The sequence below is a fragment of the Pogoniulus pusillus genome, chromosome 20, assembly GCF_015220805.1.
Source record: "Pogoniulus pusillus isolate bPogPus1 chromosome 20, bPogPus1.pri, whole genome shotgun sequence".
NCBI classification, from domain to species: Eukaryota; Metazoa; Chordata; class Aves; order Piciformes; family Lybiidae; genus Pogoniulus; species Pogoniulus pusillus.
This window is the reverse complement of record NC_087283.1, coordinates 7568913-7712667: the sequence shown is the minus strand read 5'-3', so window position 1 is coordinate 7712667 and position 143755 is coordinate 7568913. Positions and strand designations below refer to the sequence as shown.

General features: G+C 42.3%; 4 protein-coding genes and 2 long non-coding RNA genes across 9 annotated transcripts in view; 2 read left to right on the top strand and 4 right to left on the bottom strand.

The window, feature by feature from the left end:
• MEAK7 (MTOR associated protein, eak-7 homolog) overlaps positions 1–1439 on the top strand; it is a 12992-nt gene extending 11553 nt beyond the window's left edge. Inside the window, exon 9 of the mRNA XM_064160042.1 lies at positions 1–1439. This exon is cut by the window's left edge and continues 171 nt beyond it. The gene's annotated coding sequence lies outside the window, so the exon portion shown is untranslated.
• On the bottom strand, positions 1356–32560 carry ATP2C2 (ATPase secretory pathway Ca2+ transporting 2). Of its 2 annotated transcripts, XM_064160040.1 has the most exons (29): positions 32479–32560; positions 31781–32007; positions 31405–31670; positions 23916–24026; positions 23064–23180; positions 21252–21341; positions 21134–21169; positions 20423–20484; positions 18766–18874; positions 18536–18685; positions 18342–18410; positions 17468–17543; positions 17182–17248; positions 15894–16018; positions 13589–13686; positions 12779–12880; positions 11956–12045; positions 10533–10634; positions 9803–9959; positions 8283–8453; positions 6824–6921; positions 6692–6742; positions 5882–6048; positions 5174–5242; positions 4976–5092; positions 4071–4218; positions 3405–3500; positions 2946–3087; positions 1356–1842 (listed from the first exon to the last, which is right to left on the bottom strand). In XM_064160040.1, exons 1-29 carry the CDS (start codon positions 32553–32555, stop codon positions 1730–1732), a joined length of 3303 nt encoding a protein of 1100 aa, XP_064016110.1. In that variant the 5' UTR covers positions 32556–32560; the 3' UTR covers positions 1356–1729. The 2 variants fall into 2 exon arrangements, with proteins under 2 accessions (XP_064016110.1, XP_064016111.1); XM_064160041.1 differs by lacking the exon at positions 32479–32560 and having other exon boundaries at positions 31405–31605; positions 31781–31966.
• Positions 32561–34772: 2212 nt separating this feature from the next.
• On the bottom strand, positions 34773–52335 carry WFDC1 (WAP four-disulfide core domain 1). 2 transcript variants are annotated; one of them, XM_064160038.1, is made up of 7 exons: positions 52060–52335; positions 45240–45435; positions 44572–44655; positions 42936–43076; positions 41681–41722; positions 40795–40869; positions 34773–34901 (listed from the first exon to the last, which is right to left on the bottom strand). In XM_064160038.1, exons 1-6 carry the CDS (start codon positions 52204–52206, stop codon positions 40811–40813), a joined length of 669 nt encoding a protein of 222 aa, XP_064016108.1. In that variant the 5' UTR covers positions 52207–52335; the 3' UTR covers positions 34773–34901; positions 40795–40810. The 2 variants fall into 2 exon arrangements, with proteins under 2 accessions (XP_064016108.1, XP_064016107.1); XM_064160037.1 differs by lacking the exon at positions 34773–34901 and adding an exon at positions 36985–39678.
• Positions 52336–66450: 14115 nt separating this feature from the next.
• Positions 66451–79391, bottom strand: LOC135184359 (uncharacterized). Its single transcript, XR_010305996.1, has 5 exons — positions 79275–79391; positions 78825–78919; positions 77979–78062; positions 71364–71487; positions 66451–66532 (listed from the first exon to the last, which is right to left on the bottom strand). It is a non-coding gene; the product is annotated as an uncharacterized LOC135184359 (long non-coding RNA).
• A 1163-nt stretch (positions 79392–80554) lies between these two features.
• Positions 80555–123454, bottom strand: LOC135184358 (uncharacterized). The gene is made up of 4 exons (XR_010305995.1): positions 123370–123454; positions 91237–91381; positions 85105–85251; positions 80555–81244 (listed from the first exon to the last, which is right to left on the bottom strand). It is a non-coding gene; the product is annotated as an uncharacterized LOC135184358 (long non-coding RNA).
• On the top strand, positions 118685–138072 carry KCNG4 (potassium voltage-gated channel modifier subfamily G member 4). 2 transcript variants are annotated; one of them, XM_064160036.1, is made up of 3 exons: positions 118685–119031; positions 119898–120697; positions 136575–138072. In XM_064160036.1, exons 2-3 carry the CDS (start codon positions 119948–119950, stop codon positions 137358–137360), a joined length of 1536 nt encoding a protein of 511 aa, XP_064016106.1. In that variant the 5' UTR covers positions 118685–119031; positions 119898–119947; the 3' UTR covers positions 137361–138072. The 2 variants fall into 2 exon arrangements, with proteins under 2 accessions (XP_064016106.1, XP_064016105.1); XM_064160035.1 differs by lacking the exon at positions 118685–119031 and having other exon boundaries at positions 119814–120697.
• The last annotated feature ends 5683 nt before the right edge of the window (positions 138073–143755 follow it).

The following is a 143755-nucleotide window of genomic DNA, read 5'->3' as shown; positions in this document are numbered from 1 at the left end:
TGCTAATGTTCCTTGAACAGGATATTTGCCCACTCTGACATCTACCTGATTATCTGGGACAAAACCTAAGCCTCATACTTATGCAATATTTAAGTCCATCCAATACTACCTGAAAGGTTTTGTCTGGGGAGGGCAGCAAAATTCAGTAGGTGCTTAATCATTTGACATTTCTAAGTTCCAGTTCAGTATGAATTCATCACCATGCCTGATAGATCCTGCCTGCATACAGAATTAAAAACAAAGGAGTTACTGACAGTAACTTACTGACCTGGAGAGTTGGTACCCATCTCTATAAAGACTGCTCATGACACTGATTAAGGTTCTTATACATCAGCTGCATACTTATTTGCATGAATGGAATTAGTCAGTGAAGCTTGCAGATTGTAAAGATATCTTACAGAGGTAAAGATAGAATAATCCATGTGGTTCCATAGGAAGGATGCTATTAATTTGCAGTGGTCCAGTTAAAGCATGAAATTTTATGTTCTCTGGGCTGCAAGATGTACAGAAAGCTATGTATGCAGCATCCAGTTTTGTAGTACTGCACTACACTTAAGTAAAATGCACTAAAGAGGTTTCTGTAGAAATTTCCCTGTTACTGGAAATCATTCAGCCATGTTAGTCCTAAGAATGTGCCATACCTCCAGCAGAAATTCCATAGGGAAGCTACCTTCTTTTGTAGCCTCACCTGAGAATGAAGTAGAAGATCAGATTGTAAAAGGGATTAAGCAAGAAACATCCAAAAAGCATCCACAGTTCATGGAGAATACTATCTCAGGTACCATGTTAAAAAACAACAATTAGGATTCTGTTTGTAACATTAAAAGTCTGCTATGCATTTTACTTCCACATAGAATCATAGAATGGTTTGGGTTGGAAGGGTCCTGTAAAGTTCAGACATCTCAACATCTCCAGAAAGCATTTGTCAGCAATGGATTTCACTGTGATGTAAACATCTCTCAATCACTTCTATGCAGCTGTGATCAAACTGCAAAGCTTAACACTCCTGCTGAGTCATCTTCATTCTTATGGGCCAGTGAAAGCCACTTCTTTCCCCATGAAATCCATCCACTACTGTGCAACAGATCCCGTTAGCCTTCTGCTTTGCTCCTATTAGTCACATAGATACCAGAATCTCACTGCAGTGTCTGGCAAAAGCTGACAGCTGAAGCTTGGCACTTCAGCTCTCTGCACTGACAGCTCCCTACCTTTTCCTTGAGAGTCTTGCTGAGTATCTGAGTCTAGAAACACTGTAGACTGACTACAGGAAGAGAAGTGCTGGTAAAGCAGGTCTTTTCCACTCTTCTAATTCAATATAAAAGGATAGGTCTAAATTAAGAGTCTCATTCAGGTACTTTTCAGTAACATTTTAAAACAGATTTTATTAATAAAAATCATTTTGATGTAAATAAATAAAATCTCATTTTATGCACAATAGATTTTTCTGTACAAGTCTGAAACTCATTTTGTCTGAGTCTGGCAGAACGTTCTGGACATTATAAAAATATACCTGCTCTTAGTTTGAATCAGGAGCCACTCTGCATGTTTCTGTAGACAGCTCCAACAGCTTAGGTGGAACAAGTAGAAGGAACAAACTGGCGTAAGGAGGGCTGCTGGTACAGGATCACTGAAACAGCCTCAGAAACGATGTGCGGCACTGGATAATGGTGCCTTTGAGCTAGCCAATGTCACAGCTCCAAGCCAAGTACATCTTCAGAAGAAGTCTGTCTCAGATGTGACATCTCTTTGTGTGCTTGGGTGGACAGCAGCGTTTCTCACAGAGTTTGACAAGCTCAGAGACAATGAAAACTGAGGAAGCCAATCCGGTGAGAAACAGCAGGTCTGCAGAGAGGGGACAGAGCGAAGGTGAATGCAGGACAGCTGGGTGTTGTGCTGGGCAGGAGCTCCCACCTAAGGGCTTCCTGCTTTGCATATTTATGCTAGTGTAACTCCATAGGTGGGTGGCTATGCTTTGCTAGCTATAGAATTACAGAAGTGACTGTGGTAGAGCAGGAAGAGGTCAGTTAGTACTGCCTCCAGTTCTGGGCTCTCTAGTTCAAGAGAGAGAGTCCAAAAGAGGGTAATGAAGGTGCTGAGGGGACTGAAGCATCTCTAAGGAGGAATGGTCAAGAGACCTGAGGGTGTTTAGCCTGCAGAAGACTTGAGATCTCAATGCTGATCAGTATCTAAAGGGCTGGGAGCCAGAGGATAGGGCCAGACTCTTCAGTCGTACTCAGTGACAGAATAAGGGGCAGCAGGCACAAATGGGAACCCAGAAAGTTCCATCCAACAGCAGGCTGCCCAGGGAGGTTGTGGAGTCTCCTCTGGAGATTCCAAACCTACCTGGACATTGTAATCCTGGGAAGCTTCCTCTGGGTGACCCCACTTTAGCAGGGGGGGGTGGACTAGATCATCTCCAAAGGTCTCTTCCAATCCCTACCATGCTAAGGTTCCATATGAAACCTGTAGGTTAATCATTTGTGATCACTGAACCCTGCTTCTAACATGCCTAGTGCAGATGCAAAGTGATGTACTATGGCAGAGCTTGCTTAGGCTGATTCAAATGGTAAAATATACATTGCACTTCAGCTGGGAAACAATCACCCTGCCCTTTCAAAATGGAATGACTGCATCATGATCCTAGATGGATTTATGTGAAGAAATATCATCATACAGAGCTCATGTAAAACCTTGGCATGCATCCACACAGATGTGTTTATGTGCAGTAAATCAAAACTCCAAACCTAAGCTGGGATGAGATCATTAAATGCCATCGCTACTTGTGTATAGCTGTGCCTGGATATAGGTGTAGGAGCTTTGATTGATTTCTCCTTCCAGCAATCCATTGGGAGCTAGCATGTAATGGTTTGGCAATCACATCTGCTTTTTAAAATAGCCTTAAAGTAAAAAAAAAAAAAAACCACATGGTTTATTTTGCAACTTACCCAGTGCTGCTAAATTCTCTGTCTGGAAGATCTTTTGTAGTGGAGGGATGTATATAACAGCCAGCTGGCCCAAAAAGGACCCCAGCACAGAATACAAGAACATGCGGTTTCGAAAGAAACCTATTTCAAATATCAACTTTGTCTAGAGAAGGGGGAAAAAAACAAACCAAAAAAACATCAACAAAAAGAAAAAGAAAAGAACTGTAACATTTCCCAGTCTCCTGCTGGTACTTGAATGTCACATTTTCTTTGCATGTAAACTGGATTGCTTTGTAAAGTGACATGAGGCAGAGCTCATGTTGAAAGTATAATTGCAGTTGAACTATGATGGATAATTTTACTTAAAGAAGATGATAAAACTCCTGCTGCTTTAAGTGACATGAAAATACCCCCGACCTTCCCACATAGAATACCAGCGCTCAGTTTATGTTAAGTGTTCTGCTGACAGAGTGATCTCACCTGAGAGCGGCAGGTCAGGGCATTGAAAAGGTCAAAAAACACAAAACAGGTGAAAGTCATGGTGGTGGTTCGAGGAGTGATGACACTTTTGGGATTCTGAAAGCAGATGTGAAAATACAGGGATTCGTTAAGCCTTGCAAAAACATGCCAATTAAATAGTCCCTTTAATCACCCCAGTCAGATCAAAGCTTACTGAAACAAAAGAATAAATCTAGTTCTGGCTATTATAGGTAACATTAATTTAATTTCTCTCTGCTGACTGAGTCATTCTATCAACCAAGTTGTAAATTCTTAAACTGATTTGACATTTAAATAAAGAATATTCTTAACTAAATGAAACAGTTACAGCAGAAGTCACTACTTACCAACAGCAATCCATAGCACTAATGTACCTGGAATTGTCTGCTTACATGGAAGGCTAGAGGTGAACAGCACTTAAAACCACTGATTTCATATGAAGTAATAGTTTTCCCATTCCAGATAGGAACCTCCAAATTAGAGGCAACACAGGAAGGCAGAAGCAGAGCTAGGAGCTGACCCAGGTTCCTTAACCCTTCACCCATACTAATCTTTCCCCACTGGATGCATTTCACATCTTTCAGAAATTGCCCTTTCCTTTGTTCTCCAGCCTAATGAAAACAAGATATGATGGCAGATTTTCCTCACCTCTTTCCAGAGGACAAAGAGGGTTCCACTGATGATAATAATAGCTGACATGAAGATTTTCAGGATCAGTGATTTGCTGAGGATAGTATCCGTGATACAGCGGGGTGGCTGTTTGATAGTATCTCTATCAACAGGTTCAACTCCCAGGCTGCCTCAGAAAGAAAAGGAGACATGTGTCAATGCACATCATTCCAAAAATAGTGCTGATAAAACAAGATGGATCTGCAGGATGCAATTCCTTGAAACATGGCATGAGTGTTCTGTCAGGGTTATGTCTGCAACACCAACTGTCTTTTGTGTGTATTGAGCTGCTAAAATGATATATTAGATGAAGACAGTGTATCACATCAGTGTCCTAGCCCAGAGGGACAGCTAGCTGGGAGATTGTGGCCAATGTCTCTCCCATGTTGTCGAAATGGTAATTAGCAGTAGTTGTCATTAGCAGTTTGATGAGGTTCCTAACTGGTGTGATTTTGGGGCATATACCCCTATTATAGACCCAGTATTCTCTTGCCAGTCAGATCTGCAGGGCTATTAGCAAGTCACACACTCAAGACAACAGGCTGCTCCCAGGAAAAGGGTGGAATAGCTGGTAAGAGATTCCACCACAGAACATAAAGACACAGAGATGTGATGCTGAAAGACATCACTTCAGCACTGGACTCAGTAGAGTTAGATAAGGGTTGGACTTGATGATCTTCAAGGTCTTTGCAACCAAAATGATTCTATGATTCTATAAATCCTCAAATAACCTTAAGTAAATACTTTTGGAGCGACCAGGAGGAGCCAAAAGTGCAACTTGTCTCATCTAAACATCAAATGACTGGCACATTGGTAAGAAATCATAGCAGCTTGTGATCCTAAGCCAAATTCAGGCACATTTTGCTCACTTGGCTTTTCCATACCTCTGGGCTGGCGGCCCATCCATGATGATGTTGATCCATAAGATCTGCATAGCATTGAGTGGATTTGGTAGGTTGAGCACTGTTGATAGAGTAATTAGGCTCAAAGCTGAAATGCTCCTGCAAAATAAAGAAGAACATTATTCTACAAGGCCTCACCCAAAGGGTGCTGCCCCTGCAACTGGAGCAAAAAGAACTTACGTGCTCAGCTGGAACCGGACAAAGTTTTTAATGTTGTAAAATATTCCCTTTCCCTCTTCTATTGCATTCCTGGGAGACAGAGGAGAGTTTATTCATTAACCAATGTTCACATTATTTTACATTAAGCTCTCTGTTGCACTCACGGGAGTTCACTTCTCTAGCACATGTTTCAGATGAAATTCAGATCCTAGCTTGGGAGAAGGAGCTGAACGCAGCGTCTCAGCTAAAATGACTTTACCAAAATCAGCAAATCTGAAAACCCTGATTCATATGGTCAGGTCTGGGTGCATAAAGCAGAGGTGTGTGACATGTTTACATTCTCACTCCACTCCATCTACTCTCTCTGGTGTTCGGAAACAACAGAGCACTGCAAATGACGTTTTTGCTCTGAGCTTTCTGGGTGAAGCAGAGAGCAGAAATTATGACCTATCCAGACTTCTAGGCACTTTCAAATCCCCAGTTAGCTACAGCAGTGAGAAACCAGGGCTTTCAGCTGAAAGGTAGCTTTGTCACTGCCACTTGAAACAAAAATCCCATTGCTGAAAATGAGCCAGACCCAGGGAAAGTGTCTCTATGCACTGCCCATTGGCTTACATGTCCTCTGTCTTGCATAATTTCCAGGGGTGGTCACACAACAGACTTGTTGCAATGGGTAGGCAGAAAGTATCTGAAGAAAGTGTTATAGGGTGAGAAAGTCACTAAACTTACATCACTTTTGAGAAGTCATCATCCACCAGAATCATGTTGGCAGCCTCTTTGCTGACGTCTGTGCCAGCCTGTCCCATCGCAATCCCAATATCGGCAGATTTGAGGGCCACGGCGTCATTAACGCCATCTCCTGTCATTGACACGATGGCACCAGCCCTCTGTAGAGCCTGTGAGAGGGGAGAGATGAGAGGCTTTGAAGACAGGAGAAGACAAGTAAATCCTATTGGCAGTCACAGGATTTGCACACAACGTTGAAAGAGCAGAAGCACTATGTGACTTTGAGGGTAAGGCAGACTCAGCTGCCCACTGGAACAAAACTCAGAGCAAGAATTAAGTCGTTGCATTTTCAGGAGTGTGGAGAATCTCACAACTCCAGCAGGAATTAGAGGGGAGTAGCCCTCAGAAATCATAAAATCATTAAGGTTAGAAAAGACCTCTAGGATCATCCAATCCAGGCACCAACCCAACACCATGGCCACAAAACCAAGTCCCAGAGTGCCATGTCTACATGTTTTTTGTGCAACTTCAGGAATGAGGAGTCTGCCACTTCCCTGGGCAGCCTGTTCCAATTCCCCTAATATTATGCTTGCTAATATGTCATTAGAACCTTTCAAATGACCCAAGCTGGATCTGCAAGAGAAATGTTAATATATTCAGTGCAAACAGTGCCAATTCTCTAGCTTGGGTTTTATGGTCCTTTAGTTTGAGGTGACTCTGCTTTGGCAGACCATGTGGTCTAGAGCAGTGTGGCTTCCCCACCTTACATTGTGTTTTTTAAAGCAGACAAAGGAATTGAGAGGCTCTTAGTACCTTTATGATTTTTAGTTTGTGCTTTGGGCTTGTTCTGAAGAAAATGGAAACCTGAAAAACATAAAAAAGCAGTCTTGTATTAAGTGGATACTGTTGGAAAGAGACTTTGTTTTTGCAAGCATAACCCATTACATTTTTGATGGTGGATGATAGTTCTGCCTCTGACAGTTGGTCCAGCTCTTCTCCAGACATGGTTTTCAGTTTCCCATTGCAAAGACCAATATTCTGCCCTAAAAAACAAACAAACAAACCAACCAACCTCGAAGCTCTGAAGAAAGCCAACTATTTCCTGAGTCAAAAACCAGAGGCAGCAATTAAAGAATTCACTGAGAAATATGTCTGAACCTGGGGCATCTAACAGGGCACACAGCTCTTCAACTCCAAGCTGGGCTGGTCACCCTGTCCCTACTCAGCTGGAGTTGTGGAAGCCATACAACACCCAGAACTGGAGGCACTACTTAATATGGCACCTTCTTCTCTGCTACTTGCTCTGTGTATTTCTCATGCAGAAATGGGAAACATAGAGATAGCCACACTCTGAACCTTAGTAGAGTCCATGATCCCACTAATGCCATCTGTCTCATTTGAGGATCTTGCACTAAGATTTTACCATTTTTGATCCTAAAATACTGGAAGTTAGTGGAATGTGGTCCATAGTTCATAGCTGCTCTATTACTAGAATCACAGAATGGTTTAGTGGCCTCAAAGATCATCCAGCTCCAAGGAGATACCAGGGCAGCTGTTTTGGCATTTAGTCTTTATTTATAGCCAGAGCAATGTGTTTTCAACAGAAACCATCAATAAGCCTTTACACTTACAAAGGAGAGAAAACATGTAAGAGCCATGGTGCAGCTCCTATTCTTTTGTTCTTTTTCACTAATTAAAAATCCTGATAAAGTTAAAATACACTTAAAAAAAAATAAAATCTTCAAGGTATAGAATCATAGAATGGTTTAGGTTGGAAGAGGCCTCACAGATCATCCAGTTCCAGCCCCGTGCCATAGGCAGGGACACCTCTTGCTAGAACAGGTCACTCAAGGCCTCATCCAACCTGGCCTTGAACACCTCCAGGGAGGGAGCAGCCGCAACCTCCCTGGGCAACCTGTGCCAGTGTCTCACCACCCTCACTGCAAAGAACCCTTTCCTAACATCTAGTTGAGTCTCCCCTCTTTCAGTTTAAACCTATTACAAGACTTTGTAAATAGTCCCTCCCCAGCCTTCCTGTAGGCCCCTTTCAGATGCTGGAAGGCTACTACAAGGTCTCCTCAAAGCCTTTGCTTCTCCAGGCTGAAAAGCCCCAACTCTTGTAGCCTGTCCTCATAGCATAGCTGCTCCAGCCCTCCGAGTATCTTTGTGGCCCTCCTCTGTACTCGCTCTAACAGTTTGATGCCCTTCCTGTGTTGGGGGCTCTAGAATTGTACACAGTATTCCAGATGGCATTAAATATGATTTGTTTTAATGGAAAAGCAGGAACTCAGTAGTATTTAAAACTTCTGCTAGCACACAATAATAATAATGATATTATTATGGAGCATTTGAATGATCTTATAGACGTAATATAGACTTGCAGGAAAGAAGGTAAATTTGCTACCTATGGCCACAGCAGTTTCCAGGGCGTCTCCAGTAATCATCTTCACTGACACACCAGACTCAAGAAGGACCTGAACAGCTTCTCTCACTCCAGCCCTTGGGGGATCAATTATCCCCACCAGACCTAAAAAGGTTAGTTTGCCAAGTTCTGGACCCGAAGCCAAAGCAAGTACTAGAAATAGAGGAGTGGGAAGGGGAAAAGACAAGACTAAATTAGCAATAGTACATTTCTGTACATTAAAAAAAAACACAACAAAACACATTTACAGGAGATATTAAATTGCCAGTTTTCCAGCAGAAAACAAGTGTCATTAAAACCAGACCTTTAGTCATTATATTCAGAGCTAGTACAAACATTTTTCCCACTCCAATAACACCAGTTTGTCTGAATCTGAGCATCTTCATTCCACAAGTTTCCCTGAGGATTTATTCCCTTCTAATTTAAAGCAGTCTACCAAGTTTTCCCTAAAGGCAGATATTTGACCAGACATCACTGAACTAATATGCTAACAAAGAGTGCTTCTGTAAAAACATAAACTCTATCTTACATCTAACAATGTGAAATGTAAATTCAGTTAAACCAGTGAAACTTTCATCTTGTAAACATCAAGGCTCTGATCATTTTGTTTCTGGTTCTCAGTACCTAAGCATATAATTCAATCATTCTTAAATCAGTCAAGTATGTTTTGCCAGAGGTTCATGTCAGTGTTGCTTTGATAATGGAATCACAAGCTTGCAGCAGCTGCCTGAGCTAATCACTTGTCTTCAGAGCAGTAATTTGCCGTTCACAACAGCAGATGACTCAGATATTGTAATGCAAGCTCAGTACATGAGTTACTAACCACAAGACAGGGCTGGAGAATACATGCATTAGTTACACCATCTTTCAAACCTGGCTGCTGAGACTTGTTCTCTTCTGCTTATGAGCAGAACAAAGATGGGGTCTTTGTTACTGCATGAAAGCCTAAGTTATGTCTATAGGGATGTTTCTAGGGATGAAGCCAATGGTGTGTATAAAAACTTCCGTGGGCTGCTCACTGACAGGCCATCAGGATCAAAAGGAGATTGTTAGGTTTGATCCAAATAATAAATCAAATCAAGCCTCAGGTAGAAAAATTCTTGGTGCCCAGATTCATGTTTGGAATCTCTTTCAAAGTTGCTTTTCACTGCTCTTGGAACAGCCTTCTCCAAAAGGAAAGCTTGGTAAAGAAGCAGCTAGATTGGGTTCAGCAGAAATCCCTTCCAACTGTACTCAGACCACATCCCAGGCAATCACAAGTCTCCACAGGAGAAAGACATCCACCACTTCCAGTGCCTTTTGTAGCTCCCTTTGATCTCAAAAATTTAAACTCGAATAAAAGGATATGTGCAAAGGAAACAGACAGCAGGCCCAAGGTGTGGGAAGAGATCACATAAGTGATGCCAAAGACTAAGCCTCTGTCCATCCTCACCAAAACACAGCAGGATAGTGCTAGGGCATGAAAACCTGTAAGCTTAAGGCAACAGACAGTAACGACTGACCCCGTAGACCTGAAGAGCCCATTCGTTTCTCTTCCTGCTGGTAGAAGGCTTTCTGCTGGGGTGTGATGGACAACGAGATTCCACTGCTGTTATACAGAGTGCAGTACTGAATGACCTCTTCAAACGCTCCTTTCATGAAGTAAATATCCTCCTGATCCTTTAAAGTAAGGAGATATATACTTGATCAAACAAAGAGAAAAGAGCATGTTTTAAAAGCACTGCTCATGCACAAGGCTTGGCATGCTAGGTAAAAAAAAAGATCTCTTGTTTGCTCTCTTACCTGTTGTGTAAAATGCCCAGATGCATATATTATTTACAAGGTGTGATATTTTTCCTGTAGCCATTTTTCAGTTCAGACAGAATGAGAATGGTAATGAAAAGGTTGGTGAGTTTTAAAATGGGAGCACAGTGTCAGCTCTTTAACCCTCCAAGGGAAAACAGGCCAACATTTCCCCCCAAACATTGACTCTTTCTTCCCCTCTCAGTTATCTTTGCAAACCTTTTGTGTTTCTGTTCAAACTACTATATGAAAAGCATTATCTTCTCCCATGCAAACACAGCTTTACAAACTGCAATTACACCCAAGCTGGGAACGTTGAGGTTTGTTCTGTTTTCTCCTGACATGGTTAACGTCTGAGAGCAGTATTTGCTAAAGAGATACCATTTCATGCCCATTGTTGAGGAGCACAATTAGAAACACGAAACCAGCCAACACCACTATTTGCTTTACCTGAGTTTTCAGCATGCATTTCACAGCCATCCACTTCTGTTCAGAGCTAAATGGGATTTCCTTCTTCCTTACATAAATGTCTTTTATGTCAGCTAAATCCATCTAAAATAAAGCAAAAAGAACAATGCAAAGCTGGTGTATGTTTCCATATTACATTCACTCACTGTTGTCTAGGTACTTCCTAGCAGTCTTATACCACAGAGCCCAAGAGAAAGTGTGGGAGAGTAAAATCCATACTTCAAACCCATCTTTTCCTTTTGGAGTAAAATAAATTGGAGTTTGAAGCTTGATCTCTGTTGGCATCTGCAAAAACTGGGGAGCTGCTGTCTTGGGGGTTAGGGTCACAAGAGGCTCAAGTCCCTTCCCTACAGCTGCAACAAAGTTTTGGGCAAGGCAGATTTCTCCCAGGCCAAGCTCAAGGTCCCCTATTTTAGTTTTGCTCCCTCCCATCTTACTTGTTAAAAAACAAAAGGAAAATTGCAAACTACAGACTGGTCACTCATGGGTGTGGTTTCAAATCATTTCATTGTGAATTGAACTCAAGAAGCAATTCACCACAAGAAGACTCTTCAGCTAGGAAGTACAACAGTCCAAATGGATATGTGCCTGCTTTAGGCGGGCACACAGCTGCTCTAGGTGAAGGGGTAGGGGTCAGAAGTAGCCTCCAGTCTCTCTGTCTCCCAGCTCCCACCAAACTCAGAAATTAAAATAGAAGAGGCATCCTCCCCTCTATTCTGCTGTTGCCTTGCTACAGAATGGCAGAGCAAAAGGAAGATTTAGTTTAGCATTTAAGGAAAAGAGATGTCATTGTTTTAAAGAAACACAAAGTTACAGGCTTGAGAAATAGGAGGTCAGAACAGATGTTTGTAGATGCATCATTTCACCAGGCACCTTCTGTGCTTTACAGCCCACCTGAGGTCTGTGGACCACAGGCTGCATAATGCTGATTAGATGATACCTTGAAGCATTTTACAGCCCCCTGCCTATGAGCATGGATGCAACATTCATTAAGAAGTCTTGCTTTACATAATCATGACTAGGAAAAAGCAAAAGCTAGCAGATGACACAAATCAAGGGTGACCCTCTGTTTCTGCTCATTTTTCACTCTTGTGTTGCCCCTGAACTCTTAAATTGGCATGTGCAGTCTGGTCTGAGCCCAAAATAATTCCATTATGCATCTTAATTGCAGGGATCAACCAATCAAAACAATTATTGCTGCTAGCACAGAAGCTCAGGAAAGGTGTTTTTCCATGCCAGGAGACCTACATGGGGGAGGAGTACATCTATGACCTTGGGGATAAAAAGAAAGATTAAAACCAGCTTGGGGACTTTAAAGAACTCTGATCACTGTTGTCAGATCTGACAATTCTATCTGGTTTTACTTTTTTGATTTGGGGAAAATTTTAGGTCTTAACCATCTCACCTTCATTGCAAGAGCAATGAGAGCTCCTTCAGTGGGCTGTCCTATCACACTGTTTTTCCTGATGATGGCATTATTGACCACACAGCCAGCCTGGAGAAAGGGACAGAATTACATGCTTCATTTTTCCCCATTACAAAGCCATACCTTTCTTATCTCTTTAAAGGAAATAATGAAAGACTGGAGAATGACAGCAGTCCTATGCCAAAAGATGTACTGTTCCCCATAGCAGCATCTCTTGAGATCAGTTCTTCATCATCTGCATCAAGTAAAGCATTCTATATAATCTAATGAGCTTGATAAATAATGAGAATGAAAACCTGGTCCCTCCTATTATGGCTTCTAACACAGAGTATGGGTAAAATCAAAACTAATTCGATTTGAGATTCCAGCTCAGATAATTTCACTACCAAACACTCCACTTTAGTCTACAGTTGAATGTGCAAGGTGTTATTTAACGCTAAAACAAACCCCAGAGAACAGCACAGTATGTTTATAAATTGATTGGGTAGATAGATAAATCTATGCACATGAAAAACCTGAACATGGCAAAAGTAATCAGTCTCTCTTCTGCCAGAACTGTATTTCTTTTGCCAAATGTCATTAACATTCAAACTGATGACTCTGCTCTCTCCCTCCACACCTTATGATTGCTACTTTTCACCTGTAACTTTCAGGTGCTGCATCACAGATACTCAGAATTCCAGCAAGATGTTTGTTTTAGGATTACAAAAGTGGCTTCTTTTCCCCCACTCATTACCCAAAGTGATCTGTGCAAATGAAAATTGCTGTAAATAGGACCAGTGGGTTCATAATTTACACTTACCTCCACTAGTTTCCCAACTGAGATGTTAGAGAACTCTTTAAGAACCTCCTTTGATGGCAGAAGATAAACATTTCCATTTCCATTGTAACCCACCCCACTGACCTGAGGAAAGGAGAGGGAGAAAGAGTAGTTTTCCTATTGCCAGGCAAGCTGCACTTCAGCCAGTTTCTGATTTTTAAGGTGTGCTGGGGGTCATCTTTGTAGCTCAAAGCAACACTTACAGGAAAGGCTGGCAGTGAAGGCGTTAACACTGTGATAGCTACATAGGAACAAAAAGAACCAGCTTGTCTCACACAGAACTTCTTCACCACCAGGTCAGAAGTCTCTTTCAGCTCAGTTGAGAGATCCAGCCCTTCATGAACAGTGTGCTCAGTGGTTTTAGCCTACTGATGACTGGCTTGTCTCTTCGCTGCCTAACATTCTGCACATCTGCCTTCTTAACCCACTTTGCATACAGTTAAATGAACCAAGCAGAAAAAGGAGGTCACTCCTGTAACAAATATTCCCACAGAAGATGGCCCCTCAAGGGTCAGTGCCAGGTTTCAGTATATACAATAATTGCAGAGAGGAGCAACTGGTGTCAATGAACATCTTTGTCACAACTCAGCAACTTTTGTACAGCCAGTCCCCCCAACTCTGCCAGCATCCAGCATTGCAGAAGTCCCTGTTCTTCACCATAAACGGCCATTTGCAAGAAACTGCTTGACCTGGGACTGACTCAGCACCCTTCATCTGGGCCAAACTGAACTAAAAGCAAATCAACCCATTTGAGCTTAAACAGGAAGGTCCATATTACCACCTTGGTCATACCTCTGCCTGGAACCCATCCGAGGTCACCAGACGAGTCACCGTCATCTCGTTGGCTGTCAGAGTGCCTGTCTTATCTGAGCAGATGACGTTGCAGCAACCTGATGTGGGAAAAATGGCTTATCAAAACTAGCAAATAATACACCTCAAAAACGAGATCCAGGGCTCCAGAAGAGGAAGAACATGTTTCTCTAACAGTCCTCAAACCAAATCAGTGAGAAAAGGGAGAAAATACCAAAAAATAGATGAATTTCCTAACAGGGTGTTGTAAGGAAGGGATTTGAGTGCACATAAGGATATTGTGCATGTAATTTGGATGTGAGATATGGCTGGAGACATCAAGTTGTACCACAGGACATTTAGATTGGATACTAGGGAAAATTCCTTTACTGAAAGAGTGGTCAGGGGTTGAAACAGGCTGTCCAGGGAGGTGGCAGAGCTGCCACCCCCAGAGGTGTTTAAAACCACATAGACATGACACTCTGGGACATGTTTTTTTAGTGGGTATGGTGGTGCTGAGTTCATGGTTGGACCTGATGATCCCAGAGGTCTTTCCAGTTGAGATAATTCTATGAGTCTATGAGGAGGGCCACAGTGTCTGGAGGATCATATGGCAGGCAGTTAGAGAGTGCACAGATCTCCAGGAAGCTGATCCATGCTCCTGAGCTGCTATCACACAACAGAACAGCTGTTGTATTCCAAAAGGACCTATCAAATTCCCACTCCACCACATGCTTCCTCAGATGGGCCATTTAACCCTTGCTTCTCTAAATCAGGAGTAACAGCCCTTCCCAGCCCCACAGAGGGACTGTGAGGGCAAACCCATGGTAAAGACTCACCAAAAAAGCCAAACAACCCAAACTTAAACATTCAGAACTAAGAGCAGAAACGACCCAACACATGCTCTGCTCTGTGGCAATCCTGCTGCACTGAAGCACATTTCTTGCAAGGCTCATTTACACCACAGTGCAGTCCGTTAGCAGAGTCAGCACGTTCAGTGGTTTCTGCTCCTAAAGAGGGCAAAAATTACTTGAGTGCAACAAAGAATCAGATGCCAGCTCCATTCCATCTTCCCTCTCTCTGGAGATTTCCACGCAGCTTAGGCACAGACCTTATGAGCATTATGACCACCAGGTAAAAGCCTGGAGCTAACAAAACATATAGGAGTGTGACTAAATTAATTCCTTCTGAAGGATGATCACCAAGCCTAGCCATCACCTTGGTTATTTTTGGTTACTGACAATTAAAGAACCAAAATAGAAAAAGAAGTGCTGTTTTTCTCCTTTCCAGGAGTTTAGGAGGCATGGCCCAGCTAATGCACAGGAGAGGGCAGTTTTTGCTGTGCTTAGACTGCCTCGCAGAGCACTCGGGCACCTGGCAGTTACGCCTGTTTGGGCACAGCCCTACCAGAGCAGAATTCTCCATGAGATAAAGCCGTTTCAGATGTCCTGGGTCAGGGCAGATATAATAAAATAAGGGTGATAAGATTACTTAGCTGCAGAACAAACAAGGGCAGCTCAAACAATAGCAGCATTACCAAAGAAGAGATTTCAGCTGAAGGATCTGTCTGTGCAGCAGATATTTGCAGCTGCACAGGCCAGGTTTGGCATTTACTGTACTTTTTAATGAGTGGTACTAAATGCAGAACATATCTTCTCCCTCATACAATGGCCAGACTACACCAAGGTCAGAGCTGCAAAGCCTGGAATACAGAGGACCAATTTAAAGATAGATGAAAGCAGAAGAATGATTTCCTTGCGTTTCGTTCTGCCCTGCAGTTAGGAGGATAAGCTGGACACCTTCTCAAGGTCCTCTCTGCCCCTGTTTTCCATGGCACTCTGGATATCTGGGAGATAGCCACACAGGCTACAGAAGGACAAATGCTTTTATTTATGCCACCAGACTCAACATGAGGGGCTGTGAGATTTTTTTAGCTAGAGGCTGAAGAAGTGGACTGCACTGGATGGTTCCGCAGAATGAGGAGACAGGAGAAACCAACCTCCAGCCTGGGCAGGCACTTACAACTACAGAGCAGGGGCTCTGCTCCCCACGGGCCAAGGCCATAGTTGGGTTGCACCATTCCTAGTAACTGCCTGTGCTAATATCACTAAAATAAGGAAAAGGGGGTGAGAAACACAGGGTAGAAAGCGTATCTAAGCCTGAGCAGGTTGCTCTGGTCCAACAAGCATATTCCAAATGTATTTGTTTTTCAGTCAGAGCAAGGCTCACGTGGCCAGGCCACTGCTGCTCAGTTCAGATTTTGAAGCCTGGGAGATGCCCAAGCTGTGTCACCCTTTTGCAGCCTTACCTAAGGTTTCTACTATGGGCAGCTTCTTCACAATCACCTTTTTCTTAGCCATCCGGAGAACACCCAGCACCAGCGTTACAGTGACCACGATGGGAAGGCCCTCTGGGATGGCAGCCACTGCCAGGCTGAGGACAGCAGACACACAACAGCTTCAACACAGGGGTCAAACCACAAGTACCAACTGAAACATGCTAAGGGAACATTTCCACGGGGTGAATTTTCCTGCTTGTACATGCTGGGACCCCCAGTCACACTCTAAACACAACCACTCTAAACAGAACTCTTCAACCTTTCTCTGGATGTTTTTTGACAGAGAAACATTGGCAGAGAACATTAATTTCTGGCTAAGCAGGGCTTTAGAGGTTGGATTTCATTTCATTTATTTAACTTGCTAAGGATGGAAGTTGAGTATTTCTTGGCATCTTGGCTCACACATTAGCTCCTGGCTGCTGGCCATACACAGATGCTCATTTTCCCCCTTACATGCAGGTACAACCTATGGTGGGACAGAATCATCTCCTCAGACGCCGCCATGCTACACACACTGAGTCAGAGCAACATCAAAGCCTGCAACACCTGACATGCCAGAAAAATCCAGACACAGTATCTGTTCTTCAGCTATTCCTTGGGTAACTCTGAACACTTCCAGGTGCATGCATCAAGATATCAAAACCAGCAGCTGCTCTCCAAAACTCAGACCTAACCACTTTTCTCTGCCATCACATCTCTGCCCCAGTAGACAGAAAGGTGGGTGCTGAGCCAGTTTGGCTTCTCTGTGGTCTCCTCATCCATCATTTTGGTCTTGTTTCTACAGATTTTTTTTTTTCCTTTAAAGGATTGACTTTAGAATCAGGACAACACCAAGCAACAGGTTTTATGGGTCCTAGTAAAGACACATGGTTTATTATGTTTGGTTAGGAGGCTGAGCATGCTTTTTCATGCTGCATAAAGTATGCATTCCTATCTTGAGACATATATCCAGCATGAAGAGCAAAGTGTAATATTTGCTGTTGCTACACTCCCACTAATTTTGTAGTACAGATAGGAAGGGACATTTAGAGGTGGAAATGGCAGCAAAGATTTTCACCCATTTCTAAGCCAAAACTAAATAAACCTTCAAAGCTGTTTTGCTTTTGTTCCAGTGTTGTAAAGCTCACATTAATTTCACCAGCACGGGAACAATACATATTTGTGAAGGGTCTTGCTCAGGTTCTCTTTTGTGATGTGACCAGGGAATTCCCTGGGATGTTTCATTAGAAATCAAAGAAGAAGGTGTCCCAGTCCTCACCTGACTCCAATTGTAAACATGCTGAGGAGATGCTTCCCTTGTAGCCAGCCAATGAGCATTATTAAACCTGGAGGGGAAAACCATCTGATGAAAAATCTCCCAGATGTTCATAAACCTTTAACCTGCTCTAACTGTTCAATGAGTTCCCCAAATGTCTCTCTGAGATGTCTCTGCTTGAACACTCTAAGTCCAAGTAACTCAATGACTACTTTTGGCAGAAGTGGTCCCAGAGCACAGAGGGCCTTCAGAGCTGACCAGGCAAGCACAAGCATTGTGTTCAACTCACCAATTATGCCAAAGGAGAAGAGGGTGAGTTGCTTCCCCAGTCTGTCCATGCTTTTCTGGAGAGGTGTTTTGGGAGTCTGCAAACATTAGAGAATATCTGGGTTTCTTTACTTGTTATATGAGAGGAGATGGTGTTGGTCAGCCCAAAACAACAAAGCCACATTGCCCTGGTTATCATTTCTGTGGCCCCTACAGCTGATTCATACACCTCAGTGTTTACCTACCCCAAACCCACAGGGGCACCTGCTGGGTGCACTGTCCCACAGGGCAAGTGTCCCTGCCTCAGTGCAGTTAAGACAGGATAAAAGCAGGAGAAAGAAGAATTATATTGAATTATATCTGGGAAGCAAAGGCACAGATTGAATATGGGCTAAACTGAAGAATAACCTTAGAGATTGAGTCCCTGACTGAATAATGTGTATGCAAACCCTGGCAGAAGGGTATAAAATCTGGACCCCCCCATGTTATTCAGAAGCACCTATTTGTTTTCCTGAGATTTCTTATGTTAATGGATCAAGAATTAACTGGTCACTCCCCATTTGTCTTTGCTCAGAGTTCTGCCCCATGAAGTTTTTGCTTGTGAGGAAGTAAAATTATATATATGTGATGCAAAGTGGGGGTGGGGAACAAGCAATGTTTGGGTAACTGCCACATTAGACGCAAGCTGAGAATCACAACTCTGGATTTAGAAGCCTAAATCCTGCTCATAACCTATTTGGTTTTGGCTACAGCACTTTGGTACCCCTCAGTGGCACAGACAGTTTGTAGCAGAAACAGAAATGAATCCAGTGCATGAGCTCTTGGAGCTGCTCCTCCTCACAAACTTTCACCTCGAATATCCTACTACTTTCAGAAAGACTCAGAGACATTTTTACCTCTTCAGCTTGCATCATTTTGAACACCTCTCCAAACTGGGATTTTTCACCTGTCCCGATCACTATGCCCTGAAAAGAAGGAGAGGAGACAAAAAACCCTAAACACACAACCCAAAAAAAAAGTGATGAGAAAGAAAAAATGCAGAGATTCTGTAATTAATGTTGAGGGGAAGACTAAGGCTGACAGGACTCACTTTTCCCTTCCCATATCGCACCAGTGTCCCCATGAAAACAATATTGCTCAGCGTAGTGATATCTCTGGCTTCCAGTAAGACACTGTCAGTCTTGTTGCAAGGCTCAGCTTCTCCAGTAAAACTGGATTCGTCCACCAGCAGATCTGTAACCTAATTAAAAAGGCATGTTTCTGGCACTGGTAAGGCAAGAAATTTCCAGAAGAGGCTCCTGTACAGGTAGCTGTATTTACCTCTATCAGCCTGAGGTCTGCAGGAACTCTGTCACCTACAGACAGGTATATGATATCTCCAGGCACAAGCTCTCGTGCTAGAAGGTGCTGCAGTTTTCCTTCCCTCAGGCTACATGAGACAAATGGAAAAAGAAGAAAGGAAACCAGACTGTGAGGTTTATATTTCTTCTTCAACCTTAGGAATGTGGGTAGCAAGGAAGCAAAACTTCCCTGTCCCAAAGAGCTTCCAATGTAAATAAGAACATAATCATCTCTCCTCATCACTCTGACGATTTTTGTGTTCAGTCTGGGCTCAGTTTTAATTCACAAAGAGATGAGTGGAATACAGAAAACTTTCATTCCAGCAGTAAGTGATCTAAGCAGGACTTATACAGTAGATAAGAGTAACCAGGTTTGCATTCAATAATGAAATGCAGATACTTTAACCTAAAAAAGCTCTTTTAAAGCTAGAATTACTGCTGACATTTCCCTAGTGTATTAAAAGTACAGCCTTGGATGGATAGGATAGATGCTTATGGTGTCATATCATAAGTAAGGAGCAAAGAGTGGTGTCTGTAAGATCCAAACCTGGGTGAACTTTGGACCAGAAGAAAACCCCATGCAGCTTCTGCAGTGTGAAGTTTCTCTGAGCCTCACAGGTTATTTGTGTTGGCCATGACAAAACTAATTTGCCAAGCCATAAATAGGAAAAGTGTTTCCTGTGCTCTAAAGTGCTGATAGAAGCATCAAGGCAGCCAGGGAACTGGGATCCAATACACCTCGCAGCTGCTCCACAGGCAGTGTTGTGACTGTGTTCACATGCAGCCAATCTGCATCAAACCTTCTGGTGGGCTCAGGACCAGCAACTGGTGAGGAGGCCCTGCCCATGTGCACCTCTGCTCTCAAGCCAGGGGAGAAAAATCCTAAAACCAAAAAAAGTTATGCAGGTCAAGTTTATCCTGCAAAGAGTCAGTAACTTCAGGGCTCTGACTCCTCTGCTGTGAGGAGAGGTTGAGACACGTGGGGTTGTTCAGCCTGGAGAAGGTTCTGGGAAGACCTTCCTGTGGTTTTCAGGACTTAAAGAGGCCAATAAGTAAGCTAGAGACAGACTACTTAGCAGGACCTGGAGGACAAGGAGTGATGGTTTAAAACTAAAAGAGAGATTTAGACTAGATCTACGAGAGAAAGCTTTTGCACGGAGGGTGGCGAGACACTAGCCCAGGTTTCCCAGAGAGGTGGTAGATGCCCCATCAGTGGAATCATTCTAGGTCAGGCTGGGTGGGGCTCTCAGCAACCTGCTCTGGTTGCAGATGTCCCTGATGACTACAGAGGGTTGGACTAGGTGACCTTTAAAGGTCTGGTCTCTTCCAATCCAAACCACTCTATGAATCTATAGCAGGTAGGAAGCTGCAGGAATCTTTATGTGGAGTGTGGATCAGGACATTTTTGGGACCTTCCTGTTTCAGCATTTAATCTCTCACAGCAAGAGCTAATTTAAAAACCCAATTATTTCATCCCCTTTCACTCTGCCTTACAGCTGCACCCACCCATCGTGCCACCCCTCCATAGAGCAGCTTCTCATTATGTGCATGGCACTGTAAAGCAATTTTCTTCTTGGGTTGGTTGTGCCCTCACAACCCAAACCTTGCTAAGCCCTGCTGAAGCAGGCATGCCTCACCAGTTGCATTCAGGGGGCACCAGCTTGTTCAGTTCCTCCAGAGATTTCTCTGAGCGATACTCCTTTTAAGTGAGAAAGGAAAGGAAACCAGGTTACATCAGGGGATTTGCTCATGACAGCCCTGGCCATGAGCTCTGGCAGAATGTTGTGGTTTGAGGGGTTCCAGGTTATCCCAGCCCCCCTAAAAAAAAAACCACAAAGACCAAGATCTGTCCCAAGAGCCGAGCTTGTCACCCCTGTAATTATGTTAATCAAGCCCATAATCTTGCAAACACTTTAGAAGTAAGCAGCAAGGTTGATTTGCTCTCTTTTCTCCCTGCCTTTCAGCTCTCCAGAGGGATCCTTCTCTGGCAACTATGTAGGAGTGCCCTGTGGTAGGCCATGGGCTGCAGCAAATCTAGTCTGTTTGGGGCCTAACTGGGAGACAATGGGGGATGGGAGAAAATGAGCACTAGGGGTTTGATGGCTTTTGGGTTGCTTAGGAAAAGGTTTTTGGGGGAACTCTCATGTATCCTGTGTTTGTATTAGGTGTTAAGGACTCATGCATGCCTTATCTTTCCCTGCACATCTTTAAATACAACCTTTCTGTATTCATCTCCAGTTCAGCAAGAGCATTAGTGCTTTACCCTCCTTCCTCTTTGGAAAAAGAGTGAAATAGAATAATCTAAGTCTGCTACACCCTTGCACAAAAAGCCCACGACACAGACGCACCTGGATGAAGGCCACGGTGACCACGATGAGCACCGCCTGCAAACAAAGAGGCATTACTGCTGTGGGCACAACAGCTTCAGAGAGCAAGGGGTTGGGTTTCTGGAGAGGTACCACCTACCATGGTGATGCTGGCGGCGTCCTCGTACTCTTTTGTGATGACACTCACCAAAGCAGAAGCCAACAGCAGGAGAATGAGGGGATTTTTAAACTGAAAAAAACCAAGCCAAATTGCAAGATGAAATTAAACATGGGGCTGCTGAAGCCGAGCTGGACACAGACCTCAGAGAGGATCAGCCATGCGGTTCTGCTGCAGGGACCCTCCCTGCTTGTGACAGCAGCATCACACTGCCAGGACACAGCGGTGCAGCATCTCTGGTCAGGCTGACACTAAATTCTGCACCTGTACAGGAGGTGGACAGCATCAGAGATCAGCAGGACAAGGGCACACCAGAAGACATGGAATTTCTCTCCTTTTCCCTGCTTGCACAGGCCAGCCTCACCTTTGCACACATTCAACACAGGGCTGATTCTGAAAGCTGCTTGGAAGCATGAAAGGTACAAACAAAATCTTGTTTGTCTTCTTACAATTAACCAGAAAATCTCTTTATTTTTCCTTCATAAATCTGCTAAACTCTGCACTGGACCCAGAGCTGTAGGAATCAGATCCTCATTTTTTTCACTTTTAAGCACAGAAGAATCTTTCTCTTGCCTAAGCAAGTGACAGTTCTGTTTAGTTAATGCAAGAATTGATGAAAGGGAATTAAGTAAAGAACAGGCTGCCTGTTTGGGTAGCAGGAGTGTGGTGGTGCACGATAAAAAAAGCCAAGGTTTAAATCACTTCCTGACTAAAGCCGGAGGTGAAAGTCCTCTTTCTTTCTCTTTAGAAAGACTGGGCTGAAAGCAGTAGCCTGAAGGAGTCACATTAAGGAGCTGAGGCAGAATGCTCAAGTGCAGAGCTGTGGGACTGCAGGCAGCAATCCCAGAGATAGTGACAGATTGCAGAAAGATCAGAGATGCACTAAAGAATTTGTTTGGTGTCTGCATAAGAGACACAGCTTGTTAAAGATGAGCAAAAAAAGAGCACCATCTCACTTTGTTAGGGATAAAAGAATCTTTGAAACCACTTTGTGATGATTACAGAGTGCTTAAAGACTATTGATCACCTAGGAAAAAAGAGATGACCCAGGAAATAAAGTCTTTCAAAGCAAGTAAAATCTTCATGACCCAGCTAAGCAAGAAGAAAATCAATCCAATTACTAGTTGGAAATAATAAAAAATAAGAAGACTTTTCTTGTTTCATTCAAACCTGTAAAAATAAGTGGAAGATGCAATAAATACTGATGAGAACCATCAGAACAAAAGCAAAGCTCAAGAAAAAGTAATCTAGGGAAAAAGAAGAACGCAAACACCATCTTCTACCTGGCATTTTGAGGCAGCTGGCTTGAAAATGTGGCTCTTCACAGCACCTGCCACCACGTATGAATCTGTTACTGATAGAGATGCTAACACTCATCCCAGCTCTACAACTGCCTCTGCTTTTGTGGAGGTTTAGGGTTTTCCTTCGCTGGGTTAACTGCAATCAGAAAGGCTTTCAGCTACTGTTGTTTTTTTCTCAAACCTTTCATGATTTTATCACTTGCTTTAAAGGGAATAAACATGCTGCAGAAATCAGGTCACGGATCTAGGCTTTTGATTTGTGGGCTGCGTGGAGATAAAAGGGTTTATTTTTGTTTTAAGGTGTTATCTTCACATCTCAGACTCACAATAGCTTTCCCCAAGGAATGGACAGTTTGTGTCCAGGGCACAGCCTGTTCCAAGGCTGAATCTGTGGATGTAGAAACTCTGAATACTTCAATGTAGAGACACATTCAGGCCAACCCAGCCAGAGGGTTTTTAGCAGGAAATGAGAATCTGTGCAGAAAATCCTTACCTGGTCTAAATATTTCTTCCACATGGGTTCTGTATTCTCTACTGAAAATTCATTCCAGCCATGTCTTGACCTCCGTTGTAGCACAGAAAGCTCAGAAAGTCCAGTTTGCAAATCAACCTAGAGGGAAATTGAAATGAAAAAAATCCAATGTCACATATTGCTGAAGGGTTACAGAAAGAGTTTAGCTCTCCATAAAAATAAAGTGACTCTATCTTCTGTTTAGGTATCTGTGAAACTACAAAACGTTACCACCACAGAAATCCATAAAGCAAGCACAAGTTCATTAAAAAAAAAACCCAACACACACATTCCCACAAGTGAAAAATCTCATCATAGATGACAAATAAGAGATCTAAAGCAGTAAAGTATTGATTTCTAGGTTTACTGTGCATTTAAAGGAAAAATAAAACTACCCTGACAACATTCAAAGAGAACAAATGAAGAAGGAATAAAATCTATTTCACCTGGATTACAAAACAAAACAAAAACCAGGGTCAGATCATTGCTGATTTATTATTTAGCAATTAATAATCCTTAGCAAAGCATCCCAGGGCTCCTCTGCCAGCTTTGGAGAGCTTCTTTTTCGGGCTGGACAATGGAATTCTTTCAGCTGCAGCTCACAGAGCCACCCACTCCAGTGAAATCCAGCCCCAGGACAAAATGAAGCACAAATGCCCAACGCTGAGCCTCCAGCACAGCCAGCACAAGGATTCATGCCACATAAAGGCAAAGGAATTGGGCACTCCAGGAGTTTGCACATGAAACCTAAGGCAAACTTTGCTGCTTGGTCTCTTCCCACAGTCAGATGACACAGACCATGCTGCTGTGTTCAAACACCTGTAAACCCCTTACCCTTAAAGCTTTTGCCAAGTCTTCCTTATGGCATTTACATGCCTCTTTTGGGGGCAGAACTGTCACCTCCTTCTCCTGCTCAACAATTTTCAGCTCACACTCTTCATGGGTCTAAGTAAACAAGACAAAGCAATTGTTAGGTGGGAGCACAGTTAATAAAAACATTTCATCAGCTCTTTGCTGCTTCCCTTAATCCCATACCCTTCCCTCACCTTGCCAGTTGTGACTTCACTCTTAGCTCACTCTCTAAATCACAATCCTTTATACCACTCACTAATTAATCCTCATTATAGCCTCAAAAACAGGTGCACATCCTTGCAATGGAAGAAAGGCTGTTAGGAGCTGGGTTACCAAAAAGAGAAGCTAATTGCATGACTGTGGTCAGAAAAGTATGCCAGGTTTGCTGCTTGCAGGTATCATGCCCAAGATGAGCGTTTTGTGACAGTGTCTCACAGCTCACCCTATGCTCAATGCTCAGAGTAAGTTAAAACCTTCCCCCTTGTTAAAAACATATTGCACGAACAGAAAATGTGAGATAGAAAGATCTTTGAGCCAATAGGAGAAAGCAAAAGTCAGCTTTCTCATCTCATCTCCACATCTGCTTCCTGCAAAGCAGTTCTACAAAGACTTTTGAGCAGGGCAAAAAACTCCTCTTGCTCCATCCAGGCAACCCAAGGCTGCACCAAATGACTCAGCAGCCCCACTTCTCTTTCCTTTTGAGATCCCTCACCTCTTTTTCCAGAACATTCTTCCCAGAGAAGTAGTATCTACTAAAATCTCAGCCAGGCACAGGACAGAGGCAGCATGACCACTATTGCATGGAGAGGGAGAAACCTCACCCTTCCCAAGGGACAGGAAGCTCCATTCACCTTCATTTATGAAGCAGGAGGGTGGGTGCTCATTAAGAGAAAGATCCTGAGAGATCATGGTGCTCAGACCCATGGCCAGCTCTTGCTCTGCAAAGCAGGAGGAATTTGACACTGTCTCCCCAGTACCACACCTGGAGCTTAGATCTGGCTCACCAGCACCTGAACAAGGGTTTGGAAGACTTTAGAGCTGCCAGAAGTGGTGTGTGAAAAATGAGCCCTTCTATGAGTATTCAAGGAGGTGTCTAAGGAACATCCAATGTTTTGCAATCCAAAGCTCAGGATGAATGAAGAGAATCTCTTCAGCTGTTTTGCTATGCTGGTACACAAAAATTGGATTCTGCTTTGTAGCTTCTGGAGAGCTTACAGCAGATGATAGAAGCATCTCTAAGCCCTGCTCCTTAAAAAAAAAACAAACAAACAACTTTGGCCATTTCTACATGTTGCAGCCTCCTTTTTATCTCTGGTCTCTGTCCCATGGGACAGCTGCTAACACACAAGATCCTGACCTGCTCCCAGAAGAAACACAGAAGAGTTTGCTGTGATCCCTTGGTCTGTGCAGTGCTCATTTAGAAACCAACTTGCCCTAGGCACAACCTGACTTTTCCACAACCCTAGAAACTTGCCCAAGAAGAGGTTTTTCCTCCTACTCTGTTTCCCTTACACTGGTCACCATAATTTGCCCAAAGAAGCTGCAGGATCACTTTTCTGTTCCAGGGTGTACTACCAGCAGACATCACCTTTATTTCAATGTTTCCTCACCAGACATCCCTAGAAGGGACAGAAAAAATCCGTCTACCTTTGAAACCGATTTATTCCTGCTTGTGCAAATTCATCAGTCCCTTGCAGCTTTGATGACAGCCAAACCTTAAAGCTACCCACACATCTAAGGAGATGGAAGGACTGACTGGGAAGAAAACACCATAGCTGTCATACATAGACACATACCTTGAGTTCATTACTGTGCTGATTTAATTAACACAGTTTCTACGAGCTCTTGTGTGCTGCTGGTGACACATGCAAGTATTGAGGAGAAGTTCTTTACTGTGAGGGTGGTGGAACACTAGAACAGGTTGCTCAGGCAGGTGGCAGAGGCCCCATCCCTGGACACATTCCAGGTCAGGGTGTATGGTTCTCTGAACAACCTGCTGTAGTTGCAGATGTTCCTGATTACTGCAGGGGGGCTGGACTAGATGACCTTTAGAGGTCTCTTCCAACCCATTGCATTTTGTGATTCTAAGGTATAGTCTTGCCTGAAGAGATTTTCTACTGCAATTAAAGGAATTGGAGGGCAGAAGAAGACCCAGGCACAGAGGTGACATTCCTCCAGTTGCCCAGAGCTGGCAAAAGAAGGCAGGACCCAGCTTTATCACTAATATTTACCTTCAAAAAGGTGTGGAGGAAATGAATGAGAAAAGCATGTGGATGTGCTTGAGCTGTGCACAGCCAGACTGATGGAACTGCTGCCGGCTCCAAGCTCCTTACAGCCAGGGGCTGCTGTGAAATTAACAGCTTCATTGGGATGAATTAATTTGCACTGATTAGCTTACACCTGTAAGTGATTTCCCCTGGATGAATGCAGCACAGCTTTTCCTACCAGATAACTCTAGATGCACAAGCTGGAAATACACTAGTGAACCCCCATCTCCCTCCTCCTCTGCCATGTGCTGCTGGTGTGGAGACCCCTTAGACTCCAGATGCACCTCACAACACATCTGCTAGGCACCAGGCAGAGATCTGAGCAAACCCCTTCACAAAACTTCTTAAAATCACAGAGCCATTCGAGTTGGGAATTGCCTTTCAGATCATGAAATCCAACCATTCTCTAACTCTGCCAAGTCTGGCACCAGACTGCGTCTCTCAACACCACATCTCTGCATCTTTGAAGCACCTCTAGGGATGGCAATTCGACCACCTCCATGGGCAGACTGTTCCAGTGTTTAATAACTCTTTCAGTGAAAGTTTTTCTTCTAACACCCAACCTAAACCTCGACTAGTGCAACTTGAGGCCATTTCCTTTCATCCTACCTCTTGCTACCAGGGAAAAGAGACCAGGTCACTTCAGCCTCCTTTTCTTCATGCTGAACAACCTCAATTCCCTCATCCACTCCTCATAAGACCCGTTCTCCAGACCCTTCACCACTTTCATTGCCCTTCTTTGAACACACTCCAGCACATTACTGTCTTTCTTGTAGTGAGGGCCCCAAAACTGAACCCAGTACTCAAGGTGTGGCCTCACCAGCGCCAAGCACAGAGCGACATTCATTGCCCTGAACCTGCTGGAACATTGCTCCTTATCAAGGCTAGGATGCTGTTGGCCAGGTCCCTCTGCAGAACCTTTCTACCTTCAATCAGATCACCACTCCCTCTCAGCTTGGTGTCATCTGCAAAGTTACCCTTATGCATATAATTGATAAAGACATTAAACAAGACTGGTTCCAAACCTAAGCCCTGGGTAACACAACTTGTGACTGTCTGACAGCTGTATTTAGCTCATCACAACTCTTGCTGTGCAATAATTCCTTTTCTATTTCCACTGCAAAGGAAATTTGAGCCCTCAACACCATCCATTTGCATTTTTAACCTGTACCTTTAAGGCATAACTCAGGCACAAGAGTATATAATTTCATACAGGAAAAAAAAAGTGAGGAGAAAAAAAAAAGTAAAAAGTTGAGGGGTTTAATTTAAAAAGAAGTTTTTATATTGCTTTGCAAGATCAGGAAATACTGGAGGCTGAGCAGAGCAACAGTCCCAGCGCAGCTCAGAGCTTGCCTGGCGCTGCTGGTACCTGCACTGCTGCCTCCACATCCCTCATCCCCAAGCAATCCATCGACTGTTGTGCCAAGCAGCCCGTGTGGGAAGGAAGAAGGTGTGGAGCTTTCTGCAGAGCTCTTTCTGTATAGTCTGGCAAGCAGCCCAAAAGATCAGTTCTCAGAATTCCCCCCACCTCTGCTTTTACTCAAGTTTTGCATGTTCTTCTCCTCCTGTCTTGGATGACTTTGGACAAGCCAATCTATAGGAGCCAGTCAGAGGCGGGCTGGGTTATTTAGTCTAACCAGAAGCCCTTTAAGACATTAAGCAGAAACTCCTTCTATGTTCTTCATCTTTACTAAAAGAAACAAATGAACCATTCCCTCAAAAGCTCTTTGCTCTGCTCATTCTGGTGCATGTCGCAGGCAGAGGAGCAGTGTTTCAGGGCTGCTGGCAGCATGAAGGAACCAATCTAGAGCAAACCAGTGCTCTGCAAGCAAGGAGCTGCCTCAGTGGTCTTCCTTGCCCAAGTCCTCAGCCATGTCCCATTAACTGCTACTTCTCATGCACAGTTTCTTGCTCCGTCTCAGACCTACTGCAGATTTTCAGACTTTCTACCTGAACTGCTCTCCCAGCTTGCAGAAATAAGGCTTAGAGTAGACATTCTGATTGTTCAAAAAGCCAAAGGTTTTCCAGAAAACTGTTTTAAAACTATTCCCTGGATGTTGAGTGTATGTGGGGGTAGACCCAGACTGGGTGAACAGTGCCCAAGTCATGGGCTTATTGCCCCCAGATGCACATCCTCTTCCCCACAATGCTCTCTTGCTCCTGCTCAAACCTGGTTGATTTCCCCTCTTTTTAATAATAATAATAAAAAAACCTTTCACCACCCTTTAATCTAAAGCAAAGCCCCTTGAGCTGCAAGAGAATATTGGCATTGCTGCAGGAAAACCCAGCCACTGCAGCTCCACAGCTGAAAAATCATACCAGCTAAGGGGCTTCCTCTCCACCCAAACCAGTCCCACCCATGTCTCAGAACCCCCCCCAACACTAAGACTTTAATGCAACTTCCTATATAAAGTCTCCTGGGAGGAAGGTGCCCCAGCCCTAAGCCCCGAAACCTGTGGGAGCTGGAAGGAGACAGTGAGGGATTTAACTCCTTGCCTGCTGGAAGCTTTTTAAAAGTGAGAATTTGGGCTTGACACCTGTAAGGGGCTGAAGACACACAAGTGTAGTGAAGTGAATTCTACATCATGGCTGTGCCAAGGCAATCCCACAGTCTCCCTTTCTTTCCCTGGAAGGAAAGCTGCACTACTCAGTTTATGTTGAGGGCATATTAAAAGAAAAAGGCACTTGCATGATAGTAAAACTATTCTGATAAGGATGTTCTGCATATCCAGAAGGATGTGGAGTGAAATTCTTCAGCAGATGAATGTTCATTGGTGTGAAACCCCAAATGGAAAAAAGTCTCAGTCCAAAATGGAATTATGGTTTAGCCCTGAACATAGGACAGGGCTAGGAAGTACCTGTACTCCATCTCATGGCTTGAGAATCTTAGATGGATCAGATGTTGGAGCGTGGGGAGAAGGGCCAAAATGGGAATTTGTAAGGAAAAACTGCAAAGGAAAACTCCTAGCAGCTCTAAAGAAACTCTGAAGATCTTAATTCACCAAAGTCTGTTACCTGGATGTGCCTGGGGTAGGAGCCAGCTCTTTCTAAAGCTAGCAGGAGAAAAAGCCCCTTTAGCAGCCAGTCCCCACAGACTGGCAGTAGATGTCCTTGATCAATTCTTTCCCCAGTAGCACTGTGTGTGGAAATGGAAGTCTGGAAGCCATCCCATGATGTGAAGACAAAAAGATTGCCCTGGATGATGTTACAAGACCCATCATTGGGAGTGGAGGGCTGCAGTCGCTCAGGAAGGCTGCCCTGGACTGTATGAACTGAGGCCACTGCGTGCTATGGGGATGGGCCAAGTGCAGGACCAAAGGGAAAAGGTTAGGTGACCCATGAAGGAAGTGGATTTTTCTCACCCACGGGTATGAGTGCTCGTACATGTGTGTGCACCCACACACACGCTTGGATGCTCAGAAGAAAAGCCCTTCGGTGCTCTCCAGGTTTCCACAGGAACACACAGTTCTTAGAAAACACAGATCACAGCACAGACATTCCCTGCGATTCTGAACGGGACACTGCACAAAAAGACCTGAGAGCCCACAAGGCAGAGTCTAGACACAGGCTGTGCTTGTGCTTTGATGCTGAAGTTCTGCCCTGTCCAGATAGCACCATTGGCAGAGCCTGTGAGCTGGCCATCATTTCACAGCTACTTCTGCTGGGACTTCTCCTTCACAACGCACAGCTTGGGCATTTATCATGGCTTGAGTCCCACCAGGCCACCTGAACTCACGTTTCTACAGCTCAGGGCAACCCTGACCAAAATACTCGAGATCTATAAGACTGAAAGTGCTCTGCAGTGGCTTTCAAGAAGCAAAACAGCATTCCTAGCAGAAATACCAGCCTAAACCAGAACCTGAGAATACACTCTTGATTTACTAAGTCCCTGCTGTCATTGCTGCCTACTCCCTATGCTTCTGTCAGAATGTCAGTCACTTCTCTCTCCTGGAGCTAAAATTCAGGAAGGTTTAAACCTGGAAGCACAGATGCATCATTATTTATTTTGGTATAGTACAGGAATGGTACTACCAAAGAACAACCCAGACTAATTGCTGGTGGCCTCCTGCCTGTGTATGATCAGAGCTCTCAGCTTCCCCTCACAGCACGATTACAAGTACTCTGTTGAACCTTATCTGGATCTGCCTTTCCCGGGATTTTGGGCTACATTAAAACAATGTAGAGCAGCACTACCCCATGCGATGCATTAGGTAAGAGCCCAGTGTCTTATGTACTTGATTGTGTAGCACTGACCAACCCCCATACTGGAAAGCTCAGACTTGGAGGGGAGCAGAGGATTAGCTGAAATGACACCTGATAAAAGACCTCAATCAGGCAGCTGTGGAAAAGAACATGACTATCGTGAAGTGTGCTTACTAGCTAACCCTGCCTGCTGGAGGGATTAGAGAAATCAGGTTCACCTGGGAGATCAGCCAACTGATCTTCATGTGAGAGAAGAAAACAGGGCTTGAGCAATGGAAACCCCTGTGCTAAGCAGACATGACAGTAAAATAATCTCAGACCCAAAGGGTTTGTGGTGAAAAAACAAGGAGAACAGCAAATGTGTCAACTAAATCACCACTGGCCACTCTTGAGAAGAGGCACTGAAGGGAGGAGGGGGGGAAAAAAAGATCAATGTTCATACCCCAGCACTGTTCAAGAAAAGAAAGCCTTATTTCAGAGTGGACTCTGCAGGTCTGAGTGAAAGCTCTCCTTTGCCATTTGCTACCAGTATGACTGCAGCAACAGCACAGAGGGCAGTGACACCAGGGGACAGGGTTAGCCTGGGTCCTTCTTCCTTCACCCTTCTGCCGAGGCAGCGTTTGCATTTTGTGCAAGCACTGGAGAAAGCCTCAGGCTGGCAGCGCCCATGGCCCACGCGGCAGCTGCTCTCCTCCGCCTTTCGTTCAGTTCTCAATCTACCCCTTGCAGAGAACAACTCTCCTGGCCAGGACTTTGGCCTGAGCTGTAGGTCTGGGGAGCATTGCATAGAAACCAGTCTCCCAGTCTCAGCCTGCTGCCTGGCAAGCATCGTTAACCCCAGCCTCTGCTGCACTGGGAAGGACTGGAACAGAGAGAGAGAAGACCACAGAGCACCCTGGCGACAATACCAAGTTACCGACGGGACAGGACAGACCAAGCAGCGAAAATTAACCCCAGTCCTGTTTCAGCAGGTCCAGGCAAGAGGCGCGGGCAATGCTCACCTCCTCTTCCGGCTCGCCGCTTCCCAGGGGGTGATATTTCTGTGCAAAGCGGAAAAACGACCTTTTCTGGAAGAGTTTGGCGAAGCCTCCTTCTACCATCTTCGCTGCGCAGCGGTGGGAAGCGCCCCGGGGGCCACCTGGCCGGGGCCGCTCACTGCCGCTGCCGGCAGCGCTGGCTGGAACTGCGCTGCGAGCGTGGGGCTGCGGGGACAGGAGGGGACAGGCAGCGGTTACCTGTCGCCAAGTCACGCCCTCGGCCGCCGGTGCTGAAGGGAGGGAAGGAGGGAGGTGGGGCAAGGTGCTTCGCCCACAAAACCCTGCCAGGAGAAGGCTGTGTTTAAGACTGTGGCTGATAGAAGGGTGAGGTGGCACCTACTTGTGTGCGTGGCTGGCACTTGAAGAGCAGGTTGAGGTCTTGCAGCTCTGGGTTGTCCCCCACCCTCTGAAAGCCGGTTGCGGGAGGAGCATCGGCAGGTGGCATCTCGGGCAGGCAGAGAGGGAGGGTGTTTTGCCGAGACAAGACAGGTTACACACACTGCCCAGCCTCTGTAAACTTCCAGGCTGGGGAGATCCTCCTTGAGAAACGCTCCAGTCAGCATAAGGCTGGAATTTAGAAGGATTCACATCAGGGAGAGGACACAAATGGGTGATGTGTGAATTTGTGATGCTCGTTTATTAAAAAAAAACCACAGCCTGCCACTTCCTTTCATGGTGGATCTCAACATATGGCTAACCTTAACCTGGTACATCCATTCTGAAGACTTATAGCCACCTGTCAGGGAGCATCTTTCTCTGCTCTGCTCCAGGACACCTACATCCTCCTTCAGGCATCATGACTGCATGGTTCACTTAGGCTTAAATCGTCCCTAAGGTGTAGACTAGGAGATTAAGATCCTCCACTGACAGCAAAAACTGCATTGAGGGAATAAATGTCATTCCCAGTCAGGGAAAATCTTATGCAGTTTCCTGCAGAATAGTTTTCTCCTAGGACATCCAGATTCCAGCTTCACAGCCCTGAACCAGCAGAACTGGTGACACCTGGACCATGACAGGGCCAAGACCTCAGACTCTTACCTGTGTGGCAGTTCACAGTACTCAAAACCTGGCCAACTTCCATCAAACTGGAGCATTTCAGTGCAAATGTGGAGCATTTCAGTGTTGCTTCTTTGCCTCGATCTCCCAGGTCCCACCAGCTCCAGCCAAAGCTGGGAAGCCCCATGGGAAGCCCCACCAGCAGGTACAGATAACACATGGTGTCCCAGTGGTGTGGAGGGAGAGCTGCTTTCCAGAGAGAGGGGACAAAACAAAGCCATTTGAAAACATCCTGCACATAGCCGGTTGCTCATAAAACACAGCTGGGCTTCCTAACTCCCTTGGCCTCTGATTGAGAAATGCTTTCTTAATGACCTGAACTGCCTGCATCAGGCAAATGAAGGAAGTTCCTGCATTGCTGCAACAGCTCTCCTTCCCATGGGAAAACATCCAGGGATAATGTTGGGCACTCGTTTTCAGGCAGTGCACATCCAGGCCCTGCCCAGGGATTACGTAAGGTGCTTAGCCTGGGCTAAAAGGCAGCCCAAGTTCCCCAGGGCAGAGAGAGGTTTGGACCTTATGAAATGTATGAGAATTAGGTGGCAAAATATCTCTGAGCTTACACATGCTTTTGAGATGGTCCCCTCCTTCTGTAGCTGTTGTAAGGAGCTGGAGCAGAGCCAGCTGGCTCTGCCATGGTCCTGATACGGTAAAGCAGGCACTGCCTGGCAAGGAAACACATTCTGTTCTTCATCTGAGTGTGTTTGTAGTAGTCACAGCCTTGGGATCACATTGAGTCGCTCTGATAGAAAGGTGGTGAAAAACATCTTCCCCTTCTCTAGGCAAGTAGGGAAATAAATTTCCTTGGCTTTGTTCTTGCTTTTCTCATCCAAAATCTCACCCATCAGATTGGCATATAGCAATGGGAGCTGCTACCTGTGAGGAGCCTGAGGGCTCTTCTGTGGTTCTGCTGTATGCAACATGTCCATGGACCATGACTGTGTCATCCAGAGAGGTCTCTCTTTAGCCAAGCATTGGCTGATTGAGCAGCAGGCTCCTGATGATGGTTTCCTTATTTGACTTCCCTTCACAAAACTCTGTGGCTTGTGGAAACTGAATCTTCTGGAGAAGAGGCTGAGAGGAAACCTTATTGCTCTCTACAACTAGATGAAATGAGGTAGTAATAAGGTGGGGATCTGTCTCTTCTCCCTAGTACCAAGTGATGGAGCAAGAGGAAACGGCCTTAAGTTGTGCCAGGGGAAGTTTAGTTTGGATATTAGGAACAGTGTCTTTACTGAAAGAGTGGCCAGGCACTGGAACAGGCTGCTCAGGGAGGTGGTGGAATCAGCATCCTTGGAGGTGCTCAAACATTTTAGATACAGCACTTTAGAACATGGTTTAATGGCCATGGTGCTGTTAGGTCAACAGTTAGACTTGGTGATTTTAGAGGTCTTTTCCAACCAAAACAATTCTATGATCCATGTAATGTGGATATGGGCCAAGAGGCCCTATCCTGGGCTGGCATGGAGGCACTCCTGGGAGAGAGGATGGTAGAGTGAGAGATACAACAAAAACACCATGACAAACAGGACATAGAAAAGAAGAAAGACCAGCTGATGAGCATAATAATGCACCATAATAATAGATGTACTGTGGGCTGTTATCCAGCAGATCTGCAGCTCCTGAGGAACAGGGCTCAGAAACCTCTCTGTCATCTTTATGTTCATTCAATCCCATAATGTGAAATTACATTTTAGGCAGCAATGAAATGGAATAAATGCAGAAAGAAAATATAGTTGTTGCTGATTATTTGCCATGCATCCTGCCAAACTGCTGAGTGGGCTGAAGTTTCATTTTCTTGCTTCTTTGGATTTCTGTCTGTTAGGAAATCTAATGGAAAAATCATGTATTTTGCTACCCCATGGCTTAGAAAATGATGGAATCAATTGAATCAAGTCTATAATGTAAAGAGAACAACACTAATACAAGTTGTATTTCTTCATTCTGGTATAAGACATCATTCCCCCACTATTAAACCATAATACACAGCCCAATTACAGTCCCTTTCCAGTATCTCCTATTTAACTGGATGACAAAAGCTCAGGGCCAGACTCCAGTTCTAAACAGGTTATTTAGGAAAGCTTTCATTTAATTTTTTTTTAAAGTAGAACATACCTGTTATGAAGATCCAAACACCTTAGCAGCTGTAATCATCTCAGATTGCATGAGCCTGAAAGGTTGCTGCTGTGAAGGCAGAGTGCTGCCTTCAGTTCAAAGCTCCTTTATCTGCTTCCCTCGCCATAGCCCAGGCTTGTCACACTCTAGTTCCTGTTGTGCCACCTTGAGGGAAAACATCTCTGGTGCATGAGTAGAATTTACTGTTTGCTGCTCCCCAGAAATCCAAATACTCTGCTTTCATCTTGGGTTTTTCCCAGGCTCCTGGTTAGAAGGAACATCCACTGGCCCTGATTATAAAAGCAAAGAACAAAGATTTGGGCAATGATTCCTTTCCATCTTAGAATCACAACAACATGCAATGGCAGGGACTGGAAGTGACCTCTGGAGATCATCTAGTCCAACCCCCCCTTGATAACACAGGTGTGCCTACAGGAGGTTACACAGGAACACCTCCAAGTGGGTTTTGAAAGTCTCCAGAGAAGGAGACTCCACAACCTCTTTGGGCAGTCTGCTCCAGTGCTCTGTCACCCTCAAAGTTGTTTTTCCTTAAGTTCAAGTGAAACCTCCTATGTTCTAGTTTGTATCTGCTGTCCCTTGTCCTAGCACTGGCCACTGCTGAGAAGAGTCACTACTACTGATAAAGACCAGGTGAAATCCTTAGGGTTGTCACCAGGAAGGAAGGAGGAATTCTATTTCTTGCCTTCTCTTTGCACAGCCCCCGCTGCTTAATTTAGCAGATTTGTCTGGTGGGGCAGCTCAGGCTGAGTGAAATGAACTCCACCACCACTTCTATGTCTCAGAAGCTGTCAGTATGTGGCTTTTCATTCATTTATTTATTTAATTTTGCACAGCTTCTTGCTTGTTTGCCTACATAGAATGACATAAAGATGGAGAAAATAATAGGAAGAGGACTTACCTCTGTAGCCTCACCATCAAAAAGTCTCTTTTCTATTTATCTTTAAAGGATGCTAAGTGATCCTGTAAATCCTTTTGTTATAGAGAGGCAATGAATGCTGACCTGACAACATCTCTAGGTAAAACTGTAGCCTGTGTAGACAGCGTGAGATGGGAGAAGTGAACTGCTTCCTCTGGAAACATATCTCTGCCATGCAGTGGGCAAAAAGAAACTGTCAGTCTCCAGAGAACATTCTATGGACTGTCCTAACCTCATAAGCTTCTTCACTGTTCATGAAACCATGGAGCAGCTTCCTCAAAGTAACCAAAACACTTCTTCACCATACAGTTTAATGGAACTCTGAACTAGGCATGTCCAGCATTTCAGTGTCACCTGCAGATGATGCCTGAGGCCCCACAATGTTTTTTCACAGAGGCTGTTAGCCAGCTACATCAACAGAGAATATATTTGCCTGCATTACCATGGAAACAAGTGGACATAAAAACATAATCTTGCAGTGTTCACTGATCAGATTGCTCTTTTGAAAGCCGAGACACTCAGCCCATCTCACACCTCACAGCGGGAGGTAGGAGTTATGTACGCTGTCATCATCTCCCACAAAATCAGGCCACATGGCCATTGCCAGAGTAGTTCCTCATCCCAAGGATAACTTCACTGCCAGACTGAAGAGCTATGCTGACACCTAGTGCTAGCCGAAGTCTTCTCAAGGCCCAGAGAAATCCTTTCCAAAGCCACACAACCCACTGCTAATCCCTCCTTGGCTAAACTACAGGTAGTTTCTCTTTCTGTGACTCCTCTGGATGGTTTCAGGCGAGAAAGGAAGCAATGCAGAAGGACTTCGGCTCATCCCTGAGGAGCCGGTAGAGCAAGACTGGTGTGGGTGGAGCTAGTGGATGGTGCAGTCTTGCCTGGTTCAGCAGCCCAGCCTCTCAGCACCAGGCTCCTCTTTCAGCTCCGGTATCCAAGCTTAAACTGGCCTCTGGCTTGGTTTACTTTTCCACCCTTGGAGCAAGCGTTAGCCTCCTGCAGAGCTGTCTAAGTAGCTGCATGTTCAGAACAAACCACTGGGCTGGCAGATGAAATCCATCCGGCAGTGAGCCACAGCTCTAAATCAACAAGGCAAATGCCTGGTCAAATAAAAGAGCCACCTTCTACTTAGGTTACCATCACTGTTACCTTTACAGTGCTGTCCATCAGCTCCTCTTTGAGCAACAGAAATGAAGGTGCTAAGAACTGAGCGAGCATCTGACCTACAAAGGCGGCTCCTCTGTAAAGATGCTGGTGGAAGATGTGTTTTGCAGATCTGTCACCTCCCTTCCAGTGGACAAAATGACTTTTGTATCCCTGCCTTTTTTCCTGGTCTCTTCCAACAACTTACATTTAAAAGATATGTCATTTTCTTCATGTTTGAAGCCAAGTGTATGTCAAGAACACACAAATGAAACCAAGCAGGGTTGCAAAATATACTGATCACTTTTTATTGAGCACCAAAGAGGCAGAACCTGCACACATCTCAGCACCAGAAGCACCAACTGGGGAGGCTCTGCCTGGGGCTGCTGCAAGGCAGAGCAGTTCCATTAGCAGCAGCAGCAGCACCCAAGGAATGGGAAGGCCAGGAGCGTTGCTAGCACACAGTGATGCACATGATGTTTGCTATAGCACCAAACATGCTCTCAAGTGTACAAGGAAACGTTAAAAACAAACTGCATTAGTGATTTCCTGCTGTGCTTCATGAGACTGTTGCTAAACCATTTGTCTAGAGAGAGAAGACAAACTGAGGACAACTCATTTGGTCTGTGTTTTCTTTTCAGCTTTGATGGATGTCAGTATTAAAAACACAGCATGCAGACAAGTCTCTCCTGTGGTTTCTGTTTCTGAGTTTGACAATTGGTAACTTGAAAAGAAGTAACTTGACCAAAAAACCCCAAGCACTGTAGCACCGTGAGGAAGGGTGATGCCTTTGATAACACCCAGTAAACAGAAATGCATCAACAAAATAGTGATTTGTTAATTTTCTCTTTAAAAAAATTCCTCTCTCAAGTAGTATCTTCAGCAGCTCATCCAGCAGGCTGGTTAGGTATGTGCTTCTGTAGGTCCAAAAAAGTGGCCACTGAAGTGAATGTGTCCACTCAAATTAAGCATGTTTTTGATGTTTTACAAGGCTAGATTGAGATCTGAAGTTTTAGTTTAGCTGATTTGTAAGTTCTCAACACAAGTTTTTCGACTAGATCCTCGCAGGTTTTTAGGTTCTGAATTTTACGTTCTGAAATGGGACAATTTGACATTCACTGTCTGAGGTTTAGCAGCAACCACTGGAGGGTTTTGCTCATTTCATCAGAAGTTAACTTTTCTGCAAACAGTAATGCTGAAAAAAAAAAATTCAATCCATTGCACTGAGGAGTTCCTAGGAGCAAAGCTGCACGAAGACTTTCATTAGGAGCTGCGTTGCTTTAAGTTGTCAGGTAATGTCAGTGGCCAAGCTGCAAGTTTCTGGCCTAAACTCAGACTGGGACAATAAAATATGGATGGGCTCCTGTCTCTCAGCAGGAGTTAAGGTATCATTGTATGAAGTTGTATATGATAAGGTTCTAGAAATAGATCTGTCCAAATGTGGTGTTGCATTTAACACCTACAGCTTGTAATAAAGGCACAAAGTGAATGGAGTTCAACAAATGAAGGTATTCAGGAAAGTGTGGAGCCACTCATCTGTTCCTTTGCTCTTCAAAGCATTGAGGAGTGTGCCTGTTCATGATAGGAAACAGAAGAGCAGTTTGGCATCTTTCATCTTCCCAGCTGCAAATGTCACATGCAAAGTATCAAGTGTTTTACAGGCATCTTAGCTTTGGCTTAATCCATTTGGTGAGTGGAAGAAAATAATCCCATGGCTTGTGTCTGGAAGCAGGCAGTTGGAGCTGTGAATGGGGTATTTTTATACACCACTGCTACTCTGCGCACCAAAAATGCTAATTGTATGCATGCAGATGCACTAAACAAGGGAGCAAACGTGGCTCCTTTTGCCTAGCAAAATGCAATGCAACTGTCCCTTTAGGACTGCCACAACAAAGGGAAACATTCAAAGAAAAGGTGTTTTCTATCTCATAATGCTAAACAGCTAAAAGAAGCTGTAAGGCCCAAATACAAATCAGGACATTAAGGATTTATGGAAGCCAACATAAAGGTACAGGCCTTCTAAAGAGCAGCTGCCCATCTGCCAGACAATCCTTCTAATCACAAACATTTATTCTGATTTTTCTTTTCTAAAACATGCAAGAAATATTTCAGATTTCAGACCTCTTGCTGAGGTTTTGCAGGTACAGAAAGGTAAGATGTTAATGTTGTGAGTATGAACTGTGCTGGCTGAAAACAACAGCTCAAGAAGACTGGCACACATGTGTCTGCTTAGATACTATAGAAAAATCTCTTGCGCCATCAGCTCTCAGTCTGCAGCTCACCAGACTGAGAAGCTGAAGAAAAGTAACCTTAAAAAAACATAAAACCTGTTTTGCTTCTAGCTCAGAGTTGCTCAAATTCTTAAGATTTCAGGTTTAGGCTTGTTGACTGAATGTCAAACGTGGTGAATCCTGGGTAGAAATACGAAAAGAAGACACCTGTGGATTCCTTCAGATTTTCAGATTATGGGAAGTCCTATTTAAAGTAGCTGTTAAGATGGGCAGACACTGGATTGGATCCAGAGAGCCCCTTTAGTTTTACAGTCTTGCCTATTTTAATGCAACTTAGATATGATATTTAGGAACAATTTTGACGTCACTTTTGTAACACTGAGTTGTGTTCTGAGTCCTGAAATCTGAATCAGTCACACAAGATGCACATAAAGGGCAGGCTCTGTTCCAGCAGCCTGATAATGGTGCTATGGCTTACAAGGATCTGCTTGAAGGTATTTGCATTTCATTGGTAGAAGGGCAGCTCATAAACGATGTGGTTTCTTCCAGGGGGATCACATTTCTCTTGATAGGCTTAAAATCTAGACCCATCCTGTTCCTTGAATGGCAAAGTGTTTTTAACAGTGATGGGCAGGGGTCAGGGTAACGCTGGAGATGTGCTCTTGACAGTTTGGCAACAGAGTTCTTCCGAAATAGAAAACTGTTGGGTAAAGCATTCCTTGACAGCTGCTTAACAGAGTGGTCCAGCTGGGTGAAAATCAAACACACACACAAAAAAAGGAATTAAAATATTTATCCTTCCTAGGATGTTTGCACAGAACTTGTCCTTATGTAGCTGTGTAATCTTAACAGCCAGCCTGACGTAGGTACACAAAAGACACACTGAGCTGCTTTGTTTTTTTAACTGCCAGTTAAGCTCAAGTTAGTTTTAAAGAGAAGATGAAAGTGTTGAGAAAACTATCTTGGGACAGAACCTTTGGTATAATAAACATTTTCACTCTTGCCTAATTCAAAGCTTGATAAAACTGATTGGAGCTTTTAGAGCTGGCTTCTCTCTGGCTAGATACACTTACATTTACTCACGAGTGGGTCCCACTGCTCAACTGTTCACACACATGAAGTTACGCCACATAAAATCACCCATGTGCCCAAGGGTTTGCGAGACTGACCCTTACTGCAAACAGTCCATCACAAAGAGCTTGTTAATTTGTCTGTCAGGAGCAGTTATATAGAATCACAGAATGCTTTAGGTTGGAAGGGACCTCAAAGATCATCCAGTTCCAACCTCCCTCCCCCCCAACATAGGACACTTCCCACTAGTACAGATTGCTCAAGGCCTCATCCAACCTAGTCTTGAACACCTCCAGGGAGGGAGCATCCACAACCTCCCTGGGCAACCTGTGACAGTGTTTCATCATCCTCACTGGAAAGAACTTCTTCCTATATCTGTAGTAGAAGATCTACCTAAACAGAAATGTAAAATCTTAAGGCACACACAAAGCTTTTCAGCATTTTGTTGTCATCCTGAGAATCACTCCATCCTCTAAACACCCACAAAACAACAGTTCTTCAAAGAAATCAGGTGCATCTTGTGAAATCAGAATAAAAAGTGAGAGTGGGATAGGAAGAGCTGAGAACACACAATCCTCAATGTCTTGTGTTCTCAAGGTATTTTTACAACACTGTTATTTGTTGGTGTGTTTCATGGAGCCTGAGCTACACACCTGTACATAGTTTGAAGGTGCTGTCCCCACACTGGTGTTTTGAGTTAATTTCACATTCAAACAACAACTTCTTTAAATGTTTGCATACTAAGTGCCAATTATTTCCACTCACCTTTCCCTTTATTCACAGGACACTTACCCAGGCACACCTTTGATTAGCCTAAATGCTTCTGCTGGTTTTTCACGTAGCCGACCGCATTGTTGGAACTGCTCCCTGTAAAACAAATACCAGCAAAGTTGGGTTTTAAACTAGTTTGTGATAAAAGTGTGCTTAAGATTCTTTAAATACTACAGTTTTACTGCTCTCATTATTTAGCAGTTCTCAGGGGGAGCTTCAGTATCTCACTAGACAGAGGAAAGGAAATTCTTTCCTAGTTTTATCAGCTAAACTTGGCTGTTCATAAATCTTATCATATCAAAGATAGTGTCTAGTTATATCTGAATATCACTTTCAGCCTGTTTGATCTGCCTGTTTCCCTCCAGATCCTCTGCTTAACAGAAACCATGAGAGAATCTTCCATTCTGGAAGATCCTCCTGCTTCCTTTGAGACATGTATCAATCAATTTGTGCAAGCGCCTGACACCTCTTTGGGTTGCAGTTAGCAACAAGGAAGTGATCCACTGGGCTCTAGTCATCTCTTATCACATACCACAGTACAAGCTCTTGGCAAAAGACTCTGCTTTTGACAGACTTCTGTGTGCATCTGGAAGGAGTCCTGGGCCATGAGCAAAGCTCCAAAAATATGTTTTAAAACAACAAAAGGTAACTGCATTGGGTGTTCTTCACCACTTGGGTGAGACCCCCTGGCAGAAGGCTGCACTGTTTAAGATGTTGTGCCATAGCTGGATATACTGATTCCTAAGAGTCCCTAGTCAGGCCACTGCAGATCTCAAAATATCTTTTGACCAAGACACAGAGAGTTGAGGTTGAAGATTCTCCTTTTGCTATGTGCAGACCTTCATTTCATGAGCTGCTGATTCCGTGTAAGCATAACAACAGTAAACATTTCATGGCAGCAGCTTACCAAAATACTCCTTGTAATACTTATGCCTCAGGTTGCGTCCATCTGAAAGAGAAGGTAGGAATGAGATCATATCCAGACAGCCTTCATTAATTGTGTTAAACTCCAGCCTTCTGTGTACAGCACAGAGGATCCATAGATCTGGAAACCATAACCTCACAAACAGGATAATAAAAGACCTCTGTAGCTGAAGAAGTGTAGGCTGCTATAAACCTCTTATAAGAACTGTTTAAGTTATTGAACTGTGTGGGTGTAACTCGCTTTTGCTGAGAGTGGTTAGCTGCTGACCACTAGCATGTTATGTTCTTTTCAGTAGCACTGAGGCAAGGAGTCATAGCTTTCCTCAAATGAAAGAAAAGATAGGTAAAATTTCAGACCATCTCTTAGTGTTTCACATGATTAAAGCTCACCAGCTAGGTTTTTGTGCTCACCATTTCTATGTTTGTTTAAGCTCTTAGAAGCAGCTCATGTCTAAGAGACATACAGCTATACATTACTTCAGTTATTATGGGTGTTATTAATAGCAAAATGTTACAAAAGACATGGTCAAAAAGCTCTGGGAAACATCTTAGTCTTTTGTGGAAGAAGTTCAAACGTTTGTGTTGCTGATTCTTCTCTCTTTTACAGTGACCAAATGGCAAAACTGCCTTGTGTTTCTATACTAAGATGATTTGTAACCCAGTGCACACATACATATCCTGTTATTCAATGGTGTCACACATGTGTAGACATGTTATGAAAAGCTTTCCTGGAAAACAGGTTGGCTTGTGTAAGTTCTTTCATTGGACAAATGTGTCAGCAGAATAAAGGGAACAATGTTTTAGATGCAGAAAGCCAAGACAGAAGTTGAAACTGGAATTTGAAGCTCAGCTTTTGTGGTTAACTGTGTGGTAATATTTAATGTTTCTATTTTTGTGCTGTGTAATAGTGGCACATGCAGCTTACTGCCTGCTCTGCTTACACAATCCCAGAGGATGCTGGCATACAGAGCCAAAAAGTGTGTCCCTTGCTTTGAGTATGTCACAGAGCCAATGCCAATGGCAACTGAGAAGTGAGATAGCTGTAGGCTGGTGACTGTGTCCCAGCCCAGCTGTCAGACACTGCCCTGGGGCCTTAGGCTGTGCAGAAAACCTAGGAAACCTCTGAGAGCAGAGGTGCCACCAGATCGCCTTCAAAGCCAGTGAGAGAGAGTGCACTGTCCCTTACAGGGGTTTGCACAACAGAACAAGAAAGGAGGGGAGATTTCCAGTCAGCTGACCTGGATTTCCACGGAGCTTGATGCATTGGCCTCGGTTAGGGATTCCTTCAGCTGTGTTACCCGGGTTGATGATGTGGCATTCATAGCCTGTGGGGCAATGCAGAGGCTCATCTCCATCCTCAGTGGTACTGCAGGCTTCAGCTGCAAAAGAAGCCCACAGGTCATAAATCATCACTGTAACACCCACAGGTTACCAAAATATGACAACACAGACACCTGTCCTCCCAGACAAGATCTCAGACCACTTCCCATGCAAACGGACCAGAAGCTAACACCTCCAAAGAAGCCTGGGTAGAGTGGGTGATCCAGTTCACACCTTGCACAAAGCCTGATGTGTCTATACACGACCAGGGAATCGGTGAAACACGAGCAGGAAACCAGCAGTTTGCTGATTTGTTCTTTGCTCCATGCCTAGTGATGAATTCAAGCCTCAGATGTGACTCACTATGGAGTACCATGCCTGGCTACAGGCAGGCTTTAACCACCCTGATCTGGGATATCCTGCAAGTGCAGAGCAGAGTAAGAAAGTAAAGCAGGACTCACAGGCAGTGTTTGTATCCATTAAAGGTACAGATTATGCTGGGACACTCCACCCTTTCATTTGCTAGGACTTTAATTTCAAGGAGCTCTGCTGTAATACTGAAGCCATGACTGATGGTTCTTATTTCACTAATTACTGCCTCAAGCTGAGATGAAGGTGTTAAGATAAGAACAAATAATATAAGCATGACAAAGATGGATGAGGAAGAACCTATTTTATCTTATTTCTGGCAGTGCAACTCCAATGAGTTGGAGGCAGAATTCTCTCTTGAAGAACTGGGATTGTCCATAATAGATGAGAGTCAAAGTTTGGCAAGTTTGATACCATCTGTGCAAAACCAAAGAGGGTAATTTCTTGATACTGCCTGTGCCTGACTAACACTGATCAAAATCTGGAACAGCTTCTCCACGAAGAAATGAAGAACTTCAGGAACACATACATCTGGGAATGTCTTGTAGAAGAAAACTTTGCTTCCCATTTTCATGCTCTATCCTTGGTTCAATTTGAGGTATTAACAAAATTTAATTAAAAGGCCTTTTCCTATGGAATTAGCTTGGGAAAGACAATCTTATAAGCAGTCTCCAAGTTTAGATGCTCCCAGTCAGCTCCACACCAGTTTGACACAACTCTGCAGAATTTTGCAGGGGCTCTCATTCAAAGCAGCCTTCCAGCTCAGCAGCCACATCCCCAGCCCAAGGCATCTGTGCAGTGTAGCACTTTGGGATTAAAGGCTCTCTTAATCCAAATCTGCTCTGCTCAAAGTCTATCAGGAAGCTGGCAGAAAATATGTGCATGCTGACAAGGCTTTTTTCTGAAAAAACAAGATAAATTTCTACTTACTTCAAGACTGGATACCAATCCAGTTCCCTAGTGCTCTGCTGGATAAGCCATACACATTAAAAGTAACTGATTTACTGCACTAGAAACTAACCCCCAGCACCACAAAGCATTATTCCTGAGGAAACTCCAGACAAAGAGCAGCAACCTCAATATCCCGACATCTGTGGCAAGCCCTGTGTACGATGAATACATTATGTAGTGCCTTTGCACAATTGCTGATATCACAGAGAAGATGTGAAGTAAAACATACTGTACCTTGTAAGACCTCCTCTGGGCCATCCAAAAGCCACCCATTTCCTCCCAGCCAGCGGGGTTTGGGCTGAACCAACCAGTCTAAAACTGCAAAAGACAGAAACAAGAACCCACAAAGTTCAAGGTGGAGAAGCCATAGGGCACATCACTATGGAGATGTCACAGATTTCCTCTAACAGCAGTGATGAGGCTGACAGGCTCCTGAAGAATGGTTTGGGGTTTTCAGCAAGGTACTGCTAGTCATGCTCTTGTTATCCTAGGAGCAATAGAGCTGTGGGTGTTATCCAGGGCCACAAGATCCTGGCGTCATACAGGCCAAAGCAGCTATCGCTTCCCATCCTCCACTCCCATGGCGTGCAACAGAGGAGGTGGCTGCCTTGCTTCTGTGAGCACTAACCCAGATTGGGATTGCTTCTTTTTCTGAATGTGTAATCCCAGGAGAAGAACTGGCCTGGGATGATTTCTACTATGCATGCTGGTGCACACCACCAGCTGGCGTTACAAAAATTGCCCCTTCAGCAATCACCCCAAAAATCGGTAGTGTGCAACTGAAGCTTTATCCTCAACTGACACTCAAAGTATACCTCCCACACAAGACCAAATCGCTTGGTATTGATGACCATCATTTCTGCATGCTTCTCTAACAGTTTGGTTACTTGAGTCCACCCTACCTGGCGGTGGCTGCACCGACTCCAGGCAGGCGTAGATGCAGCCGTTGTAGCAGCAGCGCTTGTGCCTCTCGCACTCGGAATCCGAGCGGCAGCTGGGCACCTCGCAGGCTCGGTCAGGCAGCGTCTGCGGGGGCGGGGGGCACCGGTCGTTCTTCTGGTAGTGGGAACTGTGAGAATGAAGAGGGTACTCATAATCCTTGCAAAGAAAAGAAAAGGAAACAAAGGTTTGGCATAAGGTGAATACCAAACATCCCAGCACTTGAAACAGAAGAGGGATTTGTCAACAGTGGTTTTCAAGTATTGAAGTATGAGAGAGGAGAATTAACTGTTGAGCTGCCCCAGCCCCATCTCCAGCACACTGATGAGAGCTGCATGACCACCTTAGCATGTTGCTTTGGAAACACCAAATCACCAAATTATTGTGTGGAACCCATTTTATAATTAAGCTTATTGTAATGACACTGTGAAGGCAAAAAATTAAACCCTTGAAGTCATTTATACTGGTCTGGGAAAGAGACAGAAAGAGTTCAGGTATCCTCGTGATGGTTCCACCAAAACACTTTGATAGAAAAGTAGTAGAGTTAATCACACTGTACTGTTTTGAGGCAATGTCTCCAAATAAGATCTAAAAGTCATGTTCCAGTTAGCACCTCTCTCATTAGTAGACTCCTTCTACCTTCATCATCTTCTTCTGGATCAGAACTTACAAGGCAGTGTTTTGTTCTTACCCACTGTGGGGTCCTGGGTTGTTAAATTAGAGACTGTTCCTCAAATCTGGGATGATTTGGGTGAGATCTGTGTGGGTGGTGTCAGTTTAACCCCATAGAAAACAAGGCTGTGTTTGACTACAGCAGAAGGGAGCCCAGCTGTTCATTGTGCACCAAAAGGACAAGGGAGATTTAAAGTGGATTAATAGGCACAGGAGTTTACCAGAAACATTTATAAGAGGCAGCATTCAGATATTATTCATGCTGGTGGCATTTTAGCAAGAGGTCAGATCCTTCCAAGTGAGAGGTGAATCACCTAGACCCACTCCTTTCTCACCTATGGCTGAACTACTCATCTGAGGGCTTGAGCTCAGCTCCCCTGAGCAGCATGAAGTACTCAGAAAGGGCAATCGTTTCTCAGATTGTATTAACAGGCATTAACAAGATCTAACCAAATGATGGATTCTGGATTTGCATTTGTAAAGCCAGAGGGATGAAGTGAGCAATGCCATGCACTTACCAGCAGGCTGTTGAGATTTAAAGTTCTACATATACTTGGCCTGATCACTGCTGGGTTATGAAATCAGTGACAGGCAACTGGGGATGTTTTTCCAAGAAACAACATGGTGCAATTGTCCCTGAGGGGTATCTAGGTTTCACCACCAAGCTGTGGAGAAATGTGAGGTGAGACTAACATCCCTCTTGATCTACATGCTGCTACAGCCTTACTGCTGGAACCTGCCAAAGGCTTCTGCGAAGCGTGTGTGCTTTTGCGAAACAGCGTGTCCCCACATAGCCCGTTCAACAAGTGCCCTAGGACAAGCCCCAGGAGCTCCACTGCCCTGGGGACTGACTGCTGGCCCACATGGCCTCTGCTGCTACGTGTGACTGAGCAGCAATCAGTTATGGCAACAGTGAATCCAGGGTAATTTTCAGTCCCTTAGGATAGTTGCTAATGCAGAGGATGAGAGCAATCCCAAGGGCTACCCAAAGAAATAAGGATGCACATTTTTGGTAGTGCTGATGGGAGAAATTTTACTTCCATATTGCACATAGTGCAGAATGGTATGGACAAGGTGGTGGTTTTCACACCAAAGCTGATCTCTGTTCATTGAGCTATAGCCAGGGGCAAATGCAGAGCAGCCAAGTTTCTCTACTGCCTGGTTACAGAGCGATTGAGTGTTAGCCAGTGTAGAACTACAGAGAGAAAATCAGGATGATCAGAAGTTTTAATCTCTGCTGTAAGGTGTGTGCTAAAGAAAATCCATATCCTGGTTATATCTAGAATAATCAGGGGTTGGAAGGGACCACAAGGATCACCTAGTTCCCACCTCCCTGCCTGTGGCCAGGGACACTTCACACTAGATCAGGCTGTCTAGAGCCTCATCCAGCCTGGCCTTAAACACTTCCAGGGATGGGATTCCACCACCTCCCTGAGCAACCCGTGAGTCTCATCACCCTCATGGTGATGAACTTCTTCCTAATAGTCAGTCTGAATCTATCCATTTCTAGCTTTGTTCCATTCCCCCTACTCCTATTGCTACCTGACATCCTAAAAAGTCCCTCCCCAGCTTTCTTGTAAGCCTCCTTAAGATACTGAAAGGTCACAATAGGGTCAACTTGGAGCTGACTCCTGTCGAGATTGAACAGCCTCAAATCCCTCAGTCTCTCCTCACAACGTGTGTGTGAGAGAGACAGAGAATTCCTAATATCTCCACAAACACCAGCCTCCTGCCCTGTTTCCAGTATCAACACACGATTTTCTTCTCTATTTTCCTTAGATGTTTCCACTCAGTGAACAAGAAACTGCTTGAAACCTCTTCTGTAAGGTTGTTTTCCCACGAGCTGATAGGCTGTTTGAGCCACCAAGTAGGCTTGACACCAAGTATTTCCCAATTTTTGATATTAAAGTATAAACCAAGGTGTAAAGCATCACATCACTCATTCCTCAGCAGTTGAAAACATCTCAGCTTTGAAACGATGTGCTTGGGAACTGAAGATGTTCAAAGTGCACTTATTATGGCTGTTGTTGGATTTTAAACAGAGGAAATGCTTGGATCAAGGATATGTTTTTGAGATATAAGGGACCATTTAACAATAAATCTAAGCAGTTCCAAACATTTAACAGATCTCCTTGTTGGAGGGAGCACTTATCTGGGAAGGTCACAATTTACTCTTTTATTATTTGAAATGTCAGCTGCAGACTGAAATGTGACCAAAATAATTCTGGTACATGATAAAAAAACAAACAAACAAAACCAACAACAAACTAACATCCCAAAGCCCAAACAATTACTGCAGTTGCTTCACAAATGATTCAGAAACCAAGCAGCCAAAATTGCAGTGAACATTTGGCTCAATGAATGAGATTTCCGTTTGGGAACAATATAACATTTTCAGCCAAATAACTTTGTACCTCATGACCTCTCTGCCCATGGTGTCTGTTCACCTCCTGCTCTGAACTCTTTTCTTTCAAAACTTCATGGTCAACAAAATTTTCTTTGCACATTTGATCTAATAAAACTATTGCCACTGGTTTGTGTATGCATAAACCATGCCAGTGGGAAACAGGATTCCCTCATTCCCAAAATAGCCTGGTTAAGGTTGTCTCTAGGTACAGGTTACAAGGTCTTTTAAAAAGCTCTCCCAGGGGTCAGGGTCTGAGCATAACTCAGATTTATTGTTTTCACAGATTGTGACAACAGCCAAAATTTCTTCCTTTCAGAATATTTTCCAACTCAGGAGGCAAATTGTTTTTTTTTCCCATGGGGACTTCTTAAATAATTTTAATGACAATATCTGCTTTAGAGATGTCCAGAAACAAAGTAAGGGGAAAAGTTCAGAGTTCAGCTGTGGAAATATGTTCAGCAAAGATGGAAGAACCTGAATGCAATCACTCATTCTCACCCCGTATTTTCAATTGTAACAGTAGGATGAAGCCTGCCTCCAAAAAAATCCCAGATATGTTCTGTTATTTGTGCCTGAAACTAGACCCTGGGCTTGTGTCAAAGCACAGTTCCCTGATGATTCATATATTCTGCATGGCCACCCCCAAGATAATGTGTGAGATTTATTCCCAGGCTCTGGTCACCAGTTCTGCCACTGGTAGGTGTTTCCAAACACTGGCCATTAAACACCTTTTCTCTGGCACACAGTCAGGAGGAGCCTAGAGCCCTCTAATATTTCTGTCAAAGACATGGAAAAGCACAGAGCATAAGTCTTGTAAAAGACCAAAGCAGCAGAATTAACATTCTCCTTCCCTTTGCTCTGGATTAGTAGGTTTGGTTTTGGTGTCTGCAGGACTGAAAGATTACTGCAAAATGAGGATGGGCTCCAAGAAGATACACAGTAGTGATGAGAGGACTGGAAAGCAGAGAATACAGATTGAGGCTTGGTTTCAAAAGGGCTCCTCCGCTCACAGGTTGCTCTGAGGGATATGCAGGACAGAAATCTCCTGGGAGGTGTGCTAATCTGGTAGATGAAGAGGGTTGATTTATGACAGCTAGCTGGAGGGTAAATGAACTGCTGGAAGAAAATGACAGCAGCTGTGAGGAATTCTTTGTTTCTGGAAAGCTTTAAAAGAAGGCTGGAATCTTTTCTAAAACACTTGATAGAGTTGACACTGGAACAAAATTAAGACTTCCCAGCTTTTCCCAATAGGTGTGTCTTGATAATGAATTGAAGCCCACTCTCAGGTAGCTCCCACCCTTTGTCCTTTGGGAACAGTCCACAGACTGTGCAGGGACTGCAGAACACCAGCTGCAAACTACTAAGCTTGACAAAGTGCCCCTCTGGCTGTAAAACACATGGATCTGCTAAAAGCTGGAAGGCCAGCTCCTCCATCCTACCACAGCTGATAGCTTTTTCCTCTCACTGCATTCCCTCTCCTCTTTCCCCTTTCTCTGTTCCCACTTGATCCCTCCTTGCCAACCACCATCCTTTTTCTGATACCTTAATGCACAACTCTTCACCAGCCCTCAAGCCAGCTCCTCATTTTAACACCTGCTCATCATTCTGTGGCCAGCAGTTGGGTGGATACATTCCTCCTTTTGCAGAATAAGAATTTTTGGACTCAGACAACATCTCAGTCAACTCCCTACCCCTGCTGACCTTGCCCATGTCTTTCTGAGGGTCCCACAGGGATGTCTACGGCCCCTCTTCTGTATGTTGCTCCATCTGTTATCCCTCCATCCAAGTGACTCACAAATCAGCTGTTCCACCCACAACCTCTGATTTTTGAACTGTAGGGAACATACAGCACTTGGTAGAAAAGAAAGTATTTCTGAGAAACAAGAGGGGATGCCAAAACAATCTGTCTGTATAAGAGAGGATGGAGAGTGTATGCTTTCTTCCTTACAAGGCTTTGAGGAGAAGTAAAAAGAAAAGCATTTTCTGTTTTCCCTAGATAAGATGTTTCTGTCAATATGAGCAATTCTTGCCAGATCAGTAGCACCTGGATTTGTGGCTGCCAGAAAAAACAGTCCTTTGAAGAATTGTAGGCTGAAAGAAAAGGATATGTCTTCAGGGGAGCAAGTTCTGTGCCTCTATAGGGCACATTATCTGAAGATCAACATGTAAATTCCTGTTCTACTCCTGTCCACCTCTCTGGGTCACTTACTTCAGTGCTCCATTGAATTTGAGCTTCACATTGAAATATGACAGAACAACATACTAGGAAATACAATTTCCAGTGAGTGGTTGTGCAGGAAATGGAGCTCCCCACATCACCATTCTGCAGCTGAAGTGCAAACCAGATGATACCCTGTCCTGGGGGAGTTTACCATGAAGAAAATGCCTTGTGGTAAAGTACAGGGATGTCTTTCAAACACTAACAGAGTATTTTCTGCAAAGCTTCAAGGAGACAAGAGCACCACACTGCAGTTCATTCAGCATAAGCACAAGACCTGGGTCACACAAACCAAATGTAGCTGCCCCCAAACATCCCTCTAGATGTCATGAGGAAACTCTATCCTTTTAAATTAAAAGCTTTTATATGTGGCTGCAGCAAACAGGTGGAGAAACCCCTGTGTGACACAGAGGAGCTGCTTATGTATACACAGTTGCTAGAAGATAGAATCTGACCTGAGCATTAGACAGATTGGCTGGAGCTTCTACCTGAGTGATTGAGGGGCAGAAACCTTGGGTGAGGCTGGCTTCTGAGGGGACTTGAATGGAGCAAGTCAAAATGTCAAATTAATTGTTATTCCTTTCTAAACAGCAGGTCCTGAGAGTCACCCTGAAGTAAATTTTTTTTTTTAATGTCTCCCCTCTGCCTCCCAGTTTCCTCCCAGCCACTTCTAACAGTCTTTCAGCCCAGACGTACCAGAACAATACTCATTACTACTGTTTTCTCTCAGTAATTTGTTGCTGCATCAATTTCAGTTCCTGCACTACTGCTCTTAAGTACCAGGGCAGACTTGGAATAGGAAGGCGAGCTCCATGGTCCATGCAAGTCTGCCTACAGTGGGCAGGAACAGCTGCCAGGATGTGAGGGGAGATTGTGAATATGTCAGGCAAGTTCACAATCAGCTTCTTACACTCCTTAAGGTGGTCAGCATGGTACTGACACTGGGGATCTGGAGGTCTCTGTGCTCCAGTGATTTACAGAACCCTAGGCAATGCTACTATCCTTCTAGTACACATTAGCTCTAGGAGATGGGGGCATTTATGCAAAGGTATCCCAAAAGGCAGTGGAGGAACTGGGCAGGGAACCACCTTCCCTGCTCTAAGCAGTAAATCGTATGAAGCAATAAGTCACATTTTCTGCTATTCATTAAATCTATCCCAGCCACGCAGATGCTGCATTCCCCTTCTGCCCACTCACACTTCCCTTGAAGCTCTAGAACCACGAAGTTTCTAGGAGAAGCAGCACTGGCTGCTGTACCAGCATCTTCTCCCGGTACCAGCCGTGCTGTACCAGTTCCCCGTGGCAGCAGCTAGGTGGCAAAAGTTTCGTGCAGTCTGGGAAACTTAGTGCAACCCTTTTATACTGAGGCAGCCTGCAGATTCAAATGCTTCTCGTTCTAAAACGATGCACACACCTAAAGAAAAGTCCCTGTTCCCGGTGAGCACACCCAGCTCTCCCCAAAATCACCTCACCCCACTTTACTCACATCGTATTTTGCCGTCAGTTTCGGATGCAGAGAACGCTTCCAGAGAGTCCTTGCACAGCCTGAATGCGGCAGCAGAACTAAGACACACAAGGCTGCAGTGAAGATCTTCTTGCAGAGATGCATCTCTGACAGCAGCCTGGAATCCATTCTTCCAAGGAGAGACTAGCTTCTGGGATCCAGACGAGTCGGTTTTGCCAAGGAGGGAGGGAGCCAGGAAGGGAGGGAACGCGAGGGGCTGAGGGCTGGTGAGAGCCGCTGTTCGCTGTTCCCTGCGCAGCTTCTGGGAAGGGAAAAGGGAGGGAGGGAATAAAAAAAAAAAAGAAAAAAAACCAACAACCCACAAGCAGAAGCCAGGAGCTGCTGTTGAACTTCTGTGCTTAAAGTCAGCTCAGGTTCTCAGCTCACATGTTCACACAAAGCACACGCTCTCTTTGAATGATAGATGGGAAGATTACTTGGAAAGATTATTTTTAGACCTTTGTTCCCAACATCTGGCATCCTCAGAGAGCCCCATTGAAATCCAAAGCGTGGGATCAGATGACAGCTGCTGCAGGGGGAAATAAAGGTCTTGGAGGGGTGGGCTCGGGCAGCTTCTAGCAAACAGCTCACCCAAACTTTCCAAATTACTCGGATCACCCTTTGTGTGCTTCTCACTGTGCTCTGAGTTGTGCTTTTGGATCACGTTTTGACAAAGTGATATTCTTATGAAGATTACTTGAAGGAAATGATTTAAGGACATGATAAGCATGCAGGGACTTTAATTAAACCAAGTTGATGTTAGCTTTCTGCAAGTGATTTCAAAGAAGGGGAAGATATGGCCACTGAGCAAAAAATGCCTGGGTGGGGAATAGGGAAGGAAGGCAGTTTGAAAATGACATGAACAAATGGAAAGTGAGGAAGGGGATGTGAGTCAGCCTCTGCCTGACAATGGGAGTGATGGGGAGACTGGATGTGAGGCAGTAGACACCTGCATGGACATTCAGACACCCAAGTGCCTGAAGGGCAAGAACAGACTATGAAATCAGGCTGAAAGCATCCCAGCATCCTGCCTGGGATGGGAACAGAGGCAGGTGCCAAAAAGAAAGTTTGAGATCAGGGCAGCTACAGAGACCTGCAAGTGCCTGAACCACCATCTCTGGAATTAGGTGCTTAGTGATGTGGTTTAGTCGTGGGCTTCATCACTGCTTGATCCACAGCTTGCTCCTGCATAACATGATGGTTATGCACGGGCAGGGTTTTGGGAAGCAGAGAGGATTTGATGGTGGGGAGACGACACAGCACAGTTGTTTCAGGCATGGATGGAGACGGGGAGTGCTCACTTCTGCTGGAAAGCCTTGCACAGCACAGATTTCATCAGCCCACTCTAGACTGCTAAACCTTCCTCAGCAAAAAGCATGGTTCCAGGTTCCTGACACCAGCTTTGCACCATCCTGCCAGTTCTCCACTCTTCTAGAGCTACAGTCACTCATTTAAAGCAATATTTATCCCAGTTTCCCTCTAAAAAGGTTACTTCCCTCAGACTGTCTTTTCTCTTCTGCATTTAATGACAGTGGTGGACAACTCATCTCCACAGTTCAGCCTACAGCTACACAAAGTGACTAAAGTGCTGCCTTCAGATGAAGCGGAGTTCAGAACCAGCAGGCCACTGTCATCTCCACCAAATGTCATCTGAAATCAGCTGGAGATAGTGAGAGGCACACTCAGTTTCAGTAAATCCAGAGAGGATTATATTACTGTCATAAGACTTCAACTTGTGGTTTTATTTTTCATTACCCAGAGAACTTTATCTGACAGCACAGGATACCTCCAATTGCTTTTAAAAACAGATCTCCCTCATTTGTTGCAATATTAATATCTGCACCTCGATAAAGCACCTTAGGAGCACAACCAGGAGTTCCCATGAATGTCCTGACTCCTGTGTTGCAAGGTGACAAATGACATGGCTGGTTGCACAGAATAAACACAATCTTTTCTTGGAGTATTGCTACTTCAACAATGTATTTGTGCTGATATTTCACTTGTCTGTGCTCTTGCTGAAACCCACAGCAGTGTGAAACAATAACTGTTCACAATAAATCTCCCTAATTTAATTTCATTTTTGTTGCTTGTTTCATATACTTCCAATGTGAACTTGAAGCAACTAATTCTAAGGATTAATAGGTACTCCAGACACCATTTACTGGCCTTCCTTTTGGCAGATCTACAGCTCTGACATTTACCCAGGAGAAACTAGCGTCTGCACATTACAGTGCTTCCAATAGGGAATGCTTCATGCCATTCATTTCCATTCCTCATATCTTTCCACCTCCAGTGTGTTTTGGAAACTAGGCAAAAGATTTTACTGTTTTTCTATGGGGTTAAGAAAAACTTTTTTAGCTGGTAACACTGCAACAAAGATATTTCTCACCTTTTCCAGATATTGTTCTTCTTGGCACTGCTGTGTCATCACAGGGCAGCTGCAGGACATCTACAGCCAATTTCACATACACATTGCCCTCTCATTTGGAACCCCATACACACCTAAACAAAGAGGGACTTTAGTACACTCAATTACAGTGGCTCCTCACTCCTACTACTAAGCAATTTGTGTCTCATCAAGTTCACTTTAGCTTACTCAGGAAAAATAATTAGAGAAAAAAAAAGAGAGAAAAAAGAAGAGAGGAAAAAGAATAAAGCAGCAGCTTTGACTTTCTGAAGAACTTCTTGTTCAACAAAGCAGTTCTTGGCAAGTTTATGGCTCCAACTATTAGTATAAAGCATTCTTAGCAGCTTGTGAAGTAATTATAGGGCTCAGGCACAATTCTTTAGCAAACACAGCCACTGGTGATAATTAGAAATCTCTAATTTACTGCTAAGCAAGTTTCTGAGATGTGTTACTTTAAACACTAGGTACTCAATGATGTATAATGTTTTTAAAACTACCATTACAAGAAAGACAGAGAATTAGCTGCTGTCTCTTAAACTACATCTTATCTACACACAACATTTGGGCAACAGACATTTAATCTAAGTGGAGCAACTCTCTCTGGAGATGGCCACGTCCAGACAAAGCTACTGTCTGGTTGCCCTGTGAAGAGGGGAATAAATGATGCTGCTACAAGATGTCTTTGCATTGTTGTAATGTCCTGGCTAGATTTGGCTTCTGCTTCTCTGAAATCTTGGGCATTCAGCTCTTAGACTAACAGCTGAAGAAAAGTGACAAGTACAGTACCATACAGAACTGAGCAATCAGTCCAGGCAAAGTACTGAAGTGAAAAGCCACATGCCTAAGCAGCACATCTGGCCAGGTGCAAAGCGTGTGTGAGCCAAGCAGAAAGCAGATATTCCACCGGTGAAAGGTGACAGTGTGCTTGGGTGTGCCACTGACAATAAAAACGATTTTTCTTTCCTATATTCTTGTCCAGGGAATATGTAGAACATCACAAAGCCAAGATTTCTCTGCTTCAAGATTTGTGGTGCAGTTCCTGAACAAAGTTCCCGCTGCCTTCAAGGATGTTAAATGAAATCGCTTCATACATCATCACTAGGCAAAGAGTCATCTTCTGTGCTTGAATCTGTGTGAATTTCCATTTCACAAATGGTTTCAATAAGGCAAATTCTGCAGTAACATAAATTGCTGTCAGATGATAGTGGGGGAACGTGGCTGAGACTTGAGCATCTCCCCAGGACCTCCAGCATCATTTGTTATAGTGAGGAAGATGTATCTATATGAAAGGACATTTTATACATTCTATCAGGCTAGGAGAACAAAATGACTTTTGGAACCAGGATTCATGCTGCTTGATTAGAAAGAATAAAACAACATTGGGTGTTTTGGTTGGGTTTTTTTTATGTTCTCAGGGAGGTCCTGAGTAAAAGTCATGGTGTGTTTGTGCAGCCAAAGAAAAATGTCTTTCTCTAGCCAAAAACAAGTGAGGTAGATCGGCCTAAGCCAAGACTTCCCTTTTCCCAGAGGAAAGATCTGACTTTTAAGGAAAGATTATATCAAAGAGAGAGTTTCCTCCAAGTGCACAACTCCAGCAGCATGAGGTGACTTGTTTTAGCTTGATACAATCACAGTGCTTTCATGCCAGGGGTCGCTGCTGTTTCCTCCCCAGCTCTGCAGAGCCTCTGCTACCAAGAGCAAAGGGCAATGGTTTTCTGGGGGTTAAGCAAGTTAGAGATGGTTGATATTGCCTGGCCTGTGGGGAATGCAAGGTTACAGCTGCTCTGCCTCCCCCACCTTCTGCTTGCCCAGCTGCTGATGGCCAGCCTGTGGGGTCCTGCCTGATGGATCACTCAGGATATATGTAATGTGGAGGGGAACCTCAGGTGTGTGCTGGGATCAGCAAAAGACGGTAGAGCACTTCTTAGGGCTTCTTATAGGTCAGACAGATCAGGAGAACTGATCACAGTGACAAAACCCTGTGCTAGTTTGAAGCTAGCTAGAATGTTTTGCTGAGAAGGAATTGATGGAAGGGCACCACCAGGAGTGGACAGGAGTGGAGCCTGCAGAAGGATCATTACCAAGGGTGTAGAAGAATGGAGGGTCAGCCAGGAAGTTAGGAAGCAAGTGGATTAATAAAGAGAGATGGAGGGTGCATCAATGTCCTGCCAAAGATCAGCACACCAAATAGGCTTTCCTTTCTTCTGCCAACCATTCTTTTTCCAGTCTTTTAGCCAACTCCACAGAGCATTGGCTACCATCCATGAGTTGGTGTAAAGGATAGGCCAATTTTCACATTCAGCCACATCAAGAGCAAGTTGGACAGCTTTTACCTCAGTGAATTGACTGGATTCTCCTTCTCTTGTGCACCAGAGGTAGGAAGAACGGAGGGTCAGCCAGAGGAGTTAGGAAGCAAGTGGATTAATCAGAGAGATGGAGGGTGAGGTTAGAGAGAAATGCAGCTCAAAGCCCAGGCTGTGCCTGAACACCAAATGCCTTATCTATGTTTATTATCTTATTCTTATGCATCTCAGCAAGCCTATGAGTGAAGAAGACATCACCACTGTTTCTCTTTCACAGCCTGTGATCTAATTCTTCTCACCAAAACATTCTAGCTAGCTTCAAACTAGCACAAACCCAAAGTAACATTCCTCTCTGCTACCCCTGGCTGCCTTGTGAAGGCTCAGCCCTGGCTCAGGGAGCTCTCGAGGGGTGACACAAAATGCAGATGATACAGCCCTTCACCCAGGATGCTGTTTTATGGCCATCTCTACAGGACACCAAATCTGGATTTCCACTATGGATTCATTCCTTCTCTGAACAGCAGAAAAACTGGCTATTGTGTCTGTGCCAGATGTTTCCTACCAGTCATCTCCACTGGGAATTTATGGGATGAAATAAAAGATCAAAAGCAATTCAAAGCACAGACAGGTGACTCTCTTTAAGCATCTGGCCTCAAGCCCTTGCAAAGCTGGTAGAGGTCAATGTTAAGTGGCCCCTGACCATTTGGAGAGGCCAATAAAGAATATCTCTATTTAAACTAGCTTTATTGGATGCAAGATATAAATTAAGCAGATGAATGTTATTAGCAAAGTATTCTCATCCTACTAACAAAATGAGCAGGAAGTCTTCAAATACAGGATCAAAACATCTTATTAATTTTGAGTGGAAAGGTAACTGTTCTTGGGCAGAGACTTGCCTTTGGGGTGCAACAAATGGCCATGCCTCTGCAGCAATGCCAAGTGCCCTGGGGACATCACTGTGTATCCCAAACAATTCCTCAGGGTGGGACCACCAGAGCTGTGGTTCTTGCCCACACTCTCCTTTGTGCCAGTTCATCCTGGGGCATTCTTATCCCAAAGTCTTTTGTCTCTGCCTCTGTGAGCAGTTACAGAGACAAACAGAGAGGCAGCAGAGGAGGCTGGGAGGGCTGGATGGGAGCAGGGACACTTTTCCTCTCAGGTCAGTGGAGTCTGCTGCGTGTTTTTGGATAGAGGGGGACATACCATGGAGCTCTCACATTGTGACTACTGAGAGAAGCCAAATGGCAGACTGGAAACCTCAGAGAATCTCCCTGGAGGACAGATTTCACCCTAAAATGAGAGACATAGGCAGTTAGTTTGTGGATTTACATGGATTCACAGCAAATCCTTAGCCCTTTACTATGCTCTGCTCAGCATCCAGACTGAATTCCCTGAGGATAACAAAATGGCACCCAGGGTGCCCTGACCCTAAAACAGCAGAGCTGTGCTCTGGGAGTTCCAAAGAAGCATGAGGCACATGATGTCTTGCTTGGACCACAGTTAGGCACGAGTCAGAGCCAGGGACCATGCAGTCACGTCAGCACGGACGTTAAAACCCATCTAAAAGACAGGTCACTAGCAAATCCACAATTTTACACATGACATTGAAATGGGGGCTAGTTAGTCACCCTGCAGTGGCCCACAAAGACTTGGCCAAGGCAAAGCAGTTTGCTTTGGGGGCTTCATCTGAGTGTGAAATTTGCCTTCTTGTAGCCCCAGAGACAGATGGTTTCCCATAGCACAAAAGTCCTGGCTGCATGCAGAAATAGCAACGTAATAAAGTGCCTGTGAGTGGCACCTGCAAACACTGAGCAAAGGGGACGAAGGGCCAGATATCTATCAACATTGTGCTTGCATATGATTTCCTTTATGAAACCTTTAACCTCTGCATCCCACACATGTGAACTCTCTTGCTCTTTGCTGTGGCTGTTCTGAGGCAGAGTACTTTGGCAAGGACACTAAGTGATTTCCCAGGTCCAACTACAAAGAGCTCTGAAGAAAACACAGATCCTTGCGTAAGCTCTGAGGATGTCAGTGCTCTCCAGAATAGCTGGTAGTGTGCACCTTGAGCTGTACTTCCTCTACAGCACAGCTTCATCACTCTGCAGGAACCAGCAGTTGTGTGGGGACCTGGCAGGGCAGGGAGCATCCCTGCAGTTCATTGCCACAGAGGGATATTATTAGAAGAGATATTAGAAGAGATACAAGGATTTTGGAGTTGGAGAGTCACATTTTCTGTATCATCCCTGTGTTCTCAAAGAGAAGACACATAGATTTTCTTGTCTTCTCTTATCTGAGAAGCAGGCTTAAACAAGCTGTAGAAAATTCTACTTGCCTTTGACCTTTTGATAAAAGTCTTATCTAAAGCTTGTTGGAGATAGGCAGCAGTGTTTGCAGCTGCTGCAGACTGGGCTTATCTGGGAGCATTCCTTTTATGTCCTTCAGCAGAGTGTCTGGAAGTCAGTACATATGCTTCCATCATCTACCTGGTCTGAAGAGGACATGCAGACTCTCTCCTATCCAGCAGCTCTTCTAAGTGGGCTGGATTTTATTCATCACTGACTCCTGGAGCCCAGACTCCACCTGGGCTCCATCCTCCTGCCAGCCTTCATCCTCCCTAGGTATTGCTTTACACCTTTCTTGACTTAAGCATTAAACATAATCAGACGTCACTTCAAAACTAGAAATCAAGACATGCAAAACTGGCACTGCACAGCAAAAACTTCCCTCAAGAAAGCTCCAAAAGCTGCTTGCTGACATCCACACGTGTCTTTGAACACCTGGGGTTGAACTCTGTCCAAAAGCCCTCTGAGCACACAGCTTTACCAAGCTTTGGTGTGCTGGAAAACACAAGAGCCCTCAGGTACTGTCCTTTCTTTGAATGTATGCACCCTTAATTAAGAGGATGCATCTTATATTTTGGCCAATTTAATTCCTCAGCTCAGCAAGATACTTCTTTAGCAGCCAGACATAGCTTACTTTTTTGAAGGTGCTGGAAGTATAACAGAAGAATTTTCCTCTCCTTGTTTCTCTCTGTGAGGTCCTGATCAGCAAAGTTTAATATTCCATCTGAATTCCTTCCAAATCACTGAGCAGGCTGGGAGAGACACATGGAGAGTGTCCACCTTTTATCTCAGCACAAAACTTTCCATCTGAACAGTCTTTTTAATGGGAAAGAAACTGTCCTCCAGTGAGCCGCTGGTTTTCAGGATGCCATTAACTTGCATTTTGCCACAGATGTTGCCTATTACAACGTTTCCCATTCCTGACACAAAGGGGAAACATGAAGGTGCCTAGGACGTGCAGCACCTCAGCCGCAGTCAATCCCGCTTTGCGTTCGCTGCCATGTTCAGTTCGCTTCCACGCTCCGCGCTCGTGCAGCTGCAGGAAACCTTTTGGGCAGGGCAGAGAAAGGAGACCAGAGAAGGAGTTTACATTATGGGTGAACAAGAGTTTGAGAAATGGTGATGTCTCTGTTACAAAGTCAGTGTGTTGAATATCGCACAGAGATTTCAGCAGCAGGCGTCCCTACTGCTGCAGCAAACCAGCTGCATGCTAGCTAAGCACAACTCTGAGCACCCTGTTAGTACCAGGGAGAGATGAAAAGCAGAGCTAAAATCCAGACTGTGCTACAGACCTGGCTTCTCTCACTACTTGGTGCTGACTATGGCTACAGAAGATGGTTGCATCTCCAACTCCTGTGAGAGTACACACCCAGTAATGCACAACACAGCTGCTTTTGCCTTGAACTGTGTGAATTTTATATGCTGGAAGATGTTTACTGCAGTTTTGATTCAACACTCTATATTATTATGTAAGTATATATGTTATATAAAGATAATTTTTATCCCTATCTATACAATAGAAACTTTAATCTCTAGCATGTTTCTTGTATTTGCATGCTCCCAAGCCTGCCCCTCCAAAAAGTAATGGAGCAACACCATCAGGTTTCTCTGGTTTGGTACATTATAGCTTTAATAGAGGTACAGCCTAATAGAGGCTACTTAATACCTGCTGACTGGGTACAGAGCTTGAATTCTGATTTATTCTGAAGTCTTGTCTCACTTGGAAACTTTTTTACTACTTTAGGGTTCATTTATCTGAGATTTCTAATGCTATTCTGGACGCATTCCAGTGCAAATTATGTCTACAGAGCAAGCAGTTATATATTCTATCCATCTTGAAACGTGCCAGCCTAAGTCCTCTGTGAATAGATATTTAATTAGTAGGAGCAGGAGAACATTCTCAAAGTCTTGTAGAGACCACTGAACACACTACTCCCATGGGCAATTAGGCTGCAATGGATATCATACTGGTTTGTTGTTTTTTTTTTTTAGTAGAACTGGAAATATTTTCCTGGCCTACATTAGAGGGTCCAACACAGGCATCAAGAAGAAGGGTCTGCCCCCTGCATCAAGCTGTGAGACGTTGCTACACATGGAGACATAGGACAAGTAACACTCAATCTTCACTGCTCATTCAGGCATCAAACAGGCCAAGGATTGTGCTTCCTCCTTGTTTCCTGGAGGTCCCACTACAGTGCTTCAAAATGGAGAGCAAGAGAAAATGCTGTGTTCTAGGCAAAAGAGGGAGAAAATCAAGACACTCCATATTATTATCAGGACACTCCAGAAGTGTCCAGGCCCAACTAGAACATCCAGTTTGTTCAGACCATTGTTTTAGCACATTTTTAGAGTGTACAATAAACATTTGCAATTGATTTGACATGAGTTCCAGATCCTCTTCCAAGTCTGTTTTTCAAAGCCATTAACCTGTTCTTGAGTGTAACCATCCCTAATAAATCCCCTTTTTTTTCCTGCTTAGTCTTCCCAAAGTAGCTGCATTATTTCATCATTTATGTTTTCTGCATTTTGAGAGTGTTAAGGGAACTGGGGAAAATTAATAGCTGAATATTCAAATACTTTTTTACAATATCTCTTCATCTTCTCTTTAAATTCTTGAATCGGATTTTTCTTGCAACTTACATCCAGCAAGCTCTTTGGCAAGAGAAAGTTCAGATGAGGCCTGACTCCTTAATTACATTATTGGCAGACTGTGGCATTCCTTTGTTACTTTCTTGATCTAATTCCCCCAAAGAGCTGCAAAAAAAGGAGAATGGTGGATTAATTTAATCATAGCTTCTTGTGTGGTTAAATACCAACTCCTTTGCTGTCCACATACATTTGGATGCTCTGAACTTTATCTCTTCCACCCAGAGTGAAAGCATCTTCCACCATACAGCTTTTATGTTCAGACTTTACGTCAAAGAAGTGGTGCAGACAAAAGTCCATGTGTTCAGATTAAGTGGAGGCTCAGCAGCTGAAGTAGAGGATTCAAAGCATTTCTTATTACATCAAATCCTTCAGAGGCAAAATGTCAAGGCTAATTCAGTGGATAGCTCCTTGGACCAGCACAGGAAGGGTCCCTGAAAGGAAGGTGCTTACAGTGTCCAAAGTCAGTGTTGGTACAATGTATCTGCTTGAGTTGAAGTTTGAGAGGCACCGAAGTTTGCAAGCCCCAAACTCATGTTTTGCTGAGCATGTTTGTGTACCCAGAGAGAAAATCCATCTCATGGCAAGGTAATGGAGACAAATGCTGTAAACCTTCTTTCATCCAGGGCTCCATTTCAGCAGAACCTGCAGTTATTACAAACCTTTTGTCTCAATTAACTCAACACTTCTGCCAGAGAAATCTGGGACATGCTGTTTGCAGCAGAGCAGATTTACTTTCCTGTGCAGACTGAAACAGCTGTTTCAGACTGTGACTGAAAAGTTATGGCAGTTACAGTTGAGCTTTTCCAGACTCCTAACTGAAATGTAATAGTACAAGTCTTAGTTGTGTCTCTTTGTCTCTGGGTGCACATCCAACAGTAAAGCCTTCTGTCTTTGTCTCAAGGGGTGAAATCACACTTCTCTCAAATCAGCTCTGTAGAAAACCTAACTCTCTCATCTAGGTTTTCATACATCTAGCTCCTTCTTCTGGGAGCTTGCTGCCAGCATTAAGTCCAAGAGAGCCTTTGCAGATGAAAGTATCATCTAATTTGAACATGATGCTCTAAAGGCTGAGTAACAGTTAGCACCCTCTACTTACTGAATGATTACTAGCTGGATCAGTGGATAGTCCTACTCCTAGAAACTTCAAGGCAGCTCTCCACTGCCTTCAAACATCTTGCCAACAACTGCTAGCACAGAGGACCTTCATTCTCCACAGTCAGCTCTGTGTTAATGCTGATAAAACTGCAAAATTGGGCTGAAATAAATTCTTCCCATCTAATAGCTTAGGATTCACTGCTGAGCTACCATAAAGAGAGGTCTTGGAGCTGCAGCCTCGAATTCCCACACAGGCAGTTTTTTACACTGCTATTATTAACCTAAACTGACATATTTAAACATCTCATAATCAGCTTATACACAATAATTGTGAATTACTACAAAGGAATTCCTCATCCTCAAAGAACGATCAAGGAAATCAGGTTTAAAGGTTTGAATCAATAGCAGGAAGTTACTCAAATGAAAGGCGAATGAAGACTAACAAACCAGTCCTGCAATTTATGCTATTGAAAGGCACAAAAATAACCATAAGGAAACACTGGAATCTGGGTCAGAAATTCCATAACTTCTACACACATCACACATGACCTGACAGAGCAGCCAGGCTCCTACAGCCCTCCTTTCTCTCTCAGGAAGAAAATGCGCTGCTCTCCTTCCTCTACACCAGCTTAGATTTACTATTACGTGTAACAAGGTATCATCCTGTTTGTTTTGCAAGTAATTGTTTGCTAAGAGATTAGAGCAGATAATAACTGACAGTAGAGGCAATTTCCTTCAAGTGGGTATTTGCAAGATCAGCCTGTTACTGAGAGCCGCAAACGGCTGCTGGGACAAAAGTGAAGTCTCAGGAATGCGTAAGCAGTAGACACAATACATCCACTGGAACAATCATTCATTAAACAAAGCAGCTGCTGGAAACATGGAAAAAACATGTTCAGCACAGGAATAACTAAAGGCTTTTCCCCCTCAAAAGGGGAGCAATTATTGTAATTTGTCACACCTCGACTCATATGCTTTAGGTCAGAAGACTCCCTCTTGACACAAATCTTTTTGCCAGGGACATCATAAAGCCAAATGTTGATATATCCCAAATTTACAAGAAAACATATTCCTATGGAGTTCAACTCCGTTTGCCGGAACTGGGAAATTCAAACAGGCTGAAAGTGTGTGGACCAGTTTCATCAAGAGATGTTTTGTTTTAGCTGGTTTCACCTTCTCTCATTACATACTAGCTCAAAGCGGTTTAAGTTTCCATACTCAGTGGAGAACAGATGTTGAGAATAAATTTTGGTTTCTCTGAAACACGAGCAGCATATTTTTGATTCAGAGCTTTGTGAAGTAGCTCCTCACAGGTCAGAGGCTTTGGGCCACCATGCAAAGAGGGGCTTGCTGATCAGAGATTAGCGAGTGCCCTGATGCCCTGCCCAGAAGATGAGGAGTGACTGGCAAAACCACTGAGATATGGAAAGGGCCCCAAGGTGCCCCACTGAGCCTGCAGATCCACAAGAAATCTTGGCCTTAGCCCTGCATAACTTGGGACATGAGTAATGTCTGCACTTCTGCTGCTGCTCTGGTCTAACAAATGCCAGGCTAAATGGCTAGATCATTACCCTTCCCGGTATGGGACTGATCCAGCTCCCACTGGAGCCAGCTGGAGCCTTTCCACTGAGCAGAGTGGGGGTGGATCAGCCCCACTGCTGCTGCAGTTTGTCCTTGTACGGTGCATACTGCCTTGCTCTCACCATGCCGGGAGGCGGTGGAGGACCAAGGTCGGGAGATGAGGGCAGATCTTGGAATCCACAGTTATTCCTCAGAGGAGATGGAACTCCCATTTAAGGAAAGGAGGAAAACTGAGAGAGGGTTTTATGACTAGGTCTGGAATGAGGCAAGGAAAAGTATGAATGTGAACAGTTCAAATCAAAGCAGACAGTCTTTTATGTTTCAGTCAGCCTGGACCTTGAGAAATAGTGGATGGCAGTGCCAAGGTACACTCCAAAATGTGTCCCTGTGAAAATGTTTTTATCTTCTGACATCACAAGTGTGAGGATAACACTGGGAAGGCCTCATCACAAAGAAGACTTTGTGTTCTAGCTACTACACAAAGTGAATATAACGATTTGCCAATTCCAAAGCACAAGTGACCCTTGGAACTGCAGTTGTCCTGGGTTCCCCAGTCTGCAAGCTTTGGCCCTCACTGAGGTCATGGACCGGTAGAAAGGGATCAGTGAAAGGCTGGGAGAGAAGTGATGGTTAACAGCAGAGAAGTGTTGACAGCAGATGAGTGTTTCCAAGAGGCAGGGATGAGCTGGGGTTGTGTTTATGAGCTCTGAGGGCTTCTTTGGGTCAGGGCACTCTGCAATGTAATGTGATCCCACCCCATCCTACCCGGAATAAGGAGTAAGGGTTTACAGTGGAGAATGAGTGAAATTTTAGTTTAGAGAAGTTGACTTCTCTAAGCTTTCATCAGAGAGATCCACGTGTATGCATTTGTGCTTGGCCTCCCTCTTTGTACATTGATTTATTCTCATTTATGACTGGCTGTCCCTGCTGGTTCATGTTGTAGGAAACAACAGAGAGAAGCAAGCCCCATGTCCTATAAAGTAGGAATCTGGGGAGTATATGAAGTCAGACAACTGACAGCAGGAACAGAAGAACCTGTAACTCTTTCTAACTCAGTTTTTCAAGTTGTAAAGTTTCAAGTCAAATCCCCCCTGCTTTAAATTTCCCACTTACCAGCAGACCCTCAGCTGAAGTAAACTGCTCTGAGACCATTGTATTTTAGGACTAAACCCTACTGCTATTGCAAGTGAAATTGCTATTGATTCTCAGGGCACAGAGGTTGCAGCATCAGTGCTGAAATACGTGGGTTTCACACTCTGCAGGGGAGCCAATACTGGCTTCAGATCCAGTTTTCATTGAGGATTTTATGCAAGAAAATGTTCCAGTTGTTCAAAGGCTGCATTAAAAAAAGAGATGCCTTTTCAACCACTTTAATTTGGGGCCAAACTTAAGTTAATACTTACCTTTCCCCTCATGTCAGAATCAGCAATATGGAAGAAAAAAAAAGGCAAAAAGGTTTCCTATTAAAATCTGTTAAGTGAGGTCACAAGGTCAGGAAGCTCTGGAAAACAGAAATCCTTAAGATGCTTGTCTGGTTATTTTTGTCTGAATGGGAAAGTTGCTTTGCTTGAGGCTTTTAAGTGACAGGGTTGCAGAATGAAAGCAATGGCTGCTGATAGAAATGAAGAAATGCCTCACTTCTGAAGCAAAAATGGAACTGAGACTACCTCAGGGCAGCAGAGAGAATGAGAGCCTTTTGTTTTGGAGGAGCTGACCTCTAGGGATTTGAAAGTCAAATGCTTGACCCCAAAGAACAAACAAAGATGCTATTTTTTAAATTACTGCCAATATAAGGACCACACATAAAGATGCAGGTTCATGTGGCTTTCCTAATGAGGGCACAGGGGAGTCTGCCTGGCCATGCTCTGCAAAACCCTTGCACAGGCCATTCACTATCAGTTCCTACAGATGCAGGGAACTGTAGCCAAAGTGTTTCAAAATACAAGGGAGTGAGAGAAAATACCTTGTCTGTCTCTGCAAGGTGATGTGATCAGCTCCAAGACTTTGCCTCCTGCACTGTGTCCTTTTCCCAACATTTTGCTTTCTTCTGCTGTTTTTTTGTCACTCTTTACGATCTGGAAAAAAAAAGTTTTCTTATTTCCCAGAATCACAGATTCGTAGAATTGTTTTGGTTGGAAGAGACCTCTTAACATCATCAAGTCCAACTGTGGACCTAATACCACTACAGGCAATAAACCATGTCCCTGAAATGCCATGTCTATGTGGTTTTTGAACACCTCTAGGGATGGTGAGGCAGCCTGTTCCAATGCTTGACCACTCTTTCAGTAAATACTTTTTTCTCTAATATCCAATCTAGGCCTCCCTTAGTGCAGTTTGAGGCCACCTGCACAGCCCTGAGCCACTCAAATTTCTTGTGCATCAGGATGGATAAGGATGTGCCAGTTGTGAGAACTTGAAAGCAATTAGCCCCTTGGGTGCTGACTCTGCAAAGACTCCAGCAACGTTTCACCAGCTATGACATGGAGCTGGTGCAACAAACTCTTACACAGGGGACCAAAGTTTGCAGCCTGTTTCTTTTAAGGAATAATCCAACATGCATTCTCTCTTGGACTGCAAGTTAAAACATCTATTGAGAAAAACAACCACCAGTTGTTCTTATTTTCTTTAGGACACACTGTGTAGGAGTATAATAGGAGCATAATTACCTTAAAGTAGACATAGGCTATGAAGGAAACAGATGCTTATTTCTTTTAGAGATTAGACAACCTTGCAGGCTGCCCAATAGGAAGCAGAATAGAAAGCAGGCAAAATATCTCATAAGCATCAAGCAAATTAGAACATTGCTCAGGAAATAAGGAGATTTTTATGACTGATAGGAGAAAAAAGAAAAGGCTATTCTTTCTCAATGCAGGCCATAGCAAAATATCATTGGTTTTCAAGTTGCCAGCCTCCCTAGCAATTGGTTTTATTTTGGTTTGGTTTGTGTGTTTTCACAAATTCACAGAATACCAGGTTGGAAGAAACCTCAAGGATCTAGCCCAAGCTTTCAGGGTAATAATATAACTTAAATGAGATGGTCCAGCACCCTTGAAAATGTCTAATGTAGGCCCAGCTGGTTCGGCCAGCTACAAGTTCTAGTTCTGCCTGGTAGTTCGATATAGGAGATAAAAAATTGTGGATTTTTTTTTCCTGAAACCACTCACAGCATGTCTAGCACAACCACCAGCAGTCTTTCTTGAACTTGCCATTCAGGATTTCTGAGTTCAGGACTTTTTAAGACCTGTTCATTATCACTTGCATTGACTTCTGTGATGGGTTAGAGCAGATCTCTCCCCCAGTAAATTCACTACAACTCAGAAATTTGGAAAGTCGAACAAGAACATGAAATTGTATTTTATAACAGTATAAGAAGATTAAACTACTACAGAATACAATAACCTTAAACAAGGTGGATATGGGAATGAGGTCAAGCAGTGGTGAAGCAACAAAGCAGCAGCCAAAACAGCAGAGGGGAAAGATAGCAGTGGGTGCAGGAGCAGCAAGAAGGAGATACAAGTTCTGCTTCCAGACATAAGGTTTTAATGCACCAATGAAATGATATTAACTTATCCACTGTTGTCATTTTCTGGCCTGTCCCTGGAGTGTTCACCTTTCTACTCAGAGACTCCAATACTCTTCCTCTTCTAAGTTTCTCTGTTCCCAGATTTTTTTATGTCTGAGCTAGAAATCTAGCTCTAACTGCCACAACTTCAAACCCTGTAAGGACCTGGGGCTGCTACCCAGACTGGATCAGTCCTGACAGTAGTGTTTTTGCTTTTGGAGTTTACTATCCGTTATGAGAGCAGCTTAGGAGAGGTGGGAAACTTAAAGCATCCTTTTGGCCTTTGCTTGGTGGAGATTTTCTGGTTCATTAAAGCCTTGATGCATTAATGGCCTGTGCGTGATTTCAGAGACTGGTGTGCCGGACTCCTGCAGCTCATGCCTGGAGCTTGTTAGTGTAATTTTCTACAGATTAGCAAGCATTGATTCCACTGGGAAACCTTGGGGAAATGCTCTTAATCTCTTCTGACTGCTGCGGCGGTGCGTGTTTATGGAGGGTGCCTGCTGGGGCTCTCTCTGCAGCCTGGGAGACGTGATTCTCAAGGAAAGTTTTCCCTTTGGAAGAACTGCCCCAGCTGCAATCGAGAACCATTAGCTAATGGTAGCTGCACTCACTCAGGCACTTCATTTCACTCCTCTCAGGAGGCTGAGCCCTGGAGGCCTTCCATAGAAGATAAGATACTGACTCAATTCTGGCTTCGGTTTAACGAGCATAACTCCTTTTAACCTCAACAAGCTCAGACAGGTAAGAAATAGGTGGAATTTTACCTGCTCCAAGGAGAGCACATCTATTTTAACACAGAAGAGTTGTGTGTTATTACACAGTGGGAAAAAGAAAACCAACCAGGATAATTCAGTTTCCTAGCCAAAAAGTGGAAAGGACTAAAATTAAGTAGAGGAGGTAATTCAATTTTCTGGTTACAAAACAGAACATTCTTGGTAGAATTAATGAATGAATGCTGAGTCTCTGGCCAACGTTTACAAATCAAATCTCACAGTGCACAGGTGGGAGAGCACAATAAAAATTCTAACAATTCTAAATTAGGGCCATCAAAGGAAGAGATTGGAAGCTGGCTTATATTTTTAATAACTTTTAACCAACTCTGTATGAGCCATGGAGTTAGGGACGTTCACACTGCCCTTCAGTGCCCTCTCTGAATGATTTTCACCGATTTCCACTTTTTGTTTTAACACTGGTGTAAAGATCTGCAGAGCTCTCCCCCAGGAAAAGTATTAACAGCTCTAGGTCAACAGCGTCCAAAACAGGGCAACAGTGAAACCTAGAAAGAGAAAAGCAAAGTGCCTAAAGGAAGACAAATTGTTTGGGTAGTCCGACGTTGTTTTCTGATCTTTAGCTAAGCCGGGGAAGTGGATTTGTTGGTCCTGACAAGAAAGTCCTTTGTACATTGTAGAAGAAAGAGACCCTGGGGGCTGGAGAACAATAGGCTTCCTCTGACACAGGGATTGATTACCTTCAGGAAGTACATGTGGATTGCTCAGAGTGATTGAATTCCAGTATTGCTTTTTCAGGATCATCTAATTATATTACAAAGTCTATCATGGTCCTTTAGATGGCCACAATCTCTTTTACCACAGTAATGAAATAACCACTGCTTAAAAGAATGATATTTTGTTTAAAATGGGCTTAGCAGCCAGCACTAGAGCGTTTTCCTCTTCGAGTGCAAAGAGAGCTGCAGATGTGTTGCAACATCCCCACAGGCACTGTGGTGTGGATCTACCCCTTCAGTTTCCATGCTTCTGAGCTGGCTGAATCGTGTTTGCAGGAGTCAGTGGGAGTCAGAGAGCTCTATGTGTCCCTTGCTGTTCACAGCTAGCAGTGATATGGTTGCTGACAGCTGAACAGGAAGAAACAAACAGTGAAGCGGCGCTGGGGACCCACATGGGCTTTGGGGACATTATGGTCATTCAGAGTCGGAGGAGACATAAGCAGCATAAAATTTTTGGTAGTGAGGCCAGACACTAGTGGCACACAGGGAGCCCCATGTTCCCTCAGCTGGCCTGTGGTGCTGTACAGAGCACAGCAAACCCCCTGAAGGACAACAAAACATCAGCCTTGCCACTCATCCTCACAAACCAGCTTCTTACAGACTCTGGAAATCTTTCTTAAACAAGCTGGTTTAGGAAAGTTTCCCATTTCCCTTTTCCTCACAGTAATTATTGTTTCAGGAGATGCCTGTTTGCCCTATAGCTGTGGTGCTCATAGAAGACTTTGAACATGGGCATGTTCTGTTGCTACACAGCAGCTCCAAGGCACACTGCATGACCAGGCTCCTGTGAAAAACGAAGAGATTCATGGCTGTTTGCTTACAAACTTTTAAAAGCACAACTGCTTTACGGGAGATTTCCCTTTCCTGTCATCAGTGCTAGATCTGGAGGAAAGCTCTGAGCCTCCTTCTGCAGTTATAGCGGTTTATGTGTGCACAGCCCCTCAGTGCTGAGCTACCGAGGATATGTTTCCTGCACAGATGCAGGGCTTTTTTTTTTTTTTTTTTTTCTGAAAGTGATGAATTCCAGGAATCACAAAAGCTAGAAAACTGTCAGTAAAGAGCTTGTGTCTCAAGGAAAGAAAAGGCAGCTGCAGAGAGCACCTCTCCCTGTGGGGCCCCTGCCATGACCTCCACTTCAGGCAGAGGATCATTGAGGAAGGAATTGTATTTTAGCCCAGGAGCTAGCTCCCACGTGGAGGTCATTGAGAACAACGGCAGAGGTGTTTGGGGACAAGGAGTACCCCCCGTTTTAAAGGTTTATGAATCAAGACTGCAGAAGTAGTTTACAAAAGATGACTTACTAAAAGGAACTCAAATGGCCAGAAATTCCTCCCCACCGTTGCCTCCTTGATATCATAGCAATAAACCACAATCTAATTAAAGTCATTTTTTTCCTGATTTGGTGCTAAACATATATAGTGTTTTACAGCCTGAGGGGCTTGCCCAGCTCTGCTGTGAGAGCGGATGAGATGTGTGCGTAAATCACTCTGCCCTTCAAACTGACCTTTTGCTAGGGTGGATTAAAATCTCCATTTTATTTACAAACATCAGCTTACTGAATAAGCTATTGAGAGCTGTAGCTGTTGATCGATGTGAAGGCTGTTTGAAACATCAAAGCAAAGGCTATTTATGAGGAAGGATTGGAAAAAACATGGCAACCTGTCTCACTTCCTTTCTGGCTATGTGCAGCAGCGATGGTTCAATCAGTTCAGCTTCTGTAAGGGTATTTTGGAAGTATGGGTTGCAACTTTTATGGGCTAAAGATTAAACATCAAATGTAGTCTTGACAGTAGCAAGCACAAATCTCCCTATTCCTCAGAGCCACAGCGCCACTTACGTTTGTGCAGAGCATAAATACGGCAGGAGATGATGAGAAGGTTTGAAGCATCAAGGTTGGATCGATGTTGAAGGCACTGTGTTAGCATAGCTCTCTGGGCTGTCTCACTCTGCAATTAAAGTCACTGGCAAAAGAGGCCAAAATGGCTTCATCAATATCATAAAAATGATGCCAAATCCCTACTCATTCCTAACTTTATGGTAGCAGAGAGATCCCTCTATCCCCTCAGCCATAGGACCTAAATCAAAGATGTTCCCTTGAGATGATCTCCCTCAGCTTTCCCAGGATGCAGATCCCACAAATACCACCAGCTAGGATTTTTTCACCTGTCAGATTAGTTTTCCCTTGGTACCATTTGAATGACAAATGAGTCTGCTGCTTTTCATTTCTTTTTCTTGCTTTCTTTCTTTTTTTTTCCCTAGCAGGTTGAAAGGATTAAAAGGAGCAATTCATTTTCAGATAAGTATTTCACCAAACACCTCCTAGTCAAGAATTTAGACTTGTAATAGATTTTAGATTCACACAAACAACTGCTTGCTATTTTTCTTGCAAAAATCAAATAAATATGCAAATCAAAGCTCTCAGTGACTTAGATACTCATCAGAAACTACAAATAAACATGCATTTTTTTCCAGAGGAAATACATTTTGAATAAAGTTTCTCCTTTTGCTCTGATTTGAAGCCTTTTTGAAAGCTGAAGGAAACTAGGCAGAGTTTCCTCCTGCTCCCATTCCTTTTGGAATATTTTGCCTTGACATTTTCCATTTACCAGATAATTCATTTGCACCAAAATTGGAATATTTCCATTGATGAGAGAGGATGTGCACAGCCCAGAGGAAAACTTCTGAGAGTGGTTCCTTTCTGTGTTTGGCTGCTGACCTCACAAGACTATTTTCAACTGTGGATGACACTCAGATACAGCTTGCAGGATATGCTTCGTTAAATATAGCAACACAAAGCAAAAAAGGCATTTTTATGTGAAGGTACCAAGACATTCACCAGCCATTACTTTCATCAACCTTGCAACTTTGTTTTGAAATCAAGACAAGTCTGGATGAATGAGCTGACAATCATACTCCTATGATATTGACTACTGGATGGTAGTGTTGCATAGTTTCTCCAGCTCTTTTCATTGCCATGTGGGCAAATAGCTCAGATCTGCAAGAGAACACTGTATTTCCATTCCTTATCACGGAAGGGAGATGAGCACAGTAGATCTAGAGTGGGTTCAGAGCTTTTACCTTTGCCAAAAGTTGGGTTTGTGGTAAAGTTGCATCCTGGAACCTGAAAGTAGATGTCCCTGAAATGGACGTTCCTCAATTACTGTGGGAAAAAGCAGCCTGTTTTGCTTGCAACCTCAAGTCCCCATGTCACTTTGACCCCTGGTAATATCCTCCCTCGAGTCCTCACACTTTCCTGTACCTCAGGGCCTTCTCTGCCTATGTATCTTCCATAGGCTGAGCCATGAAAAATGAAATGAGCCAAAAAGGAGACACTCTGCCACACATAATTTCTCACAACTTTCTTAAAACCTCTTAGCTATGTCCTTGTCTTACCTTTTGAACTCATGTCCCACCTTAGGTCCTTGTATCTCCATCACATGCAAATGTCAAAGGTCCTCCATATCTTCCTGTGAATACTGCAGATAATTTTCACTTTTCTAAAGCAGTCCCAATAACAAAAACCAACACAAGGTCAGAGTGTTTCAGTAACCTTCAAGTGAAGGTCAGTCCTAAGTGTATAAATCAGAGCACTCTGTTTGCATGAGGCTTTAACCTTAAATGACTAAGTCTCATTGAAGGAGGGCTCACATGCTTAAAATTAGAGATGGGCTTCAAGGTTTTGTTGGTTTGGGATCTTGGCCCCCAAAGCACACAAAGGAGAACTGCCAAGCCTCAGATGAACCACAAGGGCAAATCTAATCTCCTTAGAAATGCACAGCTGACTTGATACAGACTTTCTGGAGCTCAGATGAAAGTAAGTTGTGTGCTGGCTAGTGGATGTCTCTGTGCCCTGAACAGATGGAGGGAAATAGAACCAATGTAAGAAAACAACGAATGGGATTTCACTCTAAGAAAGAGTCCTTAACATTTGGCAAAGAGAACCTGCCTGTTGGCTAGCAGTGAGGACTGAGGGATGGAGGAATTTTGTTGTTGTCTTGTGACTAACCCCCTCAAAACTGCTACAGCTACTGGTCTGAAGAGCTTGCTACCAACTTATTTCACCTCCCTGGAGAGAAGGGGTTCTTTGAGCCTCCTGTGAGAAAAGGTTAGGCAGAAGTAATTCCAGATGGGAGGTGATAGGATGGGTTTTGTATTTACAACGTCTGCACAGCATATATGGCACAGGACAGTCCAAAGGCCTTAGGGAATTAGGTGACACGTTGTATGGCTCTCTGAGGCTGCTGTTGAAATCAAAGAATAAAGAAAAAAGCTGGCTTTGAGGCTTCTGATCCGTTTGGTTTTTCTTTGTTTGTTTTGGTGACATGCCTCACACAAAGGAGTCACAAACACACACATCAGATGACATGGCACAACCAGCAGGGTGTGTCCATCAGACTCTCTTGTCCCAGAGGAGATAGGTATGACTTTGTGCCTTCCTGGAGCACTTGCTCTGGGAAACAGAATATCTCTTTGTAGGGAGAATTTCAGTGGTAAAATTGAAATGTGCTCGGATTTGAAGATTCAATGTTTCTGTGAGCTGTCATAAAGCAGGGTTCTGTATCCCTCCCCAGACAGGACCTTGACAGCAATCAATAACTAGAGAAATGAAGCCAATTGTTGGCAGCAGGATGTAATATATCTTCAATATGGTACTTTATTTCTGTGCCTTGCTGTCATCTGCTGGGACAAGATCTGGGAGAAGCGAAGCAAAATCCAATTTTTGATGCAACTTCTGTAGTCAAAGCAAGTCTTTTCTGCAGCAGTGGATGAGATTATAAACTCACTAAATAACTGCTCCATCCTCTTTGTCCCCCATCCCCAGGTTCTTGAATTCCTCTAAAAGGTTAAATATAGTTCTGCTCTGACCTGGAAAACAAGATATGTCTAACGGATTTTTAAGGATTAACTTTTCCAAGGTGCATTATTTAACTCATTACTTCAGTGCTCAGCTGAACTGTCAGATTTGGTCTCTGTTGTGACACTCAGAATAATCTCCAATTAGACACAACAGATTGTGCTGGGAGACCGGACATAGACCAGGTAGTGCCGAGCACTGGTGCTTAGTGGGCAGACTGAGCAAAACATACACTCAAGGGTCCCCAGCCAGTCTGCACGACTAGACATGATGAGATTTGTTGAGAGTTATGTGACGTGGGCCAGCAGTGAAGAGTAGGTGTCAAATTCTTGGCACGCTTGCCTTGCAATGCGAGGAGACACCAAGCAAATTCCTCAGCTTTGTGACAGGAATTGTCTTAAGGGCAGAGACCAGCGATGGTTCCTGCAAAGTCACAACAATCTCCTTGCCTCAGTGGCATTCTGGCATTATCAGTACGAGATGCTAACAAGTGGCACAGAAGCAAAGCAAAATAAGATCTGAGAGTCAGCAGCATCTCTGCACAGAAACGACACTGTGAATTATTCCGTCTGCAAAGAGGCTTCAAAGCAGAGCTTACTGCACGTCGGGTGGAGTGAGGCAGCCAAAGTCGAGGCTGGTTATGGAGCTGTGCAGGCCCTTTCTGTTTTGAGTGTTTAATGGGACAATCCCTGCTTAATGCCAGAGTCTGCTGTAATTTTCAGATCACCAGTGGAGGTTGTTTATTCTGAGATGTCCAGGACATCACACTACAGGATTCACCGCCCCACCCTGTAATTTTGTATCCTGCTGTCACTGCAGGAAGAAGTAATGGATTAGTTGCCTTACAGCACTGGGCAATCCCAGGTATCCTACCACTCAGTCCTGCAGTATGTTGAGGTCTCTTCTCACAGCACAAGTAAGCAAAACAGTGAGTAAGCACATGCTTATCCAGCATCTGGTATTAGAGGTACAGGACTTATTCCTCTAGTTTTGAATATGAGTCGTCCCCTTAAAATGAATATTATTTCCTACTCTCAAAGTAGTCCTGCTACTGGAGACACAAACACTAATCAATGCCTCTGGTCCTCAGCAGAATCAGCAACAGCTTTAACTAGGATTCAGAAAGGTGCTAAACAGATATTTTCATGTTTCATTTACAAACCCTCCCCTCATCAGGAAAATTTATGTTTAGTAAATACCTCTGATGACATGAAGCACATTTTATTGTTTGAGTTAAATTAATGTCACAGAGTTAATTAGTAACACATTTCCCCAGGAGGAAATGAGAAGCCATTAAAACTACTGCATTAAAATATGGGCAGTTACTGCTTCTGTGCAGATGATTTCAATTTTGTTCATCTTCTTTTTATTGTGGAGTGGTTTTAGCAGAGCTGTTTGAGGAGCAGCACAAGGTGAACTGCAGCAGAGAAGTGCTGTTTGCAGGTCCTGCTGTACTACCACATGTGCCCACATTTGCCTGGGCCAACAGCCTTGAACCCTTCTCTTCCTGGCCTTTCTCATATCACTCTTTCCTACAGGGACTGTCACTCCACTTGTCAATCCCTTCTTGCTTACCAGCCTGACACTTTCGCTTAGTACCTCAGTTGCCCAGTCCTATGCTCCCTAACTGACTCTGAAGCAGCATTCCAGGCTTGGGGCAGAGTGGCTGGATAGTCGCCTGGTAGAGAAAGACCTTGGGATGTTGATCAAGTCAGCTAAAGATAAGACAGTGTGTGACCAGGTGACCAAAAAGGCCAACAGCATTGTGGCCTGTATCAGGAATAGTGTGAGCAGCAGGACAAGGACAGGGATCATGCCCCTGTACTCAGCACTTGTGAAGCCAGACCTTTAGTTCTGAGTTAAGTTTTGGGGCCCTTACTATAAGAAGGACTTTGAGGTGCTGGAGCAGGTCCAGAGAAAGGCAACTAAGCTACTGAAGGGTCTGGAGAACAAATCTTCTGAGAAGCAGCTGGGACAACTGAGGTTGTTTAGTTTGAAGAAAAGGAGGCTGGGCGGAGACCTTTTGGCTCTCTACAGCTCTTTAAAAGAAGGCTGTAATAAGGTGAGGATTGGTCTCTTTTTCCTAGTAATAAGTGATGAGAGGAAAAGATCTCAGATTGTACCAGGTTTAAGTTGAATATTAGAAGACAATTCTTCACTGACAGAGTTCTCAAACGCTGGAACAGGTTTCCCAGGGAGACAGCTGAATTCCCATTCCCAAAGATGTGGAGGTGTGATGCCAAGGGAGATGATTCAGGACCAGACTTGGCAGGTAGATAATGGTCAGACTCAGTGATCTTAAAGGTCTTTTCCAACTGAATTGATTCTGATTCTATGATTCTGATCTGTACCACTCCTCTGTTTCCAGCAGGAAAACCATACCTATTTCCAAAACCCCTATCCTCTGGACAGCCCATGTGTCCACAGTCCTGTGATTCTGGCCTGCTGTGCTGGACTTTTTCTTTCACCCACAACTCAAGAAGGTAACATTCAGCCTTTCATCTGACAGTATTGTCTCCATAACAAGAAAAGGCAAAGAAACAGAAAAGGCCCAAAGAAAGAGGATGAGCAGACAGAAAGCCTTTTAATTTGCACGAGTTCAAAGCAATATACTCAGAGGATAATGAGTATGATGTACTGCTCATTTCAGTTCAGGGCCACGTTGAAATAAGCTGAGCCATTTAACTAATGAATATACTTAAAACAAGGAACAGAGGGATAAAAATCACTGTGAGGTTCAATTATTTCAGCAGATGCTGCAAATAAGGTCCCTTAATTCCTTTTGGATGAGATAATTGCTATGCAGTGATTCCACAAAAAGGTTTTTTGGGGGATTCTTTTGCCTTGATTATAAGAGCTAGAACTAGTCCTTCACTGGGACTTCATTCGAGGACTTCTGAGACCTCACTGAGAACTGAAAAATGTTTTATTACATCACCATATACAAAATGGGGCAAGAGCAGTTTGGATAAGTGTGCTAAGACAGGCTCTCAGCATCAGACCGTTTACCTCAACTGCTGATTGTATTGCTGTTGGACACGCGAAAGGCACATCCATACACAGCCAAATGAGACCTACACTGCCCCAGGGATGCCCTGGGACCATGATGTGACAAATGAACAATGGTAAGGTTTTGTGTATCCTCATTAGTCAAAAGATGATAAATGAAATTCTTTCATTCTGCCACTCTAGATTAAGACCAGCACATCTGGAGAACTGAACTCTTCCTCAAAATAATTATCCATGACTTATGTAATCTCTAACTTTTAATCCTTTCCATAAGTCAAACCACACATTTTTCTCTTTTTTTTTCCCCCAGAGTACTGTAGATTGTCAGACAAAATTCAGAATAAATCCTTATATTCCCTGAAATCCACTTCCTTGAGAAGTTTTCCATTTGAGGACGACTTTAGAGGGAAATGTTCATTTTGAGGGAGGTCTGAGTTTGTTTGGAAATTGTATTTATTTACACGAGCACTTTGCAGCTTCAGAGCTCTGGTTAAATGTCTTGTAGCCCCACACAGCATTATCACACCTATATGAGTAAGGTACTGAAAGCTACAAACTCACATTTCCTAATGTCAGAGACTTGTTTACCTTCGTACTGAACAGCATCCTTTCTTTTCTGATGCATCATTTCTTCCATTTCCAGTCACAATTGACTCTTCCATTACTTCAGGGCTATCAAATAATGCAAAAGATGGATTATGTGGAAATAGATGTTAATACTACTCAGCAGTAACAATCCAAAAAGCATTTTAAAGACTCTAAAAGCCACTCAGAAAATAGATAACATTCGTTTAATTTATTTTAGCGCTGCTGTTAGTGTCATCCCCAAATGTCACAGCATTTTCTCTTCTTTTAAAGGCAGTTGAGGATCTGACTGCAATTCTGTTAGCCATTTTGCTACAACTGTTGATTTAACTTGAAAGGATGAGTGTTTTTATTGTACAGAAAATGTCACAATAGAAACAGCCTTGCCCCAGAATACAAGGCTCCTCCACCTTCTGAAATAATGACACTGCAAACTGGAACTTGCCTGGGGGCTCAGACCCACTTGAGAATTAGACTGGGAGATGTCTTTGCTGAGACATTTGACTGTCCTAGTAGCTTACTTGGCTCCAAAGTAAAAAGTTTGTTGAAATGAGGATATTTCAATGTTCATGCATATGATGCTTTCTTAATAGAAGAAGATGCAGTCTTTGCTGATACAGTTGTCCACATAATCACTTGTGAAAACATCTGTATGTGCAAGCTGAGATAAAGGAGCTATCTGAGAGCCCTTACTTCCAAACAGCATTTGATACATAAAGACCCATGGGTGAAGACTGTGTCCTCAGCAATGTCTGGGTCAGCTCAGCTCTACAGACTGGTTCCTATTGTGCTGCACTACTTGCCAACAGAGACACCGTGAGGTGCCTGCGACAACATCTATTTTCCTACCTTTTACAGCAATGAATAACGTCAGCTAACAGCTTTGCACATCCCATTGACAGCTCCTGATTCAGATTTGTCTCTACAGACATAAACTGCATCTTCTGCAGAAGAAAATGGGACAGATGAAAGGCAGTGGGATTTTTTTGTTATACTGCACACCTGCTCTTCTAAATGTATAAGCTGATATTGATGTACTGTCATCTTTCCTACTGAATATCCATCTGAGAACAGGAGATGCTGCACAGAGATTAGATCTCCTGACATCAGTTGGATATATGAGCTGCTTAAGACAAAGGACTTTCTCCCAGAAACTTGAATGGCCTTCCCTACACTAAAAGAACCATCTACCCATATTTCAGTGATAACCTGAAGCAGTACACCCGTGGCAGTTACAGCTACTGCATTAACACTATATCTGTAAAAACTGCTTTGAAAAATTTCTACAGCAGCCATTACCCTTCCTCACGAAGCAGTCACACTACAGCTGAAGAGAATGGACCGTTCTTGCAAAGATCATGCAGTGATGTTCCACAGTTGAGGGTTACTAGCCTCATGGTGTTAAGCAACTTTTCTTCAGGGAGATCAAGTCAGCACAAAAGAAAGGAAAACTGTTGAGGAGATTTGCAATTAGCCAAACTAAGCACTGCATGTTAAGGGCACCCAAAGCACTTCACCTGATGGTGGAAACAGACACTCATTTACATTTGAAGAACAGGCAGAAAAACAATCACGATGCACACTAAACACAGGAAAAGCACTTCAGTAAGAGCTTGTATGAAACAAAATATTTACTAAATCTCAGAGAAACCTACTGGTGGGACATGTCTGATTTCCAGCATCACCAAGGAAATACCCTATTACAAGCTCTTTGGAGCTGGTGGGGACTTTCCAAGCATATTCTTAAAGTCAGCCCCAGATCAACACACTTGCTCTTCAAACTCGTGCTCCTCCACCTCTTCCAGCTCCCCTCATTGCCCTACACAGACAGCAAGGAGATTGTACCCAGGACCTTCACGTCAGAGAACATGGGAGTAGCTGGTAGGGATACACTGAAGCCTGCATACAGAACATCAATAAAGGCAGCAAATACACTGTGGTGCCATGAAAGAGACCTGAGCACAGCCTTTTTCATCTGTAATTAACCTTGCGGATGAAACAAGACGGTATCTCATCTAAAAATGCTAATGAAAGAGAAAGGCAAAACACAGCAGAGAAATATCTTTTGTTGCAGTGCATGAGCAAAGAAGAAAATCAAGAAACCAAATTTGATATGGTCTGTATCTACCCTATTAGCTTGAGACATCAGGAGAGTTGGCACTAATGGAAAATTGAGTTTATACCAACAGGCAGCTTTAAAGCAAAGTTTTAGCAGTTTAGGAGAAAGAGAAATAAAAAGTGGAAAATACGTTGCTTTAGAAGCTGAGCATTTATAGAACTGTTTGCAATGAAGTGCAGAAATAAACAACTTCTTGTAGATACTGCCCTCATGCTGCCTTTTAATTGAACTACATAGATCAAGGAGTGCTGCAGGGAAGAGAAAAACAAACCAGCGAGGAATTTAAACGAGTTTTAGGAAGAAATCAGGAAACTCACAATCAAGCTAGGACACAGCTGTAAATATTACAGATCTGAGCACATTGATATAATGGATTTTCACATATGCTGCTTGCAGCAGATCTTATAGAGGCTTGTGCAGACCACCTCCTTCAAGTCAGACCTCACACGATTTACTCCTTTCTGCTTTGTGCTGTGGATGTTACTACAGATCCCTCTTGCACGTGCCCCAACTCCTGTCACAACATCTGTATGTATGGATAACACCTGGACATGACTCTCCACCCAGCATTGTCTAGGATATGTGGCCCTTGTATAAAGCACCAAGATCTTCTCATACAGGAGTGATGATCCTTCTAAATCTCAACAAGCATTCTTAAAAGACTCTGCCCTCAAAGAGGTCTGGCTGCCTCAAGAAGAAATCATTTGGTCATGGGCAGGCACTTCTGAATGCTTTGCCCACGGTGACAGGAAAGCACTATGGTATGTTTTCTAGTAACCTATTCACCATTATGACAAACTTTGTTAGTGTCAGGGTCAGCTTCCTCTTGCCACCTTGCCTAGTCGTTTCAAACAGTAACTTCTGCTTGTCACATTGAGTGTAATGATCTAAAACTCAAATAGCCTGTTTACTTACCCAGTGCCACGAGGCCTGAGCTTTAACTGGAGATCCCAGATGCCACAAGATAATAAATTATTATAATGATCATCTTCAGAGACAAACAAAACCCCCAAAAGCAAAATCTGAGTTCTGCTGAAGTCAACAGGAGCTTTGCCAGGAACTCCAGAGTCGGCAGGATTTCATCCAACATTTCTTTCACATTAGATTTAATTAGTGGTCAGTAATGAGACACTCTTAAAATTCTCCACACCTGGGGAAAGAGAAACATGATTAGAGTGTACAGTTATAATTCACAAATTGGATTGTTAGAACTAGTTTTCCTCTGCTTTTTTCCCCCTTCTTTGCCAGGAATAACACAATTAAACTCAGCGTCTCCACACATAATTCAGTCAGGAATGACTAAAGCACACTGGTGGAGAAGAAATCTGCTGCAGACTGCTGAGATGGAGGCCTGATTTAGGGTCCTCATTTCAGATTCAAGGAAAAGTAAGATTACTTCACATATGGTGCTTTTCAGAAGATTACAAATTAACCCTAAGTCACCCAAGAACATGCCTTCAGATGGAAAATAAATCAAGAGGAAATCAATCCAAAAGTAAACACCTCCTTTCTTCTATGACTTTAATGAACACAGACTGCTTTACCTGCCCACAGTGTCCTCAGACAAATCAGATGAGAATTTTTCCTAGAAAATGAGCACTCCTCACAAAATCTCAGCTGTGAGTACAGCAGAAACGTGTCTCCAGTCTTAAGACAGGACCTACAGAAGTCCAGGCACTGACACACAATCTGCAATTCCATGTCACACCACTGCCTGCTCAGTCCTACTCACAGACTGGCTTAGCCCTAGTGAGGCTAGCTGAGCCTCATATTCATAGAATCATAGAATCAAACAGGTTGGAAGAGACCTCCAAGATCATCCTGTCCGACCTAGCACTCAGCCCTGTCCAATCAACTAGACCATGGCACTAAGTGCCTCATCCAGGCTTTGCTTGAACATCTCCAGGGACGACGACTCCACCACCTTCCTGGGCAGCCTATTCCAATGACAAATCACTCTCTCTGGGAAGAACTTCCTCCTAACATCCAGCCTAGACCTCCCCTGGCACAACTTGAGACTGTGTCCTCTCATTCTGTTGTCTGGGAGAAGAGACCAACACCCATCTGGCTACAGCCTCCCTTCAGGTAGTTGTAGACAGCAATGAGGTCACCTCTGAGCCTCCTCTTCTCCAGGCTAAATAACCCCAGCTGCCTCAGCCTCTCCTCATAGGGTTTGTGTCCAGGCCTCTCATCAGCTTTGTCATCCTTCTCTGGACACCTTCCAGTATCTCAACATCTCTCTTGAATTGAGGAGCCCAGAACTGGACACAGGACTCATGGTGTGTCCATTAGAAACTGATTCTTTGATTCCCTAAGCAAGAATTTTCTTGGTCACATCACACCCCTTTAATATTTCAGGTTAGGAAAGAATAAAGAGTGGAAGCTGATCTCAACATAATATGATGACATAAAGACCAAATCAGATGCTAGCTGGAATAATGGCTGGAAATGTGGATTTTATTTCCATTTGCTTTCCTGAGTAAGTGCTCCCTGGTTTTCATTAACATTTGGAAGAAATCACACTGACTCCAAACCGATTAGAAGGGGAAGCCAGTAAATGTAACATGGATTATGGGATCATTGTCTGGATTAAGCTGACCAGAGAAAGGCAACAACCTCCACTTTCACAAAATGCCATAGCTTCCATTTGTGAGTGCAAACGGGTGAGCAGCATAGTCACAGCTATATTGTTTTATCCAGGATTAATTTTTCTTTCACTTCCCAGAAGAATTTAGAATAACAAGCAATGACACCACCTCAGAGTGCAGGAATCCAGATGGATTTACCTTAACCTGCTTTAAAATGGTCAGTGTTCACGACCCCTGTCCACAACTGACAGAGAGAATGGGCCATGGCCAGAAATCTGTAGCAGTCCTGGGAAGGACAGACACTCAGATTTCTGCACTCACAGGATGCAGAGGACTGCATAAGGCAATAGGAACAACGAGAACACAGGAAGTTCTGCCTAAACAGAAGGAAAAACTTTGTTCCTGTGAGGGTGCTGGGGCCCTGGACAAGGCTGCCCCGAGAGGTTGTGGAGTCATCTTCTTTGGAGAGAGTCCAAATCCATCTAGACATGTTCCTCTGGGTGACCCTGTTTTAGCTAGGAGGTTGGACTAGATGATCCAGAGAGGTCTATTCCAACTCACACCATGCTGGAATTCAGTGGCTTAGTGTGATCCCTCTGGGAAAATACACATTTTAAGATATTTCCCTGCCCTTCAAACATGCTCTCTATATCTGTGGGGAGGCAGAAAAGTGGGATTTGTTTCACTACACAGCCTAGAAGTATTGGGTTTCCAACCTGCTTTTGCTCAGTTGAAACCAAAATGAGCAATGACATTCAGCATAACTGTAAGATCAAATGCCATAAATAGCCTAGTGCCTTAATTCTGCCCTGAAGGTATCATATTTTCATCCTCATCAAGGTGTAATTGAACATATCTACCAATGTCACACCCATGGGGAAAAAGTAAGCTTTGCACTTTACACACAATCTGAGATGCTGTCAGCATGCTAAAGAAAACCTCTGTCACCGTGTAGGTTATTTAACACAATCAGGCTCCCATACAATTTACATGAGACTGCTACTGGCATCAGCTGAAAGCTCACTGAAACCACAGAACCTTGGCTGACCTTGCCTAAGCCTTTTTCTGCTTAGGAATTACTTATCAAGAGTATGTTTGCAATGAAAAGACTCATCTCACTGCTCCAAAATGCTCCTGGAAATACGCAACCTTCAGACAACAAGGTGGCACTTCATGCTGAGACTGATGAGCAGCTAAGCAATATCACTCCAATATTTTATGTTGCTGCTCCAGGCACTTTGGCATGAGACTTCCTTGAGTTCTTGATAGCAATGGTAAATCTGTGGGACTCAATCCTTAGATACACCACAAATCATATCAAACTGTTCAGGACAAGCAGAAATATACTTCTGAGAAAGCTCCCCACGTACATAAGGTTTCTCCCTGTATAAAACAGATACGTTTTGATCAAGCTTAATCCATGCACTGGGGGAATGTTGACAACAGCCTGTATGTTTTACAGCCTTTCTCTTTCCCAGAACCTGGAGCACCCCAAGGAGCTGCACATATAATTTTACTGATTTGATAATATTATTTTATAGAGTTGGAGTCTATCACTACCTGGCCAGGCTGTATGATCCAGAGGGAGTGACTCGCCACAGAGCCTATTTCTGTTCCAAGCAGAGGAACAGAGCTGTTAAAAATTAAGTGCTGTGGCTGTAGCAGCCTTTCCTCAGGATCCAGGTCTGAGAATAAAGATGTTTCCCTGCAGCAGGAGGGCAGGGAGTTGGAAACTTGAACAATTGCTTCTTTTTTTCTGCAGGACTTTTTGACTGCAACATAAAAGCAAGCCTCTCTTTCCAATTCTTTTTAACTCATCTCTTTTAATGGAAGTGATGCCAAAACTCTTGGGAGCACAAGCACGGCCCAAAAGAATATAAATCCTTCTCCCACTTTCTCTCTTAAGCTCTACTAAATCCCCTTATATTATGCTGAATTAGATAACAGGGAGGACATTAATATTTTGCAGATAAGAAATAAGCTGCCCTCCGTTAAACAGCCCCTATAATTTATATCCATGTGAGCAACAATTATGGTTCAGAAGATGCTGGTTTCCCTGGGGTTTTGTCTTTTGTTTGTTTTGTAAGGTTTTTGTTTTAAACCATTTGCATATCTGAAATAAACTTGCAAAGCTGGGGACAGAAGTTATTAAAGTAATGGGAAAAGCCTGATGGAACAAAGCTAATCCAGAACATGGATTGAGGAATATTATATAACTATAAAAATATTCCTCCAAAAGCAAGTGAATAGTGCCCTGAATCTGCAGGGATGACATCACCACCTCCTAAGAACTTAATTCCCACAGATCCATTGTATCTTATTATTATTTACAGGGAGAGCACTGAGTGAGATTGTCTGAAACCGCACCCAGTGTGCAGCCTTTAGGCTCGGGGAGGGCTCCTGCCTTTAGTGGCTCCAGTACCTGGCTTTGCAGGCTTCTCTTCTGTTCCTGGAGCTGCTGAGATGTGGATCACCTTCAAATCCTCCTGCTTCTGCAATGAGGGAATTGACGAATTGACTGCTGTTAATGGCTAAGGGGTTTTGAGCTGTTAGGAGTGGGGAGGAGCATCTGAAAGAAAGTGGAAAAGGGCCTTTAAGCGTTTTGTCCAAGCAACACATGGAAGCATTAAAAAACAAACGAGAGACCTATGTTTTTTATTCTCATTTGAGCTGCAAGGGTCACAGAGCACTGGAATGGATTCCCCAGGGAGGTTGTGGAGTCTCCTTTTCTGGAGAATTTCAAGGCCTGTCTGAATGTGTTCCTCTGTGGCCTGAGCTAGATTGTATGGTCCTGCTCTGGCAGGGTGGGTTGGATTCGATGATCTCTTTGGGTCCCTTCTAACCCCTAACATCCTGTGATAGGTTAGTCTGAACTGTAGGTATGGATTACACAACCCAGATAAAACCAAATTCACGTGGCAATTCAGCAGGAACTGTTGATGAGACAATCGCCAAATGAACTGCCTCAATCTGCATTTCTGAGGTACAGGTCTGATTGTTCAGCAGCTAAATTGATGGCCACTTAGAAGCTCAGTGCTCAAGTGATTCAAGAGAATGTTCAATTGCCATTAGTAAACATACAGCAGGAGTTAGATGAGAAATTCCTTGTACCTACTGACATTAGCAAGACTGGGCAAACTCGCTGTAACTGTTTCCTTGATGAGTAAAAACTTTTCCTCCTTGGTAGAGAGCATGCCTTGTAATCTTGATGAATGTGCTTATTATTTGAAATTGTTTGTTCTGTCATTGCTTTGGCAAATGACAGGGAAGAGATTGTCGGGAAATAAATACTTGTGGGTATTCAATCTGTATGTTTAGTCACAAAAAGTACACAATTTTCTGCTTCTGAATAAAAATCTGTTCTTCCCCTGCAATATTTGCTAAGTGTTCTCTTGTAAAACAGAGAACTGCAAATAAGCACAAAGAAGTAAAAGTAACAAGCAGAACAAGGGTTTCCCAGTCAGATTATGGCATACTTCTATTTCTGTTCAGCTAGCCACTACAGTGGGTAGTTCCACTAAGATGTTTCTTCTCAAACTGTAAGTTGCATCCACTACTCTCACATAATCAGATTGTTCTTCCCCTCGGTTATCCTTGTGGCCAAAGAAATGAACTTGCAAACTCCTCATTAACCTGCAATTTCAATGCACTCATTATAAATCCACCTGCAAAGATTCCACAGCATCAGGCAGGGAGATCATGTTAATAATTTACCTCTACAGTGTATAAGCCATATAAATCTCTGCAGGACTGATTATGTGCTTGGCTCTTCTCGAACACTGCTATGCAAGAGAGAAGAAAGTCAGGTGAGCAGAGGGAAGGTGTCTCTCCTCTCCTACTTCCAAGCACTGCACTCTCCACTCCCTGGCCAGTCATGTAATTGATTTTTGTCTGAGCTCTGGAGAAGCTTTCTCTGTAGTCAAGTGAAGAAATAGCCTGACAGACTGCTCCCTGTGTCTAATCCTGCAAATCAGCACCAATAATCGTCTTAACTGTTCAGCAGATCTATTTTTAATGAGGGCCATCCACTATTTGACTTTTGGCTCCCATTCCAGATGTGAAGCTGCTGGCCGTTGGCTGATACTGGGCTTGCACCAGGACTGTATAATCCATCAGGATTATTCAGTGAGATGCTTCCCTCCTTGCATAACCAAGGAGACCTTTCTTATTTATTATCAGAATTGAATGTTTTCTATATTCAGGCCAGAAAAGCTGCTCTCTATCCTCTGTGCATTGATATTTATCCATTTATAAATGCAATATTCTGAACTTGGATAATTGGCTACTAATTTGGGGGCTTACAGCTTTTCAGCAATTGCTGTCATTAAATCTCTGATAACATATTTAACTCTTCACCAGATTCAAATTTTCCCTGAAAAAAAAAAACAAAACAACCACCAAACAAACCACCACCTCAAATTTTAATCATAGCCCAAACCTTATATAAGTCTTCAGGATATGATTCACAGCACAGTTGCATTGGGTGACAACTGCATTCTGAAAGATACACATAGACATTAATGTTGTCTGCCAGAATATCAATTTTCTTTGAAACATATAAACTCACACTGCCTTCCTCTGACTGAAGGAAGAAATCTGTCAATGTTGTTGAAGTTCAATATGAAATACCTCCTTTGCGACAAGAACTGAGTGGGAAGATTTTTCCTGTTCCCTGAAGAAGTCTAAGAGTTTGGAAATGTTTCATGTTGTGCATCAGGACAATCTATCAACACTTGAAGGAGCAGAAATCAGATTTCTTGTCATTGGTTCTGTGCAGCTGAAAAGTTTCATTCCTGTAGCTTGAAAACACTTTGAAGCAGTTACATTTTTTTTTCACTTTTTTTGAGATGGAAATACTACCTAAAGCGCTGAGATGAAAAAATTAATGTCTTCTACAAACCCAGCAATTTTCTTGGTTTGAAAATGATTTTTTAATCCCTAAAAAATAAGCCAAGAAATTTATTTAAATATTTATCATTTACCAAAGGAAAAATTCTATTATTTTCAGGAAATATCTTTCCAGGTCTGTGGACCAGCATTATTATAATGTCTGAGTTAAAACAGTCAATGTCAATAAGAACAAAAGAGAATTACTGTAGCTTGGTCTTGTGTTGCCTCTGCAACATCTAGGGGAAGACAGCGAACAGTGGGGGCAGCTGCTACCTGTTTATTGAAGCAGCCATATGTTTCTATGCAGGAATCTTACAGACATTAAATATTCCTTTTGTTTTAATTAAGGAAAACACTCTGACATGATTTTTTTTTATGGGAATTGGAAATTTTCAGAGACAAAAGATGTCCCCATTTTGACTGTAATGGTTTTGGCTTTTCCTACCTGAAACCAGAAAGATTTCCTATGATTTCTTGCCTACACCTCTGCTCTCTTTCCTTCACACATCACTTCCCGTTCTGTTCTACCAAGTATTTTTTCACTGACCTGCACACTGCTGAAGCCAGCCACAGAACAGAGCCTGCAGACGTTCAACATGTGCCCTGTTCCTGTGAAAGATTTGTGCCCCACTTGGTGTGTGTGCTCAGCCAGCCAGGAGATACGGGCAGACTGGTTGATTGCACTTTTGTGTTTCCTAGGAAACCAGAACATCCTGGAAATGCATTATTGCCTGATGAAAATAGTTCATTCAGTGATTTAGTTGTTTTCTCTGGATTTAATTTGGTCCCAATGACAATTTTCTTTCTTTATTTTGGCTCTGAGTAGAAAAAAAAATCTCTCATTTTACTTTTACCCATGTTTTTGAATGGATAGTTCATAGGAGTTGGACAAAGACACCACAAAGGCTGTTGTCAGGACTGGAGATTGATCTTTGATATATTGACCTTCTATATCAGCACTTTAGGCTTTCTTTAGGTAATTAACTTTGGGGTTTTTGTTTTGTTTCTAATAAATTCTGTGGTTATGTTTGAAAGTTCAGACAAACATTATCATGTTTCAGTGATTCCAAGGGATGTGAAACCTATGGCATGTATGTACCAGCTACCACAGACTAATCCCACAGCTAAATGCCATGGGATTGCTCTGTCCTTGACTGCCTCTACATTACAGAGCTGGAGATTTTTTTAACTCATGCATTTTTAAAAGCATTTGATTAATTTTGAAAGGTCAAGTAAAATGTTTTCCCATGCCTTGCATTTACTGCCATTTGAACAAAGGCTGGAACAAACAATTATGAGATGCAGCAAGAGATTATGAGTGTGCAACCAGTGCCTGCGTAACAAGACTGGCTTGGAAAGAGCTGGCAGTAGACACTCAGACTCTTCTTGTTACCTTGCTGTCTGAACAAGCTATCACATACAATATACTTTGTTACTTGAGGACAATCCCTAATGGACTGAATCACTACATCACTGTAATATGTTTTAAAATGACATATAGTCATAAACATCTGCTGTATCACGATCCAGTTTAGTAAAGTCAAACTCCTGTGTGTATTGCAACAAAGAATTCAGCAGCTGTTGCCAAAGTCTTGCCCTTTCCATCTTCTGTGCCACTATTAACCACCTCCAAGAACAAGAAAATCCATAGAATAACTTGGAGGTTAGGCAAGACTCAGATCAGAGCTCAGTGGAAGATGTCATATTGCATGGTAGGTTAAAACATCCATGTAGTCACTCACAGCAGCCCACATACTCCCACATAAATAAATGAGTGTACTTGGAGAAGCTCTCGTTGTGGAGTCATCCCACAAACATCTGTGCTAATTGCTACACCTCCTCCTCCAGAGGATCATGGGGATATGGGTCGTATTTGTAGGAAGCTAATTGACTTTCCTGAGCTAAGAGGGGGATGAGTTAAGATTGACTGAGAATACACACTATGCAATAGAAATTAAAGTAACCCTAGTAGCTGCATCTATCATATGTTCATGTCATCTTCTATGAAAGAAAATGACCTAAAAGAGATCCATCACTAGCATTTCTGACTGTCACCAGCTATGCTGTTTTAAAGTATCATGGCTTTGGAGAACGCATAACATTTCCTGACCTTCCCACTATGGGGTGAAATTCATGGGCAAGAGTAGTAAGTAGCAACACAAATCACCTTTGGGGTTATGGTTATGACTGACCCTTAGCCCTGACTGGCCAAAGATTTCCCCCAGTGCTTTAGTTCAGCCTCAAACATTGATTCTGCATCTCAGTTTTCCAGCAACCTTTGCCAATGAAAGACTTCATTAAGTAATTAGGGGCACTACACTGTAAAAAGAACAATCCAGAGAAAATCCTAGGCAAATTGTCTTAAAAACCCAGTATCTACACACTGAAAAGTAGAACACATGCATAATAGAAGAAGAGAGAAAGGAACAACACACTTGTCTCTGCTTTGACTTGTTGTGTATTGCCTATGGTGTACAGGTACATCAGTTAACATCTCCACCTCCCTACCCCCAACATTTCACTTTCACAGACGTTAGCATTTCAGCAGGCAGCTCTCACACAGTTGTTTCAGTCTTAAAATTTATCTGCTAAGAAAATTTATGTAATCCAGTGACAGATTGGGCTCTTGCTGTGTAGACAGAAGAAATAATCAAGCACAGGGCAGAAAATCCCAGACATCCATATGAGTACTGCCAGAGAAACCAGTTGGTTTCTCAAAATACACAGAGGATGTCAACAAATAACAATAATGTAGTGAACTATGGCATGGAAAGGCTTGACCTCTATTCTAACACAGGGCTTCACTTGTCCAGCTTGGATCTAATCTTGCATCTTTGTGGTCATTTTAAAAGGAAATGCAAAGCTGGCACAAGTCTTGCAGGAAGATTTGGGGTGCAGCAGAGATGTGTTTGATGTCTGTTTTATCTCTTGTTGAGTGGTTCTTTGGAAGTTATGTGAGAGCAACTGTGGAGGAAAGACATTCTCCCCTCTAATCTGTCAGAGGCTGAATCTTCTAAAAATAAGGTCTGCTTACTTGTGTTACAGCTCCCTGACTCGTGACATACAAGTTAGCACATCCATAGCACAGGCCATGGCAGCAGCTCCATGCTAGGAAAGCTGCTGCAGTGTCCTGAGCTCAAATGAGCTCCTCTTTCCCACTGAGGAAGTTGGGAAGATGAGACTTGGCTCCCTGCTATATGTTTTCTCTTAATTAGAGTGAAACTCAGACCACATTTATGTTTCAAATGTCACCTTACAGAAATGCTCCCTATGTTAGTTAGCACAGGCTCCCCAGACCCTGTGGAAGACATCTGCTATGTATAGATAAGGAAATACAGGAATGGTAATGTGCTATTCAACCTCCTTTTTCACAGAAGCCAGGGGTCACCCTTGTAGAAGCTGCCTCTCTTCCAAACCATGCGTACAAGGACTGAAGCTGATCTTAGCAGACCAGTTCATGATCGGCATTTCTGAGCTCTCGACTGCTGAAATAGAATGACAGAATCAACCAGGTAACAAAGCTCTCAGAGCTTAAAGGAGCCAAACCTCATCCCAGACCCCTGCTTTCCAAGTTCAGGGCTACTACATTTGCCATGCTTATAAACAAGAGACAGCTTACCACAGACAAAACATTCAGCCACTAGAGCCAACAGACTGGACATACCTGTCATACAATCACGTGCAGTAATAGATACTTCTGATGCTCACAGTTACCAACACACCAGCATTCCTCACATGGTCTTCCTTGCCTTCCAGTCACCACTCTAAATGAGAAAAGCAGTCATCTATCTGAAGCCTCCAGCAAGTTCCTATGGGATGGAAAAAAAAAAAAGGCAGGCAATCAACCTTTGCCACAAGGCCTTGGGACATGTGGGACATGCTGATATAGGTGAGATTCTTAACATATCCTGGCAATCATGGGCTCCAGCTGTCCTCCAGGAAATCAGAAGGATGCTAGGCAGATGCTTGCCACCTGGATAACACTGTTCCCTAAAGAAATCAATGGAAAATGTTTTCTTCTGGTCACCACTGACTTTGTGTTAACATCTAACTTCTTCCTCCTGCCTGCTTTATGTATTTTATTTTGTATTGTTGCCTTGCTGTACCTAGGTTATTTAGCATAACGTGACAGAACTAACTTTTCAGCTAAGAAATAACAAATATTCTAACAGATTTTGTTTCTCTGCTCTTGTTTTTCATTCCCTGATGGGTAGCACTGTGCTTAGTGCCTTACAGAAAAGTTGTTGCAGAAAGGTAACTGCATTCCTCAGACACTTGCAATGCTCTTTTTTTCCCTCCTAATTTTTCTGTATCCCATGTGACTTTTTTCCCTCCTCCTCTCCTCATTTTATTGTTTCTTTTGATTTTCTGTTTTCTTTATCTTTATCCTTTGTGAGCTGCAGGTGCCCTGCAATACCCCCAGTCCTTCCAGCTGCTCTTGTTTTTCAAATCCCTGCAGCTGCAGACAGTAAAAAATGCAGGAATGAATCCTGTGGTTGTGTGCTGGGAAGAGAGAGAAAAGCCAGAGGTGGACAATCTGACCAAGGACTGTGAGGGATAACAGCCCTGAGAAACAAGCACACTGTGAATATAATTTGAAGATACAACTAAAAATTTTAACCAGAGAAACTGAGGGGGCTGAGGGTGAAAACTTCCATCTAATTTCAGTGTCTCCTGGTTTCCTCACTCCCTTAAGATCTTTTCAAATGGAGTTAGATTTCGTGGTCCTTAGGCCACTTTCTCACTGACCATCATTATTCTACTCATCCTCCCCCTGAAGGGTGCATCAGGCCCTATTTCCACAGTGGAAAAAAAATATGTATTTCAAACTGACACACCAGCAGGACATAGAGAACCCCAAAGATGTTAATTTCAACACTGGTCCTGTTAGTTTGAGGCAACTGCAGTAATGAAACTGAAAGCCCCAGGCCTGACAGAGAGCAGGTGTTTGATTATTAACAGCTAGTTCTTCAGCCAAAAGTGGTAACAAATTAAACAGCCATCTGAGATGTTAACTAATAAACCCATGTATTCTGGCACAATTTGCCATCTGTGGCTTGCTTACTGAGGGCTCAGTCTTCAAAGGCACTGAGTGCCTTAGCTCAGATCCAGCAGAGCATGAGAGTGAGTGCTTGGTTTTAAACACATACAGTAGCAGCAAAGCCCAAGAAACAACTCCCAGAATGAACATTAAGCCTATAGTCAACTACTTTTCTACAATAAAGACAGAAAAGTGAACAGAACATTTAATTTATATATTAACATGTGAACAAGCACATCCTTAAGTAAAGCAAGTGATGAGTCACTTCAAATCTACACTATTAGGAAGAACAATCCCACAGCAGACATAGGCAGCCTGGATTACTTTACAGCAGTTAATATCTTAACCTGAAGCAATAAAGTTATGGTAATTCAGAGAAAATATTTGGCATGAATTTCTAATGTGATTATTTTAGCAGACCTCACAAGCAATGTTTCCTGTAAAGGGTAATTTCACATTTCTAAGGTTCACCAACTACATTGCTGTGCACAGGACCTTAAGAAACATCAATTCTGAAATATAAAAGCCTATTTCTTTAGCTCTGACACATTACTGCCCAGGTGTTCAAGCTCTCTCCACAGAGGCAGCTTTGTGTGGAAATGTTTCCCTGAAAGCCATTGCTGCTAAATGAAGGAAAAAGCCAGAAATTGTCATTTCCACAGGTGTGAGCTACCCGCCCAGCCTCCAAGCAGCATTTTCACTGCAGCATCACTGTAGAGAATACATGCTGCAGTTTTACAGCAGCAATGCACAAAAGCCAGCATTTTTTTCCCCCACTCTTTCCCTTCTTTCTTTTAGGTCCATCAAGCTGATGGTTCTGAGAATTTTAGCTCATATGAAAAATAATTTAAAAAAATCAACACTAGGACTTAACAGTTGCAAAGAGAAGATTTAAAATGTACCCTAAATATGCCTTTCAGAACCAAAGAGGAGGTACAAGTAAGAAAATATCCTAATTTTTATAAACCATCAATAATTTAGGAGGCTTAATTTACAATCTAATGTCAGGCATCGACAGTACTGCTGTTAAGTACCTGATCCATCCATCTGAAATCCTGTTGGTTCATTTGACCTGATGATCTTCATTTAAGTACATAAACAGGTGTGCTTCTAAACAAGAGATGTGGGCAGGAAATATCCCAGGAAGACTGAACTTTAAAGTAGTTATCTCCAAACTTCTCTAACTGCTCTACTTGTCTAAGCAGTCAAATGAAAACAAATACTGTATTAGAAAGAGAAGCAGCTGTAGATGATTTTAATAATTGTCTTAAGCACTGAATTAGAAACAACTTCAAATGATTTCAATATTGAAAACATTTGCTTATTCTTCATATTTACAGTGTGATCATTCCATATTTCAGATTGACTGCTCCCTAGCTTATCTTGTGAGAGGGCAAATGTGACATTGCAGACATGCAAGGGAATAACAACTTTGTCCAGTAAGAGTCCATGGCAGATGCTCAGATCCCCAGGAAGCTGTGACATCAAGTGAGACGGGACAAGGGGCTGTGTGGATCACTCATTGTTTGACTATGTGTGCTCCTGCAACACACTGGGTCTACTGAAGCTGCAAGTAATGAAGAGTTATTAGTCATGTTGCTGCTATACCCACTTCTGCCATCTGGACATTGCACTTGCATTAAACAGCACCTTATTCTGAGACCTCCCTTTCTGCTACACTTCCATATGAAGAACAGACTCAATAACGTTTGAGACGTGTTTTGTGGTCTATGCCAGTTGCCTGATCCCTCTTTCCTCACCAAAGAGATCTGTTCTAGTCTCCTTGAACAGAGAGCTCCATGTTGGCAAACCTTCATTTTTGATCCAGCTCAGGGACAGCTGATCCCATACAGAGACAGCTGACCCCAGGGAAACTGGGCAGAGCAGGGCTGGCAGCTAAACTATCAAGTCATGGACACATGAATTTTTTGTCTACTATTAGGAGAATCCTCTTGGCTCACTGATAAACCCACATGAAACACAGACCTGTCTCATGCTTCAGAACATCTTTCAGGCTCCTTTGCACCAATAAATACTACAATGATAAAATTAATTTCTAGTGCTTTCATTATGAAGACCTGGATAACCTGACCTGTTTGCACATAACCTGAGCTATACTTAAGTCACTCGGGTTGCTTTTACTAACTTTCTGCACTCATTGGTCTCTTGTCTTCTGCTACTTCATGTGCTTTATGGTGTCACTAGCAACAAACTAATAAGACCTGCCAACTTTGATGTCACTCCCTCTGGCTTTATATTTAGTTCCCCTAAAATTAAACACTACATTTAATTTCTTTAAGACATTAAGAAGATGCCTCAAGGCAAGCTGTAAGGCAAAAATATTCTTTGTTAGAAAACAATACCACAGTGACTATATTGCATATTTATCATCTCACCAGGCAGATAGATGATATAAAAAATGCTGGTCCTGCTATTTCTTGCAATTCCAAGGTGAGGGCACTCAGCACAAATTAATTTTTTCTTTGCTGTTGCCCTTTTTTTCCCCCCAATATATAGGCACCAGTTCCAGATGTCTATAAAAATTAGAGCATATGACTAATTCAGTATTCCCAAGTACTAGCATTGTGTAAGCAGCACAGATGGTCAGTCCTACAGCTTTGGATGTATTTCTCCTGATGTGCAAGGTGGAAATTACAGAGCAGGAGAAGTGAGATACTGAGCTTTTCATTAGCTTTACTGGGTGACTGACATTCTGCTGGAAGACAGTCAGGCTATTTCTGGTTGCCATGTGTGCTGCTGGTCATACCTAAAATGGAACAGAAATTGTGGAAAGATGCGAGGACTGTCATGATGCAGAAGCAACAGAGGGATGAAAGTCACTGGTCTAAACAGATTACAATAGAATCACATTTTTTACATCTCCTCAAAGGACATTATCATCAGCATTGGCAATGAGTGGAGATATTCTGCTCTATGATAAAATAACCAACTGACTGTATACAAGTAGAAATAAATGTTAATAAATATATAAAGAGATATTACGGACTTCTTGAAGCCAAATTTCTAGGTGAAACATCATAGCTAAGTACACTTATAAAGAAATAACATCTGTACAGGCAAACAGCAGTCACAATTTTAGTGTCTTGGTATCTCTCATTAAATACAGTCCTAGAGTAAAAGTTCCTCCTTACTTTCGTATTATTGAAATAAAAATGAAAGCAAAATAAATTCAGCCCTGCCTCAGCTTTGTGATTTAGCGTCTCTGATCAGTAACAGGTTTTCTCAAAGCCCTTCAACATCTGCAGGAAGAATCCCTAGAATTGTGGCAGCATTGCTCCACTCCACAGCAGCCTGATCTAGTTGGATGTGTTCCTTCTCACTGCAGGGTGATTGGACAAGATGACCTTTGACGTTCCCTTCTGACTCAATGCAATCTGTACATATGTGAGTAAAACTGTTTCTATTTCCAACCTAGCCATACCACAAAAATAATCTGTTCTCTAATATATTTTTAAAAGCACACATATTTGGATCATTTTCACATCCTAAACTTTACAAGGATCAGATAAAAAGTTGCCTACAGGATATTGGTATCACTCTGTCCACATGGCAGGGACAGCTGGGATCTTGCCAAGACACTGAGCTGCAGCAATAGAAGTACCCATCCCACGAAGTGTGGTAGGACTGTGCTCTTGCCTAGATGCTCCTCATTGCTGCCTTTCACCTCGCAATTAACTTGCATCTTAAGCTCACTGAAGTAATTGCTTTCTTTGGGAAGCCAGGTCATGTCTGACATGTGAACTGGTCACATCATATACTATTCAAGGCAGTACAATGTTTATATGTACAAAGAATTAAAGTGATTTGTGTTGGTTTGGTTTTTTTTGCTGCAAATGATAAAGGTGTTATGGTATAATTCTTATTCCTCAAAAGTATGCTGCATTAGTATTGCAGCAGAACAACACAGTAGCTCTTCATTAACATTCCTACCTGGTATGGCAGCACAATTTCCTTTAATTACCTAACAGGACTAAAGTGTGTGTTGTCATCTTGAGGCAGAGTGACATCTACGCAAGTTATTTGCTCAAAACTCTGGTGTCCAATTTCTAAAATCCTCTGCTGGTTTTAACTCATGTTTGCTCTAAAAATTGTACACATCAAATGAAAAAGCTTCATAAGTTAAACTCTTCTGCTACATCACCAGAAAGGATGACTCTAAATCTTACTCTGGTGCTTACATTAAAGTTGTGTTGACACACGAAACAAATGAATGATGCTTTATATTGTCTTCCATATAGGACACTTGGCAACAATATGCAGATTAATGTCTTCAAGGCTGGGAAGGTGAGAAGTAAGAGCACCCTTGAGAGTGCTTCCAGATACAGTCATAACATAGATTCTCAATAGGATGGGGGTCAGTTACTTTTATAAAGATAATTTACAATCCAGGCATTTCCCTGCCAGCGAGTCTGTGTGCAGAAATTATTACATCTATTCCTAACTGCAAGAACACATTATGCAAACTGGTCCCTGCTTTGAAGGCTCAGCATTTTACTGGGTCGCCTGAACTGTTGCAAACATTATTAAAAACACTCTGAAAGGTTGGATCCTTTCCTAAATTGGTACCAAAATTTCCTTCATTTCTGAAAGTGCAGGATAAAGTTTTGCTTTAGTGGTTGTGGACCCCCCCATCTAACTGCTATGCAAGGTGCTGCCCAGCACCATGAGCTCCCTTTGTCACATTCTGACCTATTTTGGTATCTGCAGCTCATGGGTGTAAAGAATATTACAGCATGTCTCTTGAAATAAGAGGAGAGCTGATGGCAGAGCTGGAAAATATCACCTTCAAGGGGAGCAGAACCAGGAATGTTTAGTCCAGACACTAAAAAAAGTTATAACAGCCTTAAGCTGCATGATTTTGCTTCTCTCTGCAGTTCACACTGGTGATGGGCAAGCAAGAGCAGGCTTGAACTGCAGAAAGGAGTTTAAAAGGTAGGGAAAAAAACCAAGTGTGTCTTTGGTGTTAGACAGAATTCAGCCATGGCAGCACAGGGATGGATCAACACAAGATGGTCTCAATTCGTCGTTATGGCAAGAGTGGGAGAAAGGACAGCAAGGGTATCAAATTAGGGAAGTTGAAAGTTAGAAGTTAGGGAAGTATGTGTTAGGAATGCAACAGAAACAGTTGAAGCCTGCTTTGGAGTCAGGTTTATGTGACCCCTAGAAATTCTTCCCCTCCCTGTTTCTTATTACTGTAAGCATAGCTGGAAGAGTTCTCAAGTCCCTCTAGACATTGAGCAGTCACAGAATCATCTAAGGCAACAGTATTTCTCCCAAGCAGAGTCTCAGCCAGCAAACTCCCTCAGTTTTCTTGACAAAATGATTCTGGTAGAAGCCAACTGTTAGGTATTCAGAGGTATGTGGGGCAGTTTAAAATTAAAATGCTTTACAATGAGACTTACTTCCTCCTTGTTTCAATCCACAAACAATTTTCAGTCTCACCTGATGTTTATGAGCCTCCACAGTCACACTGTCCTCCACCTAATGAGAATGACTACGGTACACACACATTTTTTTTCTGGAATGTCTATATTTGGCCACTGTGTAACTTATGATCTGTGTACTTGCCAGTCTGCTGGTGTTTCAAAATTAATCACAGTCATCTTGTCCTGTGTCACCGAGGCAGTCAGTTCAGGCTGAAAGTGTAATCCAGGTATTCCAATGCCACTTGCTTTATAAAGACATCCAGAGAAGTGGGGGCACAGACGGGGCTGAGGGGAATCAACAATTAGGTTTTATTTGGAGCAGATCACTGGAACAGACAATGCACTCTTAACCTACCTGTTTGTTACTTTCTGTTATCATAATTTCATTGCATAATCTGGATACAATATATCAATAGATACCACAAAATCCAGCAGGAGGTGAGCAAACTTGCAGTGAGAGGAGTGAATGCTTTGTGTGGCCACAAGCTTGTGCAACTGATACAGGACTGGCAGAATCTGCTTGTGACCCTGTTATAGAGATTGAAAGAGATGCTCTTAGCATTAGTTAGTGGAGCAGGATGAAATTTTTCAGCTGGTCTTTCAAAATAGAGAGTTGTTAAGGATGTTTGAAATAGCACTAATGCTGGTAAACAGTCACATACTCTGTATGGTAAGCACTTCAATTGAAGCAGACTGCAAGAATGCCAGATATTTGAGAGGAAAAGTGTTGGCTGAGTCATGTTCTGCAGAAGCCTGTTGACAGGTAAGAGAGTGACAGTCAGGTATCAGATGTAATTATACTTCTTAGACTCATTCAAAAACTGTTAAGTGTTGCCTGTGGATACATTGAACTGCAGATGAATGCCTGGGCACCCTTGGAACTCTTCACCCTTGAAATCAAAGCCTTTGCACTTAATTGTGGCAGATAGAGAAACATAAGGATTATCTCTTTTTGCTTAATGAGCACTCTGTTGCCAGCGTCAGGTATACAGAGAACAGGTCTAGCAATCAGCTCCACACAGGTCAGCAGAAGTTGGCAAGTAACCTGAAGACAGCTCCCTGCCCTGTAAAGACAGGATGTAACTGAGCTGGTTTTGTACTTAACAGTGCAGTCACTGTTTGTCTTTTTCCCTGCTTACACAGCTAGTTTGCTTGTATATCTGCTTTTCCTTTTTCCATTACAGATCATTTTGTGCAGCAGGGTAAGAAACAGCAGCAACACAAATACAAAGTGAGAGCCCTGGTCAAGAAAACCCATTCAAGAAGCACCACAAAGTCACCTCCAGTTTCCCAGGGATTCTTAAGTCAGTAAAAGCTATCAGTTGGCTTACACATTAAAAGTTATATTTGTAACACACTCCACATATATGACATGTGCATTGTCACATCAACTTACACACTAAGGAGTTTTAGTCATATCAGCCTAATAGTCAAACAAACATCACCTAATAGCATGAACTCCAAAATGTTGTGATTCTTTTGCTAAGCAAGTCTGTAGCTGCTGGACCTAGGGTCGTGACAATCTGAGAGATGGGCAGAAGTACTTGTTCTTTTTCATTCTTTTCAGACTCTAATATAATCCTGAAGATACTAAAATATTAATGATACTAAATATTTAAATTCTTCCACCCTGCTGACCTGGATACTTCCTACATTCCCCCCAAAAAAGAGAGAAAAAAAAAAGAGTTCTAACATAAGCAAAAAAAAACATATAAAAAGATAATAGAAAAAAAAAGTGTTCAGCAGAGGAGACTATTTGGGAAATATCAGCTTTAGTAGAATGGTGATAAAGCATTCCTTGTGAAATACAGATGAATATATTATAAAGGCACAAGAATGAGAACTTTCTCCTTCATTGGCACACAGAGAACTGAAGGTGAAGGTCAGCTAATTTTATAAACCTTAAGGGTTAGGTTTAAAATGTAGAGCCAGATTTGATTCTAAAGCTCTTCAGACTTCAGAGTCAGATAGTCACATGCCAGAGGCTTGCTGTATTCTATTAGCAACACATACTTTGCTTTCTAGGAATACCCAAATGTGCAGATGGAGGACGTTAGTTGAACTCACAAATAGGCATTAGGGCAGCCATGTTTAGTATTGACTAGAGGCAGATCTATTGAAGATATAAAACTACAGGCCCCAAGATGAGGTAGATTTCTATTTTTATTAACAGCTTATTGATGGAAAGTAAAGAGAGGCATTAAAATCACACACTACTAAAGAATGCAGATACAGAAAGCTCTCCCAGGTAGGAATTTCAACCCAGGCACTGGTGACTGCCAGGTGCAGGCTACAGATAACTTTTAGGGTTTCAGATAAGGGAGTTCTTGCTCATCAAGGGAACTGTCCCTCTCTCAACCAAATATATTCTCAAATCATGATGGGTGACCTTTGAACAGGGAACATAGAATTTCTTGCATTTATTTTAGAGAAAGCCTAGATGGACTCAAAAATCCTATCTTCTTTCAGGTACCTATTAACTGAGACATCCAGATCCCCTTTCACACTTGATTTTTACTGGTCAGCCTTTATGTTTTCCAGAAACAGATGAACCATAATTATCCACAAATCCATGAAATCCATGTTGTCATGCTGGCTATAGAAAACACATGACCAAACATCTTCCAGGTATGTTACTGAAACTAAAGTAATAAAGTTTGTGTAACTCTGGAAACACAAAGACACAAAAACCCCCAAACAAATAAAATGTCAGTTTGACTTTCACATGCATACCCAAAACATTCAAAACAAATGGAGAATTTCTTTCATTTCCAGCCATGTGGATTAATAGAATCACAGAATCAACCAGGTTGGAAGAGACCTCAAAGATCATCCAGTTCAACCCATCCCCCAGTCCTATCCAGCCAACTAGACCATGGCACTAAGTGCCTCAGCCAGTCTTTTCTTGAACACCTCCAGGGACGGTGACTTCATCACCTCCCTGGGCAGCCCATTCCAATGCCAATCACTCTCTCTGGCAACAACTTCCTCCTAACATCCAACCTATACCTCCCCTGGCACAGCTTGAGACTGTGTCCCCTTGTTCTGTTGCTGGTTGTCTGGGAGAAGAGATGGAGCTGCAATCATGACTTCAGGTCATCTTATTACAAATCCAAAAATCTGCACTAGTACTCATTGCTCTGTGATCAGCAATGACAATTCAGAGCTCATAAAGAAGAATTAATCAAGACCAAGTAATTTTCCAGAATAGTTTAGAAGTATAATTAGAATTTGAATTCACTGAGAGCAAACTGCCCTAAGTTATGTAATTTCAGAGAGATTTTATTTTATTTTATATGAACTCTGGGAATACTCTCTACAAACTTTTAAATCTAAATATTTAGCAATTAAAAACCCATCTATTTTATGAAATGTATACTGCATCATAAAATATCTATATAGACACTGTTACTTCAAGTAACACATTAGGCTTTTTTTCCTTGCACAATCCTATAGTGCCACATGTTTTACATTTGCATCCAAAAAGCTTCAGAGTATGTGCCCAGTGTGAGCAAAGAGCTGTGCTGAGGAAGGAGGACTGACTTTTGCACTAAAGTGAACCTGATTCAGGCCCTCATGACATGAAGCTTTTTTGTTCTATTGCTTAATTTGGTCTACTGGAACTGATTTTGCTCTGACCAGTAGGGCGTAGGCAGAAAATCAGCTTTTGCCAAACAACAGACTGATCTTTGAAAAAGCTGATGGGATAAGTATATCCTGAAAAGCAGCTCTCATTGTGGCAGGCAGCCACATGTTCAGCTCTGACCCTGCTGAAACACCATGGCAGGAACCTGAACCACTGGATGTGGCTTCGTTTCTCAATGCAGCCAATTAGCATAACCAGCAACACAAAAAAGAAGTTATTCTTGCTATTTGCATTAAAAAAGAGTGTTTCCTACCCTTACACTTTGTGATCAGTTTGAACTGCATGGTTCATGTGTATGTTTTGCAATAAGAAATGCTCTGCAGAGAGGCATGTGGAAGGTGAATCTCTTTTCTGAGTCCTTGGTGCAATTTGGCGTGGGGTGGTGAAGCAGAAACAAAGCATAAGGCTCTTCAGAAGACTTAAGAGCACAAACAGCTCCAAATGAGGGTGGAAACTGAGTGAGTTTTTAGCATTGCAATTCCATCCTCCACCATCCATCTTCCCTTCCTCAGTCTCATTTTCAATATCAGTACTATTCTTTCTTACCCTGGCTCTGATACTACCCAGCAGGAGCACTTCCATACTGCTTTATGCAGGTATTCCCTCTGGTTGCACTGCAGCAAGATCTGGCAGTGGGGGGCTTCTCCTTGCACCACACCACTTGAGGAAGAAAACTTGCATGTGCAAGAGGTACAATATGAAGTTTGTGGTCTGGATATTGAAGGGATGAGGACTGTGGAATGCACCATAGGTCACTCAGGAAACTAAGAAAAGTGCAGCCTCAATACTTCAATATAAAAAAAAAGAGGATAAGAATTCCTTGGCCCTCCTGAGATTGCAAAGGTACTTGCATTAAAGTTGGCAAGATATTCAGATCCTGTGGTAGTTGACCCATACAAGCAACTTAGACTGGAAGAATGCCATTTCTAGACAGCAATCTCTCCTTATGTCCTGTTCTACCAAAGATAAACTTAAGCTTTTACACAGTCAGCTCATTCACAAGGATTTCCTACACAATATTCTAAACCTTTTCACACTGCACTCCAGAGACACTTGGCAGAGGAAAGCAAAAGGGGCAAGGAGCCATGTTACACAATTCTCTTTGCTTACCTTTCCTCAGGCAAAATGCTTAATATGAGCACAATCTGCCAGTGTCACCCACATGACAGCGCTCTGCATCTGTGTGGCCATCTGATTGCTTAATCTGCCTGTTTCATAAGATAATTACTGCATGAGACATTAATTTAACCATAAGCCACAGCCTCACAAATTGCAGTGGTTGGTGTTTTGCTAGCATGTCAACTTCAGACATAATCTTCCAAGGAACTTTGAACTCTTCATTTAACATAGAAGTTGAAAGGGCAAAATCAGGACTGAGCCTGAAATCTGCTGTGTGTGAGCTGCAAGCCCAGAGCCAGTACAATGTTACTAGCACCAGACAAACTGGTGTGAATAATCCATCAGCCATTTAAATAATTTCCCCTTGATTTCTCTAGCTAACAAATGAGCATTAACTCTCTCCAAATAATTGCATTGAAATAGAAAGTGTTCTGGAATATGTTAAATCCCTTTACAGGAAATTATAACACTGAAATGTTATGCAGAAAATAGTTTCTGTGTTTTGCTAATAAGTCCTACAGAGCTCTTTAAGAGAAAACTCCTCACTCCTGCCTAGCAAGAGCACAAAGACTTCTTAAAGCAGCCAGAGCAGTGCTTTTGCCTGCTACTTTTCTCAAAATCAGGTCTGGTATGTCATTCACCATTTGTGACATGTCTATATCCTAGAGTGGGTAGTAAATATGTGCATTTATTTACACACACAAATACCTTCAGCACAACTAATAACAATTAAGAAAATCATGCAGAGTTACACTGTGGAGACAAACAGCAATTCTTATAAAAGATGCATGAAAGTGATCTATGCAAAAACGGCTGTGAGGAAATGTTCTTGCTACAACATCTTCTGCGTACACACTGCATGAAAATAAAGAGCTTTTGAAGTGACATAATTGTGAATGTTTGTCATATTCCTCACTCAGTAAATAACTGATCCTTGCCAATGCAGGAAAAACACTTCAGTTCCTATCAAGATGCTTCTTTACACGTTTTCTTTGGATATATTCTGTGACTGTTACCAAACCCCAGTGCTGCTCTCCGGCAAATTGAGCAGCTGCGATCCGACACCTCGTGATGCTCCTGCACTGACAGGGTGTGAAGGAAACCCCAGCCTCAGGTTTCAGCATTGTCAGGGGGCACAAAGGTAGGCAGCAGGGATGAAAGGAGAAGGCCGAAGACCAAGCCTGCCTGCTAGGCAAACAACACCAAAAAGATTGATTCCAAAACAAACATGATACCACTGAAGAGATGGCTCTTTGATGACAGAGTTCCTCTCCTGGAATGACTCTTTCCATGACAAAGTCTCACTGCTTTTGACCCAAGAGAAGACCTGAGTCAAACCAGTGCTGTGTGACTAAACCATTAATAAGATATACAGTCCTGCTTCTGTCAAATATTAAAAGAAGGATGAACAGCCTTGGGGAATAGAGTTTTCCTTCATTAAATGTCAGAGGAGAACAGTTCCAGAAACTAAGCAAAACCAAGCCTTTCCAAGGAAGGAAAACTATTCCTGCCATGGTAGTTCTATTGATTCCCAAGAAAAGTGACAATTTCACAGAACAGGATGTTTTAACAGGTGTTCGAGGTGACCTCAGATTTCTGACCTCTCCTTGAGTTGTTAGCCGAAGAGAGGAAGCTTATCTCTGGCCAGAGATGGTACTTCTCCACTGCTGGCATAACCCAGGTGTGGAGGGCTGCCGTGGTTCAGGGGCTGAGTGCCTACTCCCAAATGCCTTGGAAACAATCCCACTTGGTTCCTGCTGGGTAATTCAGTGGGACAGGTCAGTACAGGAGTTAAATTTTCCCCCTCTGAAAGAGTGGAATGTCTGTTGTAGGTCAAAATAACCCATAATCAACTTTAATAACAGGTAAGACTTCCTTTAAAAACAGTAAGATCAACAAAAGTGGAACCTAACTGCAAAAAGATGAAGCAATGAAAAATACTAAGATTGACAGTAGCATCCTCTTCAGGTGCTAGCAATGAGAGCAGTGAAGGCAAAAATACAGACAATATATATTTTGGAATGGTACTATTTTGCACAAGTGAACAGTTTTGAAAAGAACATTAAATACACAGCTGAATCAAAATGTGTCAAAGTAATAAATACATTTCAATGTCCCAAGCCTGATTTTCTACTTACTTAAATCTCTCTTAGCTGTTGTAATCCCATAGAATAAAACAACTTTGTTCTTAAGGGGAAAAAAGTCAGATGAATAAATGAAGTTGCAGCTGGAAATTATTACAGAGAGCATAATGTAACTTGCTCCCCTGTGCAAGGTGTCAGGCTCAAAGTCAGAAATTGGCAGAAATCATATGTCTATATTTCTGTCTAGGTAAGAAAACAAACAAATAGGCAAAAATTAAAGGTCATATTAATCAGCATTTGGCAATCCCTTATGAAATAGTCTAAGAGGGAAGTGACCAAGAAGTTAATAACTAAAATCCAGAAATACCCAAGCAAAAAGCCATGCATGGCTCACTATGTGCCTTCATTTTAGTTGTGTGTGGAGCAGATAGTCCAGACATCACAAACCTATGACTGAACTTAACTCTTTATTCATATTCATGCATTTATGGCCTTTAAAAAACTATATTCTAAATGCCAGGATATCCAAGGCACTGTGAGTTTATTCCGTGTAGCAGACTAAGAAAAAAAAGAAAATATTACTAATTCCTAACATTTCCACATCCAGCATTATTCCAACACAAAAACTGACCAGGAAGAGCAACACAGAATGCAAGTTCAAGCAGGACCCCAGAAAAATCACCTTTTACAAGATCTGTGACCCTGACTTTCTTAAAAGAATGCTAACTGTCATTGTGTGACTAGCTTGCAAGAGAGCTTGGTCTCTGATCAGACTGCAGTCCAGCTATTCATGCAGCATGAATTCCCTCAAACCAGCATACTACCCAGAGAAAGGGAAGATTCAGCAGTGAACATGAGTGTGAAATCCAAATACTGGTGTCACTTGTGTAAACCCAGTGTCTCCTGCTCCACTATGGACAGAATTTGATGTGGGAGAAGTAAGGTGCACCTTATACAATAAAACAGTGTTAGACTGCAGGGTGAGTGGTTCTGGGCCAAAATGTATTGTGCATTTTTATATATATACCAAAAGACAGTCACCCTAATACATCATTGCTTTAGGTTGTTTTGACCAATGTCACTGTATATTGTCTTAATTTGTTTACTGTACTGCTATCTTGGAAAGGTTCAGACAGCAAGTTCCCCCTCATTTCATAAATATTAGAGTTTCCCACATAACTTATTTTCTTATTATTTTCTGGTTGAGGTGCTCCTGATTTCCTACCAGAGCTAGCTCCTCATATACTAGGTCTTATTCAGACACACTGAGAGACAGATCATCTCCCAAAGGCTTAAAATCTACAGTAAGAAGAAATATCATCACTCTATAGATGGGGAACCAAACCACAAAGGTGTGGATCCTCATTTAAGCGTGTGCCTGGGGGAGCAGGACTCTGGGGAGGCAAAAATGAGGTTAAACCCAAACATGGTATTTGATATCCTCAGGTAACAACAGAAAGCTACGACGCAGATGTAGGATTAAAACCAGGCTTCCTTGAACCCACCCAACAGCACAAATAAACAGTAGACCAGGTCATTGCTTTCAGAAGATGAAACTATGGGAATAGTGTCACTTATCCTCAATCTGTCCACCAATAAATTGGTATTTTTCCCCCTCTTGTCTTTATTGGAAAGAAATAGCAATAAAATAATTCTTCTTGCCAATAATGTATTGAACCGTGAGCCAACTAACTAAGGAGGTTGTGGTTTCTGCATAAAAATAATCAAATATAATAACAACAAAAACTGCTTTGAATTGTTTTTTTATGAGTAATGTCACAAAAATGTTAATAAGCCAACTGCCACTTCTGAGGCTTTCTCATGAATACAGCATTTCAAGCAAGTTAGTCACGAGACTGTTTTTGAAGAGTCCGTGCTCATACAATGATACAACTCCTGGTAAAATCAAAATGATGGATAGGTTCTATTTTTGTCTTTAAGTCAGCTTAAAAAAAACTTAAGCAGAGCTGACTATCTTGAGAAAAGAAATAAAAGATTTGCTGATATTGTGACACGTCCCTCACAGTTGCATCCCGTGAAGGGTGTGATATAGGATGATCTTGAATTCAGGAACAGGAAGGGCAGTGGGTGAGATGGTCACAAGCACTTTCCTCTGCCAACAACACTAAAAGAACCATCAGTAAATCAGCATTCTGTATTCTGGGTCTGCTTGGGATCAGTAATTAAACATTGATTTTTAAAAGCTTGAATTTAATGGAAATACAAAGAAATAGGAATGCCTGTATCTTCATATGCATCTCCAACCAGAAGAGTCTCCCCTTGAAACAAATTCACTCCAGCCTCCATATACTGGCACATAAAATCAAAACATGTACCAAACAAACACTGTGTTGCCTATAACTTTTTATTAGGAGTTGTAAATGTAATGAAATTAAAATCTTTTTAAAACAAGGTATTTTGAAGTCTATTGAGTCTTTTATTAAGGTGTACAGCTTCTGACTACATAATCTGCTCTTACTCTAAAGATGCCGTAGGAGAGAAACGTGGCATGAATCTAACAGGACAAAGCTTTAGAAAAGCAAAGAATTATCACTGGAATTTATTATTAGAGGATGAAGTTCAAACGTGTAACCATTAGCCAATTAAGTCCACTGTAAATAGCTTCTGGAAAGGACTACAGCTCAAAGGACTCATTATCTTAAGAAGTGCTAATATCAGGCAAAGACTCCTTTGCTGCCTGAAGCAAATTTAAAGTTGAAGATATGAATTATCTCCTCCTCTGCAGACTTTTCTGCAGATGATCTGCAGCTCAGCATTACTTTAGTGCAGCCTAAAACATTCAGCTTTGGCCTTGGCCTGAAAACATATGGTCCTTCTTTCTCTCAAGCAAGTGCTGACAGATTTTGTTTGTCGTGTCCATATGAACATTTTCTACTTGCAATTAACAGGACAGCAGCCAGTATGACTGAAACCAACAGAATAATCCTGGGACAGAAGCAAACAGGATCTGGCCCTTAAATTATTTGATTCAGGCAGTTGGCCAGTTAATGACAACTATGGGAATTCACTCAAAAGTCTTACAGTGAAACCAGAGGCCAAATTTTTGCCCTGAAAATGGCAAATGTTTTCATAGCATCCTGATGTCCAAATAAACCCACAGTGCCTGTCTTAATCTGTTACATCTATTTCAAGGGTGAGCTTCTCAAAGACAACAACCATCTGTTTGTCTCATATTTTAACCAAACAAGAGGGTGTTTGAGTCTATTCCTTGGACTCTTAAGCTCTACTGCAACACCACTAATGGCCAAGCAATAGCAAACACAATCTTCTCTGGGATACTAGAGAGCCAGCATTGATTTATAGACAATATTCATATAACAAAACACTGGGTTTTGATGGAAAACACAGAGTCACAGCAAAAACATCACAGAAAATGCATGGCAAGGTTGATGTCCTACAGAGGTGGTTGTACTCCAGCACCCTGAAACACTTGTTCCTTTGAAACAGCATAGAAATTATAGTATCAATTTCCATGAAAATAGTAACTTCTGCAACAGCAAAATAATTATGAGCACTACCAGAACATGAATCTGGAATCTACTAGTCCTTCCAAAGCCCTGCAGCCAGCCAAAAATGTTCAAATACAAAGCGTTGCAAAGCTGTTTCTTAAATTGAGATATCATCCTAAACAACCGAAAAAAAAAAAGCCATTTCTGTTTGTTCCCCCCCCCCCCCCCCCCAATCAGCTTTAGATCTTTCCTTCTCATATCCTCAAGAATTAAGAATTTATAGTTCAACCTATGCGCTCTGTGCCCTTGGATCTCTTTTAGCTCTCGCTCAGCTCTGGACTCTGCCTGAGCTTAGTGACCACTTCTGTTGACAATGCAGAAAAAGCAAGATGATTTAGCTGCTGTTCTGCTAGCAGAACTGCTTCCACAGTTGGAGAACAATGTCAGTACCAGCAGCAGTTCCTACTCTGAGTTCAAGAAGGGAATTGGAGGTGCTGAGTAAAGCAGTACAAGTTTTCCCTTAGTCATTGCTCAGAGTAGACTGTGCTTTCAACTGCAGCCGATGCCCTCTGCTAATCTTCTGTTCAGATCACATCACCTCAAGTACTTTCCCTGGTTATGTCTGCTGATGCATTTACAGATGACCAAAAGAAGCATCTGCATTGATTTTACAAGCTTTTGCAGCAGCATGTGATCAGCAGGGCTCAGAGGAGAAGACAAGCAATAACACACTACGCTGTTCCCTAATGAATTAAAAGATGTATATTGCCTGGTTCCATCAACGCACCAAGAAGACTGCTGAGAGGACACAGGCTGCTGAAAAGGACAATTAATGCAGTAGTAGTACAACATGGCAGCACCAACAAAGCACAGGAGCATTCAGAAAACTCATTAGGTGTATGGTTAGGAATCAAGATATGAAGGAGTCCATCAAAAATGATACAAGGGAAAGCTTTCTGACACTTCTTCCACCTGTGTAATTTTATGAGATGATGACAATTTGGGTTATTTCATTCCAATAAAAATATTTTCCTATTTCTAATCTCTTCAGCAGATTAAATGTTGCTAGAAGAAAAATCAACACCCACACACAAAGCCTGGACTCATGCATTGAGTTGTGTATTTGAGATCACTCAGTTTGAAAGGCAGTCCCTTTTGGCCACCTGTATATTCAGAAGAGGAGGACAAGCAACAAGACAGAGTCAGCCTTTCTAGATCTCTACCATCCTCTAAGTAGTTCCTTGTTTTCTGCTATCCAAATGAATAGTCTAGAATGTATTCACTTCTAATTAATCTCCCTTGTTAAGTGAGATGGAATTATACCAAGTGCTGCCACTTACTTAAGTCCCTCATAACACTGTTAAAAAGGGAAGTTGTAAACAGCAACAGAATTTGTCCTGGGCATAGACTGTGAAAAACACCTATGCAGTGACACGATGTCTAAACCAAGGAATTTTTACAGTGGGTAGAAACACTTCAACTAAATCTGATGATAATTTCTGCTTACTTCAAGAAGAATAGTGAATGGAGACATGTTTATTGTTCTTTTCCACATTAAATGGCTACAATGATCTACAAGAATTCTGACTTCAATACATGAAGAAATATTACAGACACAATGAGCTTTCAAATTCTCTTTTCTCTCTCGCTGCCATATATTTAAATAACATAACTGCCTGGTTATTTCCCAAGTAAGCAATAAGAGACCAAGTGGTAATTAAGTTACCTCAGTCAGACATCAGGTGTATTTTGAGCCACAGTAATGTCTCAGCATCTCACATACCTTTGTGTCCTGATGTTTAATTATCAAAGGAGCATGGGAATGAGGTGTAGATGAATATGAATTATTGAAAGGGACTAAGAAGAAAGTGCTGCAGAAACAGGAGTATCTGTCATTTAAGCTCTACGTAAGAGGTTTCAAAGCATAAATGAAAGCAGTGAATGGGAAATGCTCTGACTGGTGTTTGTACTGCTTAATAGAGAGTAGAGGGGTTGAGTTCCTGCACAATTTATCTCTCAGCAGCATGGGGAGATCCAATACTGGGGGGCACACCCAGCAAATACTTTGCATGTGCAGCAAATTCTACACAGGTGTCTCCTCTTAGTAAGGGTAAAGTTCACTCTCTCAAAAATTCTGTCTTGCTTACACCAAGGACTTGCATTCATCCAGACCAGCTGCTGGCTGCCAGCACCTAGCAGGATGGAACTTCCGAGTAGAAGAGTAGCTTCACTGGCAAAGGTCCCCTCCCTTTGGGAGTCTAAGACAGTTGAAAATATCTAGTCCAAGCATCCAGACTGAATTTTGTCGTCTTTACCCGAATCATTCACAGCAGTATTTCCTTTCACTTCATGTTAACACCCACTCAACAGCCCTGGATGGTTGTCATGTCACTGATAATCTCATAAAGTCTTGTCTTTCCTTTTTGGCCTTTTTTCAATGTCTTTAACTGACTGCCAACCCTTCTCCTTTCAAATTCTGCAAATCTCTTTCAGATAATGAAGTCCAAAGCCACAGGAACTGAAGACTTAACACTACTTCCATTTAATCCATGACCCACAGCATCATCTTTTTAATTATCTCAACAAGTATCTGATAAGTTTAGTGGATGGACTACATGAAAGGAGTAATTTTGTGTTTTGCTTTGTGCTATATCATCAGATTATAAAACTAAACAGCATGTTTGCTTTCCAGACGCTTGCTTTTCATTGCATTCATCTCTCTTCCTACTTTATGGTTGTTTTGCTTTAGAATAGTCCTCCATAGTGGACATATTAGTCTGATCTTCCTCATGTTTAGCCTAATTTTATTAATCTCTACCATTTTCTCTATTTTTTTCTAGCTCCACATCTGTCTTTCTATCTACCCTGCCAGACATTTCCCTCAGTTTAATCATTAATTAATGCATCTTTGTGGTGTTTACAACAAAAGCTGCATTACAAATGTGAATCATACATCCAGTCATCACCCAGCCCCTCAGTCACACCTTTTCCAAATCAGTAGGTTGATAATTTAAAGATTACAGTGAATGAAACACTTTCTGATTATTTTTCTCCTCCAGTGTTTCAGTACTTGCAGCTGATAAGTCTCTCTGACTTTGTAGGATAGGACGAGGTAAGGAATACACATTGTGAGCAGAGTGATCAGTCTGCAAAAGGTAATGGCCTAGAATGTCAGCTTCGTGCAGGGAAGCTCACAAGAAGCATTTATATGTTCCTAATCTTTGTGCTGCTGCATGCCAAGCTAGACCTCTAGCGTACCTCAAAGGGATTCAAAAGTTTCTCTACATGAAGGGATGATGGAGCAGCCAGAGATCAAAGTGGAAAAGACTTATCTGTTGACAGCAGGACAGGAACTTGAACAGTCCTTTAGCTTTTATAGTATTGCAGCTTTTCCCAGTTGAAGCTCTGCAGCCTTGTGTGCTGAGAGGATCCTGTCCCTGGGTTGCTAATGTCAATTTCCAAACAAATGGAGAAAGAAAGTGCAAACCAAAGGCTTCCTTTTGAAAACGGCTATGTAGCTCTTAATCCACTTTTGAAACATGAACCTGCAGAGTAGGGATTGTCAGATGGACTGAAAGACGGGTCTGATGAGGGGGTTGAGGGAAGAGCTTGGTTTCTAAAACATATTCAATGTTAGCCTAATAAAGATGTCCCTAAAGATGATGGTGGAACTCCCAGAACCAGCACAAGGGGGGAAAATTCTCACCTTTCCCCTCAAAGGGAAAAATAAAACAGTTACCCAGAGCTCAGTGTAGGGTTTGCAGAGACACTATTTCTCTTTCTACTAGTTTCATACCAGTGTGACCAGAACATAAACTACCTTTGTATTTTAGACTAAATAAGGCTTACCTTTCATTGATTAAAACAGCTACAGATCTCAAGGAGGAGTTAGCTAAGTTATTAGGAAGAGCTTAAGGGTATATTTTAAAGATGGGGTGATACTACATGTACAACAGCAATGCTTTTTAACACAAGGGCTCAAGTCTTGGGAATCAATATAATTGGAACATCTTAAAAACTTTCTATCATTTAATGAATCATAAATGGAGAACTGGATTTGTATGGTAATTCAGTTGAAGAGTATGGTATTAGAAAGAACAAGATGAAATAATCAATCTCACTAGTAACAGCTATAAAAATTCTCCATTCTTCCTTCACTAGTTTTTCAAGAAACAAATCCTGACAAGAGAGGGGGGAAAAAAACATAAGGAAAAAAAAAATCAGCCACATTCAGTATTCAAACCCACTTCACCTGCTTAGCAATTCACATTTTAATCTGGCAGTTCGTCACAGTAGCTAATGTAATTTGGATGCTGTTTTTCCTTTCTGTTTGAAAATTGGAAGCATTGCTGTATTTTATTCTTGAGCTACACAACTTTAGATAATCAGTCTTGCTAGCAACTCAGCCACCTATTAAATAATAGTCTTCAGTTAGTTGTAGATCAACTTTTTAATACCTCCCATACTTTTCCCCAAATGGGAGCTTGCTGTCATACCTTAGCATTATAAACAGAGTCCTTACAAGACCAGAGTACTTATATGTTTTTTGATTTATAAGTAGGAAACCAAGGCACAGAGATACTAAATGATATGCCAGGGAAATATTTTTACAATGGCACAAGAGAAATAAAGAACTTCTAGATTATAACCACAATTCTGCTTTTTCTCTTTCAACATTGCATCAGCCATGCACACATTTTAGTGTGCTCAGTAAGTCAGGTGTGTGTCTGTGTATACAGATAGATACCTATGGCACTCTGATTTCCAAAATCAACAGTACTTTTATGTATCTCCAAAATGAGCATTCCCCTCAGCATGTAACAACGGTGTTCAAGCTATTTGAGACATCTGGTTAAGTGTTTCTGCAGTTTTTCTTCCTAGAAAATTCAAAACACCTTTTTTCTGCCCATTTTTGTCTTCAAATTCTGAGATGGATGCTACTTTTCCCTAACGGATGGTGGCACAGATGCAATTTCTCTGTCACCTATGCCTGCGCAGATATCTTTCAGACAGCTTCTCTTTGCAGTAAAGCTTTCTCTTTCTTAGTCATGTCTCTAGTTACCGACTGCAGAAATGTATGAAAATGGTAAAAAGAAATCCTAGCTTGGGCAGTGAAATGGAAGCCAAATACCAGGTTTTAGGGGGTTTTCAGCAATAGCAGAAGTTATATTTGCATAGCAGTTCCCAATATACTGGGTATTTGTGGTATGTCAATGATCCTGAGGTGGAACACTGAAATGACTCTTAATATCAGTTATGAAAATGGATTTGGAATTTTGAAATGAAAAGAAAAAGAATTTCCATTTTTTATCTCAACAAAGGCTTTCTCTGCCTGTGCCACACATTTTAATCCTCTAAATCTTTTAAAGATCAGTGGTTCAGTCCTTGAGCAAAACTCACTGGGATTGTCAGTGACATTTTATCCATTTGAAATTAATTTCCTTGAGTATTGTCCATTAACTGCTATAACTTTCTAGAGAGTCCAGAGATCTGAGCATAGAAACTTCACCTGAAGTTAACTCCTGAGTTCAGTCTTCATGCATGGAGAAGAGTGAAAGGACACAGAAAATTTGTGTGTTGCACATCAGGAACCTTATTTTACACTTACATAGCAAGGGAATGGCCCTAACTAGTTCAGTTGCCCTGGTGGCATTTCACCTGTTGAAGAAGTGGCCCTGTTTGGATTTCATCAAGCCCAACAGAGAAAAAAGAAACAACTTCTACGGACAAGGATAGAAATAAACCTCTGCCAGTAATGTCACTCGCTCTTTTAAGACAGATTGCAGCACCTCAGGAGCATGGATCAGGACAGTGGTTTCTAAGGGCTAGGATGACCTAGTAAGACATTATAAAAGTTCTTAACAAATCAGGAGTACCTCTGGCCTGATTTACCACAGATTTCTGGGTGATTGCAGCATTATTCTGCTGGAATCAATAGTGCCGCAGCTCGGTAAGACTTGAATAATGAAGAGGTGAATCCAGCCCTTTACTGTCAATTTAATTATCCATACAAACTAGGCATTTGGCAGGAAAGAGTATTTCTATTGCTCCATAGAGGCAAATTATGAGGAAATAAAGAGGAACATGAAGCTGAAATTGTTGGACTGAATAAAATGTTGGCATAAATCCTGAAAGTTTACCTTGCAATATATAATGTCATAATAAACTAAGAAAACAAAAAGCTGAGCTATTCTTTATGCCCAATGAGTAACATAAGGATCTGAAAAGATGCTCAATTTCCCAGTGAGAAGGCTGTCTAAATCCAATTATTTCCAGAAGTGTTAACCACCTGTGAACACAATGGAAGCATTTAAACTAATTTTTGAGTGTTAAAATGCTCCTTTCAATCCTGTGTCAATTATTTTGAAAATAAATGGAAAATTATTTATCATAAGAGTTCACATTGCACAAACAAAGAACCTGTGAGGGGCCAGGTACATTGGCAGAAGCTTAGAGAAAAATCAGCCCTCACTAAGAGATTATGCTCAAAAGAAACAGCACCCAATAATTTTGTGATGAAATTGCATCAACTGAAGTTTCAGCACCAGGCTAATTTCTATGCCAATGAATGCAGGTAGCCCAGGTTTTTAAAATCAATTTATTTCATGCTTACCTGCATTCTCTTTTTTCTGTGCATTCATATTTCCTTAAATAATTATTTTGATTTAGACTTTTGTTTCCTCTCTGACTTTAAAAGCCTGAAATGCATTTTCTGTTACAGATGCCAGGCAAAGTAATTACCTTCACATTATGCTCGAGTGTCACAAAAAGTTGGGAAGGAAGGAAGGAAGATTGACAACAGTGCTTATACTAAATTATATGCCTGCTCTCTGCACAATGATTGGAAGACCTGCAAGCACACACCAGTTCAGAGTGTATGTACCATCTACCCCTCTGTGAGATTGCCCTTTATATACAGGCATCATTAGCTGTGAATATATATCCATACACATACATATATAATCAGTCTTTTGTCTTCAGCTCTTTTTTGCTGCTCTGCCAGAGAAAGTAATCAAGACAGTAGTGCATGACCAACCCAGAAATGCAGAACCAACCTAGTAGAGCCTAGGCCACCCTCTTTGGATTACTCAACTTCAGAATTTCTTCACAGGGTCACACCAGGGTCTGTGCAGCTGCCATGTACACCATCTATCAAAAATCTAGGTAAAAATGACAGGCAGCATATACATCGCGATGCTTCCACTAAAGCATCTCCCTGCTGCCTAGCAATATGTGGGTTACTGACTTTCTGTACCAGATGTTGCATCTACCTGGTGGGCATTGCTTGCATACATTTGCTCAGTGCTTTTCTGATTACTTTAAACTTTTGGCCATCATGGCATCACGTGCCAATAAATTCTACAGCTTTATTACATGCTTGGTGAAAAAAAAAAGTGCTTGCTTCTTCTGTGTATCAACATTCTGTATGTATCTGCTGCTTGACAAAGGACCTTGGCATAATTGCAGAGAACAAACACAGGAGATGGAATCACAAGTAAGCAAGCTATTAAAGCCAGCCACATTCACTGGCTTCTCCATTTTCCACAGCACTTAACTATTCTCAATATCCAAATACTACCTCTGCAAATGATTTCATTATTGAACTAAGGAAAAATAATTCACCACAATGGATGCCTCTTACCAGATTCTCTTCAGCATGTCACAGGGATGTGATGATAACTACATGTGGTTTCAAGCCAGCCTAGTAGACTTCTGCTGTGTTTGCATTTGAATTCAGTAAGAATTGCACTGTAAATTACCACACAGCCTAGACCAAGGATTTAACCTTGGTTTACATAGGGTTAGGCTTAGCTGAGAGAGCTGTACAACACTGTGCAATTGCCTTGACCCTGGAGCTACCTAGGTAAGAACTACCTCTTCTGCTCAGCTGTCTTCTCAGCAGTAGCTTGTTGCTTTCATACAAATGGGATTCAAGAGGCAGGTCTAAACCAAATTAGAGTAAAATGGCAAAACAACAAAAGAAGGGAATCAACAGAGAGGAGGCAGAAATTACACTTGTGTCAACAAATAAATGAAGCATCTGGAAACTGCATTTAAAACATAAAGGACATGTAAAAGAAGTTATGACCAGATGGCTAAGGAGCAAAGCGAGAGCAATTCCAGAAACTCTAAGGGAAATAAAACCCAAGAAGAGAATAAAGATTGCGAACTATGTGCTGAATAGGGCAGATTCAAAGGGAATTTAACTGAAAGGCTACAGCAGGAGTTATGAAAAGCAAACAAACAAGCAAAAGTGGAAAAACCAAATCAGCAGAACTTCAAACAGAGGCAGGAAATATGCCTTCCTCACCTGGGGAGAGATTTCAGTTTGTGGTGTCAGCACTGATAGTTTTAGATACTTCACTACTAAGAAAGATACTTCACTACTCCTACAGATATGGTGGTAAAGTCAAAGCAGAGACTGGCCAGGTTACAAGGTCAATTTTGAGGGTAAGTTACCTGTTTAAGATTTTCAGACATGGGTTCAGGGCTTGGCTTCCCCAGACCAAAATATTCTTTCCCTTTGTATTCTGCTAATAAAATTAAGACAAAAAATATTTCTCTCCTTTCTTTGTCCCATTCTTGAAGACAGATGACTCTGAAGGACTGCTTGACAGATATTTGCATCATTCTAGCTGGCAATGAGGTCCTGACCTAGCTACAGACACTGCTGCAGACCCCAGTAAAGCAAATATTAGGGTGCCTAGCATTGAAAGTAAAGTCTTAAACAGTAGAATATATGTATTTCTTGATAAATGAATGTAACACTGAAATTACTCAAACACATACAATATTTACTCTTTGCTTTGGATTTATTCACCTTCTCATCAGCCAGTTTCAGAAATATAACCTTTAACAATAGCACACCAGGGCTTCACAAGGTAAGAAGGACTTGCTAATTGGTTTTATCCTTTTGTGAAACAATCCATCCAAAGTTAATTAGGAAAGGTTTGCTTTTTCTTTGCAAAAGCAATCTGTAAGAAGGACTGATAGGCAGAACAAACTGCATCTTGCACAAAGGTGGTAGGATTTAAGTGGTTTTGAGCTGTGCTCCCAGAACTCAGTTGCCTTCAGGCAGCTATTTGGTCTCTCTCTACGGACAGCATAATTAGGACTTCAGTGAAAACCCCAGTGGTGAAGACTGATAAGAAGTTAATCTTCTGAGTGCCACGTGGGTCAAGAGAGGTGTGCCAAAAAGTCCAATTAGCAAAGGCTTCCCATCCTAGACTCTGCCATAGCTTTGTTCAGAGCAGATAAGTATTTGCAGTGTCCACTTCCAAGGTGCATCAGCTCAGAGACCAACTGCCACAAACATCACATGAGAACATAGCAAAGGGCACCCTGTACCCACCATGTACATGGCAGAAATGCAGCCCTGTGAACCATGCTCATAAATGATTCTCTACTCATACTCACAGTGGGACATGTAAATCTTACAGATTCACAGACCTCACCAGTAACAAGATTCAGCTTCAGTGCTTTCAGCCACACAGAGCACAGACACAAGGCAAGGCATTTCTCAGAGCATTTGGGAGTACAACAGAAGGCACTTGCCAATGGGATTTGACGGTAGGTTTCTTGAACCCTTTAACTGAGGTCAAGTGAGCGGAATATAGGTTAAATCCATGTCATCCCACTTTTAAACTGAAGCATTCCAAGACCTACTGGCAGTACAGAACCTAGAACATTACAGCAAACTGCCTCCTCCCTCCCCCTTAAGACATGCACCAGAAAAGCAAGAAAAGGATTATGTTTGATTTCCCATCATCTGTAAAGAAGAAAGGAAAAGGTTTTTGGTTGTTGGAAAAGCACTGCAGATCTGGCAAAGTTAGTACTCAGCACCTACTCTTTTCTTTTACGAAGTGAAAACACTTCCCTAATAGCCAAAGGAATACTGAGGACCAGCATCCAAGGACCCAACAAACTCTCGTCCCCATCTAGCGACATTTAAGAGCAAGCCTCATTTTCAGGATGGACGCAGGGCACGGAAACTGCCCCTGAGGAATCTGACTCTTTTGTCCAGAGCAAGCAGCTGTGGTACAACTGCAAGGGAAGAAGTTAATATGAAGCAGTTAATACACATCAAAATCGTTTTATTAAGTAGATTTGCCAGAATTTACTTCTTATTAAACCTCATTAGCTGAAGACTGTCCTTGTACTCCATGTTCTTACCCAGCTGCTGCTGCTGCCTGCTGAATAGACCGAGGGATGCTGGAGAGATTATTCCTAAGCCCTTCCCCCTTCCCTCTCCCCTCCTTTTCTAGGACCACACTGACAGTCCCAAGGGAAACAGAGGAGAGACAGGGAAAGGGCAGGATCCACAAGCTCTCACTCAGCATATTTCACCAGGAAGCCCCAGGAGTCCAGAAGAAGAGCTGCTACTTAGGACACTGTCTCCTCTGCTAAGGATCTATTAGTACAACATTTATTACGTGAACTCGCATGAGCATTTTCCTCTTCCAGGAAAGAAGAGAAAGCAGAAAGAGCCTGCCATCTCCAGAGTGCTATAGTGATTTCTGACGTAATCAATACTGTAAATACCCCCAGGACTTTCTGCTGGATTGTACCTCCAGAGAGAGATGATCAGTTTGCAGCATGTGCACCTCACCTGCGGGGACGCCAGGCACCTGGCAGCAGCCCGTGGAGCAGAGGTAAGGAACTCTCAGGAAGTTTCCTTGCAATTTTTGCAGTTCACTGACTTGGGGTAATAAATGTCTTTGAATGCTTAGCAATTATGAACAAAGCCAGAGGGTTGTTCCTGAAAGAGGGAAGCGAGGCGGGGGAGTGTCTTTCAATTGCTTCCCCCTCCGCCCCCTGCCCGGAGCTGATAAAATACTTTGTGTAACAAAGTTTTCTCCAGGGTGGGCAAATGTTCCCTACATCCTCACAGCAATTTGCAGCGACATGAGACCAGGTTGAGAAGAGTAGTCATCACCGATAGAGCCCTTTACCTCCTATGGCATTTTACAAGCATCTCCTGGCTAATCCTTGCGTTCCGCCAGACGGGCAGGCAGAAAAGCGGGCAGTGAAAGGCAGGAACGGCAACGAGCGCTCAACTTAAAGCAATTAGGAACTTTGCATCCAGCTGACAGCAGATAATTGATCACTCTAATAACTATTAAGCAGTTCAGTTGAGTGTGTGTGTGTGTGCTTAGAGTTTATAGAAACAAGAAAGCAAAGCGACCACCACCAGCCAGTACAAGCATCCAGCGATGGCTGAGGTCTGCTGAGAGAAGAGAGCGATCTGTTCGCATTCGGATTTGCACGACCCCTCGTGAGAATTATGAATGAGGCTGTAGCTCTCTGCTGTGTCTGTGCGTTGCCAGACAACCAATGAGGCTGCAAAGCAAAGCACGTTCACAGGCTGCAGAATTCAGGAAGCAGCAGCCAGATGACTTTTAGTTACAAAATAGGCATTTATTAATTTTGTGATTTAAGAAAGTAGCCAGAAACAACTTTTCTCTTGCAATAACCTCTATGATGTTTTCTCCTCCTTTCTCTACCTTTTGGCTGACAGATAACCCTGCTCTGATGCCATTTCGGATCTCTCAGTGAGAACTCTTAGAGATGCCTATTCTCTCCAGAGGCAGTGACCAAGACTATAGTAACATTAGCTACACTTCTTGTAATTCCTTGAGCCACTTCTTTCCTGTCTCCGTTGAAACCCCTCCTGTCAAAGGGGTCCATTACCAAAGAGCCAGGAGGATTTACCACCCTGATCAAGTCTCTGAAGCCGATCTAAAGACAGAGATCATGATAAATGTTGGAGGCATCAAGTACCTGCTACCTTGGAGTACTTTAGATGAATTTCCCCTGACCAGACTAAGTAAACTAAAGTTTTGCAGCAGCTATGAAGAAATAATTCAGCTGTGTGACGATTATGATGAAGACACCCATGAGTTCTTCTTTGACAGGAACCCCAATGCTTTTGGGATGATTGTGAGCTTTCTAGCAGCAGGGAAGCTGATGCTCTTAAGAGATATGTGTGCCTTGTCTTTTCAGGAGGAGCTAAGATACTGGGGGATTGAGGAATCCAACCTGGAGAACTGCTGCTTTCGGAAACTCTTTCAAAAACTGCAGGAGTTGGCCGAGATACGTAAAGAAGAGGAGCTTCGGAGGAGCAAAGAAGCTGCATGTGTCCTGGATGAGAAAACCAAATTTGGACAGTTTATGAACAGACTCAGAGATATGGTAGAAAATCCCCAGTCAGGACTCCCAGGAAAAGTCTTTGCTTGTCTCTCCATTCTCTTTGTGGCCACCACAGCTATAAGCCTTTGTGTTAGCACAATGCCCGACTTAAGAGCTGAAGAAGACAGGGTAAGTAAGTCCTTTTTAACTGGTCTACTACAGAATGAAAAGAAATGTATCTGTCTCACTAGGCACACATCATGTAAAAGACAACAGAGATACACAAAATCTGTAGCCACGAAGTTCAAAACTGTTGCTGGTAATGAAATGGCCTATAATAGAAAATGTGACAATGGCTTAAATAGATCTAATGTTTTCAAAGTGATATTCATTTAAGAATAATGTGGACATTGTTAGCTAAAATACAGGAAGGAGCTTCTGGACAGAAAAGATGTTGCAGCTCTCTAATACAGCATTGTGTTTCCTTCTCAATAAGCAGTTGCTAGTGTAAGTTAACTTGTTAGCACTGAGACTCTCAAGTGCTGAGACCTGACACTATGGAGTTTTCAACACGCTTTACTCTCTGGAAGCAATTTCTCACTTGGGCATGTCAGCCAAAGAAATACTTTTCTCTGACATCTTTACGTTTGAAATAGCTGAGTATCTTGTGAAAATACACCTAGATCTTTAACGGGGAAGAAACAGTCACTAATTTACACAATGCTGAATTTCAACAGTTGTGTAAAGACTAAAGGATGAGAGAGAGACAAAGTATTTTTGCAGACACTGAAACTTCAAAGCTGAGCCTCCAAAAAATAGTATTTCCATGCTAATAGAATTCTGTATTTGCCCACATATATATATATATATGTATATATTGTGGGAGTAACGCCAAATACTGGTGAACTGCTCTCTGCATTTAAACCCTTTTCAAGTAAGCCCCCCACGCTAATTCATGGCAAATCAAGTTTCAATCATATATGAAGGATTTTCTCTCTAACATTGTTGAGTTTCAGCTTTCAAAAGATTTGCTATTCTAATAACACCACAGAGAAAAGTAACAATCCAAAGTTGCTTCAAAGGTAGTAATGTCCAAGTTCATCAAATAACCTTGATCTGTCCTGCACTTCATCTGCAAACTGCCCTTCAAAAGTGCAGAAGAAATCCAGGTCAAATACACTCCCTGTCCCAACCACTGCTACAAGATGAACCCCTCCTGAGAGTATTGTATCTTGAGAATGAAGTCATTTTTACATTTAGAGCACAGCATAACATGCATGATATGAAAATCTGTGTATATTTGACTGTTCAAGCAGTAAATCAAAGCAGCACAGCCGCGGTGAAACTATGTCATGACACAACTGATGTCTAATAAAAGTAAGGACAGCAGAGAAGGCTGAAATTTAAGATCATTCCTTGATCCATTTAACCCCTCAAATATTAACTCATATTTCCCCAGGATGACTATTATCTTTCAGCAATAAGTCTGGTGCTTTTGCAGCCTTCCACAGCTATTACTTCTGGCAGGAAAAATTGTAACTCTGTTCCAATGCCTCTTCCAAGGAAGTGCTTTAAATATAGAACATCCTTCTTGCAGCTAGATGCAAAACCACTATACACTGCTCTAGCAAGGGCTTCCTACTAACTTTGTTAATGGAAGTAGCCTGATGCATTTTATCTTAATTTCCCAACCATTGCAGAAGAAGCTTTTATACACACTTGTCATGTAAAAGAACAAGCACATAATGTTTCAGAGCTCAGCTAGATGTAATATGTTGTGTATTTCAAAAATAATTAACCATATGTTAGCAAGGAAAGCATGTGGAGGGTTGTAAGTACATTGGTAGCTGCAGTGTAGCTGCTGTTCCTGGATCTCTCAAAAAATACCTATGACATTGCTACTTAGAGATTTGCCTATAAATAACTACTTTGAAAACAAGCAAACTAGACTAAAACAAGCTTAAAAGATAGAACATTTAAAGTGAAGAGAAGGGGATGAAGGATGAACTTAAGCAGAAGACCACATTTGTCCAAATATTTGGAAACATCGAATAATTTACACTTACAGCATCAGTCTAATGCACTTTGTGACTGTCCCAGAAGCAAAAAAACCAGAGTATTGAAAGTTCTGTTACTTGAGCCATTAAATTATGTCAGAGAAAACACAGGGGAATACTAGAGACAAAATACCTCTGCTTTGTGAAAAATCAGAGAATACAAACTACTAAATAATAGTCAATTAAAAAAAAACAACCCTCTACATTTGCATCCCTAAATTCTTAGCTTGCAACACCTGAAAATGTCTTAGTAGAATCTCAAAAGAGCATTTTTAGTTAGAAGCAGACAGATAACTCAGCGAACTTAACTGACTAAACATACTACTTCTTGGTTGCAGCTGAGTCATACCCATGCAAACTGCAACTCTGTGTTGATTTGTAACTCAAAATTGTTCACTGGCTGCCCTCTGAAAGTGGTTCCAAAATTTACCAGCAACCTGGGACAGACATGCAAAATTGGAAATTCACACAATCTCTGTTTGCTCAGTGACAGCAAACAGTCAAATTACAGGCTCACAGGATATTAGGGGCTGGAAGGGACCCAAGGAGATCATCAAGTCCAACCTCCCTGCCAGAGCAGGACCACACAATCTAGCACAGATAGCTTTTCCTCTAGTAAAGTCCCTGAACAACCTGTAATTCCACACCTAATTCAAAGATGCCCTACCCTGAGGTTTTTTCATCTCCAAGTTAAAGCCTGGTAAAACCTCTTTGGTAAATGTGCTTACAAGTGCTGCAAGGATATGATCACCAATATCAGTAACACTGGAAATCATTCTGAAATACAAATAAAAAAGGCTTTACCTCTGCTGCATATGTACCATTCTAGGGTCCTTTTTCTCATCATCACAGCCACATTGAGAGTAAGAACTGGCTGGACTCCAGCTCAAGCAGAAGGATCAGAGTTTAAAAAAAAAAAGAGAGAATAAAGAATGCAAGGTGACTTCTATTTCACTTAGAAGCTTGGTCGATCCCACCCTGCAGGCACATGCAACCACTTATCCTTTTAGTAGTTGCTAAACCAGGTCTGCTTAAGGAGAATAGCTGCCTGGGCAGGCAGAAGAGCAAACATGAGTCCTCACCATCTGAGGGAAAGTGAAAACTCCAGTCTTTGGGAGAGGGATGGCAAGGAGCCAAGGCAAGAGCATCTGCATCAGGGAAGCCCAGTCACCCTGGCAACCAGAGGGGAGGGAAGCAGCCATCTCCACTGGCAGCATAAAAGGGAGGGGAGAGTTGGGTTAGCTTAAATACAAGAATAGAGCTGAAAGTAACATCATAAATGGGTTATTATAAATGATACTAGGCACAAACTTTAGAATATGTCAAATGATATTTAGGGAACTCTTCACTAGAGATATGAAAGAAAACCACATATAGATGACCAAACAATTCTGTAGCTATATTTCACATAAGCAACTGCCATGAATCCCAGGTCAAAGTGAACAACTCCAGGCAACAGAGGCCAAAATCTCAGGAAAACTCTAGAGTGGCAAATGCATAGCTGTAGTGATCTCAAGTTGAAGTCTGACCAGAAAACAGATATGCAAAGAGATTTATCACTCGGGGTGCTAAGGAAAGAGGACTCATTAGTAATAAGCTATGTTATTTTAATATGTCTTAAACCAATTGAACATCTCATTTTCCAGTGGGAAAACATCCTTATCTAGGATATTGGCATCTGCTCCTTACAAAGCCCAATGTGTCAATCAAAACGTAGAAATCAAGACACATATATATGGAGACAGAATAAAGCATGGTTGGCAGTCAAGAGCTCTGTTTATCATTGACCTGAGATATTAGCCTGAGACAACTACAAATCTGAAACAGAGACTTTGCATATAGGATAAGAAAGCTGAAGCGACACAATCTGCCAGTTTACCCATCAAAGAAACTAAGATCATTTCACTAGAGACCAGGCAAAAGTCCCATTAACATCCTCCAAAAGACCTAGTCCCACATGAGAGTTACAATCAGCATGCAACTGAAATACACTGCTCAGCACATCTAACCGTGAGGAAGAAACCTCATTACACCAGAGAACCACCACAGAAGAGCCTGGACAGGGAGACCACTTTGAAGCACTCTTGGGATTTTCCTTAGGAAGAAAAACACCTTAGAATGAGTCCTTAAAATTGGCATCCTCTAGAGAAATGACTCAGCAGAAGGGATACAGCAAGGTCTTTTCTTCAGGCAGGCAGGCAAGTAAATTAAGGTCAGGAGGAGAAAAGAAGAAAAAGAAACCCCATTTCCATTCCCTGCCCTTCAGCACCAGTAACAACCAAACCATTTTCCTCTAGCGTAGATGGCTCCTCACAAACCACACTTCCACGATGTTGCACGGAAATGTGCTTTAAGAGAGAAGGAAATGACTGTTTTCTTCCTCTCTTTTCTGGTGATCAGTGAGCGGTGAGCCCTTGTTACTACTGATTTCTGTATTGGCTCCTAACTGACCTTGAGAAGGTTATAACTACTTGATGAATTGCATATCCAACATAAGCTGCAAATAGCATTGTCAGATCTAATGATTTTACTTTGAGAGTCAGAATATTAATTTTTAACAACTCCTTTTAAAAGAATACCATTTTAGTCTTTGATTGCACTGAGAAGTCAGACAGCAAGAAAAGAAGAACAGCACCCAGTACCTAATGCATACAACCATTTAAAAACCATTTTTTCATTCTACACCCTTATTCTGGGGCAATGGTTTTAAACTAGAGCAGGGTAGACTTAGGTTAGATATTAGGAGGAAGTTCTTCACAATGAGGGTAGTGAAATACTTGAACAGATTATCCAGAGGTGTCATTCCTGGAGACACTCAAGGTCAGACTTGATGGGGCCCCAAGCAATCTGATCTAGTTAAAGATATCCCTGCTCACTGCAAGGGCATTGTACAAGATGATCTTTGAGGGATTCTTCCATCCTGATGCATTCTACAGTTCCACAGTTCTGAAGGCCCTGGCATGTTTTCCAGTATTTGATGCTGCTCTTGTGTGTATGATACAGAACAAGAGGACACAGCCTTAGGCTGTGCCAGGGGAGGTTTAGGCTCGAGGTGAGGAGAAAGTTCTTCACTGAGAGAGTCATTGGACACTGGAATGGGCTGCCCGGGGAGGTGGTGGAGTCGCCGTCCCTGGGGCACTTTAAGGCAAGGTTGGACGTGGCACTTGGTGCCATGGTCTAGCCTTGAGCTCTGTGGTAAAGGGTTGGACTCGATGATCTGTGAGGTCTCTTCCAACCCTGATGATACTATGATACTAAACCTAACTTATTTGGCTTGTAAACTAGAGTAAACACATTTCCTTTAGAAGTGGAATAATTTTACTTTATAGGATCTTGCTGTGAAGAGAAGGAAAATCAAACCAGATGTTTATTTCATCAGGGTTAGCATTGCCACAGCTAAATGTGTTAATTATAAGAACTCACATTGACTTGTAACTCAGTTCAGTATGTGAAGATCTGCATGCACAAGGTCTACTCTTAGTATTCAAGCCACTAAACCATTTACAAAATCATTAGAATGTAAAGCTTCAACCCTGCCCACAACCTGCAGGTAACATTAAATATCTCTAGTATGCTTATTAAAGGAAAGCCTGGAGATCTTGGGAGTGACTGGAGGAGATAATAATTCATCTGGAGAGTGCCAGTGAGAGGAGTGTAACCTAGTTCTTCTGCTCATGCAATCCATAAAGATAAAGCTTTGCATCAAAGTAATTCTGAAAAGTGCTAGAAGAAATCACCCTTGGTAGACTGAATATGACAGCCAGATTTAGAGAGATACTGCTGCCTACCATTGTTAGAGCTTTTAAATATGGGGGTCTAAGTACTGATCAAAAAAGACTTTTCTATCTGATTAGCCAGGGAAAAAATCTTTTCCAATGAAGAGGACAGAGTACTACTACTGCAGTGAGACCCTGATCAGAATATACCTTAAAAGCAAGACTATTTCACTGTAAGTTGGTGTTCAAACATAACCTCCTAACATAAGCAAACATCACAAAAAGCACAGCTCAGAATGAGTTGCTCTATTGTGAAGATATTAACGAGATCTTGACTTTCAGAAACATTTCTAATGCTCATGTAAAAGTGTAAGACTGTAAAGGGACACATGTGTGTGTTCGTGCCTATCTCTAAATACAGTGGCATACACATATGACTTGAAATTACCTGGAACAAAACAAAGCTGGATGTCCTTTGGTTTTACTGCATCTGCTCAGTACATCTTTTGGGTTCTTATTAGGACACTTGCTGTGTACACTCACACTCCTGAATGAACTACTCATCTGGAGCAACACTGATATTAGTAATGAAAGTACTGCAGTATTTTAAAGTAAAAAAGCATGCTTCACTGAAGCACCAAAATACTCCCAGTCTATTAGGAGTATTTGGCACAGTAGGACCTAGCTAACTTCTTTGCTTCAGAAACCAAACTAGTTAAATTAATAGCAATGTAAGAAATATATTAAATAAGAAGCCACAGAACACCAGAACTCAGAATATTCCAGCATGGAAATTTTACATATGCTTTATGGGATCTGCCTTTTTTTGAGGTTTGCACATCTGTTCAGCAATGTCAAAAACTCTGACTCTGGGACAGCACCATTATGTTAAGACTCTCATTTCATGGTTCCACATTTTAAGCAACTGCTTTCCAAGGATCTGCAAGTAGAATTGCATTTTTCATCATGAAATCTAATACCTACATTGATGAAGTTCATATTACTTAAACTCTGCTGTAGATAACCCAGAAGGTGCACCAGCAGTGGCTAAATGCTGCTGAACATCTGTGTCTCAGCTTACCCTTGCTAGCAGAGAGAACTGTTTTCTTTAGGAAGGCTGGACACTCAGTGAGCAAACAGATTCTGCCTGCTTTTCAAAATCTGGCTCTGCCGGTACAAGGTCCAGTGTTCAGAAAGCACAATTAGACATTATTAGTTTGCCTTATGTTCATCCAATCTTGGCTGGGTCCCAGCATCACTAAGTCTCCAGGCTTCGCACGCTATCCTGGGGGGACACCCAGCTGTTCCAGCTGCTGTGCAATGGGCAGTTGATCCACTGCTGTCCGATGTGCCAGCATATGTGTTCCACACTGGGAATCAGGCCTTCTCCCTTTTGCTGCTTTTGAGTTCAGAGTACTTACAATAAGGAAAAAAAATCCTGTTCCCTTTCAAGGGATTCAGCACAGATGATTACTTACTAACTTACACAGAGTGTGGCGCTCTGTCTTTGGGAAACACTATCCCAAATCAATGCATCCACCAAGTTCACAGCAATAATGCAACAAGTATTAAAATGAAATAATCAATTGAATCTGTACATGCTTTACAAATTCCTCATTGTAGATGATGGAAATCCTTGAGGACTCTTCAGTTTACTGCTGCAGTCAAATTCACAATCAGGTTTTCTAATTCTGAGCACATCCAATTGCTATCTTCATTGCAGCATCAGAGCTATGAAGTCCATGTTGTGTTTATTGCCTTAGTGGCAGCACCTCCTACTAGCATGAATATTTTCCTTTGCAACAGATAAAGCCATGTTTGGGGCACTGCTGTACACCCTGTACTACACAGGTACAATAACATGCAGTTCCTGCTCCAAAAAACTTACAAGGCAGCAAAGAAAAGTAGAGAAAAAGAGAGTAACAAGGCAAATGATTTGACCAGCAGAAAAACTGGAAATTGAAGTCATCCTCCTATACCTTATCATTTTGACTGTATTGCTGCTCATAGTTACAACAAGAAGTCTCTTAAACTTCTTACTAGAAAAAAAAAAAAAGAAGATAATATTTCCACATCTTTCCCCTAAAACAAACACTGGGGCCACCAACTCTTTTAAATCAAACTCATATTCTTTCGACTGATTCCCATGGTGTTTCCAGAATAAGGACCCAAGATTAAAAGTTAACTGAAATATCTTATTTTAGTTACACTTCTGCCCCAGCTAATTATGTGTTGGGTACAGAGATAATAATTTCCTTTATGTTCTTTTTAATGCCCACATTAATATAATCCCAATATTAGTTTAGTTTCCTCAAATGTACTAGTTGCAGTAATTGTTTTCCTAAAGCCAGACCTCTTTCCTATAAAGCAAAGTGAGAGGGAAATGGCTCTGTGATCAGAATATGCAGCACTCCTTTAACAAGCTCATTGTTCTGGAAATCAGATTACAGCCTCTTTCTCAGCAGTCTGTAAACCTTTTGATTGTATCGCACTGGCCTGTAACCATAAATCCCAGTACTGAAGTGATCCATAACAGAGGGTTTCCAAGTTCTCCCTAACCATCATTTGATTCAGCAGAGCATGGTTTAATTATTCAAATGACAGCAGCAATGCGGTCGCAGTGATTCAGCAGTACCTGCAGCACTGCAGCTGGATCCCACAGCTCCAGGTAGGCAGGGAGCACAGACTGGCACAACACTTCCTAACTGAGGCACCGTTTTGCAGCCAAAAGGGATTTTTCCCTGCATCTGTTCAATTCCTGCTGTGCACTGGGATAAGAACAACTGGCAGCTGGTTAGGCATCTTGGTTCCCTACACGGAGGTCTTGTTCTGCCTCTGCTCCCGCCTAACCACTTTCCAGACTTGCAGCCTCAACCTCTAGACCCAGCACCTTGGATTTGTGGGCAGGCAGGAGCAAGAACCAAAGGCTTTTCCCTCACTACTACATTAGCTCATAGGAAGAAGCTGTAGACCCGGATATACTGGCTGGTTATGACCTTGAGAAGTACAAAAGGCTGGAAAGCAGCACTCTGACCAGGAAACGGCAGCTTTGGGCTTATAGAACGCATTGGGTTGGAAGGGATTTGTAAAGGTCATCTAGGCAATCCTCTCTGTAGTAAGAAGGGACATCCTCAACTAGATCAGGTTGCTCAGAGCCTCATCAAGCCAGAGAAGAAAAATGCTGTGAGTTTTGCTTCTAAGCCCTCCTCACAAAGGGATGAATGGTTTTACTCTGCTTGGGCCACAAGGCCAGACTGCAAGAAGAGCAATCTTGCTGAGATAAGCCTCTCTAAATGTTAGATACCACAGGCAGGCAGAAGACAGGTTGATGGCCACAATACAGGCTGATCCCATCTGGACGCTGGCCTTTGTCCACAAATACTGTGGAGCAGGGGGAAGGATCTGAGCAGTAACTGGCTGCAGCTGAATGTGCCAAACAAAATCTGGATTTGACAGGGCAGGTTTAGCAGATGTGACCTTGCATCAGCCACAAAGCCAGGCATATTTCTGGCATGAAAGATGATGTCCTGGTAGCTTGTCCTTTGATTGCAGAGTGTTAAACTGATCCAGGTCCTGTATTTAAGGAAACTCCTTTAGGACTCCAGTAGGATTCCGAATCAAGAAGAGTGAAGTATATTGCTTTATGGGTTGGCTCCTTGCTCTGTTTTGAGACTATTTGGTAAGGGTGACTGCATACCAAACTAGCCTTTGTTTGTAAGCAATCACTGCTGCTTTTAGGGTGGATCTATCTGGGAAGAGGTGTTGGATCCTTTCTGTCCATCTCTCCTTTGTTTTGATGATCATGAGACAGATGGTTTCCACAAAGGTACCCTTGGAATAACATTGTTTGCATGCAGTGGTTCAATCATGACTTCCAGCTAGATTCCAGGATTTTTATCACCTTGTCTTCATAAATATTAATAGTTACTCTCTCCTAAGTATGCTGTAAAAGCATTATATATATATTTATATATATAAAAATATTTATATGTTGCTAATACATGTCTTATTTCCACTCTAAAGCTTCAAAAATATCAGTCTCTGTTGGGATGGTGTGACTCTGAAATATCCCGGTCAAGCAAGGTATTCTACAAATAATGGTGAAACTTTGGCTGTTTAAGTAGGAAATAAACTATTTGACACACGAAACACTTAAACCCATGAACATCATTAAGAACAGAATTAAACAGTGAGCAAAGAAAGGAAATGGTGTGAAATACTTCAGGTTTGCCTATCTTACATCTCAGACTTCATTCTATTTATAGATTTTGCAAAATCCCAAGTTTCACACCACAGAAAACAGGCTCAGATTGTTGCCAAAGAAATTCCACTCAGAGACTGTTACAGCAAGGGCAGACAGTTGGTACCTCTCCAATTCCTATTGCAATACAGCATCATAGATCCAACATAACAGGAAGAGCAGAATTTCTTTCCCCATGTTTCTTCAAATCAAGAGAAACCTATCAAGCTTCCCTTTGATGCTTTCAGGTAATTTTGGTCCCCCTTTTTACACTCCAGAATTTGCTTACTAAGGATTTGTTTGAGTTTTGATTTGTTTTGAAGAATCTGTTTCTGGTGAGGGGACCAAAGGTAAAAGCTCTGTCTATTCTGTCAGTGAGCAACACAGCCTTCAACTCTTAACAGGCCAGGCAAACACAGGTTCAAATGCATTAAATGCTTGAACAGTTTTGTAAGAGCATGTCCTGGTTTCAGCTAAACCACAACAAAGAAACATACTGAAGTGAGCAAGTTGCAGAATAACAGATGTCACTCTGTTTTGTGTTTGCTTCAGCATTTATGGAAAAACACCTCAAATGGAACCAAAGGGCAAATATCCACAGCAAAATGTACTAGCATAAATTTTTCACAGTAAGAAATTAACTGGCAGATCAGAACAACTTTCCAGACAATATTTTAAAGTGTCTTAGAGTGCACCTAAGCAGGACACAAATGGTCAGCACCAAGCTGACTCTGAAGGCATAAGAATATTTCTTTGGCTCTCATGCAGTTATCTAGAAATAAACACTTTTAACTTGTCTAGAAAATGTAATAAAGTGAGGTGCTTTGGAAAGCCAGGGTGGATAGACAAGATACACATTCCACAGGGCAAATTCTGATTCAGCCTCCCTGGACATTGCTACAATTATTGATGCATGTAAAGATATCATTTTGACTAGATGAGATTTATATCTCTTGTAAGATAGGTTAGTGCAGCGTAACTCCACGATCTGATTTTGTTTATTATCCTAGATGTCATTACACTTGGACTAACGTTTCCTGGTAAATAAGCGGGCACTTGACTGGGAAATTTATCCTGTAAATGGCACAAATCTCAAGTTCATTTAGCTTGAATTCAGAATTAGTGAATTAATTTCTTTTCTGTAAGTTTCCCTGTGCAATTGAGGTCTGAGACTTAGCTGCTACACATTACCCTGGCCAGTCCTCCAAGTACTCCAAGAAGGCTGCAGGAACACTTTCCAGAGTCACACAATTTTTCACTATTAGTAATATTATATTCTAAGCATTATCCCTACATAGACCCAATGTGCTTAAGCAATAAAAAGCACAATAAACCCCCAAAATTTATTGAGTTCTTGATCATAAACAGGACATAAATTTGATTATACAACCTACAGCTCATCCACACTTTAAAACCGCAGTCTCGGTCCCTTCCATCTCAGATAGAAAAATAGCCAGAGAAAGGCAACAAGAATGAAACAACTTTACACTAGCACAAAAGCAGACAGAATTCCAGAGGATGGGAACAAGCTGTGGTAATGGATGCAATAGAGGTCTATAAAATTGCAAATGACAGGAAACAAGTAAATGTCAATCTAGTAGCCCTTCTGGTGACAGAACTTAGGGATGTTGATGAAACTAACAGGTACTAATTCAAAGCAAAAAATCAGGTGAGCCTCTATGCAATTGGTAGAAGATGACAGAAAGGCCAAACTTCATAGAAGAGCAATTCAGGTTGCTTATACCATCTTTGGCTCAGGAAGCTTTGGAGTGGAAAATGAAAGTTGGGAGATTTGCCTGGGGAGCTTGTTTTCTCAGGCTTTTGGAATAGGACACTGGGTTAACTGGCCTCAGTACTGCCATTCTTATATTTTATTACGAGGCTTTCTTTTCATATCTAAAGCAAATTTAATAGAAGTACCCTAAAATGAAACATTTTACTGTAACACTATAACACTCTAAGAGAATCCAGAAAATGAGCCCTTATACAGCAGAAGGCAATAAAGAAGAGGAAGCACGAATTGCTTATTATCTCTGGTAGTACACAAGTTTGAAACAGCCACTTTGCTTCTTTGAGGTGCTTTATAAATTTAAGAAATCACTCAATATTTCAGGCATCAGGTTCAGTATATATCTTTTACATAAAAAATATTGTTTCCTTCATTGCCGAGCCAAATGTTCTTCTCCTACGTAAGATCAATACCAGGCACTCATTTTATTACTTTTATATCATACATTGTAGAATTTCAGCTAGAGACAAGTTTCATAAATCCTCACTAAAGTCTTACATTGTTCAGAAGTAAATCTGCAGGATGAATAAAGTATAAAGAGTTAGATACTCACTCACCACTGGCTTTGTGATAACTGTTCTCCTGTCAGAGTCAATGATAGTTTGAGTACTGATTGATGCTACGGTAGTGCAAAACATGTCAAAGGGTTGTGCTGATAAAGCTCAACCAAAATATGTTGTAGCCATAAATAAAGCCTCATCTTCTCATGTTCACCGTCACACCACACTAGCTTGGAGCTTTTATAGGTTCCACTACACCATGGGTACTTTGGGTGGAAAAATGCAGACAGGAGAAGCCAGTGACAAATTTGACTCAAAGGATCTGAAAATAAAATCTCAGAATTCTGCTCTAGTTAATGATGAGGTCAAGAGAGAGTTTGGTGTGTTTTGCTTTGGCAGCACTGATTGCTAGAATTGCCCAAATCTGTTCCTTTGTTCAGAAACAGGAAATACATAGCAGTGGTTGTGGCACAGAAATTCCTTTATTAGCCACTCATGCAAAAAGACCTTTCATGCACCAGAGTATTTGGGCCATCATTTGTCAATTCACTTAAAGTAACCAAAGGAATTTGGTGTTAACAGCAACCTATTACTTTCATAGGGCATCTGTATTTTGGTAAGAACACAGTATTTGAAGTTGACATGTTATTCTGCCTGCTCTTTGGACAACAATTTTAAGTGGAACATAATACACACTGAGGTAAAAAATCATCAAAAATAATGGCTGACTGGACAGGGCTGGCTGGTAGGTTGGACTGCATGATCTTGGAGGTCTCTTCCAACCTGGTTGATTCTATGATTCTGTGGAATTTGCTCTGGTGCTTTCTTTTTCCTTCCTCTTATTCAAATATTCAGTGTTTTTGAATAGGTTGTTCAAAAAGGATCAAGAATTCTCCAAGAGACTGACTGACATTAGAGAGGGATACTCTGTATCACGTAAGAGACACAAATATTCCTAATATATAAATCATTCAAATACAAACTCACTGGATGAAATCTATTTCGCAATGTGAAATAAAATTAAATATTATAGAGACAAAGACATACATTCTCTCTTCAGACACCATCAACAGAGGAATAAAGACAGGCAAAGAAAGTGGCATGGGACTTTTTGGCAGATCTTTTATATAGACTGACTAAATCATAGCATGTCTACACCAGGTAATGGAGTGAAATAGTCCTGCTGCCAGATGGTGACCCAGCTGCATTATTTCTAGGCTTCAGTTAGTCACCTCCACACAGAACTACTGTGGTGCATGGATAAATCAGTTCCCTTTGACAGAAATGGAACTGGCTTTGCTGCATGCCTTCATAGTGCAGATATGTCTGAAGCAAACAGATCCTTCTTTTTCTGTCTCTTCTGAAAAAAAGGTGAAGCACAGAATTCTCTACATTAGTCACAATGCTAGAGACTGTGATACTGTCACTCTTTTGTTTGGTGCAGCAGAAAAAGGGAGAGTGGTTTGAACATTTCTGAAATCTTTTGTAAAGCACATAAGAAAGGCAGTGTGCCACATGGGAGAGCTCAGCATCCCTTACATTCACAACTATGCATGAGAGAAAAATAAAATGCACAGTAATGTTCCTGAAAAGTTAGATTTGAAGGATGCCTGTCTGAAAAATGAATTACACATTTAGGAAGCCAACTGCACAAATTGCTTTGTCTAAATATATATGACTTTCTATGGAGAATAGTGAGACAATCAAGAATAGTGAGAAGAAAATCTCTCAATTAGTCCTGACAATGCTATACCTTGCAATTTCACCCTCAATTCAAGAGACACCCTAGATCTTAGTGGTTAGAACTTTCAGCAGACCAACTATCTATGCCCGTTTTTTCCAAGGAAGGAATAGTGAAAGCTATGTGAAGATCTGACAGCAGTGCCACCTGTAAGTGCATGCAGGTAAATAAGTAATAGATGTACTGGAAATTCAGTCTAGTTAACAAAAAATAACATAAATCTGGATGGGAACAATAAATAATTCACAGGCCATGTCATTAGAATGACCACAGGCAGGTCTGTGCAGAGTTCAGGCTGCACTGTACAAGTACTTTAGGACTCAGAAAAAGTGAACACTGCATAACACAAGTGCTGATTGCAAGCAATCTCATCAAGCCAAGTCAGCAGCTATACAAACATCAGGACACTCCAGGCACTGCCACGGCAACGACTTCAAAGAGGCTACAACCTGATCCTGTACACCTAACTCCAGGGCTATAACGTGATCCTGTACATCTAACTCCAGCTGTGCCAAGTACCTTCAGGGGTGCTCAGTTTAAGAGATAAATTATGGTCTTGATGGTCTTCTCTACAGTGAGAGGAAAAACTTCCAAACAGTGCTACAGAGCTACACTGTTCTGAGGGCTAGACAGAATAAAACCTACCCATTAGGGATATGTTTTACATGGAGGATCTCAGACAGTCAAGGATCATCACAGGTGGTGGCTGCAGAGTGACTGGATACAAACACTGAACAAAGCTACTTGCTACCCCTGAGAGCAGCAGTCATTCTGTCACAAGACGCTCTAAAACCTCCAACATCACATTACAGTGCAGAGGGGACTGAACATCACAGTATCACAGTATCATCAGGGTTGGAAGAGACCTCACAGATCATCAAGTCCAACCTTTTACCACAGAGCTCAAGGCTAGACCATGGCACCAAGTGCCATGTCCAATCTTGCCTTGAACAGAATGGGATGTGTAAGAAAGCAGTGACATCAGAATTCAAAACCAGTATGCTCTTTTCAGGAGCAGGTGGTCAGCTGCTAAGCAGTATGTGCTGCTTTTGTTGTTACTTCTTAGCTTCTACAGGGAACAAAATAGTGGCAGGAACTGGTTTGATTTTTGCCAGCTGGAATCAGTGAGCAGACACTGTACATATGAAAGAGGCAGTGTGTGTACTGTAGGGCCTGTAACTGATGTTCTCTTTGGGTCAATACTAACCTAGTGGAAGTTTATCACTAGAGGACAAGTTTCTTTCTTACCCAAAAGTTCACTGAACTTTCACCTCTTCATTTCACCAGAAAAGGCAAAATGAAGTTTCACATTTTTTAAGCTTATCTCAGGACAATACAAAATGTGAATCCAAGATAGCTAAAGTACAGCAATTAGTGCTTGTATCATGTGGCCTCTGTACTGGGAGAGGATTCTTCTAGGCAAGTTTCAACAATGGGGTGGATGTTTATTTTCCTTTAGATTAAGACACTTGCATGTACTAAAAGAAACAAGATCTGTATATGGCATAACTGAGCCAAGGATTTAGATGACTTGATGAATATCTCTGAATCACTTTTAATTGCATCAGAGTACACAGCACTTATGAAAGCACCATGCATTGAACTGCATCAGAAGTTTACAGAGACATTCAAACATTAATCTTTCTTTTGAAGAGAAATTGATTTTTGTGCAGGCTTATAAACCAGTCAAGTTGAAATTAATTTCTCTTTGAGACCAGAAAGTGAGGACTTACAGGCTGCATGCCAAGATTTTATGCAGAGACAAGTTTCATTCATTTGGAATTGAAGGAGCAACATAATAAAAATAAGCAGGCAGATATATCTATTCATTAAAGTATTTCACATGCTCATTATAATTTATACACCATTGAAGAATGGCTGCCATATGACTACCTGCTAGCTGGGAGTTGATTGTTTCTGATATCAGAGACTCAAGCAGATACATATTGCTTCTTCCTTAGTATTTTTGGATTCTGGTTCACAGACTGTTCTCTTATTTCATTGTCTTTTTGTTTTGTGTCAGGGTGAGTGTTCCCAGAAGTGCTATTACATCTTTGTCATAGAGACCGTCTGTGTGGCTTGGTTTTCCCTGGAGTTCTGCCTCCGATTCATTCAGGCAAGGAGCAAGTGTCAGTTCTTCAAAGGACCCCTAAATATCATTGACTTCTTGGCTATTTCACCCTATTACGTTTCGCTCATCTTCTCAGAGGATGACTCAAATGAGGAGGACGACAGACCAAGCAGCAACACATATCTGGAGAAGGTTGGTTTGGTGCTACGTGTTTTACGTGCCTTGAGGATCTTGTACGTAATGCGCCTTGCCCGACACTCCTTGGGCTTGCAGACTTTGGGCCTCACAGTTCGGAGGTGCACACGGGAATTTGGCCTGCTTTTACTCTTCCTATGTGTGGCTGTCACTCTCTTTTCTCCTTTGGTCTATCTTGCTGAGAACGAGTCTGGGAAGGTGCTTGAATTCACAAGCATACCTGCTTCTTACTGGTGGGCTATCATTTCAATGACCACTGTTGGGTATGGAGATATGGTACCACGGAGTGTCCCAGGCCAGATGGTGGCTCTGAGCAGCATACTCAGTGGGATTCTCATCATGTCTTTTCCTGCAACATCAATATTCCACACTTTCTCCCATTCCTACTCGGAGCTGAGAAAGGAACAGGAACGACTGCAGTCTCGTCTCAACAGAGGGAAAAACGTCAATCGCTCTGGTGAAAGCGATACCTTCAATGAGACAGACAGCTTGATCCTGGAGGATCAAGCATCACCTATCAAATACATTTATACAGGGAACTAAGCTTGGTTGCAAAATATTGCCAAGAAAGGAAGAAAATATACGCATATGTACATCACTACGACACACAAAGCAAAGCAACAACATAGATTATGATGCCAGCATAGGTTATAATAAGCAGTCAAGCCAATGCAGCTTGCTCCGACACCTCATAATGAAGCTGGAGGTTTTGAGAATGTCAACAGTAAATATTCATTCCTCTCTATGACTAGTAAGAATAAACTTTGTCTCTACCAGTCATGTATCTTGCTGAATACCTAATATTGAACTAGTAACAGACAAACCAGCTTCTACTGGCATAAGCACACTTGTTATTTCATTTGCCTTTGAGTTTCCAGTTTTCTTGAGCCAAGCATTAGAATGGATTCTTTCAGGGCTATGCACCAGTGTCATTTAAACAATGCTCATCTACCAGGCACAGAAGAAGTCTCAATACAAATGTGAGTTCTGTATCTAAAGCCACTAATAAGCTTAAAATAAAAGCATTGTATGTGAAAGCTTTCAAAGTTTGCCTGTAGCCAGATGACCAACCTGTAAATAACAAACTGCACTGCTTTTGTATAAAATACATTGTGTTTGCAAGAGAATTTGCTTGAAAGGCAGCTGCAGTCTGCAAACCATGAACATTTCCTACTAGGCAGCAAAAGCTTTCAAACTTCTTTTTCATATACTGATTTAAAATAATAATGAGGAATAAAAAAACCCCAAGCTTAATGACCCTATCAAATAGAGTTGGTGTTATTTTTTTTTTCACTGAATGGTGATGGCTTTTCTGGAATAAAGGTACAAAACAAGAGTTATTGAAAATGAGATGCTGTCTCAGAAATACCTGTAGGCATAAACAGTACAGAGAATGATTTCCAGAGACATAGTGGGGGAGCCCAGAGATGTTGGGGAGGCTGCAATCCTGGAAGTACTCAAAGCCATGTTGGATATGGCCTTTAGCAACCTGGTCTAGTAGCAAGTGTCTCTGTCCACAGTGTGGGGATGGAAATAGATGATCTTTAAAGTCCCTTCCAGCACAAACCCTTCTATGACTTTCCAGTGCAAATGAACTTCTAAACTACCTAGAAGTCAGCAACATTACTCCACAGGATATTTTAGATGATCTTTTACAACTCACCCTTTTAGACACTGTGAATGCAGTTGCTGAATCTGACACCAAGACATGAAGGCCAGGTCTGTGCAAATCCCTGTACCCAGGGGCATGTGTCAACTCACATGTCCTCAGTTCACAGCAGCCCTATTGATACCCACAGAGCTTTGACATGCTGAATGTTGGACATGTATTTAAGTACTGAGATGAATCAAGGCCTGCCTAAATTATTTTTTAATCAGATTTTCAGCTTTCATTATTCCATGTCTTAAACCTTCCCAAAGTTCCCATGCTCCCCATGGAGCAAAGCTCAGCGAAATGACCGTTCAGTTCCAGTTTTCAGGCAGAGAGAGGAGCTAGGGGGGTACTTCCAGGAGTTGAGACCTGTCTCCCACAGGGACATGCAAACACAGGCACTTGCAGACTTATGCAATTTCATGCAGGCATTGGAGGGGGTGTTCAGTTTTCAGATGCTACCATCACTGCACTGCACAGCTTAAGAACAGAAAAGCACAGCCGTCTGCACTTTGGATCACGTGACTCAATTTAATCTCTTGGATTTATCTTGCTATTGACCTTATGATTTAAAACAGGGAAACTGCAGCAGATTATAGATGGGATGTTCCAAGAGAAGTGAAATGAGTCAGGACTACATGACAGTCATTTATATTTGCCACACAAAGAGTGTAATTTCTGCTGATTTATGCATAGGCCAATCTGGTCTTTCACTTCTTTGCAATTAGCATTTTTTTTCCAGAAATCCTACTTAGATGGTGAACCAGACAAAATTCAATCCCAGTCTGGACCCAGACCTCTCCTGGGTCCCATACAAGATGATGCTTCCTCAATTTCTCTGGGACAGGCTGTGTTTATTTACATTTTTCCCTGTTTCTTAGGAGAAACAATTGCACACTGCCACAATACCCAGCACGGTCCAGTTCTGCCCCTCTGGTCCGGCAGAGCCAAAGACAGTGCTTGCTCCTTGCTGACTGATGCCTGCTTGGGCATATATTCTGATACAAAAGAGCAACATCTTGTAAAAGACATTTCTCTCCACTAACACAGACTTTGGAAATACAAACTATTAGGTCATGTAACTGATCTACTTTTTCTAACTAAGTTTTCTTGCTAGTTCAGGAGTTAGTTCAATATGATCCCACAGAATATTGGTCCAGACACATTTCTCTCAACATGCAGATAGCTGGAAGGCTGCTGGGGCATTTATTGCCCAAGTACTTGTAATAGCTTAATGTCCCACAGGGTCTGCGATGTAGGCTGGGCTGTGGATATAACATGAATACAAACTATAAGCAATCCACAGCTTGGCTCAGCCAAGCATTTAAGCTTGTGTAAGTTCTCCCAAAACACAATGCAAGAGCATGCTGCAACACAAAGGTAAAAAACCAATCAAACCTCCAATGTTTAACAATAAAGTAAGAGGTTGTATTTTCAGCAGAATCAGAGTCATTACATAGATTTCTGTTTATAACTTAACCTCCTGCTATAGATGGTTCTGGGCTGCACCAGCTTTCAAAGAGAATGTCCTTCATGATTCACTGTGTTACTAGGGATGGAAAAAATATGTTGAGAGGAACATTTAGTTCCTGTGTAACTCAACAGAGTGACAAATTCAGAACAAGCAGTTACGATTAGCAGATATTGTTGTTGCCAAAATCATATAATTTTATAACCAGACTTAATTAAAGAGCAGTTTAGGTGCCTGGCATGCAGCTTCTCTTAGTTCAAAGCCCAGAACCTAAATCCTGAAAGCAGCAGAGAAGCAGCACCCACTAGCTAGGGGAAAGCACCTTGCTCAGTCCTGACAGATACATTACATCTCCTTTTAAGCTTGACTGCCACTCTGATACAGAACAATTCCTACTTCACAACAAAACAACACACAAAACTCCCCACTATGCTGCACTGGGGAAGTCAATAGATATCGTGCTCTGCAAACCAGCTAGAGACACCAGAGAGTGTGACTGAGTCACATGAAAAGGCAACACAGGACCCTTCCCGCTACTGATATATGTGCTTTGATCATGGCCTAAATGCAAATTTCCAATGACACTGAAATTGCACTGAGAGGCTAAGACCTTTGCTTTGACCTAACTCTCACTTCTTGAGGGATTGTGCAGATTACTTCAAATTCTCACTGCAGCCCTTGTACCTCCGGCCATTCTCCAGCTGTCTCTCCTCTTTGACTTTCATTAGCTAGAGAAGCATTACATAAAATGGACATATTACTATTTCAGTAATGAACTCCCATTAATTTCATTGGTTCAGTATTTCATTATTTCCACCTACTATTAGATCTGTTGAAATTTGGTGTTCATCTAACTTTGGCAATCTGAAGTTTGCATCCAGTCATTAGTATTCATAATATAATTATTATCAGGTTTATTATTTAAGTCACATAAATTCACTGGAGGAAACAGTACTTTATTGTGGGGATAAACTGCAAAAGAATTCACTGAGTATACTGCATAGCCTATGCAGAAATCATAGCAGAACTATTTAAAAATTGTGTTGGTCAACATTTTTGTTTCAAACACACTCAACCAGTGTTCTGCAGTTATTTTTAACAATCAAGCACATCTTCTGATAGGCATTATGCTCAGCACATCCCCTCTGATTTTATTTCTAAGGAAAGATTTTTTCCCTCTTCTCTCTTTTTTCGTTCAGAAAATTGTTTTAATACGTCACAGTAATCTATAAGTAATGAAACCCGAGAAGGTCAAGGAAATGAAAAGTACAGCACAGTCCCTGAAGAAGTATTAGAAAGTTTTCACTTCTGTAAGCAATAAATTATGAGCTACATGTTAAAGTTAAGACTGATAAAAGGCTAATATAAGACTCACATTTCCTAAATGGAATCTGGCTTCTGCATGGTAAAAAGCTGCACATTTTACTGAAAGCATTAAATTCCTTCTTTTGACTGACAATTGCTTATCTGAGTTAAATAGGGCTCTTACCAAGCTGTTGAGTCCTAGTCATGGTGTAAGTCCTAAGACATGAGACATGGTCATGTGCCTATCAAGTTTATAACACTGAGAAACTGAGCTGAGTCCTCCTCTTTCCCTACAGGACATCAAAATCCAGCTTATCTGAAGTCTGCAAAATTCCTTGACTAGTTTGGGCAAACTGGCTATGGCATATGGGGTGCAGATCTTGGTAGGAAGCTTCTGTTCCTAACTTTCAAAATTAGGATGAAATCAAATACTCTAGGCTACTCCTTTTTTTTTTTCCTCTCACAGCCCCAGATTGCTAACATGATGCTCACAAGCAAAAGAAGATAAAGAACCAAGGTGTTTTCCTGCCCCCTGTGCTCCTCTCTCTACCATTTTACTTCTGATAAAAGCTAGTCCTCAGAAACTTATTTTCCCCAAAGCTTAGTGTTCCTGTAGTTCCCTTTTGCCATTATTTGATTACCACTAAAAGCTCACACAGAGGTGACCGGAATCTATCTCAAATCTACTTCACGATCAGACAGATCTGCAGCTAGAATAAGAGAATCACAGAATGTTAAGGATTTGGAGGTATGTCGAAGGATCAACTAGTCTAACCCTACCACTAGAGCAGGGTTAGCTGCACCAGATCACACAGGAATGCACCAGGCAAACAACTCATGTAAAAGCTGTAGGCTTGGATCATAAGCACCAAGTGTTTAAGGAGCACCTTAGCAGAATATTACAGCAGATTCAGCAAAAGGGATAAAAGACCAGCTTGGATTTCATTATTTCCATATTTGATTCCTGATAGAACTGTCCCAGTTATAGAAATCAAGCACATGTGTAAAAGAGAATGTCTGCAGAAGACCCTCTGGGTGTTTTCTCTTCCAAAAGTTATAGTCTGTTATATCACCAGTAATAAGTCCCATAAGTAAGTAATAAAACCTAATCATCCTGAAGCAACTCTTCAAATTTTAAATCCTAAATGAAAAGGTCTACTGCTTCATATCTAACAATTTTGTTTAAAAACATCCTTTAGGACGTAATGAATTAGTGTGGAACTTCACACATGCATATAATGAAGTCATAATACCTTCCTGCTTGCCAGCTCTAGCATTCAGGCAAGTATTAGTCACTAACTACAAGATTTTAGCTCAGCTTCTTCAAAATATTTTCTTTTCATCAGCGTCAAGAAACTGTGACTATTCTCAGTAAGAACAAATGGAGTGATACAGAGTTTTGCTTCTGCCTAAAGTTAAAGCAGGTGAGATACCTTGCAGGGCTGTGACGTATCACAGGACTCTATAAGAATCCAGTCACGTTTCAGTTTATTTCAGATGAGCAGGATGATCATTTGCTGATGTTTCACATTTGCCTTTAACTCTGCATCCAGGTCAGCATCACTTCCTACACAAACAGGAAGCAGACCAAGTACCGTCCTGGTTTCACAGCTTCTTTTTGATTTTACCTGCCCACTTTGGAACTTCACATCTTGAATAGCTCCTGAGCTACACAAAAATCCATCTCCTTAAAGAATCTCCTTATTAAAATTCATAATCTTAAAAGAACAGTGTGACAAATACTGAAGATAATTGTGTTGCACTCATAAACAGAGAATGCTAACAAAACAAAGTGATTCCTTCAGTCACAGAATCACAGAATTAACCAGGTTGGAAAAGACTTCTAGGATCATCGAGTCCTAACCCTTCTAATTAACTAAACTGTGGCACTAAGTGCCTCATTCAGCCTCCTTTTAAACACCTCCAGGAATGGTGACTCCACCACCTCCCCAGGAAGTCCATTCCAATGCCAATCACTCTTTCTGTGAAGAATTTCTTCCTAATGGCAAGCCTAAACCTACGCTGGCACAGTTTGAGACTGTATCCTCTTGTTCTGCCACTGGAGAAGAGACCAACCCCTGCCTGGCTACAACTTCCTTTCAGATAGTTGTAGACAGCAATGAGGTTTCCCCTGAGCCTCCTCTTCTCCAGGCTGACCAACCCCAGCTCAGTCACCAGGTCTTGTGCTGTCCTTCAAGTGTCTTACACTGTCTTAAAAGAAAATATATGCTAAGTTTTTCTAATTAAAATTTCGCTTGCATATCATTGTTCTTCAACTATCTTTACCAGAACAACAAAGCAGGTATCAATCACAAAACTTTATGCCTTGAGGATCAGCTTCTCCAAACTATGTAAGTTTTAATTAGCCTGATGTTTTGCCATTACCTACCTATCCTGAAGCTTTCCAAAGTGCCCAGTTCCATCCAAATTAGTGAGAAGTATTCTACCTCTGAGAGACTTTTATATGAAAGTTTGGCAAAAAACGCCTCAGAAAAAGGCAACAAACTCCAG

Excerpts from the sequence above, each read along its gene's own strand:
- KCNG4 (XM_064160036.1), top strand. The coding sequence starts at position 119,948 with ATGCCTATTCTCTCCAGAGGCAGTGACCAAGACTATAGTAACATTAGC. Across the intron at positions 120,698-136,574 it reads TAAGAGCTGAAGAAGACAGG|GGTGAGTGTTCCCAGAAGTG; the intron begins GTAAGTAAGTCC and ends GTTTTGTGTCAG.
- ATP2C2 (XM_064160040.1), bottom strand. The coding sequence starts at position 32,555 with ATGCTCCACATTTGCACTGAAATGCTCCAGTTTGATGGAAGTTGGCCA. Across the intron at positions 31,671-31,780 it reads AGTGCCAGCCACGCACACAA|CACCGGCGGCCGAGGGCGTG; the intron begins GTAGGTGCCACC and ends CCCTCCCTTCAG. Across the intron at positions 10,635-11,955 it reads TCATTGCTCTTGCAATGAAG|ATGGATTTAGCTGACATAAA; the intron begins GTGAGATGGTTA and ends GCTTTATTTTAG.
- WFDC1 (XM_064160038.1), bottom strand. The coding sequence starts at position 52,206 with ATGGATTCCAGGCTGCTGTCAGAGATGCATCTCTGCAAGAAGATCTTC. Across the intron at positions 44,656-45,239 it reads GTCGGTGCAGCCACCGCCAG|TTTTAGACTGGTTGGTTCAG; the intron begins GTAGGGTGGACT and ends TGTCTTTTGCAG. Across the intron at positions 41,723-42,935 it reads CAAGCTCCGTGGAAATCCAG|ATGGACGCAACCTGAGGCAT; the intron begins GTCAGCTGACTG and ends CTTCTCTTTCAG.